The sequence below is a fragment of the Amphiprion ocellaris genome, chromosome 6 (assembly GCF_022539595.1).
Source record: "Amphiprion ocellaris isolate individual 3 ecotype Okinawa chromosome 6, ASM2253959v1, whole genome shotgun sequence".
Classification (NCBI taxonomy): Eukaryota; Metazoa; Chordata; class Actinopteri; family Pomacentridae; genus Amphiprion; species Amphiprion ocellaris.
The window spans coordinates 25,703,299-25,835,038 of record NC_072771.1 but is presented as its reverse complement, the minus strand read 5'-3'; the positions used below and the strand labels follow the sequence as shown (position 1 = coordinate 25,835,038).

At 40.4% G+C, this 131,740-nt stretch overlaps 10 protein-coding genes and 1 long non-coding RNA gene across 22 annotated transcripts; 4 read left to right on the top strand and 7 right to left on the bottom strand.

Moving 5' to 3' along the window:
- Window positions 1-3,433: 3,433 nt before the first annotated feature.
- On the bottom strand, window positions 3,434-5,196 carry LOC111576652 (hydroxycarboxylic acid receptor 2-like). Its single transcript, XM_023282427.3, has one exon. The coding sequence runs from the start codon at window positions 5,189-5,191 to the stop codon at window positions 4,217-4,219; it is 975 nt and encodes a 324-aa protein (XP_023138195.1). The 5' UTR covers window positions 5,192-5,196; the 3' UTR covers window positions 3,434-4,216.
- A 7,228-nt stretch (window positions 5,197-12,424) lies between these two features.
- Window positions 12,425-13,614, bottom strand: LOC111576653 (hydroxycarboxylic acid receptor 2-like). The gene has a single exon (XM_023282428.3). The coding sequence runs from the start codon at window positions 13,590-13,592 to the stop codon at window positions 12,618-12,620; it is 975 nt and encodes a 324-aa protein (XP_023138196.1). The 5' UTR covers window positions 13,593-13,614; the 3' UTR covers window positions 12,425-12,617.
- Window positions 13,615-19,573: 5,959 nt separating this feature from the next.
- Window positions 19,574-46,214, top strand: hip1rb (huntingtin interacting protein 1 related b). 4 transcript variants are annotated; one of them, XM_023282405.3, is made up of 32 exons: window positions 19,574-20,015; window positions 28,794-28,857; window positions 31,929-32,071; window positions 32,308-32,364; window positions 32,455-32,535; window positions 32,647-32,723; window positions 32,936-32,997; window positions 33,589-33,729; window positions 33,857-33,914; window positions 34,393-34,468; window positions 34,745-34,912; window positions 35,033-35,085; window positions 35,190-35,262; window positions 35,669-35,852; window positions 35,936-36,024; window positions 36,123-36,239; window positions 36,318-36,419; window positions 36,613-36,807; window positions 38,448-38,595; window positions 38,772-38,858; window positions 38,978-39,085; window positions 39,276-39,412; window positions 40,829-40,939; window positions 41,768-41,826; window positions 42,125-42,155; window positions 42,283-42,345; window positions 42,472-42,572; window positions 43,381-43,486; window positions 43,649-43,772; window positions 43,858-43,919; window positions 44,724-44,954; window positions 45,055-46,214. In XM_023282405.3, the coding sequence occupies exons 1-32, from the start codon at window positions 19,923-19,925 to the stop codon at window positions 45,061-45,063; spliced, it is 3,210 nt and encodes a 1,069-aa protein (XP_023138173.1). In that variant the 5' UTR covers window positions 19,574-19,922; the 3' UTR covers window positions 45,064-46,214. The 4 variants fall into 4 exon arrangements, with proteins under 4 accessions (XP_023138173.1, XP_023138172.1, XP_035809730.1 ...); XM_023282404.3 differs by having other exon boundaries at window positions 35,030-35,085; XM_035953837.2 differs by lacking the exon at window positions 19,574-20,015 and adding an exon at window positions 24,800-24,953 and having other exon boundaries at window positions 35,030-35,085.
- A 1,889-nt stretch (window positions 46,215-48,103) lies between these two features.
- Window positions 48,104-56,546, top strand: LOC111576641 (RILP-like protein 1). Its single transcript, XM_023282406.3, has 8 exons — window positions 48,104-48,760; window positions 50,207-50,357; window positions 52,431-52,549; window positions 52,667-52,942; window positions 53,052-53,231; window positions 54,568-54,710; window positions 54,800-54,898; window positions 55,117-56,546. Exons 1-8 carry the CDS (start codon window positions 48,437-48,439, stop codon window positions 55,208-55,210), a joined length of 1,386 nt encoding a protein of 461 aa, XP_023138174.2. The 5' UTR covers window positions 48,104-48,436; the 3' UTR covers window positions 55,211-56,546.
- Window positions 56,346-57,097, bottom strand: LOC129349139 (uncharacterized). The gene is made up of 2 exons (XR_008602005.1): window positions 56,958-57,097; window positions 56,346-56,816 (listed from the first exon to the last, which is right to left on the bottom strand). It is a non-coding gene; the product is annotated as an uncharacterized LOC129349139 (long non-coding RNA).
- rilpl2 (Rab interacting lysosomal protein-like 2) lies at window positions 57,046-59,817 on the top strand. Its single transcript, XM_023282411.3, has 4 exons — window positions 57,046-57,481; window positions 57,556-57,707; window positions 58,795-58,917; window positions 59,360-59,817. Exons 1-4 carry the CDS (start codon window positions 57,188-57,190, stop codon window positions 59,379-59,381), a joined length of 591 nt encoding a protein of 196 aa, XP_023138179.2. The 5' UTR covers window positions 57,046-57,187; the 3' UTR covers window positions 59,382-59,817.
- Window positions 59,818-61,116: 1,299 nt separating this feature from the next.
- kmt5ab (lysine methyltransferase 5Ab) lies at window positions 61,117-66,443 on the bottom strand. 2 transcript variants are annotated; one of them, XM_023282407.3, is made up of 8 exons: window positions 66,315-66,443; window positions 65,999-66,102; window positions 64,059-64,206; window positions 63,527-63,743; window positions 63,303-63,390; window positions 63,156-63,215; window positions 62,768-62,958; window positions 61,117-61,668 (listed from the first exon to the last, which is right to left on the bottom strand). In XM_023282407.3, the coding sequence occupies exons 1-8, from the start codon at window positions 66,322-66,324 to the stop codon at window positions 61,458-61,460; spliced, it is 1,029 nt and encodes a 342-aa protein (XP_023138175.1). In that variant the 5' UTR covers window positions 66,325-66,443; the 3' UTR covers window positions 61,117-61,457. The 2 variants fall into 2 exon arrangements, with proteins under 2 accessions (XP_023138175.1, XP_023138176.1); XM_023282408.3 differs by lacking the exon at window positions 65,999-66,102 and having other exon boundaries at window positions 66,315-66,442.
- A 1,648-nt stretch (window positions 66,444-68,091) lies between these two features.
- On the bottom strand, window positions 68,092-69,937 carry mtrfr (mitochondrial translation release factor in rescue). The gene is made up of 2 exons (XM_023282426.3): window positions 69,531-69,937; window positions 68,092-68,539 (listed from the first exon to the last, which is right to left on the bottom strand). Exons 1-2 carry the CDS (start codon window positions 69,792-69,794, stop codon window positions 68,309-68,311), a joined length of 495 nt encoding a protein of 164 aa, XP_023138194.1. The 5' UTR covers window positions 69,795-69,937; the 3' UTR covers window positions 68,092-68,308.
- Window positions 69,938-75,867: 5,930 nt separating this feature from the next.
- LOC111576649 (membrane-associated phosphatidylinositol transfer protein 2-like) lies at window positions 75,868-118,305 on the top strand. Of its 8 annotated transcripts, none has more exons than XM_023282421.3 (27): window positions 75,868-75,999; window positions 93,361-93,603; window positions 97,833-98,047; window positions 98,747-98,868; window positions 99,496-99,729; window positions 99,841-100,176; window positions 101,688-101,783; window positions 104,082-104,186; window positions 104,282-104,346; window positions 104,581-104,652; window positions 105,290-105,534; window positions 105,742-105,931; window positions 106,143-106,262; window positions 106,416-106,630; window positions 106,762-106,937; window positions 107,664-107,834; window positions 108,895-109,047; window positions 110,035-110,199; window positions 111,118-111,420; window positions 111,976-112,124; window positions 112,232-112,348; window positions 112,583-112,699; window positions 112,805-112,953; window positions 113,122-113,271; window positions 113,388-113,568; window positions 113,710-113,838; window positions 114,871-118,305. In XM_023282421.3, exons 2-27 carry the CDS (start codon window positions 93,526-93,528, stop codon window positions 115,252-115,254), a joined length of 4,437 nt encoding a protein of 1,478 aa, XP_023138189.1. In that variant the 5' UTR covers window positions 75,868-75,999; window positions 93,361-93,525; the 3' UTR covers window positions 115,255-118,305. The 8 variants fall into 8 exon arrangements, with proteins under 8 accessions (XP_023138189.1, XP_023138188.1, XP_023138190.1 ...); XM_023282420.3 differs by lacking the exon at window positions 75,868-75,999 and adding an exon at window positions 76,065-76,737; XM_035953845.2 differs by lacking the exon at window positions 75,868-75,999 and adding an exon at window positions 92,870-93,053.
- A 358-nt stretch (window positions 118,306-118,663) lies between these two features.
- On the bottom strand, window positions 118,664-123,510 carry arl6ip4 (ADP-ribosylation factor-like 6 interacting protein 4). The gene is made up of 5 exons (XM_023282409.3): window positions 123,245-123,510; window positions 121,633-121,944; window positions 119,526-119,643; window positions 119,351-119,420; window positions 118,664-119,269 (listed from the first exon to the last, which is right to left on the bottom strand). Exons 1-5 carry the CDS (start codon window positions 123,405-123,407, stop codon window positions 119,213-119,215), a joined length of 720 nt encoding a protein of 239 aa, XP_023138177.2. The 5' UTR covers window positions 123,408-123,510; the 3' UTR covers window positions 118,664-119,212.
- A 1,298-nt stretch (window positions 123,511-124,808) lies between these two features.
- On the bottom strand, window positions 124,809-128,874 carry mthfd2 (methylenetetrahydrofolate dehydrogenase (NADP+ dependent) 2, methenyltetrahydrofolate cyclohydrolase). The gene is made up of 8 exons (XM_023282384.3): window positions 128,716-128,874; window positions 126,882-127,066; window positions 126,663-126,785; window positions 126,185-126,337; window positions 125,988-126,095; window positions 125,812-125,904; window positions 125,598-125,723; window positions 124,809-125,502 (listed from the first exon to the last, which is right to left on the bottom strand). Exons 1-8 carry the CDS (start codon window positions 128,793-128,795, stop codon window positions 125,354-125,356), a joined length of 1,017 nt encoding a protein of 338 aa, XP_023138152.2. The 5' UTR covers window positions 128,796-128,874; the 3' UTR covers window positions 124,809-125,353.
- Between the last annotated feature and the right edge of the window lie 2,866 nt (window positions 128,875-131,740).

Here is a 131,740-nt window from a genome sequence, read left to right as displayed (position 1 = left end):
GGCCACCAGCCTCTACCTCTTTTCTTGTCCGAAGGTCCCTAAGCTCCCGAAAACATGGTGTTTATTACACTGTGAAGCTAAGTGTCTTAACACATTCACAATGCTAAAGTCCACTTTATGTCAGGTGTACTGCATCTGTTCTATTGTCTGTCAGGTTTCATATATGGGCTGGCAAACTAAAGCTTAAGGTGTTTCTTTAATAGGAATATCAAGAAGCATCTGTCACTATAATTCAAAGCAAAGAATCCGGTAAATTGGGCTGCACAGTGGTGTAGTCGTTAGCACTTTCACCTTGCAGCAAGAAGGTCCCTGGTTCGCGTCCCGGCTTTCCCGGGATCTTTCTGCATGGAGTTTGCATGTTCTCCCTGTGCATGCGTGGGTTCTCTCCGGGTACTCCGGCTTCCTCCCACAGTCCAAAAATATGCTGAGGTTAACTGATCATTCTAAATTGCCCGTAGGTGTGAATGTGAGAGTGAGTGTTTGTTTGTCTTTGTATGTAGCCCTGCGACAGACTGGTGACCTGTCTAGGGTGTCCCCTGCCTTCGCCCGAGTCAGCTGGGATAGACTCCAGCCCCCCCGCGACCCTAGTGAGGATTAAGCGGTGTATAGATAATGGATGGAATCCGGTAAATTACTTTGTTTTTGCCCTTTAAATTGTTCCACTTCTTTTTGGCCTGTTTGGCTGTTCCTGCCAGGCCAGAAGTGGTCACAAAGTCCTAAATAAATACTGTTATTAATGGAGACTGCCCAAATCTGGCTCAGGCCCTTTGTAGACATACAGGCAATGATTTAATCACTCAGAAACAATATCCACTCCCATCCACATTTAGAGGCGATCCTCTTGACCATGAAAAGGCTCTCGTTCATCAGCAATCAGACTGTGTAATTCTAAAGTAAACAGATGAGTCTCCCAGACGATTGAATTTCCCTTCGTAGATATATAAAGTTCTTGTATTGTATTGTTGCCCAATGGCCTCTCAGTGAGGGTTGTCGTTTCCTCAGTCGTCCCTTGATTAAACTAGTGCATGATGTTAGTTTGAATGAACAGCAGTCACCAGCATGAGTAGAAAACATTTGCACGATTAAGACTGCCGTTGACCTCTATTGTTCAAGGTCATGCTAGCACATGTGGAATCTCAAATCTGCAACAGAGGCGGGACAAATTTTCAAGTAGGCTGTTAGGGGGGAGTCAGAGAACCCAGGTTCAGACAGAAAACTGGCAGAGAGGTAGACACAGAAAAATACTTTAATGAGACAACTAAAACCAGTACAGAACATGGGAAACTGAAAAGAAGTGGAAACTAAACCAAACCCTACTCGAAACTAAACAACACTAAACCTACAGCTAAACAAACCAACTAAACCCAAAAGGGTAAACTGCCAAAAAAAAAGAAAAAGTATAACAAACCAACAGAGCTGACTAAATGGGGTACTTACAAAAATGGGGAACTGAACACAAAAGGAAAGGCAGGCTCAGGGAAAACTGAGTCCATGTGGGGACAATGAACAGGAACCAGTGGAAACACAGGGGAAGAACTGGGTCCATGTGGCTGTTATATATAAAAACTGTTAGTTTGTCAGTATTTATCAATGGAGCAGCAGAACATTTTCCACAGACAGTTTTTCTGCCCGATGGCTTGGTGTAACCAGTTTTCTACCTTCGGCTGATTCTACCAGCAGACACTGAAAGGACTCTGATAGTTCTGTCAGTAAGTGTTTATTTTCTTGTTGGTGCCACTGTTAATGTACTTTATATGCAACTTTAGTGTCACATATAATGTGTGCCATGCACTCCAGATGTTGGTGGAGTTTATTTCTGTGTGTATTGACCAGAGAAGAGAGTTAGCATCCAGTAAACATTAGTTTTAATGTTAGCAATGCTAACCGAGCTAGCTGGTCAGTCATAGCCTGATTAAAGCTAACGTAGCATTAAGCTAACGATGTTTGTGTTGAGTTTCATGTAAACAGCTGAAGTGTGTTGTGTTAGTGTAATGTGGTACATTTAGTTAATAAAACTGTCAGTGGAGACGCTGGTTCACATTAATGTAACATTTAGAAAACCTAAATGTGATTCAAACAGTAAGGTTAAGGTTCTGTGTTGTCAGTAGTCCTGAATGTCTGCTGAGTCTCTGAAGTTAAACTGGACAAAACAGTAAATCTACTCTCTAATCATTATCGTTGTTTAATGACTGATTTACATGTTGTAGTACGTATTCCTGCAGTGAAGATTGGATAAATAATCACTCAGAATATGACCAAAGTCATGATGAACACTACAGTTATTACATTTAAATTGCAGCACAGACAAGCTGAAGAATAAAATCATCTCCTCTAAAGCTAAAGTGACTACAGGCCTTTCTGTCTTTCAGTGCTTGGAAAACTATATGACAAAGGAAATCTTTCCAGGGATACTTTAAAATGAACCTCTTCTGTTGATGCTGATACTGTGACCGACTTCCAATTCATTACAATGGGTAGTTTTAACACATTTTTATTTGATGAATTTAGTAACAACTGTTCGATGAATCGCTGTGAAAAAGCAAACTAGTCCCGATCAAGCCTTGCATTTTGATATATAATTTATATAGGTTTTCTCAAAGCTGTGGAAAGAGTTACACAGAAAAATTGTGTCGGAATACACATCACATATTTAATGTGATTCAGTGCTTATATATGGGCACACTTAAAAAGCTCACAACCAGAAGAGCACAACAGTCTTTGGTCAACCATGTTTTTCAATCAGAATTTAAAATTTTCTCCACACAAGTAATGGATGAAAAAGCTGAAAAGGTGCGAACACCATTAATTTTGATTTGATTCTCTTGCCATATGTAGATATACAGTAGTCATCACATCAATGTCATCACAACTAGATCATGTAGAATAATAACACATAGACCCATGCACACAGTCGGTTTAACCTGTTACACTTTGCTTTAATCAAGGTGTTTGTTTTCCTGTTTTAGCCTAATCAGGGTTAGGGACTACAAATTAACCTCAGCTAGATGCCCTAGATACCTACTTATACACCTGCTGCACTGCTCATCTATTCATAGGCATGTTAAATGTACAGTCCCTTTATATAAATGCCACTCCTATCTTACTGGGGCTTCATTAAAGCAGACACTTAAATTCTATAATATACTGTGTATATTCTCACCAACTTATGGCTTTGAACTGAAAGTATAAAGCCATTTCAACCAGACTGAAAACCATTTTACTGCACATTTTAATCTGTTCTGTTTGTGTTTCAGTCTGGTGTGTCCCTTAATGCAATTGTATAAACAAGAGTCTTTGTGCTCAACGCTATGTAGTAAGGGGAAGCTGCTTGCAATTCATGTCAAATGGAAATAGAAATGAATAAAATAGGAAAACATGCAACGTCTCTGTGGTGACTGAGAATAAAAATCTTTAATTATTTTAACAGGGAAGATAGCAATGACCACTAAAAACACATTTGGTCAGTTTTTTATATATATACACACATGGAACCCACTACTAAGTTCCGCAAAATATTTTGGCAGAATTTTGAGAAATTCACAATTCTCTAAAGTTTAGTTTCTCCTAGAATTTACTTTCCATGACCCGAAAATTTGATATGTAAACAAATTGTTTCCAACAAATCCTAATGATTGAATGGCTTCAGCACAGACCACATTTTTAATTACTGGACCTTGAAAATATATATTTTTTAAAACTACAGTTTTCAAGCATAGGTAGTATTTGGGCAAAGAGTTCCTGTAATTGTCTTTACACATATATATTAATATTTCCTATTAAAAAGACAGTCTTTGATCAACACTTGACAAACTTTTAAAACAAATATGTGAATAATTCATAACACAACAGCAAAGCTAACCATTTCTTAGCTGCAACAAAATATTACGTTCATAAATTACAAGAGCAAAAGTTTTGCAAAAGAAATGTTTATTCAGGGGTTTTGCTGCCACAGTTTGGTGTGACCAGTAGCTTCTAGTTACTAAACATGAGATAAAGTTAACCAGCTTTAGCTAGATATTGCTCTATAACAGACATTACTAAGCTTGCTGATATTATGACCTCATTTTTGCTGCTGCTGTAGCATTTTAATCTTATCCTGTAATTTCCATGTTTTGCTAAGGCAGTTAAGCTTTCATGACAACTTACTGAGAAACTTCATGAAGTTCGGCATAATCAGTATTTTAACTGCAAAGCTGCATCTCATATTTCTCTGGCTTCACAGCTGGCTGAGTGACTGGGAGCCAGTTTCTCGAGTTTTCATCTCAGTGCTTTCGACAGTGTCTGCTTGGGGCAGGTGAAGAGCTTTCCTGACGATGCTCTTAAAGGCAGGACTGGAGAAATAATAGATCACAGGATCCATGGCACTGTTCAGATAAGTCAGGCTGACGGTGATGTAAAATACAGAGTTCAGATCCTCCACGGCAGGACAGATGTCAGGTTCAGGGAGGATGTTGGTTAACTCTCGTGTCTTGATCCAGATCAGCAGCTGTGTGATGTTGCTCGGGAGGAAGCAAATGATGAAGACCACCACCACTACCATGATGAAGAACAGAGCCTTCTTAATCTTGGCATGTTGGGCCAGTTGTCTCCCTCTCAGGTGGCTGATGATGTGCACTGTGCAGTAGAGAATCACAAGCAGAGGCATGAAGAAGGAAAAGAGGAAGACAAACTTATGCCAGGTCAGATTACTTTTGGGCTTGGTCTCAATCATGAAGCTCTCACAGTAGGTCGTGTTCACGTGTTGTAAAGTGAAGACGTGAGCAGTCATTGAAAAGGTCACCAGCCACAGTCCAAGTGCTCCAATGGCAGCTTTAGAGACACTCAGGGAGTTGATGCGATGATGGGGATGCACCACACGCATGTACCTGTCCACAGCGATAGCCATCAGGAAGAAGGTGCTTCCACTGCGATTCAGAGCCAACATGAAGAGGCAAATGTTGCATAAGGCGTTGCCAAACATCCATTTCATCCCAGAGATGTAGTAGCTGGTACGGAATGGCAACGCCAGATTGAGCAGAAAATCGGCCATTGCCAGGTTGAAGACTAACACCGTGCTGCTTTTCCAAGGCCTCAGGTGGAAGCAGAAGATCCACAGAGCCAAAGCGTTTCCAAGGATTCCCAAAACAAACTCCACCACCAGCAGTGGAGGGAGAACTCTGATCAGCACAGTCCCGTTGAAGTTGCACTGCATGTTGAGTTGTGTCCTTCCTTGATGTCTGCAGAGCAAAGAAATAACCATCTGAGGACAAAGTGCAATCTTAATATCAACATCAAAGTGTTGGTTGGCTGATTTTGGCTTTTACAGGAAGTCTGCAGGTTCCACTTTTCAGTAAATGATAACTTGCTGCACTGCTCATCTGTACATAGCCATGTTAAATGTACAGTCCTTTTATATATTTAAAAAATATAAATACCACTCCTATTGCTCCATGTTTTAACTAATGCATGCTGAAATTTGGGTATGTAAAAGGCAATACATACATAAATAACATGTTATATCTTATACTATTTATTTCAACTGTCTTGTGGGCATTTGTGGGACAAACTTTACTGACGTCAGTCTCATTTCTAATGGAACAGTTCCTTTATTCAGTCATACAAATACCTGTGTGATATTTTTGAGGAAAACATTAACCACATAAATGGATTAGTTCATACCCACAAATCAGTATTATCCCAGAGTGACAGGAAATTCATCTCTGCGGGTTTAATTAGGTAAAAGTTTCAGCTTAGATTTGGATAAATCATCAAACATGATCACACAGTGCACACAGATACAAAGGGTTTAATGGAATTGATGTGTTTGAGGTAACTACACTTTTTGTACCTTGAGAAGATGCTTCTGCTTTGGCTCACAGGAAGAGAAAGAACCAAACCCACAGATTCACACATATACAAGCAAGCAAGCAAGCAAAGTTTATTTATATTGCACTTTTCACAGAAATGGATTCACAAAGTGCTTCACAGTAAAATCAATCAGCAAATAGACAACAAGGAACGACACAAACATGTGCACAAACACAGAAAACATGCAAACAAGTTGTCACAACAACACCACAATGACATTCATTGTGTATGGACTACAGCTGACATTGTACTGCTGAGTAATTCAGTCAGAGGAAGACGACTTTCCTTTCAATCTTGTATTTTGAAAATGATGATCGATGCTTTTAGAGGATAAATTTTAGTTTTGTCCTCAGTGTTGTGCTGAAACTTACAAATCATAGCCCAAATTACTCGTTGTCCTTGAAATTAGTGTCAGTGTTGGATTCATATTATGTTGTGCATTGTTTGTCATCCACAGCTGTCTGGATTGTTGGTCTGCATGTAGTCTGACGGCTAGAAAACCTCACCAAGTGGAGTAATGCTCTTTCTGTACAATTTGAGCAACATAATTCTTGTACATAAGTAGGTCATGCCCAACTGGGAGGAATGTCTGGCCAATTCTGTTATATAAAGATTAAATGTCAACACTGGCTTTCTTTGAAACTATGTAAAGATGTAAGAATTTAAAGCCTGTCAACAGTTATTTAGATGATTGATGGCAGTTTGTGAATTTATTTCTATTGAATGAATGTATTATATTTCCTGTGATAGAGTGGTGACCTGTCCAGGGTGTCCCCTGCCTTCACCCTAAGTCAGCTGGGATAGACTCCAGCCCCCCAGTGACCCTACAGAGGATAAAGTGGTGTTTAGATAATGAATGGATGGATGGATGTATTGAAAGTGGTAATCTCAAACATCTCCGTTTCATTCTCTTTGGTGGCATCTATGGCAACAAGCAATAATTGCCAGTGTGTTTTTGAACCTCACTGCCCTCAAGTGCGAGGACGTAACTGTTTGTGGTTGGTGATTACACATGAAGGCAAAAAGATACTGTGATTACGTCTTCTGAGACAAGGAGAAAAAATGGATTTTGCATCTAAATGTCACAGCAGACACCTAGTTTGTAATACTGTAAAGGCAAGGACTTTCAGATAATTCCATCAATTGGTCATATCCTCGGTCACCCTTTGGATTGTGAATCAACAGATGTTTATTTTTTCTCCCAGAAGAATTAAATTTGTTACCTTTTCTTTTTTAAAAATATGCTGGAAGACACATTATTAGCAAAATAAGCAATCAGCAGCAAGGTAAACCATGAAAGTCCAGCTTTCTGGTGACAGACTGAAAAACAGATTAAAACCTTGAAGGTTTGTAAGGAAATAGTCTCGTCAGCCTGCAGTGTGGGACTTACTGTGCCATTATTCTGCTTCAGAATCAGTTTCTGGTTTAAACAAGTATGACTGAATTACTCCAATTTTGCAGCTTGCAACTGTGTAGCACAGAGCAGTTTTAGTAGTTTTAGAAAACACTTCTAAATATGAAACTTTGGCACACAGAGATGAGTATTTAGGGATTTGGCCAGCAGTTGCACATCGACTTCAAGTGGAATGAGTTTGCTTTAGCTGAATGTGAGGAAAAGAAGAAGTACCTACGTGCATTTAGGGAAACCATTTGAACCACAAGGAGGAGCGCTCTGTGGTTTTACATGACATGGTTAAATTCAAAAACTACATTTCATGGGAACTACAGAGTGTGAAACTTCTGTGCTAAACTAAGTCAAAGGAGCCATGAGAGGTCAGATTAATTACAGTCATAAACACTGTGCCAGTTATGTAGGTCACAACAGTTTTTTTTCCACATAACTTTAAAGATTTAAATTTTACCATGTGGATGTCCCTCATCTAGAAAAAATGCCTTCCCAAGGCCTCATTAAAGCTGATACTAACATTCTATAAAATACTGTCTTTTTTCTCATCAGCTGCTGCTTTTCCAAGGCCTCAGGTGCCTTCCTTGCTGCCTCCAGAGCAAAGAAATAACCTCTTGAGGACAAAGGGCAATCTTTACAAGGAAATAGCAACACTAAAGTGTTGGTTTTGTGGTATGAGTTTATACAAGAAGTCTGATGGTTCTGCTTTTTAAATTATAAGGTAACACAAAATTGATTAGCATTATTTATTCAAGGACCATCAACTGACTATGCTTTTAGATGTGGATATATATTAGCATTTTACCCTTGGTGGCTTTTTTTCATTGTATTCCATTATTCTACAATATTCTATATAATTCTGTATAAAAAATAGCTAAGTTGACTCAAACCTATAGTCTCTGATTTGGCCCCAAAGATGAAGGAGAGCATCCTCATTTTGAGTGGAAAGGTTTAGCTCAGCCTCTGCTAAGACCCATCGTACCACACAGCTAACGGATTGCACTTCTTGTTTCTAATGAAACTATTAATAACTCCTCTGAGAAACTATTCGATCAACTGTGAAGTACAGGCACGTACAGAGGGGCGGGGATTCTAGCCGCTAGTTAATCACACATAGCGTGCTAAGGAGAAAAAGCATGCCAGACTTCTTTTTGTTTCTATATGCTTCTTTTGACATGGACAAAGTGCATTAGAGAGATGTGTCATTTTACTGTCAAGTGAGTTGCAGTGTTTTTCCTATGTTTCCCAAAGCAATGAGGCATAGGTTGTTATTTCACTAAAACTATGCAATGTACATGCATATTCACATAATTTTGGACTATTACAGTATAAATACAAAAACAATAATAATTAGAAGAATTTGAATAGTGATTTTCTCAATCTCTCATTTAAACATATCAATACTTGTTAATAACAATTGTATGTATATATATATATATAGATATACACACACACACAAACACACACACACACACACACACACACACACACACACATATATATATATACAAATTCAATAGAATATGCATAAATATAAAATATATATCTTTTGCAACCTTGCTGTCTTGTGCAACGTGGATAGTCAAACTGAATAAAAGTACAATTACATTTAAATGCATGATTTCTATATCATTTAATTATTTGACATTTTTCAGAGCATAGACAACAGGAAGTTGCTGTTATAACTGCAACAAAGAAAGATGCCACTTTGTGATGTGTAAAAAAACACAGACAGACACAGAGGTACACACATACACACACCCCATCCTCTATTCTCTTTCTCCCATTATTAATGTTCCCTTTTCAGTTTAGACAATATGAAGACATGTCTATTAATAAATACAGGATGAAACATTTCATGTTGAAGTCATGTTTGCATCAAAATGATTGGTTGCATTTGGTCTTAGTGAGGTTAGAAAACAAACACAAAGGTGTAAAATTAAAATAAAGAAGTGTTACAATTGTTCCATTTTCGTCCTCCAATTTTATTTTAACTTAAAAGCAAGGACTCCGGGAAGAGTAGCCACAGTTAAACAGTCCAGTGTCTAATGGTGATCTAAATTCAACTTAATACATCATCTTCCTATGTCCTAAATTAATGCACAGCTAGAATTATGGCTTTGTGGATGTAGGCTGTACCTCCATCCCTCTTTTATTCTCGTCCCCCCATTAAGGTTCCCCTTTCAGTTTACAAATGAGCAACTAGTTCTGTTTAGTTCAAACAGGCAGCCTGGCTGCAGCCTCTCAGCAGGAATCTCCTACAATCAGCAGTATGGCAGGTCACAGTCAGCCATTTTCAGTACTTGTTATCTTTGCATCTTGTCATGATCACATAACACTTGTTTCATCAGTTGCTATCTCTCCCATGCTCTATTTAGTGTCTGGACTCTCAGATCAATACAGCCCACCAAAAGGGATATCAGCAGCAGCCTCCTCACCAACCCCCTCAACAGAAGCTGTTCAATGTACCCCATCAGGTCAAACACAGACCGCCCCCCCAACAAAGATATAAGGTATGGACAATGATATCGTATGTCGTGATTCCATGTTACATTCTTTATGAATATGTGTTGCTACAATTCAATCAGTTATATTGTAAGGTATGTTTCTATATGGTGTTTCAAATTCGTGCTCCATGTGCCCTCATTTAACTCTGAGCACCTGTCCCTCCAAAGGTCTCTGCACGGCCCTGGTCAAGTATGTAGATGATTATCTGTGCCACCTCTAAGTCTTCACTTTGTCACATTGGTGTCAGAAAATTCATTATAAACTAGTGCATTTATTTATTTTGGTATTACGCCCAGTAATAGCTAACAAAATCAAGATTACCACCAAATAACGCTGGTCAAGAAACCCACCAACCATTCTGGCAGTTTTGCTGCTGATGGTCTGAGAAGAATAGCAGCAAGTTTAATGAGACACAAGGTACCACACTGGTTTACTTCAGCATTTTTCAGGGCTTCAAGAACATGAGATTACAACTCTGTGAGTAAAGGTCAGCTCACTGTTGCCTTTAAAGTGATGCAATTTTCTCTTAACCTCCATCGACTGCAAAGCCTGGTGGTGGCAGCATCATACTGCAAAGGATGTAGCCCAGCAAAAAGATGATTCAGAGAATGACAAACAGAGTGAATGGACACGTGTATAAAAAACCAGACCATAGATAGATAGATAGATAGATAGATAGATAGATAGATATTTTATTAATCCCAAGGGAAATTCAAGGTTTGTTTGTTATGTTGTTGTTGTTTTTAGATAGACACAGAAGCAAAGTGGTGTTGGATTTTAGTGTGAAGCAAGTCTTCCTGTATCACTGATAAAATCAATGAACCTGAGAGAAAGACCAAACAATCTCCACTAATACACAAACAAGCACAAGCATATTACTTAATATTTTTGATACTGTTTTTAAATGGCTGTCTTTCTTTCATTCTTTTTGTTCATTACACATATGTACTTTAGCAAATTTTTTTATTGCTGCTGTTGAGGATATTATGTAAGAGTATTTAATGCAACCACATACAAAAAAAATATGCAGGAAGCTGAGAAATTTCACGTGATATGTACACATAGGTTTAGTATTTAATAGTTCCACAGCAGTAAAATGTGGATCAATGCCCATATTTTACATTTATTCATAGATTCAAATAGAACAAATGAAATGAAATTAAAATGGCAACTCAGGGTGGATACAGATGACACAAAATGTGTGAAAAGCGTGAACGGAAAGCAGAGGCGCAGATGCAGCAGAAATGTGTTAAACTGTTTGTGTGGCTCATGAATATTTCACTGAACTGTGTCTTTCACATCCCTTCAGAGAGGAAGATCAGTGTGTGGATCAGCTTTCACGATCAGGTGTCTATTCCATTATGAAACAGCATTGCTGAGGTAGATGAAAATATAAATGGCACCAAAGTGGAGTATTTTATTCTTGCTGCCCTTTACGTTTTGCTTGGCTGAACAGAGGGACAAACGCTTCATGTAGGGATGACTATGATGTTTGAACTAGTGTATGTATGAGGGTTACATTTCTGCCGACACTAAATTCATAAATGCTTTTGTATGTACACTACCAGTCAAATGTTTTACAATGCCCCAATTTTTCCAGTTTTTTATTGAAATTCAAGTAGTTTAAGTCCAATGAATAGCTTGAAATGATACAAAGGTAAGTGGTGAACTGCCAGAGATTTTTTTAAAAAAGGTAATATTACCCAAAACTGAAAAATAATGTACAGTTCAGAATTATACAATAAGTCTTTTTTCAGGGATCAAGAAATGGGTTAACAACTTAAAGTTGTTCTGCAGCAGTGGAGGTTGATCAAGCCTTGAAAGTTGGTGCTACTAAATCCTACAGGTGTCCCAACCTTTCATGATTACTTATAACCCCTCTGTCTGCATAAAAGTAGTGTTGGAACACACTGAGGCACCAAACCCTCCAGAGCATTATTTGTGCAGTACTGTACTGCACAAAGTGGTGTGTTGCTATAAAACTGGTGAGGAAAAGGCAATTAACAATAGAAGAGAGACAGACCATCATAACACTTAAAAATGTTGGTCTTTCCTACAGAGAAATTGCAAAGAAAGTCAAGGTGTCAGTGAATACAGTTTTCTTCACCATCAAAAGGTACTCAGAGACTGGGGGAAACTCTGACAGGAAGAGAATCTATTTATTTGTATTTTAAACCGAGTTTGAACCACAAATGCTTAAACATACCAAGTCAAAAATTGGATTTTGGATTTTATGGCCTAATGGCAAAAAATCTTGATTTTTTGCCATTAGTTAGCTATATATCAGGGTTTCCTTAGTCATTCTGCAGTGGCGGCCCGCCACTGCTAAAATCCCAGCGCCACTTCTTTAAATTTCTTTTTTTTAAAAAATCATTGCAAATACACCTCCGCCGCAGCATATCTCCACCTTCACAGCAGTCTTGCACAGTGTCGGGGTGTCGGGGTGTCGGTGTGTCGGCGGTGGGGGGTGGGTGGGTGGAGGTGCGTTTAAAAAAATAAATAATAAATAAAACTTTTTTTTTTTTATATATATATATATATATATATATATATATTTTTTTTTTTTTTTTTTTAAACGCAAAGTCTACCTTCTTCTACTGAGACCACATTTGACTATGTTTATTAAAAGGATGGGATGTAGGAATGAAACAAAGGTAGAAAAGATAATTGCCAAGTTTTGCAAAGGCAGTTTATTTAAAATAAACATGGAGTCAATATTAACTTGATTACTGTGAGCAATATAGGCATAACATCTTATTGGCTGTAGCGTTTTCATGACAACTTACTGAGAAACTTCATGAAGTCCAGTTTAATCAATATTTTAGCTGCAAAGCTGCATGTTATATGTCCCTTATTTTTAGAGCTGGCTGAGTGACTGGGAGCCAGTTTCTCGAGTTTTCATCTCAGTGCTTTCGACGGTGTCTTCTTGGGGCAGGTGAAGAGCTTTCCTGACGATGCTCTTAAAGGCAGGACTGGAGAAGTAGTAGATCACTGGATCCATAGCACTGTTCAGATAAGTTATGGTGATGGTGATGTAAAATACAGAGGTCAGATCCTCCACGGCAGGACAGATGTCAGGTTCAGGGAGGGTGTTGATTAACTCTCGCATCTTGAACCAGATCACCAGCTGTGTGACGTTGCTCGGGAGGAAGGAAATGATGAAGACCACCACCACTACCATCATGAAGAACAGAGCCTTCTTAATCTTGGCATGTTGGGCCAGTTGTCTCCCTCTCAGGTGGCTGATGATGTGCACTGTGCAGTAGAGAATCACAAGCAGAGGCATGAAGAAGGAAAAGATGAAGACAAACTGATTCCAGGCCAGATTACTTTTGGGCTTGGTCTCAAGCCTAAAGTTGTCGCAGTTGGTCGTGTTCGTGTGTTGTAAAGTGAAGATCTGAGCAGTCATTGAAAAGGCCACCAGCCACAGTCCAAGTGCTCCAATGGCAGCTTTAGAGACACTCAGGGAGTTGATGCGATGATGGGGATGCACCACACGCATGTACCTGTCCACAGCGATAGCCATCAGGAAGAAGGTGCTTCCAAGGCGATTCATAGCCAACATGAAGAGGCAGATGTTGCAGAAGGCGCTGCCAAACATCCATTTCATCTCAGAGATGTAGTAGCTGGTACGGAATGGCAACGCCAGATTGAGCAGAAAATCGGCTATTGCCAGGTTGAAGACTAACACCGTGCTGCTTTTCCAAGGCCTCAGATGGAAGCAGAAGACCCACAGAGCCAAAGCGTTTCCAGGGATTCCCAAAACAAACTCCACCACCAGCAGTGGAGGGAGAACTCTGATCAGCACAGCCTTGTTGAAGTTGCACTGCATGTTGAGTTGTGTCCTTCCTTGATGTCTGCAGAGCAAAGAAATAACCCCTTGAGGACAATGTGCAATATTTAAAGGAAATATCAACACCAAAGTGCTGGTTGTGTGGTTTAGGCTTTTACGGGAAGTCTGACGGTTCTGCTTTTAAATAACTCTTCTGAGAAACTGTTCTAATAACTGTGACGTATTTAGATCATTATCTATGCCACCTCTAAGTATTCACACTTTGTCACACTTTGGTGTCACGAAATTCATAGTAAACTAGTACATTTATGTATATTTTTGGTATTACGCCCAGTAATAGATAGATAGATAGATAGATAGATAGATAGATAGATAGATAGATAGATAGATAGATAGATAGATAGATAGATAGATAGATAGATAGATAGATAGATAGATAGATAGATAGATAGATAGATAGATAGATAGAATTTTTTTATTTAACCTTTATTTAACCAGATAAAAGAGCCATTGACCTCTTTCATAAGGGTGACCTGGCCAAAAGAGGCAGCAACAAATGTCAAAGTAAACAAAAACAGACAGATAATAACAAAAATTAAAATATTAAATACAAGCAATTTGATACATAAAATATAGGAGTTATTCTTACAGTAACAATTTAAGAACATGGGCACTGTTTGAAGGATTTCTGTTGTCGATATCCTCAGATAGAGCGGAAGGCTTCCAATGAAACAAATTTTGACAATTTCAGTTCAGATTAGAGGGCATTCTAAGCAGAGGGGGCAGAGTAACTGATAGCTTTTTTTCCCGTTTCAGTTCAAACATGAAGAGCAGAGAGATACAAAATGTTGTGTTTGTAGGCATAATGGGTGCATAAATAGGTAGGACCCAAGCCAAGAAGCGCCTTATAAACCAGAGTCATCCAGTGTGTGTATCGCCTTACATTCAAGGACGGCATGCCAGCTTTAGTATACAATTTGCAGTGGTAGGTGAGGCGGCTGCAACCAGTGATAAACCTCAGAAGACAGTGGTAGACTGGAGTCAAGGACAATAGGCAGCTGGTTGAAGCACACAAAAACACAAAATTGCCATAATCAAGTATCGGCTAAAAAGTAGCTGACATCAGAAGCTTCCAAGCTCTGAGGGAGAAACATGCCTTGTTTCTATAGTTGAAACCAAGCGTCACCTTTAATTTAGAGATGGGATTTTTGACATGAACTTTGAGAGAAAGGTCATCAATAGTTAATCCCAGGTACTTGTAACTGGTGACCTGTTCTATAGTTTTACCATGGACAGTTCTAATTGAGGGGATATCCTCCGAAGGAACAGATGAATTTGAAAAAAGCATCAGTTAGGATTTTTCTGTATTTAAAACGATTTTCAATTTTTCCAGACGAATCTGCACTGCATCAAAGGTGGATTGCAAGAATTCAAATGCCTGTGCAGTTGAATGTGAACAGCAGTAAATTACAGTCATCCGCATCAAGATGATATGAGGCATTTGACAAGTTTGCACACAGATCATTAATGTACATTTTACACAGAATGGGTCCTAAGACTGAGCCTTGAGGTACGCCTTTTGTAACCTCAAGAAAGGTAGAACTAACTCAAGCCATTTGAACACCTTGTGTCTTCCTTGCCTAATAATCAGAAAACCAAGAGGCGGCTTGTTTGGAGATGCCAATCCTACAGATAATTTCTAATAGACGACTGTGTTCCACAGTGTCTGGAAGACCCACATCCACAACAGAATCAGAAGACAAGTTTCTGATAGTCAACGACTTGTTGATAGGTGGCTCACAGGACAACAGCTTCAAGCACAGCTTAATAGTGGTTGTAGTAAGCAAGTCTCAGTTTCAACTGTGAAGAGAAGACTTGGAGTTGCAGGTTTAACAGGTCGAGTTGCAGCAAGAAAGTCATTGCTAAGACATCAGAATAAGAAAAAGATGCTTGCCTGGGCCATCAAACACCACCAATGGATTACTGAAGACTGGAAGAATCTATTATGGACTCATGAATCAAACTTTGAAATCTTGGGTTCATCACAGGATTTTTGTACACTGTGGAGTAGGAGAAAGGATGGTTCCTCAGTGTGTGACATCAACTGTCAAACATGGAGGAGGAAGCGTGATGGTCTGGAGCTGTTTTGCTGGATCCAGGGTCTGTGACTTGTACAGAGTGAGAGGTAGCCTGAATGAAAACAGCTACCACAGTATTCTGCAGCACCATGCAGTACCCTCTGGTATGTTCCTAGTTGATCAGGGCTTCATCCTGCAGCAAGATAATGACCCTAAACATAAGTCCAAGCTCTGCCAGAACTACCTTAGGAAAAAAGAACAAGATGGAAAGCTTGAAACCATGGAGTGGCAGCACAGTCTCCAGACTTAAACCCCATGGGGCTGGTTTGAGATTAACTGGACAAAAGAGTGAAAGCAAAGCAACCTACAAGTGCCACAAATTTATGGAAACTTCTGCAACAGAGTTGGGAAGAATTTTCTGAAGAATATTTGATTTCCATTGTAAAAAGAATGCCACGAATGTGTTCAAGTGTTGTGTCAGCCAAAGGTGGCTACTTTGATGAATCAAAGGTTTAGAATACATTTTGGCTTCTAAATTGATTTTTTTTTTTTAACATCATTTGTTTATTTGTTCTATGTTTTCATTTGAGAGTACAATGAGACATTACCATGCAGAATTTCCAACAGAAAACTGGAAAAACTGTGATGCTCTAAAACTTTTGACCGGTTGTATATTTGGATTGTTTATGCAGAGGTGTGTGTATGTACACGGTGAGAAAATACGTGCATATTGTGTTTAGTTTTCTGTGTTGTTTTTTAGATACAGATATATCAGTGTGAGATAATCAGGGTGGTATGACAAAATGTCTTCCTCTGCACCACAATGTTGGAGAACAGCTTCAAATCACTTGAATTGACAATAAATAAACATGTCAGCAGTTCCTAAAAAAGGTCTTACCAGAAAGGGAAACCAATAAAGTCGTTTTTTCAAAGTCAGAAACAGATCATTTTTATATTAAGACATGTCTGTGCATGCAAACAACACTATGGGATTATAAACAAAAAAAACAGTTTCAGATTTGATGGAGATATTCTAAATATAGATATTAGGTATAAAAATTATTGTGTATGAAAATTTGAAATTGTGACCATGTGTCGGTGGGGGGAAATTAAGACGAAACCCATTTTATTAGTTTGTGCTCATGCTAAGATTCAGCTAATATCCCAAGCTAAGATTTAACCTTTGCTTTGTGCCATTAGGCCATAATATCAGTTTTTTGACTTGGTATGTTTAAGCATTTGTGGTTCAAACTCTGTTTAAAATACAAATAAATGGATTTATATTTTCTTTAACACAAAGTCTACCTTCTTCTGACGAGACCACATTTGACTATGTTTATTAAAAGGATGGGATGTAGGAATGAAACAAACGTAGAAAAGATCAACTTGCAAGTGTTATTGTCTCAGTCAGCTGAATATTAGGAGGTTAAAATATGCACTTCGGCATCAAGTCAATTGTTGTATATGTTTATGTAAATTTCATGAATTTATTCATGAAAAAACAAATAGTTTTACCCTGAAATTTGAGTCCAATACTGTAATTTAGAGAATATTTGAGAAACATGAGGAATGAAACTTTGAAAGAAACTTGTTTTATTTGTGGTTTGCATCATTTAATCAGATTTTTTAACTCCTATTATTTTTAACCTTATTTTAACCTTGCTTCTGTCATGTTTAATCAGCCACTGGTCATGAAGAATGAGCTGGTTTATTCTTTTGCAGGATTTAACAATTCGAAGCTACAATCAGAAGTCATGAGGAGGCACCATACTGACAATATGTTAACCTCTGCTGCTGTCTAGTGGAAAACATTAGAAAATGTTGCTTTAAACACGTTTTGGAAATGACGCCATCTGTAGGATGCTTTCATGAAACTGTTTTTTGTAAAAACAGAAGCGTGAAAGTGTTGTACACAAAAGAAGCAATGAGCAGCCATGTAGCTGCAAATCTTTTTCTCTTTTTAATTTGCAAAAGGTTCTGTGACTAAATCAAACAGAAGACGTGTGTTTAGAAGTAGGAGGATGAATGAAGAGGAGGAGTTGTAGGAGGGACTGTTACTAAGAATTTGAACAATGATCAGTTTGTCCTTCTCAAAAAACAAATTGACAGAATTAACACAACAAAAAAATGTGCATTTAATGAAAAAGAGTTTAAAGCAGAAATAGGCACAGTTATCAACAGTGTGGGAACAAAACTTTTCACCACATACCAACAGAAATGATCACTGAGTTATCCTCACATGCTTATAATGTTGCAGTCTTTTGACATAAGACACATGTCCCTCAGTAATTTATCTTTGGATAAATGTGGCTTGTGTCCTGGCAGTCCATAACCTGCTCATGAGTGTGCTTTCAGACAGGACAGAAAAGAATGTGAAAGAGCCAGTTTAGCCTGCAGGGCAGAAATGTGCTTCTGTCCTCTTCCACTGTTGTCCCATCAGCCCTTGTGTTTCCTTCACCTGCATACCTGGGAACAAAACATGATGGTTGCTGCTCCACCCTGCATAATGAACATGACATTCCAGTTTCACAACCTTGAAGAGAGCAGACAGAGACTGAAATGTACATATGAAGTGGCTGAAGGGGTAGTTTGCAGTCTGCTGGTGGTTTGTCGAGGAGAAAAGCTGGAAACGCTGATAACTTGAAGCCTGGTGTCACACCCTCCGTTTAACATGAAATAATGAAATATGAATACACAGTGCTGTTTTGTGTGTTGGACAGATTTTTTATTTTTTTTTCTAAATCTGCTTTGTTTCTGAATGTTTGGGCTGAAGCTGTTAAATGATAAAAGATGTAGAAGACAGGCAGTCAGGTTTTTCCACATGCCACAGGTCATATGGTTTGTCATTCAAGATGTGTAAAGCTCGGCAAAGCACAGGACACGATATACGCCACAGTTCATTAATTTATTAAACAGGCAAATTATTAGCAGACCTTACCTAAAAATAAGGAGAATTAAACAATCAAAGGAAGCATTTGATTGACCTTTTAAAGCTTTGAGCCTCCAAATAAAGGACCTTCATCTTAAAATGTAATGTAATGCAAATGTAATGTTTCCATAGAGGTGAAGGATTTTATATTGCAGTGAAAATGAGCCCACAGTAAGCAAAAACGTGACAGGAGCAAAAAAAACGCCCCATTGGACTCAACTTTTTCAGATTTTTCAGTTGAACGGCAGGCTGTGTAGTATGAAAATAAAATAAAGATGCAAGTAGTAAAATGTTTTTAGCATGTAGAGTCTTTTCTTTTTCAAATATGGGTTACACATATGGGCAAACATGTTTCCACAGAGGTGCAGGACTTTATATTGCAGTGAAAAATGAGCCCATAGTGAGCAAAAACTTCATAGGAGCAGAAAACGCTCCATTGAAATAAACTTTTTTGGACTTTTGATTGAACTGCAGGCTGTGTAGTGTGAAAACAAAAGAAAAATGCAAGTAGTAAAATGTTTTTAGCATGTAGAATTGTTTTGTTTTTCAAATATGGGTCACACATATGGGCAAACATGTTTCCACAGAGGTACAGGACTTTACATTGCAGTGAAAAATGAGCCCACACTGAGCAAAAACGTGACAGGAGCCTCATAGGAAACAAATAAAAATGTTGTTTTAATATTATAACATTGCTTTTTAATGCATATAGTGATCTGTGTTATATTTCTAAGAACCTGAAGTTTAAAAAAAATGTTTTTTTGTTGCCAGTTTACCTTACAGGCCCATTCTCTGATTTACACCTGAGCGCTATTTCCTGGTTTAAACTGCTGGATTGTGGTAAAACCAGATGCAATCTCGGGATTACGAGACTGAAAAATAGCTCTAAAATAATCCTCATGGGGGTTTGGTTTCACTGAAATGTCGTCATTTCCATGGATGAGGAGGACAGGCAGTGGAAAAGACGCACACACACACACAATAAAAACCCGAGACGGTGAAAAAGGATGATGTGAACACAGCGTTGTGAGTGGAAAGAAACGAGCTGCATGTGGGAGGATGTCGGCGGCAGAAGACGTGATGGTGATGATGATGGTGATGATGATGATGATTTCCTCCACCTTGGGGGAGGATCCGTCCACGTAATGCAAACACTCGCATTCGCTTTTCCTCCTTCAGCCGCGTCGCATCAGCAGTAATGAAGCCGTAGCTTGGAGATGTCCGCAGCCCGGAGTCCACATAGAGGAAAGGAGGACAACAAACCGCTGCGAGTCGCCTTTCATCGGACGTCTTTTTGTGCGTTTTCAGAAAGCGCGGATTGCAACTAATTCCTGCTGAAAGAGACATTGTGAAAACTAGAGGATGAACAGCATTAAACAGGTGCCCACTCGGGTGAAAAGCAGGCGGACTGAGGCCAACCTCGGAGCGGAGAGGGAGCATTTTGACAAGCAGCAGGTAAATATTGTTTAAAAACAACAACAACGAAACAGGAAGGTGGGTTAAATCAATGCTGGCTGTGGGGTGTGAAACCTTTATTCAGGCCTGCTGTGGCTTTACCGCATAGGCCACCATCTCCAAACTGAGCTGAATGAGTGAATTAAGTGTTCAAGGCGTCGCAGCTTCAAGTACATTCATTGTTCCTCCTGCAAAACGTCCATAAAAGCCCCAAGAGGACAGCCCTGTTTTTAAATGTCAACTTTTACTGCTGCAGTGTGAGGGAATTTCACTGTAAGAGCTGGAAATGAGTGCACATGTGCTCCACAGAGGCAAACATGTGCTTTAAAAACAACTTAAAATTCAACCATTTAAACCTGATTTTGAGGATTATTTTTGTCAAGAAGACTCAAAGTCGACTCGGAGCTCTGCTTGGTCACACCATTCATTCCTCTGTCCATTGGTATCATGCTGATCCTGTCTTTCCTGTTTGACCACCTCTCCTCCATTGCTGGCATTTCTTTCTGCCTTTACCTGCCTCCTTTCCACAAGTAGGAAACATGGAGCTTTGACACATTATCCTCACTTTCTCTTAAGTGTGTGCCCTGCTGAAGGAACCTGGTACAACAGGTGCTTTGTGGTTCCTGGCAGTTACTTCACAGCACTTGCACGCCAAGAAAACCTTCTCATACAGGAGGAAGAAGCAGTGCAGACAATCCAGAGCATTGTTTACTTTCTTCTTTAAGACGGAAGCCAGCGACTCCTGATGGAGCCACGGTTTAAAGTGAAGCGCAACACACCCTGGTCTGACTGGGAAATGTGAGATTCAAACGAGGTTGAGTAACTAAACAAACTGTTGAGCAGCTGCCTGAGTGTACAGGCTCCACAGCACCTCCAGTATTGTGCTATCTGGAATGGGGCTGAGCTTTTTCCTTCGCTGGGCGTATTTATGTCTCTTTGTCAGTGTTTTATTTGGTTTAGAAGCACGTGTGGAGAGGTGGAGCTGAGGTGGCCTGCAGCTGAAATAGCCAGAATAAAATACATTTAATATTCTAATCATGGTGATAAGAAAAGCAGTCCTTCAGTCTGTTCCTTCTCCACCGCCCTGCATTCTCTTCTTCAATATTGCAGCACATTTGTTGATTCGAACACCAAATGGCATCAAGTAGGCACAGTTTTGCCTTCAGACCTCGGCATTGTTGTGTAGCTAGTTTCCATGTTGCACAAAGTACGTTGAAGCAAACGTTGCTCAAACTCGCAGTATATTCACAGTGGTGTGAAATGAGCTGATATTCTTGTTAATACAAGGCTGCGGAGTTCAGCCTCAGGGAAGCAAGTCACTGCTGCTCAACTGAAGGGATTCACTGGGCAACATGCAAATGAAGTGAGCACATAAAGACTCCTGAAGGTGTGTAAACATTTAAATTTTTAAAAATCTTTTGTACACGCCCATAAAATCAACATTTTACTGCAGGCAGTGTAGTGGATTCAACTACTGCTCCAGTATATGCTGAATAAGCAAGATTTAAAATGGACTCTTTTAGTTATATTAAAGAGGTTTTTGTGTGTAGGAGGGAGCCTCTACATTTCTCTTGTCTCACAGAGTTTCTGCTGATTCACCCAGTGCATTGACAGAAGCTCCTCTGCTGCTCTTTTACTCTCACTCCACTCTCTCCTGCCTTCTCTGCTTTTCATGTCGACCTCGGTACCAAGGTGAAACGTCTCACACAGCGTCCTGTGTGTTTGTGAGCACACTGTAGTGTTTGCCTTCCCTCAGTCCTGTTGCCTGAGCGAGCACCCATGAGAGAGGAGGAGGAGGAGGAAGAGGAGGAGGAAGAGGAGGAGGGTGGGAGTACCGGAGGGTAAACACAGCTCCCGAGTAGGAGGGCAGAGAGAATTAAAAGCACTTTAGTGAGGATGTTTTCGCGCATTAAACAGAGTGCGAATTATAAACTGACAGTCGGGAAGGTCAAATTACAAAGGAAAGTCAGCGGACTGCAGGCGCCCGCTTCAGTGAACTTCAAGTCTTACAACCTAACAGTATGTTTACTGTTTAACTCAGCGTCGGCAGTCTGTAGATGATGATGATGATGATGATGATGATGAATCAAACGGACGACACAACAACTTTTGGATCCCAGGCTTGAAACATCTGTTCGTAAATGTAAAACTCACCATCACCCCAACTACCCTGCTCTATGAAGCCTGCATGACAGACACAGAAAGGAGAGGCTGCATTATTGACTCTAAGACCTAATTCTTACAAGTTTTTAGCACAAAAAAGTGTCCAGTCTCCACTAAACTTCATGTTGACTTTGTGACTGAAATCTAATCTGAGTTACATAAAGTAGGAATCGACCAATTACTACATTACCTATAAGATATTCATCATTTGTCCAATGATCGGTATTTCTATTTTCCAACCGATTCCTGATTAAAATTGATATAAAGATGTGCTGCTTTAACTCTAATCCAGCCACCTATGTTTCTCTGTATTTGCTATGCGGTCTTGATCAATGTTCAACCCACAACATTATCTCATTGGTTACACGCCACAAGTAATAGTTCATCAAGACTGGAGCGTAAATGTCCTTCTCTTGTTGCTCTCTTTTAATTAAACATATCAAAAACATACATTTTGTCTTTTCAAGAAGTGTTGTGTTGGAATTTGTCTCAGTTTGCATTTTAAGAATTTAATTTTAACTCCTAATGTGTATTAGTTCATTGGTTATTGGTCTCCTTGATAACTAATAATCGTTGTCGCTGAGGAAAACAACAACAACATAAAAAATAACATATCAGTTGACCCCCACATTATACAGAAAGTATTCATATAATCTGTGTACATTTGACACAAGCTAATTCAGAAAACTAATTTAGATGGTAAGAAAGCAAAGTGTATAAAGACAGTTTAGCTACTTACACTAACAATTAACAGACCCAATGCTGGGAGTGAGAGTTCAATTATGTCAAGGTTAAGAAATGGTACGGTCCACTTCAGGGGTGTCTTAAATCATATTACAAGATTCTTCCAGGCGTGTATGTAAAATCTTTCTATTGCCATATTCACTGTTACAGGTAAAATGACATCGAAATTTTTCGGCCTGTTGTTTTTATCTCTTAGGGTCCAAGTTTGAATTAATGGAGGTCAGAGCCACATCAGAATCTTGCATTCGCTGATGTGTGAAGTAACGTTTTTGTCTTTGTTGTGAGATTTCATGTTAGAGTTTAGCAAAAATCAAAGAGGGGGTTCAAGCTATTACCTTTAAATATTTCTAATCAAGCATGCCTGCAAATATATTTGCCATTTTTGTCCACATAAAGCTTCACTAAACGCTAACTCTCAGAAAATATTCTCATAACTATCAGAATCACAGTATAGGCAAATGCAATATTCCAGTAACAAGTTACACCCCTCATGGATGAAGGTTTTTGGCACTACAGAGGTGCCCCAGCCTGCAACTCTTATTCCCCAGATGTAAGGGAACATGCTTGTTTGGTATGGTCTATATGTTGCAAAAAATCACATAATTTTTATATTTGTTTCAGTGGAAATGCAAAAATTCTCACTTATTTTGTGAGTCATATCTGTAAAAATAATCCCAATCGTTTCCCCTCCATATAGTTCATGCTAATAAGTCTTCATAATTAATACCCTTGTATACAAAACAGAACATTTAACGCTCCTTCATTATTTACAAAGTTCTTGTATATGTTGCCTGTAACATCCTTGTGTTTAAACAGACATTAGGACACTGTTAATGTCCTAATCTTAGTGTCATCATCTTGCTGTAAGTGAGACATCGTACTGGCTTCCATTAAATTGACATCATGACCGTCATGTGAATCACGAGCTAACTGGCCAGCTCAGCAAACCGCTCAAGAAACTTCTTGTTGTGAAAGAACAGCTTATCTTTTGTTGAATATTTTAATGTAATATACTTAATTTAATTAAAGATAAAAGTGAGTCATAACCTAATAACTAAAAAATCACCGTTCCTATCTGTGCTGCCATTCAATGCTTCTTTTGACTCATTCACTCTTTCATAAGGCCGTCTGTCCGTTCTGCCTTTGTTAACATGTTTTTCACAGTAATGCTTGCTGAAGATGTTTTCTCTATGAAGGGAACGGGAGTTTTATTTGACCTGTAGCTTTTATTGGTGTCATCTGTTCCTTCTTGGACATGGTGTGATAAAAGTTCAGCTTTCTGTTCACTTCAATTTAATAAATTCTTCCTTTCATGGGTGTTTTGTAGCATTAGCAGTGAATAAAACACCAAATCTTTGGGATTACAAGTCTGCAGAGCATCAGATGAACAACACGTGTGGCTTGTGGGCTTGGAGAGTGCTTTTAGGTGTATCTCCTTTGCCTTCCTTACATTTTTGGGAGTTTATTTGTGTTTATGCAGTTTGCGTGAGCGTGGCATGTGCAGTATCCTTTCTGTTAGGACGGTTTAGCAGTTAGAAAGAGAATGAGACTTCCGGCATTGGCTCAAACTAGCTTTATTGCCGATGTTGATTTGGGAGAGGCTGCACTAGTTTAATCAGAAAAGGGACACAGAAGGAGTAGAGGGAAGCAACACAATAAGAAGTTGATAAAATACCAAAGCAGCAAGGATATTTAACCCTTCATTTGGCGTTTCCTCTGTTTATTTTGAGTCCCTGGTTATACTGGTTGGTTGTTGCCATTAATAATAGTGCTGCATGCAGCTAACTACAGCCAATAAGTGTGAGCTGTGTTAACGTCTGTTTGTGACCTTGTCAGCCAGATCCCCCAGCAGCAGTCTGTTGAATTAAGCTGATAAGGACCTGCAATAAGTGTTCCTGCCTCAGGGCATTATGTCCAGTGAGAAGCAGCTCAGATGGAGCGTCGCCGCGTTGACTTCACCGACTTCACTTGATCTCTTAAACCAGGATGTCCAAGCACATGGACACGCTGCTGAAAGGCCGAGATGACAAGGTAGGCAGAGAGGCTTCGAGGTCGGGGGGTATTTAAGCGGCGTTTGGACTGTGGAGCAAGACTGTAACTACAGTAATTCTAGCTGGCAACAGACCTTATGGCGGCCTCGGGGATTAGCCCAGGCTTTCCCTCCCTCTCACTTCTCCTCTCTGCTGGTCAGGGGGATTTGCTGATGCCTGGACCAGATGCTGCACTGAGTCGCTGTGCGGCCACACAGTCGACGGTATCGGCATGTCTGGAGCCCTCGGACCAAAGTGCTCTGTTAGTAGAAAGTTTGGATTTCATCTGACTTGACTTTCACCATGACGTGAGGAAATGGTATCAGTTAGTGTGTGACCTGTGCAGGCTGATAGTGAGGCTTTGTGGCGTGTGTGGTAGAAGCTTTCTGCAAACAGGAAGCTTTCTCACAGCACTAGTGAAGTAGCAGTAGTGAAACATGCAGGAAATTAGACAACTAGTAGAAAGAACTGCAATGATTAGTCAATTTATTGATTAGATGATTGACAGAAATGAAGTTGTTGCATTTTTCTGGGTTGCTGTGACATTTTAGTTGAATTTATTTGATTATTTTCCAGACCTGGAATCCACCTATACAGCATTTTTCCAAGTGACCACAGCTGTTACCAGTACTGAAAAAAAGGGGAACCTACTAACTATAGATTTTTTTTACTGCCTGCATTTTTACTTGCCTCCTGTCTGCTTTGTGCAAACACAGCCTGCAGTCCAACCCACTCTATGACTGTTGGTCACAGTTGAGTCACTAATGGCTTCACAGTTGGGTCTAGGACTGCAGAATTGTTTGTTTTTCACAAAATTAGGTTATTGCAGACTATCTGTTTTTTGCAAAACTTTAAACGTCACACAGAATAAACTGATGAAATCTCACAGTTTTAAGCTTTGATTTGATTTCTTAATGGAATGACATGGAGCAGATGAGTTGTACAGAGACCGGCAGAAAGTACAAAATCTGGCTATTCTTTCAGTTTTTATAGTTTGTGGTTCTGATGAAAGCTGTAATTTGGCCGTTTTGGAAAACAACATGCCTTTGAAACCTGTGTTCGGGTTTTGGATTTCAGAGGGTTGGTAATCAATTTTAAAAATTTTTTTTAGCAAAAATATCCAAACTGTCTCTTATTGATATCTTGTAGACAAAATGAATAATCAAGCAAGTATTTGACAGATTAGTTGGTTCCCTGCTAGTAATTGAAGAGGTTTCTAGGTTCATCACTGTGCCCATCACCTCCCTATTGGCCTTCTGTAAAGGCATGTCAGGATGTTTACACTGGACTCCTTCCTCCAAATGTGTAAAGTTTACACTGCTGCCATACAGACAGGAGCTAGTCATCATGCACTTATGTTGATAGTAAACTGTATATTTGTCACCCTCCACCTCTTCTGCTGCATTAGACGTCCTTCTCCTTTCTGTCCCTTTCATCGCTGTCTCGCTGCTTTCTGACTGACAGCCATTCTGAATGTACTATGAGAGTCTCCCTGCAGCCTCGCTGCTCAGCAGCCATCTGTTGAGGCCTCTGTGCCAGCCTCTGTGTGCCAGAGCACGGCCCCCATCCAACCCAATCTTCTACCCCAGCTGTCGGCCTTCCTCCCCCAACAAACCCCTCATTGTCGCACAGACCTCCATGCTAGCCCCCTGCACTTGCCCTGTGTAAACGAGGGACTCGCAGTTCATTTGCGTCAGAAGTAGGCGGGGGGAGTCTCCAATTAACCAGTACACTCCTCTCTCCCTCTGAACCTCAGCTTTCACCCACAGTAGCCCCTCTGTGCTTTCTTCTGTGGCCATGTATGTTTTGCTGGTTGTGTGTGTGGAGCGGTGACTCCCAGGTTTCTAATGTATTAAAGAGGCTTTTATAGTGTTTTGTTGGATTAAGGACCTCAGCCACCGATATGTGATTATGCTTTAAACAAAGATGTGACACAGATTTCTAAGCTAGTGTTTTAATATAAGACCAGACAAGCAGATTCTTACACTGTTGTGTTTTATATACAACCTCTACTAGATATAATGGTTATGTATTAATGTTTTAAAAGCCTTTTTATCAAGTAAAATAATTTAGACTGTCATAAAAGAGACTGAGCTTGAACATATTGCCCCAGTAATGCCTGAACTGATGTCGGATTATTCTCTTATGTAATGCTGACATGGTGAAGCTGGTTTGCTGTTATTGTACAGATATGATGGGCCTCGGCAGATGTGTTAAAGGGACACAGATGAAACAAGTACATCTGCATTTGTGTTGCAGTTCTGTGCCATTTTCAAAATAGATGACAGTTGCTCAGAGTTTGACACATGCCCCGAAAGTAATCATAGTTTTAATACTTTTGGATTATTTCTAAAAATGTTCTGTCCTTTTACCAGTTAGTCTTTCATTCAGCTGCACCCAGCGTTTTTTTCTGCTTGAATGTTCTAAGAAAGACTTGCAGGCCTGATTGATTGTGACACGTCAATGGACTGCAGAGTGAAGTTATTTTTCGGTTGCGTTGTTGTTTTTCAGCGTTGGTCTCTCATAGAAATCACTGCACTGAATTGTGACTCATGGCAGGATGGACACAGTTTTTCAAGTCTGATTTAGCTGTGGGTGGCATCACTGTAGCGCAGGGTAAATGTGCTGTCTAGCCGCCGCTTTGATTATTATGCAACTATTATGTGTTTGTGAGTGGCTGATTTGAATCTCTCTTGTACAACCCCCAAAGGCAACATCACAGTCAACTGTGTTTGATCGTATCAAGGATAGTTGGTGTATATTTTGTATGCTGTGCAAGTTGTTTCAAGTTGCAACAGGATTCTTTGGGAATTATCTAAACTGAACAGAAGCAAAAAAAAAAATGCCACCTTCAGTATTTTCATGTATTTGAGTAGCCCTTTTTTTTCAAACTAAGAATATTTTACTACCTTTTAAAAATGACTTCCAAATCACAGCTCTAACCACAGCAGGTGGTGCAATACACTGTGAAAAAATGGTTTGATAGGCATACAATGACACGGTGGTCTTTTGCTTTTCGACTTGTGTATCATAGCGAGAAATTAATTTTTAAAATGTGAACAGCTCAGTTTTTTTCATGGTAACTTGGAGATGAAAAATCGGTAGAATTTTTAAGGGATTTATGAGATTTAACTCAAAATATGGTGGTAGAACAGGGCTGGAAACAAGACTGTAAAGCTGGAATTGGATTCATTATCTTGCTCGAGAGAGTTTTAGCAAGGTAGACCCAGAGTTGAAGGACTAAGTGGTAATTTTATTGGCACAGATGGGACGTGACCGTGATGAGGACACTGTAATGTAAGATGACCGTACTAAGCAGATTTTGCCTCATGGCTGGGGCGTACTGCAACTGAGGCTGGTTTAAAGAGGTGAATGTCTAAGAGGATACGCAGATCCATTATGCGTTTCTGTCTCTCTTCCTGCTGTCGTTCGGCGACACTCGTTTTACCTGCTGGACAGGTTGCAGCTCGCCTTGTGTCCTGTGGTGACTCTCATCAGCAGTGGGATGACTGGAGATGTTATCACTCATTGTAGGGTTTGTCTCTTTTGACATGAGCCTCCCATAGAAAACCAAACATAAAGATTAATAGCCTCATACACTGATTTTGTTGGTTCACATAGGTGGCACAAAAGACAGATTATCAGAACTACTCTTCTCACTTCTCTTGTGGACTACTGACGTTGGAGCGCAACTGGTTATCATTTGTTGAACTACCGGTCTTGTTTAACATGTCATGACTTATGCGTTAGTTGTTATGTCTATTCTGAGCCCTGCAACTGATTAATGTGTGGGTGGAAAATCAAGACAAGCAAGATCTAACATCCTTTCTCCTCCTCTCAGCTCAGCAGCATCAGCAAAGCCATCAATTCCACCGAGACGCCTGTGAAGGAGAAGCATGCACGGCGTATCCTTAATAATGCCAAATAAACAAAGATCCAACATCAGCAGACTTCTTTCTCTACTTGCACAAAGACGTAGTTTAAAGCTAAACAAAGCAAAGAATGTCTTCACTTATTCTTAAAACAGCACGGTGTTCATGCAAAATGCAAATCAGCTGTCAGACTCTTCCAACTTGAGGGATCTGCCCGTTTGAGAAAATGGAAGTGGGTCAGATAAACATGAGTGTTGATCAAAAAGTTCCAGGACTGTGCATGAACTGGGTGCACGTGCAACATGTGTGAGCAGTAACTGTTACCAGTTGTGATGTCAGGTTAGGGTTAGCGTGCAACTCATGTTTTTGTGATGACTAGTATGTGTATATCAGTGATTTCTTTATAACGAAAATGTCATATTCTGTGTCATCAGCTGCCAAGATGAGTCGAACATCATGTTGTGGATTAGGGAAAAAAGAGAAAAAAACAGCAGCTTTAACAGTGGAAGAGTCCCAGTTTCCACAGCCAGAGAAGGCTTGTCTGAAATGCACCATGATCAAACTTGTTGTCCTCAACATTCATGTGGTTCTTTACTGGGAATTAATCACCCAGGGTTGGACTGTCAGCATCTAGTTCTACTGTAACTTGATGAGGTGTTTAAAGGAGTGGATTCAGTGCAAAAGACTTGAACTGTTTTGGGATGACATGTTGGTGCTGCAATTTGCTGTAAGCCCAGTAAATACAGCAACACAGTTTTCTCTCTTCACCCGCTTTTCTCGCTACATTTGGCCTCCTGCGATTTCCTCCTCATCCCCAAAATGAAATTCAAGTTGAAGACTTGCCACTTTGACACAGTTTAAGAGACTCAGTGCTCATCGAAGATGGTGCTTGACCTTTTATATATGTTATGTGTACTTCAGGTCCCACTGTTGATAGTGCAGTGTTACTTGAAATCCAGACTCATGACAGTTTCTCCTCGCATGTATTCCATAAACACTACATGCATGCTCTCCATCTCCGGGAGTCTCTGATCTTTTTGATCAATCCTCGCATTCATGGCTCAGAAAACTACATTTTGAAGTCACCTCTAAAACACAGAAACTACGCTGTTTAACAACTGGAATGAAATAGTCAAATTATGTGTTTTGATCCGAACCATTCTGGATGACCAAAAGAAAGGTCATTACAGTATTCTAGTCTACTGGAGACACAGACATAGATGGGATTTTCTGAATCTGACTGAATGAAGTCTTCATACTTCTGAGATATTTCTGCAATTATGGAAAGATATTTTGGTGATGATGCTAATGTGTGAATAAAAATTTAGATCAGCATCAGATTAGTCAGTAATGAGGGAGGGGAAAAAAATCTGCTAAAGTTTGTCCGAACAGTCTGCTGCAGGATCACCAGTTGTCAGATCAATGTTTCCAAAGGCCACTCATTGGCCACTTAGGCCAGCGTTATACTTTTCCAGAAGTTCACGAGGGTCTGCCCAGATCCATGTGAGGTCATTTTTGTCATCTCCCCAAGTCAGAATCCAAGGAAGACCCCTCTGTGGATATCTGCCCTCAGCCAAAAAGTTGGTTAAGGCCGTAGTGCACATGTGCTGAATATGTGGATACAACCGACTGTGCATTCAGGAAACTGGGTCCTTCCAACTGACTACAACAGTTGTATAAGTGCCAAATTATGCTTTTTGTGTCTGTGTGCACAGACCGAAATGGATTTGACAGCCGTCCCAATTTTGTTCATACTGCAATACTTAGGTGTCAAATTGCTGCTCATATCAAACACAGAAAAGCAAACAGAGCTCTTGTTGATGTTTCTGAAAGGCTGTGACTTTGCACTTTTGACAGAGTGTAGCAGCTACTTACACATTGTCCCATAGCACCGTGTCAGTGAATATTTCTGATGTGTTGAGCACAGTGGACAGATACAGCACAGGATCTCTGGAGAACTTAGAACCTTCTATGTTTGGGCTCTGCTGATGAAAAACATTTTAAAATCAAGGTGCCTCCAAAATCCGGCATCAACTGCATCAGTTAAAACTCTTTTAATGATAAAGTATGTGCTACAAGCATTGCCATGGAGAAATGTGGAGTGAGTGAATAAGTAGTAACACAAACCCTTTTGTAGGATGACAAATTACTGTTCAGTTGTGTCATGGCATCTGATTCTCCTGAATCAAACTTCTAATCAGTAAACACTTACTTTTCTTGAGTGTCTCGGTTTTCTTAACTTCAGCCGATTTTGTCTACGTGCTTCCACCTGCTCACTTGAATTTCTATCACAACAGTAAAGCTAACGTTAAATTGTGAACCACAGACAGTTAGAGCAAACCCAACTCTCCAGGTTTTTAATGTTTTTAACAGTATCAAAAGCTGCAGCAGGTTGAGCGTGACCAGCACAGAGACTTTTTGCATCATTGTCAGCCCATATATCATTAATAATCCTGACGAGAGCTTTGTTTACTATGTGAAGATGCTGGAATCTAGACTGGAACCTTTTCTAAATGTCATTAGTGGCAAGGTGACAAAAACAGACTTCAAAGGTTTCAGGAAGCGGAGAGAATGTAATTTAGCTTATAGCACCAGAGTAGTAAAAATATGTGTGGGTGGTGGTAATTATGATGACAGTCATAAATGACAACTAATTTCCTTCTTCTGAGACAGACACTTGTTTTGATGATGTTTCTATTTATCATCAAAATGTTGACAGCACAGTAAACTGCACTCTCACATTTTAAAGTCATTGTGAGACAGCATTTTATAAATATGAGGGTGGAATAACCAGTAAGATCTCAGTTAGAGCTGTGAAAGTCAGATCTGTCATAGTGCTGGTTGGAACTTTGAGTGTATAAACGAATAGATGAGTATTATTCAAGCAGGAAATGAAATGGATTTATACGTATAGAAATATAATGTAATTAAATACATACATTATCTTGCAATGACAATTTTGTTGGTTAATTTCAAAACATTTATTCATCCTTATCCAGGCGGATATGGATGAATTAGGTTCATTTTATTGTGCCTTTTAATGCTTTCCAGCCAGAAAGAATGGCAAAGTTCTGTTATAGCTTCCTTAATGAAGACAACAACAGGAATCATCCTGGGGACTCACAGGGAGAAGGGAGCCTACACCTTCTGGTCCTATGCTCTGGGCTTCCCTCTGGCCAGCAGCTCCATCCTCAGCTGGAAGTTCTGCCACGTACTGCACAAAGTCCTGCGAGACGGACACCGCAATGTAAGACACCAAGTACTTTTTCCACCTATAACACCACAAACCGCACATTAAGCTAACAGCTTGTCCTCAAGAAAAAAAGTAAATGATGAATAAATACAACAATAGCCCATTTGGTTTTATGAGATCAGATTTTTTTTAAACACACTTAAGAATACAATGAGGGCTCCTTCACAGAGTTAAGTGTGAGTTTACCAAAGATTGTTTCTAGAGTTGCTTATTGAAGCTCTCGCCTCCAGGTTCTACAAGACTGTATGAGACATCATGGTTCTCTAGTTGAAGTTGGGAAGCTATGGGTGAGTCCGACCATGTTTTATTCCATTTCTAAAGAGAATTTCAGTCATTACTAAACTTTATTCAAGCCCTTCTCCTCCTGCGGTTTCCAGACCCACCTCCATGACCGATATGGACAGCTAGTGGCTCTGTACACCAAGCTGCTCTGCACAAAAATGGAGTTTCATGCGAAGGTAGGCACATCTTCAGTCATGTGTCACACATATCTAATGGATAACGCTAAAAAACCTACACACTGTACATAACAACTTGCACTAAACCTCGTAAACTGCACCTCACTGCAGCATTCTGAAATCCCACCGAACCTGGAGGTCACAGACGAAGTCCTGGAGCGCACAGCTGGAACAGACATAAATAATGTGTGAGTTTCAAAATGCTGTAAAAGTAACCTTAAATTTAACCATCCACTCAACCTCAAATCACAATCATCATCAATCAGCTACTGACATCCAACCTGTTCATGAAATAAACAGACAAGCCCTATAGCTCTTTCATTTCACAGGGCCACATCATCTTTGTTTCTGAGCGGGACCTCTTCTCTGTCTAATGAAGGTATCAACTTCTCTCCTGCAGGTTCCAGCTCACAGTGGAGGTGTTTGATTACATGGACACAGAGCTGCGGCTGGCCGAGACAGGTGAAAACAAAAACTCCTCCCACCTTCTCCCCATCCTACCCCTCCAAGGAAGAGAAACCTGAGCTACAGTTGAGGACTGATGCCTACTGACATTATCTATTTATGCACAAAAGCTAAGAGCCCATCAAAAAAGGCTTATTGTGAGCAGCTGTTAGCCTGCCTGCTTTCACGTAGACTGCACTTGGGTGTAGTTTAAACTCATCCCCTCCTGTTTTTTTTTTTTTTTAAACTGATGAGGAAATGCCTGCAATTAGAGGACATTAAGTTGATTTCCTGCAGTTTAGAGTACTGGTATGTTCCTCCCAGGGCTGCAGGGTGGAGGCCCAGGATCGCATCAACACCAAAAACAAATTTTGCAGCTGTTCCATGAATGAATGTGGTTGTGCTCACATATGCAGCCTCAGTCTACTTTTTTTTTGGAGTCACAGGCACAAAAAATCCTGACCAGTGTTTACATGTTGCAAGAAGTTTGTGCTGTTACCACCTCACCAGTCAGCTACGTATTCAAATGTGCAACTGGTGTGAATTACAGATAAACCAAAAATGATTTTCGGTGATACTTAAATGCCCCGTCTCTGATTTTTCTCGCAGTGATCCGACAGCTCAACACATCCATTGCCATCTCCACTCTCACATCAGGCCAGTGTCGTCTGGCTCCGCTCATCCAAGTCATCCAGGACTGCAGTCACCTGTACCACTTCACCGTAAAGCTGCTGTTCAAGCTGCATGCCTGTAAGAACAGTTATTAGCCGAAATATAGCATTTAACATGTCTTTGCCTTAATTCCCCCCCTAATGTTTGATTATTTCTGTGCATCTGACCTTCGCCTATTGATGAAAATGATTTCAACCAATTTCAGGTCTCCCTGCTGATACCCTACAAGGACACCGTGATCGTTTCCATGATCAGTTCCACAGGTAGGTATAAAGGCCTCAAGCTGTGAGTGAACAACAGCTTCAAAGAGTTTTTTTTTTTTTTACCTCAGGAAGCCTGCAACATAATCTCACCTCACCAGTCGCCACAGCACTTTGAACCGATGCAAATGACTCGTCGCTGCCTCCCATCCCCCAACCTTCACTGTGTGTCAGTTGGCATCGCTGTCACAGACACATTCATGATGAGTTTAGAGCCTCCAAGGTTCGAAAAGGGCGTCTTCAGGATTGTTTTATTACAGAATTGTGTAGCTTAAATGTTCCTAGTACTTCGTGCATCTTTGTGACACAGTTTGCCACACCTGCGATCTAATGAAGGAAAGCCATCCATATTTACTAAAGACAATTAAATACAAAAACAAACAAAAATGAGACATGAGTTTATGTTCCATGTGCTGTATTTTTTGAGCTAAAATGAGGTGAGCATTGGAGTATTTTTAACTTGTTTTTCTTTGTCCTGCAGCCTTAAAACCTTCTTCAATAAAGCCAGAGACATGCTGTACTTCAAGAGACTGATCCAGATCCCCAAGCTGCCTGATGTAAGAGCACAGAGGCATGAGGGGGGACGTGGGATGACTTCAGTGCTGAGTCACAGTGTCCATCTTGGATGTCAAAGACTTTATCATAAGCCGGATGCTGCTCGTGTTACTTACAAACTGGGGGAATTGGCTGATTTTATACATAAACGGCTGTGATCTGCTGAAATTTGACGAAAAAGGCCTTAAATAAAGTTATGTAAAATATTCCACCTGAACATGATAGGCATGCTATTACAGGTTTAACCAATACTTTGTTTTTGTTTCTCTTCTCGTCAGGCTCCACCTAACTTCCTGCATGCAGCCTCACTGGCCAAACATGTGAAGCCCGTGGTGGTCATCCCCGATGAGGACGAACCGGAGCAACAGGACGACGACGACGATGAACCAGAGCCGCTCATCGAGGTCAGCGATGTCTCCACATCCAGCTTGCAGACGCAACCACAGGTATGGTACAACAGACACAGTATACTGTCCACACCAACTCATGAAAGTATACAGCTGTAGCATGGTATTGTGTAAACTTTTTGTTGTATTTATTCATTACTTTTTCTTTTTTCCCAGCAGCTTGACATTTTTGATCAGGCATTTGGACCCCCAAATGGAGGCTTTGATGACAGGTGAGCCATTTTCACTAAAACCTGTTATTGTTAAAATATATTTTTTTGGTTTCAGCAGTTTGTCTGTGCCAGCACACTATGACGGTGGGTTTTCTGTCTGTCAGGGATCTGCAGATTGAGAGTCTAAAGCGAGACCTTGAGCTGTTGAGAGCGGAGCTGGAGAGAGTCAAAGCAGAGGTATGGATCACTGAGACTGAGTAGCCTCTTGTTTGGGTTTTAGACAGTTTTCTGTGAGTGTGAGACAGTGGAGGGCATGATTATCTATATGCAAAGGAATCTGGGTCATGTGTTGGGCGGATGCAAATCCTACTCATGGCATGTAGAATGTGGCAAGTAGCCTCTGAATGAGAGGTGACAGGAGTCCACTTGGCGTCACAGAAATAGCTTCCACTTGCAACCTTTTTGTACTTCGTCTTCTTTCTTATTCTGTAAAAGCAGGCATGTAAATAATTTGAGGGCAAAACTGGCTGGTACCAAGAGATGCACACTAAATGTTCTTGTGGAATTAAAACTTACATAACACACATTGCCACTGGTAATAGTTTTTCCTGAACTCAGATCTTTTTTTTCCCTCCTCCTGAAGGCTCAGCGCTACATCACACAGCTCAAATCCCAGATCAACAGTTTGGAGGCAGAGCTGGAAGAACAGCGTGCGCAGAAACAACGTGCCCTTGTGGAAAATGAGCAGCTGCGCATGGAGTTGGAGGCGACCCGCCGTCGAAACGCGGAACACGAGAGCCTACAGACCACCTTCATTGAGGCAGAAAGTAAGATATGCTGTTAACGCTCTCATACAGAGAGGGCTTTAATCATGAGCCAGATAACATTCTCATGTCTCACGTCTGTGCAGAAAGATCCCAGGCCACTGAGCAGCGGTACAATAAGCTGAAAGAGAAGCACACAGAGCTGGTGGCCAGCCATGCTGAACTGCTGCGGAAGGTACAGATGGACTGCAGATCAGTCCAGAGATGTTTGCTTTCAATTAGATGTCGGCACCTGACTGAGTGGTAACGCTAAATGTGTTAATGTGTTAACAGAGTGCAGACACTGTGAAGATGCTGTCAGCAACCCAGCAGACCCAGGAAGAAGTAGAGAGGACCAAACAGCAGCTGTCCTTCGAGGTGGATCGGATAAAACAGGAAGCTGACATGAAGGTTGGTGCTGTTTTGCTGTAAGAATATAGACGTCTTGTGTAGACATATATGGTTAATACTGTTGTATTGCTACTGCAGTTGGAAGAGCAGAAGTTTGAAATGGACAAGCTGAAGAGAGACCTGGAGGAGAAGCTGGCAGAAGTGATGCGCATCAAGGCGACTTTGCAGAGCAGCGAGAAGGTGAGCGTGCACCTGTAATGTAGTAATGCAGCAGTAACCTTGATGATGTCCTGTTAATTCGTCCTCGGAGCCATCATTGGTTCTGTGTTTGAAAGCTTGAGGCGTGCTACACATTTCTGCTCGGACTTTTCCCTCCGACACTCACAGCCATCTGGCTCTCCTGGCGTCTCTTGCTGCTCTGTGTTTTTGCCAGACTTCGGAGCAAATGAACAGTTCAATGACGGCTCTGCAGGCAGAGAAGGAGCGCTTGATGCGATCTGTGACTGAGAAGGAGGCGGAGCTGTCGTCTCTGCGGCAGGCTGCGCAGGTGCAGCAGTCGTCGCTTCAGCAGGAGCGAGAGAGGAACAGCAGGGAGCTGGGAGAGCTGCAGAGCAAACTGCAGGAGAAGGTCAGTCAGGACAGTACAGCTCGGCTCAGCAGTGTGAGCCGGCCTCCACTCTGGAGCTCTGGCTCCAGAACAAGAAGCACAGGGGGCCATCAACAAAAGTGAACTGTTTAGGAAATATTGCCTTTTATGAAGCACATCCATGAATATTTGCATCAGTGTTACAGGAGCTGTTTCACTTTTAGCCTTAGTACGCTAATTGTGAAATTTCCACAGTCATTAGTTTGTGTATAGGATGTGTGTATGCAAGTTTTAAAGACATTTTGAGACACATGCTTTGGCTTCCATGCTGCTTAATAACACATGACAACCATTTACTGTAACCAAATGTTTCAAGCACAGTTTTTACTTTTTGTCTTACAAAGATGGTGATAATGGAATACTATAGTCCAGCAGAATCTGGGGCTAATTACTTGAGAAAAAATACTCTCGTGGAGTGTCTTTACTGAATAATCAGAGTTAGTAGCATAATAATTACAATAAGAACAGAATATCCTCATAAGTACCTCATTAAAACAGCTCAGCTTAAATAAAGTCTTTTAAGAATATGGTCAGCATCTAGTAAGGGTCATAGTCAAAATTTATCAATATAAAGCACAGTAGTTAAAATAAAACTGTCTGTGCTCGACAAACGTTTTGAATGTACAACAGTTTAACCCCCTCCAAAACCAACTAGCTGGTTTGAAATACATGTCGTCTAAAAAACTGCCATTTATCAGAGCCAGAAACTGTAAAAACAGAAAGAATTGTCTGCTTTTTAACTTTCCAACACTCCTGGTACTACTCATGTGGAATGTGCTGAAACTTGATCAAATCTAATATGAATATCAAGATATTTCATGAAAAAAACCAAAACATGAATGGTGACAAAATTCAATGATGTTATCTAAAAGTCTCTAAAATTACACCATTTGTCAGAGCTAGAAACTGTAAAAGCAGCTCCACTAAAATGTGCTATTCCATCACTTTATTCTACATGCCTCATTTACAAATTTGCCAAAAAAATAAACCCTTTGCCCTACCCAGATTCCGTCGAAACTAATAAAAAATGGGGGCTCCTCAGTGCAGCTGTGAAGCCATTAGTCACTCAGCTTTGACCAACAAAAATTCAGGGACTTTACGGCTGAATGAAGGCTAAATAAAGACCAGTATGGAATCAAATTAAATACATGAATAGTAATATCTATGGCATGTGAGACCATTTTTCCAGTATTGGCAACACGTGGGCATAAGTAATCAAATAAATTCAACTTATGGAAATATAACTTTGTCATACTGCACAAAACACGTTTTTTGAGTTCTCTCTGCTTATTGTCACGGTTGAGCTGTTTCCATAGAGGTTCAGGACTTTATATGGCAGTGGAAAATGAGCCAACAGTGAGTAAAAATGTAGCCGGAAGAAAAAAACAAAACAAAGCAAAAAAACCAGCACAGCCAGAAAGTGCTTGGGGTTCAGAAGGCTAAAGAAAGACAAGTTCAGTAAAGTGGGCACACAGTGAGGATATCAGAACGACTCCTTTGTGGACAGACAGGAGGCATGACACATAAATCAACAAAAATCTAGTCTATATATGTCCATATAAATACTCTGGAATTCACACGTACTTATACTCTGTTGTGTTTGTTTACGTCTGTACCTGTAGACAAGTCTGGAAGACAAGATGAAGCAGAAGCTTCTGGAGGAGCAGTTTGCTTTGCTGCAAGGAACCATAACAGAAGCTGAGAGCATCATCCAAGACGCTGCTGCCAAAGTGGACGATCCCCTTCATATACGCTGCACCAGCTCTCCAGGTCAGACTCCTGCTCTGCACAGCAACAACAAACACCTAGATAATTTAATGAGAACACAGCAACATGGAGTATTACACAGACCGTGACCCTAACTAGTTGACCACATACAGTGTATTATCTATTATGGAGACTCAAACAAAGCTTTGTTTAATCTGCTCTCTGTCCTTCAAACACAGATTACCTCATAAGTCGGGCGGAGGCCACACTGGGCTCCATTGACAAAGTGAAAAAGGGCCATGCCGATTATCTGAGTAACATGGGGGGTAAGCTTCCTCTGCTTCTGATTTGCCTTGATCCTCCTAACCTCATGACACTGTAATTGGTTTGTTATGTTGGTTAATGTGGGTTGCTCCTCTCTCTCGCTTTCTGCTCTTGTAACCAGATGCTGGAGGGCTGCTGAGGGCTCTGACCCAGTTCTCCCACTTGGCTGCCGACACCATCATTAATGGCAGCGCCACTGCACACATGGCGCCCACTGACCACGCAGACCGTAAGGATGATTCTCTTACACTTAATTTCCAGTTAATATTATTGCATATCACTCAGACCAAACATCGGTATTTTTAGCCAACAATATGTTTAAATCTGCAGACAAATCATTTCAAAAGTGAGTTTTTATAGTTATTGAATAAAGAATCCATAAGTGTGGTTGATTCTTGGTTCTTTTTAACACCCTGCAGGACTGACGGAGAACTGCAGAAGCTGTGCCTCTCAGATTCTGGACTACTTGAAGGACCTGAAGGCCAAGACCACCCTCCAGAGGGCAGATCCAGCCTCCGTTCGCATTATTGTTCAGAAGATCCTGCACTTGGGCCAGGTGAAAGGAAACACTGAATTTCTGTAACCATTTCTGACACAATTTGTTGCTTATGGACGCATCTACACACATTTAGCAGGCAAGCATGTTCATTTATATAGAAACCTTATAGTGCACAGAGAGTACTCAAAGTGCTTTACAGACAAAAGTAACAAAAAACATGTAAAATATCATGGATACAGCAGAATAAAATTTTATTAAATTTATCAAAAACAGACAAGTTAAATATAGTGCACACCAATTTATAGGTTAATTATAACTAGTGGATTAAAATGGCAGAAAATACAAAAGAGAAAAATAAAATCATGTAAAAAAAAATATATAATAAAAAAGAATTATATTCGAGTCAACAGAGGTAGACACGCTTATTTAAAGTACTGTCAGTGTAGACCAGACTGTCTAATGCAACTGATTACTTTAAAGCAGTGCAGAAAAGAAATGCCCTCAGTTTACTCTTAGAAAATATTTGGGGAAAACCTAAGTTCCATTGGCAGCAGCAGAATGACTACACACAGTTTCACTCTGACTGCTCTGAAGTCTGGGCTCCATGTGATATATTTTGGTCCCAGACCATTCAGAGACTTAAAGACAAAAAACTAAGGCCTTAAACTCAGTTCTGTATTTAACTGGAACCCAATGCAGGGATCTCAGAGTCAGAGTCATGCATTCTCTCCTCTTTGTGTTTGGATTTAACTGTATTTACAGCTGTTCTGTTAGTCATTTCTAAATGACATTTGCAACCTTTTTTCACCATTACCATTGTCTATACAATATGAGTGACGTCAGGTAGATGTGTTGAAAGACACTGATGCTGCATCACGCTGTTTAGTTTGCTTTTTTATTTTTTTTTAACATTCCTTCCACATCTTGTTTGGAGTGAAAACATTGAGTGTTAGGAACATAATGTACGTGAGCCATCCTGCATCCACAGGTCATAAGTTGGATCCCACATTAAATTAAAGCAAGATGAGCTCTCAGTTTAACCACTTTATTTTTGGCTTCCAAGGAGACCAGAAATAAGTTGCTGGAATTGAGTTTGCCTCTGACTTTGACCTCATGCCACTGGGTGCCGGATTACTGATGTGTTTACTATGTTAGCTGACCTCTATAAAAAGTGGACATCCATAGGAAGCACATCTAAATGCGTAATGAATTTGGAACTCTGTCAGTCTTTCAGCGTGCTGTGTTTGTGGTTTTGTTATATTTGGGATTTGGTTTGGATGCAGCAGGTTTCTGGTTATTCTGCCAATTCTCCCCAGGCTTATTGTGAACATAAGGCAGCTGCTTAACACTTGATCATTGTTGGAGTTAGTACAGGAATACAATTGTATTTCTTATCGGCAGTATAAACACCCAGACCTGTTGATGTTTAGGTTTTTTTTCCATAACTAATAATTTTCCTCTTGTAACACCCAGGAGCTGCGGCCGAAAGGCATGGACATTCGTCAGGATGAGCTGGGAGATCTGGTCGACAAGGAGATGGCTGCAACATCAGCAGCTATCGAGGAGGCGGTCCGCAGGATCGATGTGAGTGATGAACATCTTACTTTAAAAAGTTTTATATTAACCCTGTGAACCCAAAGTAGTTACTTTTATTTTTACTTACTGTGGGCTCATTTTGCAAGCCCTGCATCTCTATGGCAACAACGCAATGGTGACTTGCAGTAAAGAAAACTATAAAATGTCTTTTGTGCAGAATGACCGTTATAATGCCATAAATCATAAAAAAAAGAAAAATTGAAAGTTGATGTTTTTTTTTTTACATTTATTTGATCAAAACCAGGGGAATGCGGTGGCTCTGCATAGTATACATTCTACTACAATTCTTTATTCATTCATTGCTACATTTTACTCCACTTCCAGATGTGTATCCTCTCTGCTCTTTGTAAACGCAGCCTGCAGTGCTGCTCACAGGTCCTTGAATTTTTGTTATTTAATAGGAGGTCACAGCTGAGTCACCAGTGGCTTTATAGTTGCACTGAAGAGTGCAGAATTACTTTTTTTCAGAATCTGGTTAGTATAAAAGATACTTTTTTTTGTGATTTAAAAAAAAAAAAAAAAAATTGAGGCATGTAGAATGAAATGATTTTCATAAAAAAACACAATTTTAAGTTTATCTTTGGTTAATCCTCTCAAAGAAACCAATAGTCACACATGATTAAGGGCCATCAGAAAACTGAAAGTCTGACAATCATTCTGGCTCTGATAAATGGTGTAATTTTCGTGATTTTTACATAACATACCTTTCATTTTATAAAAGGGTTTCGGGGTTCACAGGGTTGACTGCATTGACCTGCAATATCGTGCAGCGTCATGATTGTAACTAATAAACATCTCACATGTTTTTGGATTTAGGAAATGATGAACCAGGCAAGAAAAGACACATCAGGAATTAAACTGGAGGTCAATGAAAGGTTTGTTCTTTTTTTGGATTCCGTGTATTTCAATGAAGTTAAACACCAACTTATAACTAAGGGCCTGTCTAATTTTTAAAATCCTGGTTTGTGCCTAAAGTGTCATCATTAGACCAGTAAATGCTAAAATGCAGAGATGCAATATCAAAATGCATCCTCTGTCTTTGCTGCAAGTAACTTTTTCTGTTAGTCTTTTCTTCATATTTTTCTACGTGTTGTTCACTAAAGAAAAAGGTCAAAATGTATAAATTACTGTAAGTTTTATTGTTGTAAATTCATGTTCTAATGTTGTTTGCAGAATCCTCTTTAGCTGCACAGACCTGATGAAGGTACAACGCTTTGCTGTTCTACATCACAAATTACCCATCATCCTGCATTTTTAATAGACTTTCCTGTGAACATATGTGTTATTTTTTTGTCTTGTTCTGTCCTTTTTCCATCCACTCTCTCCCTCAGGCCATCCGCATGCTGATCATAGCATCTACAGACTTGCAAAAGGAGATTGTCGAGAGTGGGAGGGTGAGTCACACTGTTCCAGCTTTAGATCCAAAAGTGGTAGCTTGTTTTTTGTTTCTGAAATCAGAGTGGGCTGTTGTGTTCCATTCAGAAATATCTGCTAACAGCACTGATGTTTGGCTTGTTCAGGGTGCAGCCACCATTAAGGAGTTCTATGCCAGAAACTCTCGCTGGACTGAGGGTCTCATCTCTGCTGCCAAAGCTGTCGGATGGGGAGCCACGGAGATGGTGTAAGTTCTCAGTTATAAAGGCCATTCTGCTTTATTGTCAGGTATATTATGATACTGTTATGACAAACAAAAGGTCTACTGAATTTGGTAATGAGTTCTTGGATAATACCAAATCATAAGAGATGGTATCTGGGAAGACCTCATAAATTGTCACTGCAAAGTAAAAACAGTACAAGCAGTACTTTGCAGTACAACAAAAATATTATTGCAGCAGCCAGAACTAGTTCTTCAAAGAAACACAGAAATTTTGAGTTGTTTCCAGACAACAGGGACACAGTAAATATCTATCCCCGTTTTCCTGAAATCCTTCACTGATATTGATGTGTTCCAGCCATTCAGCATTAAAACTGCAGTGATTAATAAATTAGCTTTCAAACATTAAATTAAATGCCACCTACATATTTTGATAATTAACTAACTGTTTTGAGTATTTTTTAAGCAAAAAATATGAAAATTCTGTAATTCCAGCTATTTAAATGTGAACATTTTGTGGTTTCTTCCCAACTATATGACAGTAAACTTAATATCTATGGGTTGTAAACAAAACTAGACATTTTAGGACGTCTCCTTGGGCTTTAGGAAACAGTGATTCAACATTTTTCACTGTTTTCTGACATTTAATAGACCAAACAACCAGTCAGTCAATTGAGCATGTTTTGAGCTAATTCTGACCCTGCAAATCTACAATGCAGGCAGTGATTTAGGTTAAAATGTTGTATGTAGCACCTCAGTCATATCATGCAGACCTGCTGTCTTTGGGTTTAGGTGGACTGAAGTGATGGTGTTTTTTCTGTCTTCTTTCTTGCAGGGAGTCTGCAGATAAGGTGGTGCTGCACACAGGAAAATATGAGGAGCTGATTGTCTGTTCTCATGAGATCGCTGCAAGCACAGCACAGCTGGTCGCTGCCTCAAAGGTAAGATAACGTTCATAACATTTTTTCTATTGCAACATTAACATCTTACAACAAACTTTAGTAGCACATTAACTGTGTAATTACTCTCTGTGACTGATTTTGAGGCTTTAGCATCTAAACTGTGTCACCTGGTCTCATTCAACCGCTCTCCTCTGTGCTCAGGTTAAGGCCGATCGCAGCAGTAAGAAGCTGTCGGTTCTCCAGCAGGCTTCTCGCCATGTGAATGAAATGGCAGCTAATGTGGTGGCCTCAACGAAGACGGGCCAAGAGCACCTGGAGGACAAAGGTGAGTAGGTTTGATTTGTGTATTAGACTATCACAGACTGATGAGCAACTATTTAATGTGTATTTTGTGCACTTGTATTGAGCAGACACTATGGACTTCTCTGGGATGTCCCTCATCAAGCTGAGAAAAGAAGAAATGGAGTCACAGGTCAGTCATGAGTTGTCAGATTTTTGGACGGTGTTTGAACAAATCGCCTGCTAGATGCCATTTCTTTGGGGGAAATTAACCACATCTAAGCTTTAAATTGTAATTTTTCATCAAAATCCCTTTATTTTTCATGTCTTGTTTAAAAAAAATTGCAAAATAATCCATTTGATCCAACCAGAATAGGTAAAAATAATAATAATAATCTGCACTCCTCAGTGCCACCATGAAGCCATTACTGCAAACTGTTGTTTGACAAAAATTCAATTTTATTTTGTCAAATAAATAATGAAAGAAATGTAATTTTCATTCTTTCGGTATAACTTTGTCATACTGTACAACAGACATCTTTGAGTTCTCTCTACTTCTAGTCATGGTTGAGCTGTTTCTGTAGAGTTTCAGGGCTTCATATTGCAGTGAAAAATAAGCTTATAGTAAGTAACAATGTGACAGGAAAAAACAATTTCCAGAAACTGCTTGGAGTTCAGAGGGTTAAAGCTGTCACTTGTAATTGTGTCTCATTTTTGATAAACATTCACTCTTTTTATTTCCTTATAATTAAATTGAATGCAAGTCTACCAGCACCATCTAAGACAGAGTTCATATGTCTTATTTGTTAGCGTTGGGTTCAGAAAGGTAAATTTTTACGCTGTGTGTTGCACAGCTTTGATGTGATTTATTTTCAGTTTTATATAAATGATGTTAAACTGCTCAAACATGATGATCTTTACTGAAGAAACCAACTTAAACACAGACAGCAGAAAGCATTTTGACTGTAGACAACCACCTGTTTGTTTCGCCTCTCAGGTCAAAGTGCTTGAATTAGAAAGCCAGTTGGAGAACGAGCGTCTGCGTTTGGGCGAGCTGAGGAAGAAACACTACGACTTGGCTGGAGTTCCTTCAGAGCAGGTTTCTGAAGGGAACGGAGAAACTTCTTTGCTGGCCCATCCGGCCTCCATGTCACCGAAACCCAGCAAGCCTGCTATCATGAAGAAACCTGCACTGGCCCAGAAGCCCAGCGTCCCACCCAAAACTATGGTAAGATCCATGAAGACAAAAGGTGTATGTTGAAGATAAGACATTAAAATGTGCCTTCTTGGTAAAACTTATCTAATCTCTAGTCTTCTTTATGTTGCAGTTTAAATAAATGCCTCAACAGAAGAGATGGGAGAGATGAGAATGCTTCACTACAGGAGGGCTGGATTGATAAAGAGAAAAATCACCTTTTTGTGAACACACAGTTCCTTTAAGTTGCATGCTGACAATCTTCTGTCATCCTGCTTCTTACGTTTCCATTCCTTTTTTTTTTTTTTTGCCAAAATGGACCAGAAGCCTGTTTTTACCTTTGATGCCTACAGGGGATATGCCGTCTTCACCACTGTTTTTATTTTATTCCCAAGATAAACAACGCATAACCCTTTTTTAAAATTTTAATAGTTTGCATCGACAAAAAAATGGTAAATTATTTACTTTTAGGCTGTTTGAGTGTATTTTTTCCGCATTATGACAATTTTAAATGATTACACTGCTGTTCCTTTTTAGAATGCAAACCTCAGTAATGACTAAAATCAACAACATATCTTGTAGTTAGTTCTGATCATGCTTTGGACAGCTTTTTGCACACTGTTTTGGGCATTTGTTACAGATCACATCACATTTTTTTCTTAATGTACACTAATCTATTTATGTTGGTGGGCAGTAAACTGGGGAATCACATCGTGTGAATCCATTGCTGCAAAAGTTTTACATACCTCTAGTTCTGCCTTCATGATGGACAGTGTTCCTCTTATGTGCAAAACTGCTTTTTCTCAACAGTACAAGATTGTCTCAGAGGCCTTTTTAAATGTACTGTACCAATGCATCCAGTAATACCTGTAAGTACAGTCTGTATAGGAGTCTGCAACTCACACAAAGTATAATTTATATCTACACTCTCTTGAATGTCCCTTTACTAGAGGAGAACCTGAATATTAGGTTAAAGTATATAGATAGATTTAATGCTCGCACACAAATACTGGATGTAGTTGTCCTTAATTATCAAATGCTTCTTTTAGGCTGAATTTGAAGATTTAGGGTTAGTTACTGTACAATATAAAGGTGTTCAAGTCCTCTTTGCCTCTGGGAGCTTTTCTTACAGGGTCTTAAAATGCATCTTTTTACGTTCTGTCCTTTCCTCTGTACGAAATGTCTTTATACACTCAGATCTATTAATATATTTTAGTAAAGATTCAGGTGGTTTCTCCTTGTAAGAACTGTAAATGTCAGACAAATGAACAATAAATGTTTGATTTAATGTGGGATTGTCTTACTTTATCCTGTTCCTTTTGGGTATTAATAATAATGATGGTACACTTGAACTGGCTATGTACATGTATACAGTTATGCTACTTGATCCCTACTGTGCTGCCATGCTTTGCAATGTTTTATCTGCAGATTAACATGTGTGGTCCCCTACACAAGAATGACTCCAGCTCCTGAAGTGTGGCCTTTCCCACCTCCAGCCACAACATATTCTAACTGGAGCGTCTCCCGGAAGATGAATATCTTCCATCGATTTGTAAGGAAATGCATTTCCTTGCATTGACCTTGACAGAGACTAGCCTGTAAATTCTTTGGAATTAGCAACAAATCAAGCTGTGTTTGGAAAACGACCGTGACACAGAGCATTAGTGTGGCCTTTTTAAACCTGCCATAACAAGTGAAGAGAGAAGCCGACTGAGAACCTGGTAACAATGATGTCAATTGGAAAGTCCACCCTAAAACATATCCTGCTTTATTGTCTATTATCCTCTAAATGAGGTCATAATCTACAAATAGAGCACCATGCTGTATTCATCAGGGCTTTACACCAGTAACTGAGACCATAAACCCATTTGAAAAATCTTTTGCGGTAACCCATCAAGTGAGAAGTAAGGTCATTTTCTCATAATCTTATATACATTCTGACTTCTTTTTGCAATCAGAAGAGTTGCCCCCTGCTGGCTGTTGGAAAGGATTCAGGTTTAAGATACTCTGGCATTGGTGTTACTTCCAGAACCAGGGACTACATTCATCTTTTAATTACAGTCTACAGTGGAAATGAGGCATTAAGCCTGATCACCCTTCCTTGCGGAAACCACGGATGTGTGTTGTTATAGGTACCACCAGTCAAATCAGATTAAGAAAACCTTTAAAAGTTTGATGATGTTGCTGAAAAATGAGATTTAAAAAGTATGTTATTCTGCTGGTTATATTCCTGCTGCACATGTGCACAGTTTCATGGTTCCGCGTTTGAGTCATTGCAACAACACAGATGTGGTTGCCAGATTGACTGTTACAAAACAGATGAGGGGGAGAAATGGTACATGTGTTATATAACCTCCATCTTTGGTGTTCTCCCATAGATTTCTATTCAGGAATCTTTAGTCTCTTGTAAAGCTGTGGACATCACAGATATGCAGTTGTTGTTACTCTCTGGGCCACTTGGAGTCAATTTGAAGAGTTTTGTTCCATACATTGTTTAAATGTGTTATATGTACGCAGACTGCTGCCCTTGTAGTGTAGACACTGTGCAGAAATCTGTGTAGGTTTCCATGCGCCGACTCTTGCAGATTTTTAGGAGCTGTAACTCCTACACTAAATGCTCTGTTGGTTGTGTCTGTTTCTTTAATTTAACAGTACCCACAGACCATTTTTCCTTTTTAGTTTGCCTCAGTCAGTTTTGTTTTGTCAATCACCAAAACCACTTGCTTCCCTTTCCCTAATGCACTGGGTTGTATCAGCCAAACAACTTTTTTTTGGCATACCTGCTGACAGTCATTAATTAAAACCGCTAAAATCACTATACAAATCATCGATAAAGGTTGTTTAAAAACGAGTTTAATGAAATCTTCTAATTATGTCGTCACATTCTTACCAAGAAATATGGTCACAATTTATATTTATATACTGGTGATACTTTAAGAAATGCTTTGACTAAAAGTTTACTTGTTTAATGCATTACTTATTATAGGCTGCCTGTAACTGAATTGCCACGTGAAGGTGGGATATTTTAAAAGTTTAAGTAATATCACGACATGCGCAGTAGGACTTTGAGCTGCTGCCTTCAATCCTGTTGTAAATATGGATATTTGTTCAAGCCAGACTTTAAAGCACTGCTGATATGACCGAGATCATCCAGTGATAGTCAGATTTATGTATTTGTATTAAGACTTTATTCTTGTTATTTCTTAGTGTATGGCGACATTAGGCATTGTTGTTTTAGCGATCAACCTAAAATACCTAACTATATTTTGTTTGTCAGCTCCGTCCACTGGTATTTATTCCGGCCGATTGTGACATGTACGAGTTTTCGCGGATGTGAACGCAGCCTCAGAGGCACCAGCGGACGTTAGCAAAGTTTTACCTGTCAACAAACTGAAGCAAGTCGACTCCGGAACGCTTCAACCGGCAGTTTTTATGAACCAAACACGGTTTGAACTCGTTTCTCTACTTTAATTGTGAGTCTACTCCGAATGTAGGAGGACACAGAGATATGTTAAATGTCTCAGGTGCGAATAAAGCAGAGGGCAGACATGGAAACCTGCGGTGTGTCAGCGCTGGACAGACCCGCGGCCGAGCTGACCGTCATGGACGTTTACGACATCGCGGCGGTGCTCGGCCAGGAGTTTGAGCGGATCATTGACCGGTTCGGCTGCGAGTCTCTGGTCGGAGTGGTGCCCCGGGTGGTGCGGGTGTTGGAGCTGCTGGAGGCCCTGGTGGGCCGAGGGGCCGCCGGACAGGAGACCGAGGAGCTGCGGAGAGAGCTGGAGAGGCTGCGGCAGGAGCGGAGCGACAGATACGAGCAGGAGAGGAAGCATCAGAAGGTCAGTTAATGTTTCTGTCAGTGTGTTCATATTAACCCACCCGCCTCCATTTAAGTGTCTCTACATGTCTGTCTACCTGTTTGTCTAACTGACTGCCACCATACCATGTGCACTGTAGCCTCTCAAGGTAAATCTACAGTGAAAGGTTCTGACTCTTCATTGGGCTGATCAAAGTCTCTGGAGAAACTATATTTAGTAAAATTTGGGGATTTCTGACAGTTAAGTTGCTTAACAGTCACTCAACTATCGAAACTGTTATTGATTTAGTTTCTGGTGATCACCAACTCACTGATTAATGCATCCATGTAGCACCATTTGTGCATTTCTTATGCCTTTAAGATAAGATAACATAACATAATTAACTTTATTAATCCCACAGCCAGAAGTAGGAAAAGGGGATGGTGCTGAAACGTAGGGACATTAGTTGAAAAATAAAAATAACCCAGAAATATACATAAACACTGTTGATATTGTACAGATTCTTTTATATGTAGAAATGTAAGATATTGCACAGATTCCTCTGAATGTGGAACATAATATTTCACAGGATTATTCTGTATGTAGGAAAACGCAGATATTGCACAGATTCTTCCGTGAGGAAAAAATACCGATATTAAAAATGTAGATATTGCACAAATTCTGTTCATATTGCACTGATTCCTTTGTGAGTAGAAAATACTGGCATTGCTCAGATTTTTATGTATGTAGATAAAAAAAGATAGTATGCAAAATACTTTAAATGTACAATATATTCATAATGCACAGGTTTGAAATGAAGTATAACAGTTTTTCTGTGTGGTCTACTGGGAACAGTGCTTGATTACATTAAATTACTCGTGTAGTGGTAAGGCGTAGTTAAGTATCCAACACAATACTACTTTAATCTGTGGTATATTTTGCACTTAACATTACAACGTTGCTACTTTATGTACTCTATGTAAGCAACTTCATAATAGCAATAATACCAGGTGACAAAGTCAAAGTCAGGTCAAGTTTATTTATGCAGCACACTTAAAAACAGGAGTTGAACTGAAGCGCTGTGCAATTATAAATAGCAACTCATAAAACACAAAGACTTAAAGACGAATCAGAATAAGACTGAAGGCTTGATCGCCTCTATTTTTGTATCTAAATCTCAAAACATCCTGGAATATTTGGTTGGTTGTCCTCAGTGCCCTAACTGTGGTATGAAGATGAAAGACAACTGCTCAATAAATTGGCAAGAAAACCTAAAACATTAAAGACATATTTAAGTCAAAACTTGACTATTTTGAATCTTCACTTCAGCAGTCATGTAATCTGAAGTGCTGCTGACATTGTCATGCCCTCATATATGCCTCTATATCGACCTTTTGCAAACAAACGCCAGGACTCTGTGCACACACTTGCCTGTGCTCGTGTTTTCCCCTCTTTTTTGACTTTGTTTTCTGTATCCTCTTTGCTCAGGAGTTGGAGCTGGTGGAAGACGTATGGAGAGGAGAAGTGCAGGACCTGCTTTCTCAAATCACTCAGCTTCAGGCAGAGAACAAGAGGCTGTTAGTGAGCCTCTCTCTCAAGGAGACTCCCATCACGGAGGAAGACCTGCAGAAACATGAGGGTGGGTAATGACAGGTGAAGTTTAGAAGGGGTTGAGAAGATGGTTTGTGAGATAGTAAGTTGTTTTTAAGGTCTCTTCAGCTTTTCTGGTAGAGTTAAATCTGGTTAAATTGTACTTTGATAGAGATGCACTGACGCACCAATCCACAGTAAAACTAGTGGATTGGTGTGTCTCTATATAGTCACTCCAGTAGATAGGGATGAGTGAATTGACATTAATGCACCAGTATCCATGAACCAAAGCCATGTATAATTGAAAATATTAAAGCAGCATGTAGTATAAAATAGACACCGATCAAGAATAAGCTAAATATGTTACGTATATTGATAGTCTGTAGTTCACTAATTATAATAATAGCACACTAGGTCAATGGCTCTGAAGTCTGTTGCATTTTAATCCCTTCTCATGCATGGAGGTTATACAGTATCTGCATGACTCTGGAGACTGATTTAGTTCGGTCTTGGCTGGGAGCTCCTCTGCAGATCTGATATGTCTTCCATATGTGCTAAGTACTGCAGTACTTTGTGTTGATTTACCATCTGCTGTACGTTAAACATACTCATCCCGTGCAGTCACGTGAGATTGCTCAGTACACGCTACATGCTTGCTGGATGACATAAAAAAGTAGGCCGTGAAGAGAGGCAGTCAGGAGCTTGTAAAGGCGACTATTTTTGAAGCAGACCAAAATATAGCTCTTGTGTGAAACTAATGGGTGCTGCAGCTGTACTTGCTGTCAGGACTGCAGCACACAAACACTGCCTATAAACATATACACACAAATGAAAGGGTACTGTATGATATGATTACTCTGCTCACTGACATCTTATTTTTCTCAAGAAATGCCTTCATGGTATAACAGATGTTTTAGTACCAGGTAGAGGCCCAAGCATGGCTGAAATAGACAACATTTTAAATACCACAACTTTTACACTGACACAGACACGTTGTCCGAAAAGTTCTGTTAATTTTGGTGCAGTGTGGAAGTGACTTGTGGGGATGTGTTTGTTCCGATTACAATAAACATTTTGCTTTAACTTGGCAAGATTTTTGAAATGTGATAATACAATTACAGAGGGGTCTGTTATATACACTAGGAGTCAAACGTTTGGATACACCTTGTTGTTTAATGGTTTATCTTTCTTTTCATGACTATTTACATTGTAGATTCTCACTGAAGGCATCAAAACTATGAATAAACACATAGGGAATTATGTTGTGAATAAAAAAGTGTGAAATAAGTCAAAACATGTTTTGTATTATAGATTCTTCAAATTAGTCACCCTTTGCTTTGATTACTGCTTCGCACACTCTTGGCATTCTCTGGATGAGCTTCATGAGGTAGTCACCTGAAATGGTTTTCACTTCACAGGTGTGCCTTGTCAAGGTTATTTTGTGGAATTTCTTGCATTCTTGATGGGATTGGGAGCATCCGTTGTGTTGTGCAGAAGTCAGGTTGATACGTAGTTGCATGGCTACCACAGCATCCTGCAGCGACATGCCATCCCATCCAGTTTGCGTTTAGTTGGACCATCGTTTATTTTTCCACAGGACAATGATCCCAAATACACTTCCAGGCTGTGTAAGGGCTATTTGACCAAGATGGAGAGTGATGGAGTGATGAGTCAGATGACCTGGCCTCCACAGTCACCTGACCTAAACCCAATCCAGATGGTTTGGGAAGAGATGGACCACAGAGTGAAGGCAAAAAGGCCAACAAGTGCTCAGCATCTCTGGGAACTCCTTCAAGACTGTTAGATAACCATTTCAGGTGACTACCTCATGAAGCTCATCCACAGAATGCCAAGAGTGTGCAAAGCAGCAATCAAAGCAAAGGGTGGCTATTTTGAAGAACCTAAAATATAAAACATGTTTTAATTTTAGATTCAAAGTCACACTTTTTTGTTTACTACATAATTCCATATGTGTTCATTCATAGTTTTGATGCCTTCAGTGAGAATCTGCAATGTAAACAGTCATGAAAATAAAGAAAAAATATTAAATGCTGGATGAATAATTAGAATGCATGGATATTACCTGTGTGAACATTTTGTCTGATTTTTTTCATGACCGCAGGAATGTCTGAGAAAGAAAGACAGGTGATGAAGAAGCTGAAAGACTTGGTGGACAAACAGAGAGATGAAATCCGGGCTAAAGATCACGAGCTGATACTTAGAAATGAGGATGTTGACGCGGTGAGGGTTTGCACCACGTACATCACGAATAATGGCATCCGACATGATATTTAGTCTACAAACCACGATCTTTCACCAGAATTAGTGAATTCATAAAACAAATTCTCTCAACTACAGCTCCAGCTGCAGCAGCAACGGCTGATAAGGATCAACCAGGACCTTCTCCACAGGATAGGAGTGATGGAGGCTCAGGGCAAGTCGCTGATCCAGCAGAGGGCTGAGCTGGAGGCTGCAGCTCAGGCACAGCAGCAGGAGTTCGGAGCTCTGCAGCTGGAGCTCACGAGGCTCAGAAAGGAGCTCCAGGAGTGGGAACTAGAGAGAGAACTCATTACGATAGAAGAGTTCCCTTCTTCGCGATCTGGAGTGTCATCACCTTCATCACCTCTCATGACGGTAAAAAAATACCCAAAAGACCTTATTTTGACCGAACTGTAAACTGTAAATATGATAATACTATGTCTGTATGTTTTTTGTAGATGTTAAGTGTCTTGTTTTGTGTCAGCCCTCAGCTGCCGAGCTTTATAAACCAAATTCAGTGTGGGTGGAGTGTGGAGGAGACTCAGGCTTTCTGGCAAACTGCTTTGAGCGCGACAAGAGTCTTTCCCCACTCCCAAAGTCAGCGAACAGAGAGAAGAATGAGGAAGAGAGTGGCGAAGATGACAACACTACATCAATGTTACTGGTACCATCTACTCACACTATCCTATATAGACAGTAATACTTGTGTTGAACACTATTTACATTACACTATAAGACTATTTACATTGAACAGACATCATTATCACTTTTCCCTGCTTTGTGTCCCTAAAGTGACAACAGAAAACATTTTAACTCCCCCTCCCGCATTTCCAAGTCATGTTACTGTTGTTACTACTGTCGCTGTCTGTTTTCCCAAGAATCTCACAGCTACCAACAACTCAGATTTCAAAACTATCAGTACCACTTTGGAAAGTATGAGAGAAGAAAGAAGCACGCTTGGTTAATGCAAAAATAATTTTAATCTTGTTTGGAATAAGAACAAAGTTTGAGTATTACTTTAGCTGCAGCAGGGTTACAGAGGAAAAAGAGCTAGAAACAACCAGAACAATCCAAGTTTGAAATAAAATGCCTGACCTCGGTGCTGTGATCAAGAGAAAGAGAGAGAAAACACCTGATTTTATTAATAAGTCGGCAGGATTTAAAAGAAGTAATGTGAACTGATTGGTGGTTTTGAAGCCTCTCAAGTCTGGGAGCTTTCTCCACTGATCGAATGCCCATCTGAGGTTCACTCTTGTTTTACCTTTTCACCTTTTTTGCCTTCTCCAACAGCTGGACCTTTTTTTTTAGTTTCCATAATTACTCTGGTTGTTGCATTGATACTAATAGCTGCAGGGGAAAACAAAAGCACTTTCATCTTCCTTTTACCGTCGCACAGTTGCAGATGCCCTTCCTGTGTGCCGTAAATAAATTGAGCCTTCATTTGTGGGGAGATTTTGTGATAGATTTGCGCAGTGAAAGTGAGGCTCATCAGGAACCAATCTAAACATTGACGATGTCATTATTGTGTAGCCATTACACTGTGCAATCAACATTTACATTATAATGACAAGCTAAAGCATAAAACATGTCTATTGCCACTTTAAGGCCATGAAAACCTGCTGAATTATATGTTTTGACTGTTTTTGTTTCAGATCCGCTTGCATTGTTATTCTTCTCCTTTTTTATTGTCACACTGCTGTCTGTCATGGTGCTTTTCTGTCATCACAGCTCTGCAGCTGCCAGAAATATGTTTCACTTCAGCTCCTATTCTCATTCAGAACACACAAACGAACAAACAAAACAGGACATGCTTTTCAAACACTGCTTTACAATTTCACTACTGGTTACAACCCCACAGGGTCCATTTATCATTTTAGGTAGTCAGAGCAAATCCGTTTAACTTCACCAACACAACCAAAGAGTGGTGCAATTCTGAGGTGCCTGCTTTATTTTTACCATCACTGAGCAGGACATATGCTGATTGTGTGTTGTCCTTGCAGAAAGGATCACCTGATACAGAGCCAGAGGAGGATACAGACAAACCTCGCTTCACCCTGCAGGAGCTACGGGACGTCCTGCAGGAAAAAAATGAACTCAAAGCCCAGGTGTTCATGCTCCAGGAAGAGCTGACGTATTACAAAGGGTATGATTTGGCTCACGCCCTTTCAATTTGAATCAGTTTTACAACACTTGGATGCTAAATTTAACATGTACCTCTTCTGTATCTTGCAGTGAGGACTTTGAGGATAGCATCAGTTCCATCGTGTCCACTCCGTCTCCTCCACCATGTGCCACTTCTTCTGATCCGCCTGAATCAGGAATTAGACGCTTGTGAGTAAACACTTTTTGCACCGAGGTTTTCCTTTACAGTTGTGAAGATGATCAGCTTTCTACCGCTCTGCTTTCATATTATAGTAATATTACTGTCAAAAGAAAATAATTATTTGTATGTGTTGACATATTGTTTTCTCTCTAACTCTGAATTTCTCTCCTGTATCCAACCCACTGTGCCTCCACTCCTCCCCTTGTCCATTTCCCTCTCTGATTAGGATCTTCACTGCTATAATGCCGATGGTGGCAGCTGGTTTGATCACAGATGACCCCACGTTGTTACCAATCAGAAGACTTGTTTCCTTTATGTGACCTTAAATTTCAACTCTTTACAAACAGATGCTCTTATTTTTTAACAGCACCATCTCAACACCAATTTGCTTACAAGAATTTGTTTAATGTCTGCCTTTCTCATTTATTTTAAACAAATCTGTGTTTATATACTTGAAATTCAGGTGAATTAATGATGTCTTTATTTATGTTGACTTTTATGGTACATTTTGGTTGTATTTTTTTAACTTGATAAGAGCTTTAAGTGAACCTCAGTAGTTCAAATGTGAGACAACTGTCCATACCAGGACAATTTTAAATATATTTATGACCTTTTAGGGTTTGTTCTTTCGTAAAGTCACCACCTTTCAGTGCTTCAGTTGATATATAATAAGGAAATAGCTTTGCTTCATTCATTGTAATGTTGCACATGCTGATGTCAAAGTTTCTTGCTCAGGTTTCTCATTGCATTTCTTTATCAAAACACAGAAATGGTGTCAGTGCACTTCATGTCATACAGTATTTTCTTACTAGTTTGACAAGTATTGCCTGTAATGTAGAGAGCTCCCCGAAGAATCAGCTGTGTTTTCACCATACAGTCTTTGGTTTTCACCGATGTTTTAAGCTCCTTAGCAGTCTTTGAATCATGATGTCATTATCAGGAATGGCTCCATCTGCCATGTGGCCTATAAATTGAACGTCTTGTGTAATTTATTTCAGAAGATCACGTATATCTGATGGGAAATTACTGCTCAGATGTCTGGTTTGTGTACTGAAAAGAGCTAGATGATCATACGTCCGTATGAGATCATCTTCTAGATTGTTGTAAAGAGGATATTACTACCAATCAGAAGACTTATAACAATATACACTGCCACCATAACCTGCGCTTCACACCAGGAAAACGTCCTGGTAAAGCTCCTGAAGAAATATGTAATGACATTAGGCTTGCACAATGTATAGTTTTAGCATCAGCATCTCTATGTGCACATATGCAAAAGTCACATCACTGAAAGTGCAATGTGAAGTCAGTCCAATCATGCTACAACTTTTTTTGCTGCTTGATTCAGAAAACCCATTCAATTCTTATTTTCTCTGGCCAATCTACAAGAGAGGTCTGTCTGCTAGAACCTATTTAACTCTAATTTATAGCTTCTCAGATGGACTCAGATCTTCGTTTGTTTTTTACTTTATTGACATTAACTTCTTTTCCAACCTAAAAAAAATATATATATATATTTTTGATGCAAATGCACTCCCTGACAAAATCCCAATCACCCTGTCGCTATTCATATAAATATATGTAAAATGAAAAGTGCCAGGACACACCTGTAAAATAATGTTTATTCAGAATGAAGCAATAAAGTTTTATTTTTCATCTTGTTGAGATTTTGGTATTGTGTCATTATCAAATACTAGCATAGCTAGTGGAAAAGTCTACTAGGTATATGCTAGAGGTCAGGTTTTTGCCCATAAAATATATTTTCTAGGTTTGATAGTTTATAACATTGTGAAGACATAATTTTGTCCTGGCAAGAAGCTTCCATGGATCATTTCATTCTAATAAACAAAAGAACGCCACGAAAATGAAAAAAACAAACATAAAATCACGTGCTTTCTCACCTGATTCTGACAGGCCTTGATTGAGCTGAGGAGTAGAAAAAAGAAGAGGTCTCACTCATACAGTCTGAATCATGCTCTTTCTGCTCCGCTAAAACCGAAGACCTGTGATCACAGACCGTCAGTGCGGAGTGAGTGCTCTTCACTAGTGCAGGATCTTTGAGCTCACCTGTCGCTAGGATACTTTGCCCTCCTCTGCTGTCCACACAGTCTCGTCATTGGTGGCTCAGTGATGGGGGAAGTGCGGCTGCACTGGAAGTTAGTTACCTTGGTTTACTGAAACTGTTCAGCCGAAGTCCAAAAATTGAAGGAAGTGTTGTTTTTAGAGCGTTGGAAGTAGTAGGTGGTGAAGAAAAGTTGACTTCTCACTGGTTTTTGAAGGAGTCGCGTCGGTCCGTCATGGAGTTTGGTGAAGAGTCGTCGCCCGCTCTGGCGTTCGAGAAAGACGCGTTTGAGCTCACGGTCGAAGATGTGTACGACATTTCCTATGTAATCGGACGAGATTTGTTGAAAATAAGCAGCAGCGGGGAAGAAGTGTCGGATTTACAGTTCAGGATAGTCCGAGTTCTGGAAATGTTTGAGACTTTGGTCAACAAGTACAACTTGTCTCTGGAGGAGCTGAAAATGGAGCGGGACAACTTGAAGAGCGAACTGGACCGGATCATTCAGGAGGGCTCCTCCGGGCAGGGCACGGTGAGTTTCACCCTCGGCTTGTGGTCAGATTAGAGGTGGACTCGTAGAGATACGTGTCGTGTCTGCCGTCACAGCCAACAGCGGGACCGAACCAGCTGGTGGTGGATCTGACGGACCCCAACAGACCGCGTTTCACCATGCAGGAGCTGAAGGAGGTTCTGCAGGAGAGGAACCAGCTCAAGGCCCAGCTCATGGTGGCTCAGGAGGAGCTGCAGCTCTACAAGAGGTAACAAGTCTAAAATCTCAGGCCCACTCTAAGATAGAGCTCAAACAAAGCTTTTAAAGTCAACTTCTGTCTCTTTTCTAACTGTGCATTGTATTAAATTATGTTGGAAATGTACTTTTTTTTTACCTTCATTTGTTTCAATCAGAAGAATGAAAAACACCTTGAAGTGATGTAATCCGTTGCAACCACTAACTACAACCGTACAGCTAATCCAACACCTCTCAGACTCCAGAGTCAACAAATCTGAGGATTATAAACTGTATTAAAACAGGATTTATTGCAGGGCTGTTGTAAAGCGTTACAGTAAACTGTTTGGTTGTAGCTAATAAGTGAGGAACTAAATGTGAAAACGTTGATATGAATTACACAGCTTGTTTTTATGTTAACACGACTCCAGTAGAATGAGAGAGACTACTGTTACCATTGTTTGACCTACTGTTGGACACACTGACATATTAATGTCAGCATCCATGCAGTGAAGATATTCAAGTCAAATTTATTTAGAAAGCACTTTAAAACAACCGGAGTTGACGAAGGTGCTGTACGGTAGAGTAAAAACATGATCAGAAGATAAAAATAATAGAACTAAAAGCAAAATACACAATAAAACATAATCAATAAATAGACTAAACAGACTGGACTGCCCGTCCCACATACAGTATACGTGCACACAGAAACAACAAACCTCTGTGGCGTGAAGAAGCAAAGAAAAGAGGTGGGTTCAGGGTCTGTCTACCGTTATCAGTTATTTGAAGAAATGCAGAGGTGACTAACTTGTGGCTGTTATTTGCAATATTTTTTGCTTTTTTTAGTTTGAAAAAAGAAAATTGGAAAAAACAACCATATGAGCACAACAATCAGGCTAATATTGCAAATGTCACCAGTGTTGAAGTTATATTATGTAAAATAGCCTCACATATAATTCCCACATAATAGCACTGATTTTAGTTCTGAAACTACAAGATCAATCAGGTCTCATTAAATAGCTTCCACTGTGATGTGTTCTTTTATTGCATTTTCTTTTTTTTTTTTGGCACTGTTGCATGAAATATTCTCAGTGACCATAAGTCTGGCCTTTCTTCTGCAGTGGGATTCTGCCACAAGCTGAACCAGCCATGGTCGAGGTGGATCTGGAGACACCAGCAACTACAGAGCACAGTCCAGCCACGATAAACGACACAAAAGAGGAGAAGACAACCATAAGCAAACTGTGAGTAGCAAGCTGGTTTGTTTTACGGATAAAACTATGCAAAGACAATAGAAAACAGCACAAAAGAAATGGTGTAAACTAAGTGAAAGCATGTCTTTCTAACTAGTTGAAACCATGTTTATATGTACACCTTAAATGGGGAGAATTTTCAGCAGCAGCCCCATGACATTATAGTCAGCCGGCCGTTCACACAGCCCTTCTCCTGTCTCCTAACGAAATACTTGTGACCGAATGAGTTCATGCTGATGCTGAGGATGTTTGTGCGAGCTGTGATTGAGAACTGAATGAATGAGAGCTGGTTGGAAATTGAGTATGGCTGCCAAACTGCCGCCGTCAGTAATTGCAGTCTGCCGTGATTCAGAGTTGCTCGTATATTACATGTTCACTCGCCCTGCTGGGGGAAAAACTCTTTCAACTAATTCCTCATATTTTCTGTTCATAGGTTTTCATTCAGGCGAAAATGAGAAAAACCTCTCACAAGAACTGACCATATAGAGGACAAACGGGATTTGTCGGCACAATTTAACCACTTTTCTACTTCTTTTTTTCTAATAATGTTTATTTTCAATCTAACAAGCACTATATTTTGTACTGCTAATTTTAACCTGATATGGTTTATAGTAATGTAGAGTTTCTGAAGCAGGAATCTAAATTATGTGAAAAGAAAATATTGCAAGGAAACTGGAAAGTATTATCTAACTAGTGTTGAGCTTGTTAAGTGTTTTCACTCAAAATGGAATTATTTATAGTCTTAAAAAATATTTTTATGAACCAAAATGAAGTTTCCATGTGGGTCCAGTCATGTAAAACACATTTTCTATCACTCTAATTCATCAAATACAGATAAAAGGGCCTCATGTCCAACAAAATCTAAGAATAAAAACGTGATTACATTTTGAACAGCACTTGTGCTTTTTTGTTCTGGGGTTGAATAATTCAAAAGCTTCTGATGTTTACCATTGTTCCATGCTCTGATCTCATGTCAGGTTCATGTACACACATCACAATCCACAGCAAAATTATACTTCACACATTATGGACAGAATAATGATAATTTAGTTAAAATTATATGGCAACACAGTTACAAGAGAACTTTAAATTTAATGTGATGAATTAGTGTCCAAATTAAGTAGTGATAATAATGAAAAAGGAATAATTCATGTTTTTCTTTCTGCATTATAAAGGGAGACTGATTAAGGTAACTTTTTATCAGCATTAGATTATGGTGACCTTCTGTACATGAAGGCCTCAGCTGCAGTTCTTAAGCCCTCTGACACTATTTATGACTCTGCACTCAGATGATAATTCTAATACTCATTATTACAAGCTGTATGCTGAGGTCGAGTGGCCCTCGTTCTGTTTAAGGTACATCAAACAGTCTATTACTGATCTGTACGCTTCTTTTCTCTGCTTTGCTAATTCATTGCCGTCATTCAGTGTGGGTTCTTATTAAACAAATGATCTGATTAGTAGTGTTATTGTTTTATGATAGCTAGTTCTTTCTCTTAACTCTTTTTTTGCACTACGTATTCTAAATAGTTACATTATTTTAACAGTTTTCCCATAATGTTTTATTGTGTTTATATAAGTTTATTTGTATGCCTACGTCTGTTCATTTGTATTTCTGCTCTGCGCTATTAATGCAATCTCCAGCTCAGTGTTGCTCTGACACTGATAGATATTAAAGTTCTGTACCGTCGTCTAAATGACATCTATATTGAAATATTTGACTGGATGAATTTGGCAGATTAACTTGACTGAGTTAAGGTGAGGCTTCTTGATGTGCGACAAAATTAAGATATTCTGAATCATATTTGAGTATTAAAATCATACCAGTAAAATAGCACCAAGTGAGACTGACTTTACTGAGTTAACAATAAAGTCACTTTAGAACTCTATTGGACATACTGAAGGTATTTAACACTTCTTCTAAATATTCAGTATGTTTTTGAAGCTGAGTTGAAGAACACTATCTAGTGTGTGAACATTCAGAACCTTTAGAGCTAATTTTTTATCCCTCTATGCTTTTCGGTTTTGTAACTTCTTTGCAGTACTGAAGTAGTGAAAAGTAGCTCCACCTTCCACTGGCACTGCCAGATGGATCTAAATATGAGTCAGTGGAAGACAGAGTTTTCTTAGAGCTCCAAATTTCAGGTTGTTTGTTTTGCAGATCATCATCAGCAGAAACCATGCCACAGCTGGAATGAAAACTCACCAGTTTTATTCCTCAATTTACAGCACAAGCAATAATTTACAATATCCAGAATTGCATTCATTACAATAGAGTCCCCATGGACAATGAAACACTACTTCAAGCAAAAAATACTCTTCAAATTTGTGTCCATTAGTTAAGAAAACTATAAAAGCATGATAAAAACAAATTTAGCAAAAATACACCCTTCATGAGTTGAAGCTTCGGCTTCCATTTAAAACAAAAACATTTTTATACTTAAAGCATTTTGAGGACAAGTACAGCATCTTTTACATAACGATGAAATAGAAAGCAGAGAGCACCAATTCTTCTGAAATGTGAACGGATTTCAATACTTGAGCCAAGGATGTGCTGAGATTGAAGCTTTACTTCTGTCACCATAGTCATACAGCAGCTCCTCCTCTGCTTCGATGTCTTTGGAAGCTACCAGGATCAGATGAGGGATTCCGTCGATGGGGTGAAGCCTCGTCTGACAGTTTCCTGTTTTACTGTGGTTGATCAGTCTTCCAAGACGGCTTGTTTCCTTTGTAGCATCGACACTGACAAATGGATAAAGATAGCGTCACTACAACACAATATGGGTATTCACACTGGAAATCATTCAGAAAATATTTATTTTCAAGCCTGAAATCTCATTGAATCATTAGCTTTTCACTAAACCAAGAGGCTGATTATTAGAGGAACTATTGTCCAACAACAGCCCAAGTCATTCTACACATCAAAAGTCGACAGAGAATTCTGTATCACATAATTGTTGATGTATAAAAGAGACATTAAAGATGCACCTTATTCAGTCTCAGACTTATAAAAAAGTTCTGCATGACAAAGTTAGCTCCAGAAATTGCAAAAGTTTACAGTCCCAAAAAATGATTTCCAGATAGTCAACAAATCTGGAAACAGAACCAGAGGCTTTAAACAACTAAAACCAGAAATCTGCATCCATCATTTGACTAAAACTGCACATACGAGTGGTACTGTGTTTTTTCCTCTTTTTTTAAAAAAAAAAGCATTTTATTGCCTTTTTAAATTGTTTTTGGATACGAATAGAAAAGAAAGACTGGAAATATGGGAGAGAGAGCAAAGGACAGACATGCAGTAGAGATCCATCAGGCCAGGAATGAAACGGAGGACTTGCTGTTTGATGGCAGTTGCACACATGTGGTTTAAACCCTAACCATTCATACCATGCCCTGGTTTTGTTATGTTAATCTCAAATCATTTGTCAGCACACCAGTACTGTGGTCACATCTCAGTTCTCATCATTAAATGACAGACCATCAACGACTAATTAATAGAGTTCATATGAAAACAGACCTAACAGATTAGGTTAGCTCACTTAATTAAAAGTTTACTGAAACTAAATGAGCCATTTACAGATTGCTGTTTAAATCTTTAAGAAAGAAAAACAGCAATCTAGCACAAATTTACTGTAATGATGACATACCATCTTACATTTCATGTACTGCTTATCACTACATCCACAGTTGGAAACTGTATGTCTGGTCTGAAAAATCAAAGGTCTGTATATTATTCTTTTATAAATACCAGTTTGTGTGTGGCTTGTTTGTGTATATACATCATTTCTACATCTGGCTTCATGTGTCAGTTGTGTTGCAGAGTGGTGATAAGTGGACTTACCAGTAAGTTTTAGATTGATACTGGAAGTAGTACATGTAACAGCCTGTTTGAGGATCCTGAGCATACTGGGCCTCTCTCATTTTAGCCTCAGCAAGCTCCAGTAGGTCTCCATGGTACTCCACAACAAAGTCTCCTTTTTTAAAACCCTTGACAGCAAAAACTCCTCTTCCTTTTCCTTCTATGTGTTTGACCTGTGAACATGCAAAAGTGTGAAGTTAAACGGATTAAGCAAAGATGTGGGAGCTGCTTGATAGCTATGTGAATACCTAATTAGTCACAAACAAGAACTCTTCTTTGCCTGTGACTACTTTAAAGAAAACGTCAAATGTCTGCATACAGTGTGCGACAGATTCAAAGGAACATGACACATCACACCATTAAATGTTACCTGCATTCCCTCTTCAGTGCCATTCTTTATCAGGTCATCAATGTATCTGTGTTCTTCACTCTGTTGACATATTAATTAATGATATCAAAAACACTGTTAAAGATATAATCCTCCTCATAACATATACGCATTTTTTCTCATACAAACCTTCAACTCTGCTTTAGTTTTTCTGTTACTCCGTCTGATGGGATAATAGTCTGTGACCTTTCTGTTTTGGGGAGCTTTATTGTCCATTCTGAAAAGAGGGACATGATGAAAGTAATGAGCAATTCTGTTTGTGCAACTGGCTGTGAAAGAGCTTTTGTCTTTTTTTCTTAGATTTTTTTTTTTTTTTAAACAAATGACACAGAAAATTGGTTTTGTGGACTCACTTTTTTGCTCCAAGTTTGCGACCGGTTCTACTGCGAGGCTTGGCTTCTGAAACTTTACTGTTTGTCGCAGACCTGACATCTGATTGTGGCGTGGACTCTTTTTGCTCAGGGTGGGCAGTAGCTTGCTCTCTTATCCCATGAGTGTGACAAGCCACTTCAGGCTGCTGCTGCTGCTCTTTAGACTCGCAACTGTCAGATTTAATTTCACTCGGTATGCCTAAAACGAGAAGGAAACAAAGACTGAAACTGTGAAGAAGACTTGACATCTGCCCTGAACATTTAGCTGCAATAAAGAAACTGAAGTTCCTCCAGAAACATGGTTAAGTTGTGTGAGAAAATAGATGAGTGAGTGAACACTGCTTCCATTCAAGCAAACTGGAAAGGTTTCTGTGAAACACATGCATCTGCTGACCATAAGGTAACACAGGGGTCAACTGCAAAAGAGCTGGGAGATTGCATGCAACAGAAATGACCAAACAGTAGCATTTTAGATCAGTAAATTCAAAATGTTTTATGTTTTTTAAGTGCTCACCTTTTTTCTGCCTTGAAGTGTCAGGATTACTCGCATCAAAATCGTTGCCTTCCTGGATCAGCATGCTCGAACTGTCACTCAAAGGGGATCTAGGTTTGCCTGGACTCCGTAGACCCTGAAGAACTGACTGCACTTTACCCACACAATCCTGAAAAAGTAAATATTATTTGCATTGGTTTGAAAAATGAAGAGCCCTTCAAAGAAATCAAGACGAGCAATAACTGAGATGCCATATTCTATGACTGTCTTCAGAATTATGCTGTCCAAATTTAGAGACAAGCCGCACATGTTCAGTTCTGCTCGTTAGAATATTTTTTTGTGAATAAAAAGACTGTTCATAGCTTCAATCCCTCTGGAGCCAACAGAAAAACAAAGTGAACAGATTGCAAAGACTTCACTGCTTTGCCTGCCAACTCCAACAGTGACAGTGTCTGAAATAAGCTCCTTGTTCACTCACTCACTGCTCTCTTTATAATGGACACCCAACAGTGAGCAGTAAATTAAGATATTGGACACTCAAATCATTAATTTGCCCACAGAGGGATGGCGTATAAATGTACACGTCCAAACAAAAGGGCAAACAGTTAATGTAGTGCACATTGTAGTGAATAGGAAGTGAGTTGGGCCACAACCTGGGAGTATTAAATATCTCCATGGTAACAGTACCATTTTTGATTGGTAGAAAATATATATTGAATTGTTGGACAGTGTATTGAAGTTCCCATATTGTGCCCCCGTTTAGCAAATTAATGACAGACACACAAGTGCCCAGAATGTCATTTTCATTTTTTCAGCTCAAAATACTGCAAAGATGGTTCATTCTAAGATGACTGTATAATTTTAGGGCAGTTCTAAACAGGCCATTTAAGTGTTTAGATAGATGTAAATGCAGCTGAGATGCTGCTGTCATGCCCCCTTCAGGAAGAAGACTCTCCCTGCACCTGGGACTGACAGCTCAGAGAGAAACATTGGACCACACAGCAGCAGACACAGAGCTTTTTAATCACTTCTTTCTCTCTCAGAAATCATTTTACATGTAAATGTGGCCAAAATTCACTGCACTGTCATTGTTTTTAAACTCATGTGTATGGTGAGTTTGTTAGATGACTTTTTAGTTATAGAAACCAGTAGTTCAGTGGTGCACAGCTGGTTAACATACAGTCTTAATGGACTGTGTTTCTGTCACGATTTCAGAATACAGAAACAAAAATGTCAATGAGAACTGGTTTAAAGGGAATTCGGCTATATTAAAATGATGCATATGTGAGCACAGAGAACAGGAGATAAAACAAACATAACGACTGGCAGATGACTGGGTATATTAACCCATCAGGTCTTCGTTTATTGGTTTAAAAATCGGTGTTACACTACAGCTTCCACAGAGCTCTGGCCTTTGGGCATACCAGCAAAGCTAATGATAACGTGAGCCACATTAGCTGTGCAAAGTGCTACCACTAAGGATTTCCCCCTGTTGTGTTGACATTGTCATTAAAAATGAAAGCAATCCCCTCAAGTCTGGAGTTCCTCAGATGCTGGGAGTGCATGAAGACTTTTGTGTTCAATCTTGCTGCCAACAGTAGAACATTTGGTGTGTTTTTCTCGTAGCTGAGACATTTTAGATTTAGCAGAAAGCAGCTCTAGAAAGTAAATAAACCTGGTGGACTCTAAGGCAGCTGGCCTTTCTGAATAGCTCACCTCTTTTTTTTTTTTTTTTTTTTTTTTAGCTCAGTCACTATTGGTTAACAAATTGCTATTTACAAACTGGATAAAATTCTTACTGGTTCATAAATTTGAGAGGCCCTCAAGTGTATACCAACCACAAAAACATTGAATTGTAACCATATGGAACCTTTAACTTAAAAGAAAATGCGAGTAAAGCTTGTTGATTAGTTGCTTTAGTTGGCTAACATGAATGTATAAACTCAAACAGCAGAACACACCTTGTTAGTTGTTGGTTTGTTCTCCTTTGTTTCCGTCTGTGAAGTGACTTTATGTTCAACAGTTTCCTCGGGCTTTTTGTCGGTTCTCACCACATTTTTCTTCCCTTTATAAACACGGAAATAAATAATTGTAAGCACTGCTGTCTAACTCAGAAAACATTGTACAAAACCCGCGAGTTTTATTAGTAAACAGCTGTGCGTATTTAAACAAAGTTGTTCCTGCGCTAGCGCTAACTAGCATTAGCTGTCAGCCTAGATACTGCTGCAGCTCGCATGATTTAAATGAATAACTCAAACAAAACATTAACAGCGTTACCTTTTGCCATCTCAATTCCCGGAAAACAACCAAAAAATGTCTTTTAAATGTTGCCCGCTGACTACTGGGGGTCCTCGTTTAGCTCACTCCACTGCTTCTGCAGCAACAAACTCCAGACTACTACTGTACAGCGTGGAGGATTTAAAAACGCTTTGGCTCATCTCATTGGCTGTTCAGTACAGAGGGGAGGGTCTCCAACAGGAAAGCGGTTCTCTCATTGGCCGAAGCTCTTGCTGTCACACCCCTCAGGCAGACCGGTGAGTCACTACAACTTTGCTGTATGTTGCAAAACTTATATTGATCTCAGTGACATAATTTCGGTTCTATTAAAGCTACCAAAAACAAGGGGTTTTATTATTATTTTTCAAATAGTTTAACAATTCAGAGCAGAAGATGACAATATAATTTTAAATAGGTAGATTGTTAAATGTCCTATACCGTTATTTATAATAACAATAATAATATAATAACTATGAAGAACGTTTAAAAACAAGTGTCTACAAAGTTTTGTGACAGAAAAAGCAAAGCAAAAGTAGGATTTCAAAATAACAGATAAAAAGATAATAAGGCAAAACAGACATAAAAGTAATAAAGTTAAAACAACAGATGTAAAAATACGAACTGCAGTATGTCCCTACTATGAAAACAAACAAAAAATATTGTTGAAGCAAAAAAGTAATATTTCTTTTACTTTACTAATTACTTAATAATTCCTTGGATTTGCTACACTTGTTGGTTTGACTAGAAGCACTTACTGTCTACTCACCTGCAACTTTCTTTTAAAACCATTTAATCTTTCTTTAAAAATGTTCTACATGTTAGCCTTCATTGCTATGCACCAAAAACCTACTTGACAATAAAAGTGACCGATTCTAAAAGAGATGATGACATCTCATAAAATCAAGTCTGTAAAGTGGGTTTTAAGAAATGATCAAGAAGTCATTGATTGAATTAGCCTTAGCTCCTCAGGCAGACCATTAAAGGTTTGGTGCAGCAAACAGAAGGATCAAAGATAAATGGATAATAATCAACCACAGCAATAAAAGCATCATTTAGTGAGTGAGTGAGCATAGTAACTCACTCATCACTCATCTAAGCTCTGTCCGTTATAATGGTATTATTGTCAGGTCTGTCTCTTTGTTTTGTAAATGAAATTGGATTTTTCTACACAGAGAGTGCCAATCAGGGACAACAGACAGGAGTATGCACAGCTTGAAGATCAGCAAGACAAGCAACATCTTTAACCTCCCAAGACCAGAGCTTTGGTTGGGTTTACATTTTAGATTTCTTCTAGTTATTTGGGATAAGGAGTAACCAATAAATATAATAATCGGATAATATCTAATATCTGATTATTAGATTCATATTGTTATTTTTATTGTTGTTATTCTCAGTAATATGCTCTTTTAAAAAATAAATTGATGTCCACATATTCACATTCAGAAGAATGAAATATGTGGACGACAGGTCACAGGAGGCTACCATCTTTTCACTGAGGCTTGGGTTGGAAGGCTTTTGCTGACATCCAGTGATAAATTAATGTAAAAATATGTTCACTGATGTTACAACAGTCATAATGCTGCTTTGATTTTTTGTAGGTTTTCACCATCAATTAAACCTGTAGGAAATGATCCAGTGTCGTGTGACAAATTGAGAAAAAAAAAAGCCGTATTTCTAACAAGGCTAAAGGTTGCATACTTTTTTCTAAAGCATTCACCAACATTAAATAATTTCAGGAGAACCTCCTTCAAGTACTGAAAGATGCACAACACCAACATGTTTTACTATGTTTTTATTTCTTTTTAAAATTCCCTCTTTGTCTTGCATTGTGAATTACGACATCTTGCAACTTTGCATGAATGATGCAATACAAATGGCTGGTTGGATTGAATACTAATAAAAGCACGTTTCCAGGTTTTGTTGAGTCTTTTCAAACATAACGTACAGGATCATTCAAGTATTTATATCTTCATTCCATTTTCTACACAAGCATTTTATACAGTGTCATTTCCAGGTTTGGAATCAGCAGCCAGTGCTTCTTTAAACTGTCTTTTTCTCTCCAGATTCTCATTTGCTTTCCTCCTCTTTTCTTGCTTCCTCTGCATGGACTCTTTCTTCTTCACAAGGACATCACTGAGTTCTCCTTTATATGCAACATCAAGCTTCTCTCTCATTATGTCCCGCGCACGTTTTCGATTTATATCCACAGATCTGGTCTGATGACACTGGAAAGGAAAGAGTGCAAAACACTGAATGAACATGATTAGTAAATCATAGAAGCTTGGTTGACAAAAAAAAAAGAAAACTCATCTCAAGGTAGTCTAGTTATTGTGTGAACTGTTATACAAATATTTGTGAAATTCAACTTTTACACCAACAAAAAGAGATTTTCTTGACTGCTGGGCAGAGGCTGATAAAGAAAAAGCTTCAGAAGACCTCTGAGGTGAAACTGTTGCTTCCAAAGACTTGACTTAACTTTACTAACACATATTCCACTAACAGACCACTGATGACAAACAGGGCAACTACAACTGCTCTGGGGGTTCAGGCATTTGGGTTCTGTAAAGTGTCTTGAGACAATTTGACCTGTAATTTGTGCTATATAAATAAAACTGAATTGAATTACAGTGTTTTTTTTATTGGGAAGCTTTTTCCATTTCAGTTTCACTGCAGAATATATGCAGCTGTGGTATGATTGCGCACAAAGATATAGAATGTGACCTGTCTAACCATTAAATAAACTACCAAAATATTGCAATAGGTGGCTTTGAAAGAAAGTAAACATATTTTATTGCACTTTAAGCTGCTGTAGTTACAGATATTCTCATCACATGTGGACAAAATTCTCAACTGAAATCATAAACTGTGGATTTCTTGCCTGTGGGTGAATGTTTCCCACTTAAATACACTACAGTATTGCTTCTCCTGGACTATTTTGAAGGGACGTCATCTAAATATGTGAAACTGTACCTGTGTTGTCGATACACATTAGACAATTAGTATCATTAACCATAAAATAAGAAACCAAAGTTTATCAGTATTGCATTCCATAAGTCTTCAATTGACAGAATATCCAACTCTCATTTAAAGTCTAATTTAGTCATGTCTTTTGTGCTTCGTATGCCACTCCAAGATGATCAGTGGTCCCATCTAGCCCCATACATACAAACTTTCAGGAAGCCTTCTAATGACAAATATATCCAGTTAAAGATGCACCTTCACTACAATCCCAGTGGGGATGTGCTTGAGCACCACACAGTTGCTGGTTTTGTTGGTGGCCTGTCCTCCGGGTCCTGATCCCCTCACGAACTGCTCTTCTAGCTCGTCCTCTACCAGGGCAGGAAGATCTATCAGGTCCTTTTTACCAGCTGTGACAACACATGTTGGTCCAGCCGGAGGTCTGAGCAGCGGAGGGACACCAGGAGAAGCTCTCCATAAGACCCGACTGGACCGTCTGAGGAACAGAACAAGCCCCGACATCACGCGACATGTTATTTAATGCCTCCAAAGACAGAAATTCTAATTAATACGTTAAATCCCTGACTAAAAACTTCGTATCACTGCATGTCCGTTGCACGGTCACAGCCACAGCCAGTGTTGTTTTCTTCGACGGTATCTGTTATCAGCCAATCAGGAATCCCCGTGTTCTTCTTCGTGGACAGAATAACAGGTATGTTGACTCCACACCGCCACCGTGTGTCTATCAACGGAATATGTTTTATAAGTATGCTGACTTGATTGATTTGAAGTGTCTTTAAAGCCTCTTTCAGGTGGGTAATGCGGGTGCATGACTGCTTGTAGATGCCAGCATAAGTTGGACAGTGTATTAAACTCAAAAGACACATGTCTACAGTGCAGACCTACAGGACAGTACAGTCTTTCTCTAAATTTTCTGGATAATTGGTTAAGGTCCAATCCTCCCATCTTCTAATTTTCAATTTGCTACATAATCGTGAGCTGTCTATTTCCTGAATTGATAAAGTAAAGTCTTCCACTCTGGAAATGTGACCACAGGCAGCAATAGAAGAATAAGGTCCTTGGTTCATGAACAAAGGAACACTACATGCTTCATCTTCCACAAATAAACATGACCCTGAGTTCTTAGAGAGGGTGTATGAGGGATGCTGTGGGGAAGGAGGGGGATTTTTTTTCTTCTTTTTTTCATTTTAATTGAAAAAATAAAATTCACATAAAAAGTACATGATCATATTCAATAATTATAGGTATGATTTTAGTAGGTAAGCATATCTTAATTCACATGTGCTCGAAGGATTTCAGTATTTACTTCATGGACATGTGTACTACTCAGCTTTTCTGTACATATAAAATCAGCACAATGTACAGAATTATGGTTATTTACAAGGCCACACAGCCATGTTTTGTGTATAAACGTGCCCTATGGGGGTGGTGTTTTTTTTTTTGTCCATTATAAGAATACATAATCGATACTGCTGTAAATAAATCTGATAGTAGTAATTACAGTATGTAAGATGGATCATTGTCGTATTTAAATGGATGGTGTCATTACTTTTTAAGTTTTTTCTCCCCTCTTTTAAGCATAGCTCTAAAGTAGCATTTATTGTAATGCATGGACTTTTGAAAAAAACAAAACAATGCACAGTTTACAGTTAAAATCAGTTAACTTAATCACTCAACTGGAGAAGTTTTTCACAATGAAACATTTTTGTTTTGACGATGAACGCTGCTTTTCACATTAAAGGAGCATCAACAAGTGCACGATGGAACAAAAGAATGACTTGATAATTGCCACGTTGCTTTATAGTGTGATGGATTTGTTGTCCTTATGAATTGGTCACCTCACAAAGTACATACTAGATTTGGCTGTTTAACACAAGACACTACCGCTGATTTGAAAATAATTGGAACTTTACTGTAAATTGCAGGTTTCTGTCACTATAATCATTGACAAACACTTGTGGAAGGAATTCTTTCCGCAAGACTCAAACAAAGGTCACTCAAACTGTCGATGTCCATTTACAACTATGCAATTTAATCACAAACAATAGATTTATTGCCAAATACTTTCATACTATATTAGGTTAAAGACGTATTTTTTTTATGGAGAGTAAAATGGACTGTGATGCAATACTTCCTGTGCCCTCCCTTGACAAAGACTATAATTAGTAAATCAGGAAACTATGTAGGTCACAGGGAAGAGACAATCTCTCTGATGACCTGTGATGACATCTCTGTGATATTGCGGATGGGGGAGGTGCATTTCTAATTAAACTTTATCTTTAGTGCTCACATTAAGAGAGACCCTGATTTCAGAACATTTTAACCTTGACCGTGTCGTTCTTATGTGGATCTTGCAAAAGAGTCACCTTTCCACTGATGTACAATGCGTTGTGTTTAGAAATTATACTAACAGACCTACTGGGAATCTCAAGCTGTCCACTTCTCTTGCAGGCTGCAACTTAACTCGTCACTCTGTCACCTCCAGCGAGGTCAGAACGCACCAACTCGGCTTCTTACTGGTTTCAGCAGAAAACATTACATCACCTCAGTCTCAGCTTCTCTCCATTGACTCCCTGAGGAAATAAGACTTGCAGAATAAGTGACTTTTTAAAAATCACCTCTTTAAATTCAGTTTTTACAGAGCTGCTCTGATGTCATGCCATCTCCTTATTGCTATTTAAGACTTTTATTGCTTATTTCTCTTGTAGCTTGTGCTTTGTCTCTCTCTGCACCTCTATGCAGGTTTTTCAGGTTCTGCATTTGCATGATCATGTCTGATCTACAGCTGCTGTTCACACCACTCTGTCCAGTGCTTATGTTCTCCCCTCTTTACCAAACTGGTTGAGACAGATGGCTATCCTCCCTGAGCCTGGTTCTGCTGGAAGTTTCATACAGGTAAATGAGAATTTTTTTCCCTTCCTCTGACACCAATGTAGATGTCATTAAGAATCTTTGAATTGGGTTTTCAATGTACAATTTTTTTCCGGGTGTTAATTAATAATCCAGTCTGATATTTTGCCACAGTTGATAAGACTGGAGCATCCTCACTGTGATGATTAGTTAGTATGGCTGACTTGCTTAATTAATAAAAACTTAGGGGCCTAAACGTGATATTTAATGCATGTAAATTTGTATTTTTATTAACATTGTATGGTCATACCCATAATACTTGGACTTATTAAGTAAATACTCCAATCCTGTTTCTCTCATTGCTGCGTGTTTTTCCTCTTTCTGTTGAAGAATTATGACGTTGTTTCTTGTTATTGTCTTGTTTTTTCATTTTAAGTCAACAACAATTTCTTTATCTCTGGGCTTATTTTCCAGTAAAGTGAACTCTCTTCACCTTTATGATTATCATGGATGATATTACTGTATTTACAAATTTATTTTACTGTACATAATCCTTTATGCTGAATAAACAAGACCTAATATAACATTCTTAATGTTCAAACCTTAAGTAATTTGCTTTTGGCTCGTTTGACGCTGTGCAATAAGCTGTAAAGTCAACATCAATATATTATCATCTCATAAAGTTGCATTGGTCAGTGTGTTAGCAAAGTAGTTTCTTTACACATCTAGCAGGTATAAGGTAACATTTTCATTCAGTTGGAGCTACATCTCTGACTGTCTAATGAATTTAAGTCCAATATTTACTTTCCGTCTGGCTCATTCTCAGCATCATCTGTTCTGGTAAATGTTTGGCTCTTTAGCTGCTAAATGCTCCTCTGAGTTCACCACTGCATTGCCACTGTAGCTTTTCTGCAGTTTTTTCTGCTGCTAAAGTATTATAGAGGATTATAGATGAAAGCAGCTACCTGCTGCTGGTGGAAATAATGCTGATGAGAATTAACACCTGTGGACGTTACAAACCAAAACAATAAGCTGAAAGATGCTACAAAGCTGTGTAGTGCTGAAGGGCAGCATAAGAAAAAATATATTCATGTTTTATGCATACATAAAGAATTTATAGTCATGGTTGATGCAGTGGTCATTAAAAAAGCTGGTAGGCTATTAAACCCTAAGTCCCCACCATCAATAGTAACCATAATAATAGTAATAATAACAAAATGAAACCATTTTTTCATCTTTTTTAATATTTCACGTTGCTAACTAAGCTGCATGATTGCAATAAATGCAGAATATCCAAACAGAATTACTGTAACACAAAAGAAATGTGGACAGAAGTAGACTTGTCTATCACTATATTACAATGACTGCTGTAATTCTACTTCACATCCTTATGATATAGTTTGCTTCACAGCTTAGTTTGATTAAAGTGATCCCTAAACAGTCACATGGTCAGGAGTTGAAGGGTATTTAAACGTACTGACACATAATCACTTGAGCAATATGCTATATCCAGTACAATCAAATAAATAGTTTTCAAAATCAGACATTAAAAAATAGACAGTTATAAAACCTTGATGGATTACACAATCCGCAGTTTTTGTGATTCTGAAATTCAAATGGCTGATCATCAATTCTTCCACTGAATGTGCTTTGTAACACTGTGAGATGATCTGCAGGACTGGCTCTCTACCAAAATCCTAATATTTGCTCCTCTAACTAGAGACAGCATTGTGTTTGGTAATAACATGAAGGACATTCAGGGTGACTTGCGTGGTCAAGAATTTCTACAAACATTCACTGAATCCATCTAAATTATTCTATTTGTTGTACAATACGCAGAGAGAACAAACAAACCAAGCTGGTGTTGAGAGAAGCTAAACTTTGGTATGAAATACATCAGCTTTAATATAAATTTTTAACCTGCCAAGCATGTATCACAGGCCTAACCAAAGTATGTTTGTCACCTGATTCTCACTTCCTGTCGTGGGCTGCTTCACCACTGTGTGTAATCAGCCTCTCAGGCTTTGTTGACATTTAAACCCCATATAATCTTTGTTTTAGTACATCTTGTGGCTTGAACATTGTGGCCTGCAGATTGTTTTGTAATACTGCACGGAGCGCTGAGAGAACAATCTTATCAAAGCTGGTTTGGACATTTCACATAATGACACATTTCAGTGTCCTGATAATTTACCATCACTTATTCTCACACATTTAGCTCATGTAATTATATATTTTGATGCATAATAAACATATGTGAATACATGGTTCACATAGATTACATTATTATACACTTGTTTATATTTTTCCAACACTTGATACTGGACAACTTTTTACATCCATGGATTCTCAATTTCCAACGGAGTCCTTGTGCACAATCATTTCAGTGCTTTAAAATGACTGAAGAAGAAACGGAAAGTCGCTCTTATGAGCTTATTAAAAACTAAATATTTGATGATCTGTAGTTCAAACATGGATGAATATAGATTTATTTATTCAATCATTCATTTTTTTAAATTTGCTTTTGTGTGTCCATAGAACTATGCTTCAGTGAACAAACTTAATTATAATGTAAAATTCTGTAAATGGTCCTACCTCGAGTCATATTGATCAATACAAACTTCATGCACAAGATTAACTTTGTCCCATTTTAATCATGGTTGTGCGTAAACTGCACCACAAATGCAACACAGCTCACACAAGAAATTAGCTTTGATATGCTTTAACTTAATTATGACCTTATTATCATCGATATTTCAATGTCTGACAGAAATAACTTCAGCAGCAAAGAAGTCAAGCTAGCTGGTACTAATAGCATTATGCTGTATTAGCTTGCTGTAGCATTAGCTTGCAAGTTAATACAGCATCATGTTATTAGCTTAAGTAACTTAAAGTCAGTGAGCTAGCTTATGAAACGATAATAGCACATTTGTTAGCTAATGTTTCTGTAGTAGACAATGGTGTACATAATTAATTGAAAATATAGGCTAAAGTATAAAGATGATTGATGTCAGTGAGGGGTATTTTCACTCAAAAGTCCTTCTGTTACACTTACACTTTTTACAGAAAAATATTTTTTTGCTCAGAGGAATAGATAATCCATTACGTCACTCTCTTGTAAATAGAAAAGAAGGCTTGTATGTTTATATCCTTCTAAAAATACATACATTATTATCAAAATATTCCATCAGTATACCTCTACATAACTTTTCAATTTCCTCTCACAATTCATTTTTTTAAGATTAGCAAAAAGATCATCCTAGAAAAGTGAAAAAAAATTAAATGAAAATGTATTAAATTTAATAATAGTTTTAATAATAATTGATTGATTGAGGCTTCCTCTCACGGTCCAAAAACATGCTGAGGTTAATTGGTGTTTCTCAGTGTGATTGTCTCTATATGTAGCCTTGTGATAGACCGGTGACCTGTCCAGAGCGTCCCCTACTTTCACCTCAAGTCAGCTGGGATAGACTCCAGCGCCCCAAGTCCTTAATGTGGATTAAGTGGTGTATAGATAACGGGTGGATGACTGACTGAGCACTGGTTCTACCGGTTTTTACCGTATACTATGCTGCCAGCAGGGGGCGTTCTGCCATTAAAACGGCTCAGCTGGACGCTAGTCGTCAAGCAACTGAAGCAAAGACACATACCGGAAGTAGTGAGTCATATCCTTCAGAAGTAAAGAGTCAGCGGTGTGTTGTACACATTGTTTCAGTTGAACATCACCCAAGTTAGAGCTTAACTAACAGTAACACGCAATTTGAGGTGGTTATACTACGTGAAATTGCCGTTTCAGGAAAGAAACAACGGAGGAGCGGCAGGTTTTCAACGGTTGCAACGTCAACATAAATACGCAGTAAGTTCAACTTTTATTTCTAAAATCGCACCAGAAACGTCGCCGTCCTCGCGTTAGCTCGACTGTATTCGTTGTCGTGCTTGAAAGGACTGAAGTCTTGCAGCGGTTCAGACTTGAGGAACGGCAACTTACGATGGCGAGAACTCTTCATATGTTTGCTCTTTGCTCTTCCCGGTTCTCTGGACGGAGGCAGCCACTGCGGGGTTGAGCTCACCGCCGACTCATTTCCCCCCTCCACAACCGGACGAGCCCGGCCGCCAACTCATGCGAGGGTAGCTCGGATATTCAAGGACGTTTTCTTTAAAAAAAAAAAAAACAAAAAAAAAAAAACCCACAGCTTTACTTTGGCCTTTTTTTCTCGGTCGATTGAGGAAATCCAACGTGTGGGTACCTCCGGCGCAATGATGTGGGCAGATTTTGTAAACACGAACAGAAACGGCGGTTGATATCTTGGTAAGGCTGCTGATGATGTTTCCCTCCGTGTCATCTTTACGTGTCGCACCCCTTCCTCTGCCGAGGGGCCGAGCAAACGCAAAGGAAACCAGTCGCTGACTTCGGTGCGTCCCTGTCAGTTATGGCATCGTTTCCCGACCTGAGCGAGTCGCAGGGTGCTTGAAGGGAACCCGGAGGAAAGGAGACACCCCCAAAACCCGGTGAAAAAGGCCCATGAACTGTGAATTAATGAGTGCTGGAGCGCGGTGAAGCCAGCGGTGCATCAGAGCTGTGCATCAGGTCCAGGTATGTGATGAGCATTGCAAGCCATCAATTTGTCATTACCGTGCTGCCATGTTGCTAGGTAACTAACTGACGGTGGGTTTACTCCAGTTCAAATGTGATCATCCCTCTCGGAGATGCAGCGTCACGTTAACTAAACCTGATTTTTTAGAGGGTTTTAAATAACACGTGCTGTCATAACCGGCCACCAGATGTGTTTACACCAACTTTACATTCCTCCTCGGGGCCGGAGAAGTGCGACATTTATTTCCCATCTCTCATGCCATGGCCCTGTTGCTGCTGTTGCACACAGGCATGCTCGTTAAAGCTGATGAAATGTTCCTCTCTGTGCTCTGACTGTCATGCACTGCATCTATTTTAACGCACTTTTTTTCTCACCCATGTGTGAGAGTTTATGTAAGACCTTGCTGAACATCACAGCACGTTTGACTAACCAAAAAATGGGATCCCACTCAGCAGGTAGCTAAAATTTTCCATAGATCAGCTTGACTTTACTTAGAAATCTGCATGCTACAAGCTGATTTTGCATATTTAAGGCCCATGACTTTATATGAGTTTCAGAATCCAGAGTTCATTTGACTCAGCGGGGCCTGGGTGAGTCATGGAGGCAGTGCTGACTTGGAGGCTGTGGCGTCTGTTGTCTAGATGATGGCTCTGCTATGAGGGCAGGAGCTGCTGCACTGCCACGCCATTGTGACCCCCTTGTTTTATTCTCAGCATCGCATTTTGATGCTAGTTTTGAGATTTGTCTGTGCTACCAAGCTGCGATCAGCCCTATAGAAACAAGATCTAGCTTGCAAATGGAGAATGTTTGACTGTTACAGGAATACAGGACATGCATACCAAGCTAGATTGTCTGTGGGACAATGCTACTATGAACACACGGTGTACACTCACTTGTGACATGTTACAACTTGTGTCCTGCTTCCTTGAGGCCATAATGTCAGTGAGGTTTGTGTAACACGCTCAGCATCAGCTGCTCTGTGATCTAGAACTTACTATTTTCTACAGCAGATGCTGGAGCGGTGAAGAACACTTTCTGCGTTCTTTCCTGAGCTGAATTATAGACAGCCTGTGCTTTTTTTTTTTAAAGACACACTGTTCTTCTCTGAGTCTCTTGTGGTTTGAACTTTTCAACAGACATTGCTTATGTTCCTGTTTTTCTTAAAATATGTGTAGTTCAGTTTTATTTGCACAGCACCAATTCGCAACACAAGTCATCTCAAGGCACTTCACATAGTAAGGTGAAGACCTGACAATATTACAGATTTAAAACAAAAAGTATTCTTTCTGTGCAAACTCACTGGTGGCAGTAGGAAGAAAAAAATCCCCTTTAACATGAAAAACAACTGCGACCATCTGCCTTGACTGGTTTGGGTGAAGGTAAAGGGGAGAGAAAAAGCATGGCAGATAAAAATCAGACAAACAGCACCTAAGAATAAACACATTAGAGACTAGTGAAGCCAGTAGCTGCAGTTGAGGAATGTGTAGCTCAAAGACTCACAGATGCCTGCACAAAGGACAAAATAAAGTAAGGTGAAAAAAAACCCACAAAGTTAGTGACATGCAGTCACAGACATTGCTGCTTTTGAAGCTGATTTTATCAGTTTTCTCAGAAAAGCTGTAGCTGAATATGATGCTCTATTTTTTATACCATTTTATTTGTGTCACGAGGAACTACACCATAAATGCTGAAGCTGCTGCCTAGTCTGCAGTTACTGAAGTGCTACTTGATGATTAAATTCAGTGCTGGAAGTGAAGGCCATCGATTACAGTACCTTGACCCAGAATTCACTCTTCTTCACCAGCTGTATACGACCTTTATGATGTCATTGTGACCTTTAAACACAGTGGAGGTTTTTTTTGCTGTATACACGGCGGCTCCTCAAGACATTTGCCTAACCAGTTTTTTTGATAGTGGGCTTCCTTCCCCCTCTTCAGTAGACACACTCACACAAACACCTGCAGTGTAAAGGCAGGGCTGCGTTGGCAATGCAAATTTGAAAAGCTCTGTGGCGTCATTTTAAGCTTCAGAGAGTCTTTTTTTTACTTCCTTTTTGTAAATGAAAACATATTCAAAATTGCAACTGAGTAAAAGTATTCACTTAAATGGTCCCTGTCAGAGTATTAGCTGAATTTAATATCGCAATTTGTTCAGGTAGCGATGGTTCTGATTTCCCAATGTCCAGCCTAATGGACCGAGCACTCTGGGTGCGTGAGAACAAGGACTGAAAATGCTCAGTGAGAAAAGGGACAGTGAGTTTGTTACTTCTGCAAGCCAGTAAAATGAAATAAAATGTAGTGTTTTCAGTATGAATTCATAAAGGAGAACAGCTGCACAGACATCTTGCCGCAGTGCACACTTTCCATGTTTTTATTGATTCATCTTTTCATTGTCGTTCTTGACATCCCAAAACGCTATGAATTATGGGTCTTCTCCTCAAGCAAGTTCTGCACCATTGCAGACATGCAGAAATGTATTGACAGGTCTCAAAAAAAGTCTTCATAACAGCTCACTGACTTCACATTAGACCTAACCCTCACACTTAAATATACATTGCGAATGTTTTGTGTGTCTGTGAGTGCAGACACTGGCTCGGGGCCGTGCTGTTAGATATTTTCTAGAACGTCTAATCGCTCTAACATGATGTCATTATGATTTTTAGGTCTTCTTAAAGGTGTAACCCACTTTCTGGCACTCGACCTTGATTGTGTTTTTGATTAGGAAGATTCTTTAATGTGATTTTGTGTTTGAGCAGCTGTACCAACGGCAACATGTTGTCTACACTATTGTTGGTTGGACCTAGTTCCAGTCCGCCCAACTAGAATGCCATTTCACCAAGATTTTTTTTTAAAGTAACCCAGTAGTTTAAACAGATTTCAAATATTTATTTAGTATAAATATTGTAAGAGTTATTTCCTAGAAAATTAGTGTTGTAGCTTTGGGATTGCAAAATTCTGTGCAGCTGTAGTGCTGCTGGAGTATGACAGTCACGGTGTGAGATTGGTTGAGTTTAGTGGTCCTTTTGTTGTTGTTATCTGAATCAGTAATTTTATTATTCCATTTTAAAGTATTTCTTATCGAAACAGATACAAAGCAGTGACATGTTTCATATGGTTTAAAGCACCTACGAGGAAGGAATATTAGTGAGTGGTAGTTGAGAGTCAGAAACCTGATAGCTCTGAAACTCTCAGGTGCCTCTCTTGAATATAACACATCAGACAAACAAACACAATTTTCTCACCACTGCAGGAGAAACAGTGGAGGTGATTATGAATCAGCCTATTGTCTGTACAACTGTGAATTTTGGATGCGGCTTTCTTTTGGTCCTTGTTCACAAGTTGTAGCTGTTGAATTAAAGCAGTTAATTAACTGCATTCAGACTCCGTGCCAGTGTTTGCTCATTTGTGTCACACAGACTAAAATTACCCACCACTCCACTTGTGTTATACAGTTCTGGGAGTGCCCCACAACCATGATGGTCAGGAGGAAAACGCTGTAAATAAATGCAGTATGTCTGAGTGACGGTGGAGTGGAAAATTCCTGACAGAGGAGCCTGTAGCCTTTGAGCTCGTGTCCCAGCCGTGTTTGAGTATTCCGAGCGCCGTGTGTTGTCTCTCTGTTTGTGGTATTCTTGCATGTGACAGATCTGCTGTGTTGGTACAATAACCGCCTGTTTTGCTTATGATTGTCTCACAGCAGAACTCAATAGTGCTGTGACTTATGAGAGCGCAGACAACAAATGAGCACGCAGCCATTGACTAAGAGCGTTTCAGTTGAAGGAGTGAGACAACAGGCACTTCCTGCCAGTTCAACTTTGAATGACGTATGCAGCTGCTCACCACATTTTTTGGTTCCATGTTTGTTGTATTTGAGCTGATGATCAGATGTGATCACTGGCGCAGGAAGAGTAAAGAAACCCCAGGTACAAACAGTAAAATGAGCTACACGAGCAAATGAGCTGTGGTAAATAAGGTCAGAGATTCAGCATGGTGTTGCTATAGCTGCTCTTACATACTGTAGATGCTGCTCTCCAGATATATATGTATTTATGTTAGATGCTTCTTTGTGTGGTAATCTGCCATTTTCTTAATCATGTTGCTTCATCTCTGCCTATTTTGTAAAAACCTGTTGTGTAAGATTGACGTTGCTATGTGCAATTTCTTACAATCTGAAATCTTGGCTCTTCATGTAGACCAGAGTGTGGGCTATTTTGTAAGTCTCTTGCATGCTGAGGTCTTACATCTGGTATCCCACAGTCACTGTCAGTCCCATCCAGAACAAGATAGCAGTGTAATCCAGCTGATAAGATGCAGAGATGGTTAAGGAGAAATCTTCCTTTTTTAATCTCATTTTATTTCATCTATAAAACGTGTAGCCCATAATCTCTACAGGGCTCATTTGTCAGAGTGGGGAATTGTTCATATGGTTGCATTAGCGGGCTTCCTGTGATTACTTTGTTAGGATATTAGAAAAGTCAATTTATTCTACAGCTTGCCATGTAATGTTGGAAATTTAGTTTGTTAAACAAGCTTAAACGGAGATACTAAAGGTATTAAGCAAGATTCACAACGAACCCTGTGTGTAATCCTGGACAGTATTGTGTAAATTATTTTCCCCACAGCTGATAACTTCTGCGTAGAAAGAGTCATGTCATGTTAGTGTCATTTCTCTGACAGTCAATAGACAGATTTTTATGGGCTCTGATGGCACCGGAGGAAATTTTCACCAGTTGTGAGTGAATTTTCTATGAAGAACTTTTAAAGTGCCCAACTGTAGAAAATTTAATTCAATAAAATACCCTATGATCTTTATTTACTGTCTGTCAAAGGACACGACTGTTGGCTTGTTAAGCAATGGAGCAAGAAGTGATACTAACTAACCAAGTCTCAGTGGTTCTTCTTTTGTAAGCGCTTCTCAGGATAGAAACTGATTTTTTTCATTAATTTCGTGAAGAAGCATAAAATAAGAAAATTGTTTTTGCTCTAGAATTTTCTTTTCACGTGTTGCTTGGGTCCTCAGTACTCAGCTGAAACACTGTCATGATCAGCTTAATGTTCCCTCTAGAATTAGATAATGGTGATTGATAGGTAAAGAACATTACATCCTGTTTCTTTACTCACTGCACTGCTCGCACGCTATGGCTTCTAATGCACAAAACCAGAATTTTGAGTAACAGCAACATGCTTTTTTTCTGAAAATAAAACAAAATTTTGCAAAATAATGATTAAAAAAAGTCATCTTTGAAGTCTGGCATATAACTTTGATTTTTTTTTTTAGCTGTAAGTGATTTTTGTTATTCCATCCAGTGCTTTGCGACACAAATACCAGATACTGCATCTGTGACACGCTTTGGAAATCAGACAGAGCTACCAGTTAACTGATCTGCCTGTGCATCGATGTCACATGTTAACTCGATCAGTGCCCTCCTGGCTCAAGAAACACAAAAGCAATGCAACACGGGGCGTGTGCTGATCATGGAGCCCGGGTTTAAGGATGGAAGATATCACATCCTGTCAGGATTATGAAGCCCTTTTAGGCAAATGTTTGATTTTTGTGTGTATAAATAACATTGACTTGGCTTGACAAGCCTGGATGATCAGTTAGTGATCTGTTTTACTGTGAAAAACTGGTTGGAATTTTGGACATCATCGATTTTCCGCCTTAAGAAATGAACAGTATCTATTTCCAGTCATTTAGAGTGAATATTGATGCACCTCAAAGACGTTCGAACTATTTCATGAACCAGTAAACATTTTTATTGTAGTTTAGTTATAGTTTGAAGTCATCTGAAGGAAACCTCTCAGAGTTTATGATGTCCTCTTAAGATGTGTAGAGACACAGTTCCAGCTGTCTGTTTATCTGAAGGTCTAATTTTTCTTTTAACTCCTCTTGAACAGGCAATCAGGCATCATGGTAGCACTTCACATGAGCCTCCATCATGCACCTGGGTGCCGACCAAGCGCCGAATAGAACATTGTGTTTTCTCTGCACCTCGAGCTCCACCGACTCCGTCCTTCTCCTCCAACCCGCCCTCCCACCTCAGCTCCCTCGAACAAAGCAGGTGATGCTAATGCTGGTGTTGAGCTGTTGACAGGGACAACAGGGGTACAACCTGTCCCCACGCATCCCTGATGAGCCAGCTGATGAATGGCACATCATTGCTAATGCTCCTACAGTGGCGTTGTCTGGGAAATGAGACAAAAGCAGACGCTCTGTGCGGATCTGCTCTTTCTCCCCTTCGCTTTGGACACCGGTTTTTCTGGCAATGTGGGTGGACTCCAAAAAGGAGCTGAGGTCTTTTTATAGCAGTCGACCACCTTTACTGTGTCTCTACTCGAGTTTCATTTTATGGAAGAGGAATCAAGTGCGTTATGTGCATCCTAACAGGGAAGGGGTGCTCTTCTTTCTCGTAATGATAATTACTAGGCTCATGGATAAAGTGAAATCGAGGCAGTCTGGCAAACGCCCTCTCTAACAGAAAACTTCCTTGACTGTTAAGCAGAGGGATGTGCTTCTGTGAAGCAAAGTCGATGTGTTTGCTAATCTAATCTGCAAGGAGCATAGTCTGCTGTGAACTAGAAATGCTGTGTGCATTACCCAGTCACTGAAGAAAGTGCTGGTTACTGGATGTCTCCTTACCCGCTTTTTTTGACCGTCAGTCCTGTTTTTATTTAATTATCTTTACAGCTTTACATCAGTTTAGGACATGTATGGCATTTTATATGTTTGTGTTTTACTCTTCCCCCAGTCCTCGCAGTGCTCTGAGTCACACGGATCATGTAAAATGAAGGCGACAGCGCTGCTTCATGTCACTTTACCCACGTTCTCTTTTCTTTTCCACTGGCCACAGACACCTGATTTCTCTGAACCTAAAAATAGACTCCTTCAGACCCTAACTCCCCCTCCTCACTTCCCCTCACCTACTCCCACTGTACAGGCTTTTATTGGGATGTGTCTCTGTGATGCCCCTTCTTTGCTTCTATATGCCACACAAAGCCCCATGTCTCCATTCCCAGTGGGGTGTATGTGCATGTGAGAGAGACGTCAGAGTCCTTCTTTGTATAAGACTGACAGTTTCTGGTTTTTATGGGCTCTGACTCCGATAAGAGAATCCCACAAGGTTTTCCACAAGGCTGAAACCTGACCTCAGAACCCATTGAAATGTTAGCCAAAGTCATAGGACCAAGAGCATCTTTGAAAATGGCCTTTTATGGTCAGCATGAGAGACGGCTCCACTCTTTGGTCAGTGAGTAGAACGCTTTTGGAAAGGCTGCATTATTTGCGCTGCACAAGAGGGTTTGAGGTATTTCACCAAAGGGCAGCAGGCGGCTTCAGCTTTTAATGGGCAGCTTTCCCACCATTGATCAGTCAATGTGCCTCGATGCACGGTGTCTTCTAAACGAACAGGCCTCCTCACTGAAGTGATGATTCAGGGATTTAAATCTCTTTAGACCAGAAACTAAAGACTGGTGGAACACAATACAAACGCTGATGCAGAATAAATATGTTAAGATCAGAGTTGTTCTTCCTTTTATGAATTTCTTGTTCTCTTTTGAAGTCATTTGAACAAAAGGTTAGTTATATATTACGCATCTTGTGAAGGATGAATTTGTCAGAATTCAACAATTTAACATTCAGTCTGTCTAACGAACTCACATTAAACACCACTTCAACTTCATGTTCCCTTTACTTTTCCAGTGTTCCTGTAGTATACTTTTTGCCTGTGCTTGCATATTTTCTGTTCCTCTGTCCCCAGTCCACATCAGAGTTTTCAGATCCACTTTCCTTTCAGTTACCAGAGTACGTGAAAATGGAACACAAAGGCTAATTTCTTTCCAAGGATGCAATAAAATAATATTGTGTGCACACTCACTGCTAGATATTTGAAAGCAGGGGCTGAATGATTATCGGCATGGTCAATTATTGGATCCAGTATTCAGCATTTTTTTGATTATCTGTATTGTTTTTTGTAGACAAATGATTCCAAGATAAAATAAATGAATTTAAACGCTTGCCAGTTGATCTACTTTTAATCTACTCACTGTGGGCTCAAGTCTCCTCTATAGAAACAGCACAAAGGTGGCTAGAAATAAACAGAATTCAAAACTGTGTTTGTGTAGTATAACACAGTTTTAATGGCATAAATCAATTAAATTTAAATCGATTTTCTGTAATTACGCTTTTTTTTTTTTTTTTTTTTAAAGAAAAAAAAAGTTAATCAACAGGTGCCCCATTTTTACAAGTAGCTAAAGTGGTTACCAATACGGGAAAAAAAAGGTGACAGTACCAACTGTAGATATTTTAATATATGCATATTTAATGTGTTTCCAATCTCATCTCCTATCCGCTCAGTGTGAACACAGTTCAACTGAAAAGTCCTCAAATTTTTGTCACATGACTTTTGGCTGCAGCTGAGTTGGTTATGGCTTCTAAGATTTCGCCAAGGAGCATGGAATTTTTTATTTTTTGATGCTTTGCACCAACAGAATTCTGTTAATTTGGTTGAATTTCTAATGAGACATGTAAAATAGAGTGACTTTGATGAGATATCACAATGTCTAGCTTAATTTGGTTAAATATACTGACAGAATAGTGTGTCACATGATTATTTCAAAGACTGTTAGAAAGTTGAGCATCCAATAATTCTTTCTGTTTATACAGTTTCTGAATCTGACAAATGGTGTTTTGGTGATTTCTGTTTTTGTTTTATTTTATATTTTTTTAAATGCCTGTCAAACCTACCGGTGGGTTTTAGTGTTTAGGGGGTTACTTAAAAAACCTCCAAAAACTATATCAGTCAACTTCTGTTTTAACGCTGAGCTGCTGTGAGAGGTCCACCAGGTTAATCTTAAACTACATAATGACAATTTGCATCACAGTTTCACAGGGGATTATAGGTTCTAACCCTGCATGGGGTGCAGGTAGAAACGGGCTCGTCTTGACATTCATTTTATGCAGTGTATGTTATTAGCAGAGGACACAAAACAGTTTTAAAACAGCATGTTAGGTCTGTGAATATTTGCTGTGATACCAGCTGTATCACAGCAGTGAATATTTCAGTGCATGATGTGGGAGAACCAGCGAGAGTTTTTGGCAGCTCCTATAATGAAAAGCAGAGAGCAGCGAAAATGAGCCGCGATTGGGGAAGAATAGAGGCTGACAAAAGTGAAAGTGGAGACAGGAGAAACAGGAGAAAGAAGTATCAGCCCCAGCAGCGTCTGGCCTCTACTTTCTTCGTCACTCTGACTTCATCTTGGCAACCAATAAGAAAAGGGCCCACTGTGTCTCCATGGTAACCCCCCCGTTCAAGCAGTGATGGAGAGGATAAAGGGGCAGGAAAGGAAATACATTTTAGCCTAAGGCGAAACATTTTTCTTCACAAGTTTTGTTGAGTATAATCCATTTCATTTCTATTCTTCGTTATAGTTTTTAATTTAAAAAAAGTTGCATTGCCAGTTGTGAGAGTGCTGTTGAAGTTTTTTTTTAAATGTGGAAAACTAAAAATAGGCTGTAGACTGAGCACAATAATTTCTGTTTACATTTAGTTTTCAACTTTATATGCTTCTACCATATTTTTAGAGGGACTACTACCCTATTTTGTTAAATTTGATGGAACACATGCCTAGATGGAGACATTTGACATGAAAGACATTTATTCTATTTTTCTGTCTGTTTAAAGCATTTTCTGTCTGATAGCAGGCACAGATCTATCCCTGCTTCTTCAGTTTCTAGATGTTAGGCATCATCTTGTAACACAAGTTATTTTTAATATTACTTTGTCAGCTTTTTAAAACTTTAATCTCCCTTTGAGTTATTGCAAACTGTCAGATTGTGCAGCGTGAATCTCTGCCTGGATTCTGACGTGGACATGTAATGTCGGTGTCTCGCTGCAGTAATGAATCTTGGACACATCACTGAAGCATTTCATATAATCAAAGCTACTTTGCACAACTGTGTGACATCGCCAGTGGCAGTGATACTGGAAATGCATTTGTTGCTACCCTTCCAAGCCTTTGTGTCGAGCCTTTGTGCTGTCGGTGGTGAGCGAGCACTCAGCAATAGGCTCCACATTAGCAAGGAGGCCTTAATTTGAATCAGGGTCTTGTTGCTGCCAAACACTCAGACTGAGCGACTGATGGGGATGTTTGGGAGAGATTGTATAAATGTACCGAAGCATTTCCTGTCCTGTAGTCCATGGGTTACATGAATTACTTAATGGAACGGACAAAATGCAAGTGTAGCGATGCTTTCCTTTTTCTGTGTCTGCTGGAGTTACATAAGACTGCTCTCTACGCAGTTGATTTAGGCTGTCTGAGCGTTTGGAGAGAATGACGGCAAGGGGAGATCCTCGTTTAACCTTGGCACGTAACTGATTAATCCAAGTGTAATTTGCATATAAGGTCATCTAATTTTGGTTTGCAGAATGAAGCGTGGCGTTGATTAGAGATAGAGTTGGTATGTAACGGGCCCATTTTGGAAAACGGTGGGCTGATGAGCACCACTGAGGCATAAGAAAACAATGGCTCCAATTATTAAAGCAGCTTAAAGTTCTCAGCAGTCACAAGGCACCAGATTTATTTATGCTGAATTTTAATTACATGCTGCAGGGGTATTAAATCCAAAACTTGACTTATTTTCCACTGATTTGGAGCCTCAGTTTGACGTGGTGAGATTAAGTGATCTGCCTCGGACAGAATTCATTTTTACCATGTAATCGTGCACAACTATGCCGCCATATATTTGTTTGTTTCAAAGAATAAAAACAGCTGATATCACTGAAACAGCTAGAAATCTAAGTTGTGGGTTTATTTTGTAATCGTAAGTTGCTCTATGTGAAGCAGTAAATGAGTAGTTGTGACATTCTTTAAGAACATCTTGCCGAGTCTTATAGGTAGAGAGCGATTAACAGTTTGCTCAGTTAATTTAATCTCTTTTGCTAGTAATTAAAGTTCAAGTTTTCTCACAACAATATGCTTAACTGTGTGTGTGCATGGTGGTTGTTCTTGTTCATTCCCTCCATGTGGAGGATCATTTTTAGCAGCAGTTCTTACTGGCAGGGCTACTGTAGGAGGAAGAGGACGAGGAGAAGGAGGAGGAACACAATGGAGGAGATGCTCACAGAGTGTCAATTATTTTTAGCTTTCCCCTTGTACTGCGATGAGTAAAGAACAAGGCCAGGTTGTGCATCCCACCTCCATAGCCTGTGGAAGAGCACGGGCCTGAGGGACGGAGAAAGTGATGACCGCATTATAGGACGCACCGTGGAAGCTTTACAGTATAGGACCAGGATGACGCATCAGTTTACATGATCATGCTGCTTTGTCGGCTTAGAGTGATGGTGATTACTCATGTTGTTGTAGCTTTTTTATGTTGTGCTCCCATGTTGGAGGATCTCATTGTGCTGCATCTGCATTTGTCTGTTTTATTAGCTCAGCCCCAGTTTAAAACGATGCCAACTAAATCATGGATCACTCAAATTGTTTTTCCCCTCTCCTGGTCCTCCTTTGTTTGAGCTGTACATTGTATGGTACAGCCTACAAAGAAACCTGACCACTTTTTAAATACAGGGAAAAGGTAAATGTTTGCTCACCGCTTCACTGCTTTATTGAAGTCAGGTAAAGTAAAACATGGTCTTTGTCCACCCCAACTGCACCTGTGTACTACATAGAAATATTCCAGCCTCTCTCATGTGGAGCATATAAAAGGGCTAAATAATAAAAATTGGATTAATACAGGTACATTTATAGATGAAGATAAAAGTAGGGAATCTGGAGAGAAGACTGCACATCTTGATTAAGTTCTAACAGGAGCAGATTTTATAGGGTGTAAATCAGTTTTTATATTGAGTCAGATAAACTTTATCTCATTTATGTTCTTTTAAAAGACTGTTATCATTTGCCCTTATTAGACATACTGCTGGATAGAGAAGTCTAATCTCAGTATAATATACTGTGATGAGATTAGAATTTTGTGTTGCGCAATTTAAATTATATTCCTCTTGAGCCATTACAGATGGAAGGTAAACTCCCTCACACCAGCCATGTATCATGCTGAGCCCAGCACACACGGCATTGTCTCAAGCCTTTTGACATTTTAACTGGATTGGTGGATAAGCCCATCAAGTCAATCAAGGGTTCTCGTCACAGGCTGAGTTTGTGTTTGCGGTGGTTGTCATGGCTGAGGTTGTCTCTGCAATATCAAGGCAACACTGTGAAACTGATCTATGGTATTTCAGGCAGTCAAGGGGCTAAAACTTTCCACTTGTGTTTTAAAGGGGTCTTGCCTCCGGTCACTCATGAGGGAAATCCTGCTCCCATCCACCTCCCCCACCGACCCCAACACCTCTGGGACTGACCACCTTCTTTGCAGCTCCACCTCAGTGTGGTGTTTTGTAAAACATAGCTAAATTTAAAGGAGCGCCAACATTGTGGCCTTTAAGTAAAAGCCTTCTGTGAGTCACCTTGACCCTCCTAGTGTTCTGCTCTGTGTCCGACAGCAGGACCCAGCTGTTGCCCTCTGTGCTGTCCATATAGCTGTCAGTCCTGAGCTATATGTTGCATCTTCAGACCTGTTTAGTAATGCCACGTTCCATTATTGTAGTAAAGGACAGCCTGAAGTGGCAAGGAAAATCACACTCAGAGAGTGAAAGGCACGTTACATGTTATGGTGGAAACAAGAGCCTTCGGCCTCCAATGACTAATCTAGTCTTTGTTTTGTGGAGTAAGTAGGCTTTGTCTGTTTAGGCCACTTAACTGTGTTTAGAGGTGAGCAGATGTGCTCATCTCCCAGCACATTTTTTGTTTATGATGACTTTTGAACTCACACAGATGTAGCTGTGTTTACAACCATCTTCCTTGCAGCTCCTGAGGTATTATGCATCATGTGATCTGGAAAGTTCCACCAGACTGACTCTGATGATATCCAGCCAGTGCCTCTGATTAGGTTTTTAGTGTGTAATTCAGCTTTAAAACGGATATTAAAGTAAACAACGTGATTTTAAACAATCACACTCCTTTCCTCTAACGGTTCATCACACCTTTTGAGAGGCAGCATCACACACCTCAGGCTGCATGGTCCTGCCGCAGCTGGGCAAACAGGCTACAGAAATGATGGTGAGAAAAGCTACAGAACACAATCCTACTCAGAAGTATTTTGTAGTTATCGCTGCCTTCCGTTTTGTCGGAACAGGAACATTGGGGGTTGCTTTGTGATGAGCGCTGTGCATTGGCGTGTGCTGCTATTGCGTCACTGCCTAGAGGGGGGCAGAGACTGTATTTTTAGAAGGGAATGAGCATATTCTCTGAACAAACAACGTCAAGCGCTCTGCTTGCGTATGCTTGGATTATTGTGACCGGGCTATTTTTAAGCTCTGTGTGTGAGAGTGCTTTTTTTCTGGGTCAAGCATGGTGCCAGTACTCTCTCGAGGCTGCTGGTGGATCATGCATTACAGGTCTTATGCTGTGCACAGCATCTGCATGAGTCGCAGAGGAAAGAGTCAGAGAGACACAGGTTTACACCACCAGGAGTGCTTTTTTTCAGGATAGCTTTGTATCTGGAAAGCAGATAGATGCTCTTAAAATCAGGTAATTCAGAAGACCTTATTAATCAGTAGTAAGGAGGAAACACTACAAAAATAAAATCTGTGTGTGTATGCCTGTTGTTTTTTGGGTTTTTTAAAAAAAAAAAATAAAGTTAGAGGTTTCCATCTTTGGTTGTTGCTCCCATTAGTTGAGAAAACTGATTGGAAAACAGTGTGCCACAAGATTTCCATGTTTTGCTGAAAGCAATGCTGAAGCTAAACGTGATAAATGGTTTATTTCAACTGCAACAACAGATTGTCGAGAGGGGAAAGTTGAAACTAAAATTGAAGTCACAATCTGTGCCTGACAAATCTGTTGACAAGTCTGTGGCCATGAATATATCTCACATTTGCCAAGTCAGTATATAAAAACAAACTTGGACCAAAACATGTTCCTGGTATTTTGGTGGTTGTAGCCAAATATCAGTATGCACTTTAAATATGCACTTTAAATATTTTTGCTTGCCATAAATGCAACCAAATTGAAATTGTTAATGAAAACTGACTTTGTGATTTGCTTTTGCAAAAAATGTTTTCTGAAAAATATATTAAACTAAATTTCAGTTACATTTCACAATAATCTTCATTAAACCAGTGCAAATAGTGTTTCTAAAACAGTTATTCAATCTTGTTTAGGTCATTTCTGAGCAAAAAGAATTAGTCACAGCACTAACCAATAGCAAAACTGTCATAATCCTGCTTGGTATTTGGTGGCATAACTCACATGCATGAATATCACTACAAATCCCTGTGCAGCAGCATGATTTCAGGCCGGACAGAGCAAGTATGAACTGTACCGTGTCCCTCTGCTAAGCAGCTTGTTGCTTTTCCTGCTTTTCTCTATGTTTGTTATACTCTCCCTTTCCATCACTTCCTTGTGTGCCCCTTGGCCGCTGGTGGCTGGACTTTGATTCACACAATGCCCATTCTCAGGCGGATAGTCAGACAGTAAAAGAATTTGTCTTATCATGTCACACTGAGTCATTTCCAAATCGGTGCAACTGTCACATCCACAGTCTCTGGCCAAGATGAAATTCTCAGAAACACTCAGACGTTTGTTGCGGCATCAGTTGCAACCCGCTTTCATACTGTTGCCACATTGTTGAACCATGCTTCAAGTAAACAGTGAAGCTGTTCATCAACACTGTCAACACTTATAAATACTGTGACATTCCCCCCTCTAAAGCCTGTCTCTCACATCTAGAGGCATATCGTGCTCTTGAGCCACAGGCTTTTCTCTGGGCCTCTCTAGCTAGCCTAGTTTTATCCTAGCCTCTCCCAAGTGTGCAGTTATTTTCAGCAAAACATGGTGTTCTGCTCTGATTTTGTCAATGCATTGTTCTCCAGTGTAAAGCAAAGATACCATATTTAAAAATGTAGAGAACACAATGTTCGTTGTTTTTTCAACCAGTACACCTCCCAGAGAAACTTATTAGACAAAAGTGTCTTCAGGAAGGAGCAGCAAGGGAGAAGCACCCAATAGCTGGAGGACCAGGGCCATTGGTTACACCAGGAGACTCAGCAAAGCTGGCCTTTGTTTGCTGGATAAGTGACGCAGCAGGAATAATAGTGTGATTAGACAGACTGGGCTTGGTTCCAGAGCCAGGTCTAGTTTGCTGCCGTAGGTCAGAAATGAGTGAATATCGGGGTTATGCAATGCTGTGTAGTCACATTTGGATGGCCAAATGGAGGCAGTGCCAGGATGGTGTTGTTGTCTTCCCTCACACGTACTGTACAGTAATGTGCAGTAGAGTCTCCTCAGCACCATGACTAAGATCCTGTCCACGTTGTTTCCAGCAGACCCATCTGAACACAGAATGTACTATCCCTTCATTTACTAGACTCTCAAATCTTTGTTTTTTTGGAATTATTAACAGGTCTAGAGCTATTTATCAAAGCATCTGCTAATCCAATTTAGAGAATAGAAGAACATCACCTGGGATTCAGCCTGTAATAGACTTAATTGATTCCCATTCATGAACAGGAGGAACCAGCATTTCTTTAAAAATGTGCATCTTTGCATGTGCCATCATTTATTTTGACAGAAGCAATCATTGCACTAGTTGATATCTCTTCTACCTTATTGACTCCTTTTCAGTTAATGTGCCACCTCAGCTGACACCTGCGATATTTAATTTAGATAAACTCCCACTACAAGACAATACTGTGCTGTGCAGTCATGATCTTGTTATGTACTTGCTTAGCTTTGGAGAGCTGTTCTTCCCATAGCGGTCAAAGCAGACTTCTGCAACTCACGCCACCCACACGTTGTGTATGTATAGCCCACACCTACCCCTATCTGCCCAGTGGTTAGAAAACAATGCTTGGCGTATTTCTAAGGCTGCTATTTGTGAAACCTCGATCACGCACGGGGGGCTCTTACAACGTTATGTAATGCTCCCCACTCAACTGTAATCCCTCTTATGCTGAGTGAGCCCCCCATGTGACGGCGTTGGAGGGTTGGGAAAGACAGGGTGGCTGTTGGGACCGTCTGCAAGGCACGGGTGCTCTCCATAGACTCCGGCCAACCCCCTGCACGTACACAATGAGCAGTGGCCTGTGTATAAGAAGGCAAATTAATCCTGGGAAGTGCCTTACTTGGATGTGCGATGCTGGATGTGGAGACACGACGCTGATGCCCGTCCTCGGTGTCGAGGCTTGGACCAGATATACACTAACTACGCCGAGCACGTGTCCTGAATGACACTCCGGCTCTTCTCTCCTCTTCATCTACGTGTGAGCCACGAGAATGAATCTTTGTCCTCAGCTGAGCATAAAGGAACTTTGCAGCTTTAGAAATTACTCTGTGTTGACATTTTGCTTCTGATGAATGATTTTTTTGCTGCCGCTTTCTGTTGCTTGTGAGTGATGGATGTTGATGGAGATGTGTTTGAAGCAATACTGGGTGTTTTCAGACGTCCGTCATCAACTTTAACAGCATGTTTTGACTGAATCAAACGCAACTGATCGGTTGTTTGTATTTTTTTTAAATACATTCACAGCTCACATACCTCATTTTTGTATTTGCTTCTCCCCTCTACAGGAACCATCAATGTGGACTTCAGCTGGTGATTTGACGAATCACATATAGGAGCACCCGGAGTCTCTCCTTTCCCCTCTCCCCCTCCCTTCCCTCTGTCCCTCCCTCCCTTGTTCCCTTGTCAATCTTCTCCCTGATCCCCTTTTTCCCCCTTCTCCAAAATTCACCATGCTTATCAAGGAGTACCGCATCCCCATGCCCATGAGTGTGGAAGAGTACCGCATCGCCCAGCTCTATATGATTCAGGTGAGGAAACAACGCCTCAGTCCTTGCCAGATTCTCTACAACACACACCTGGCCATTTTGATGCAGAATCCAAGGGACATGAACAAGCAGTTAGAGAGGAGATGAATTAACACAGAGAATTTCTTGACAGTGCGATCGCAACATACCTGATTATGAAATGACTGGTCACATGGTGTGTGACGCTGGTAATGGAACAAAGAGCGCTTGTGTGCTGATAGATTATCCAACCTAAACTCTCTGAGGCCGGCTGCATGTTTTCCTCAGGAGGTCTGCAGGGTCACCCTGCTCTTACTGAACACTCAGAGCACACATACTTCTGCGATGGAGATGGACGCATTGCTTTGTATCTATCAGATAGTTTCATATGTCAAACCTGACCCCTTGGCTTCAGATGAAGGGTTGTGTGTTGCAGCTTTAGGGTTTACAGCTGCAAGCAAGAGAGGCCCATTTATACAGCTTTAGTTATCCTGTGTGGCAACATATTTTCTCTTCATATAGCATGTGTACATAGAGGAGGATTTATTTAATCCCGTGGTACTGCCAGGTGCAGCGTGAGCAGCAGTGCACAGAAAAGGTATGACTCAGGCTGTAGCAAAAAAATCTGTTATGTAGTTAATACTGTTAAGATATGGTGTACACATTTAGTTGTATTTTTCTGTTTAATGAGGATCCTGACTCTAACCATTCTGCAGTTTGTTGGGATTTGAGCTGCATGGTTATGTAATGTGGACTGTAAGTGGCAGTGTGTTGAAGAGCAGGTTGAAGTCACAGGCCTGTTTGTTCAGGTTTCTTTTTTTTTGCTGGACTCAGTGCATCTTGTTTCCTTAGTGATCTTACATTACGGTGGTGGAGAAGATTAATGTTTATTATTCATAGTTGCTGGATCAGGTGAAATGAGCAGCTAAATATGGTAAAAATATTGTGAGTTGGGCTTAGACACATATACATGGGAGCTGCACTGTTTACCTGCATCCCTACCTCAAAAGGAAAAGAGCTCCACTGTGCAAGTTAAACATTTAGGGATTAAATAAGGAAACACCAGCATGTCCTTACGCTGCTGACCTCACCATCGAGAGGCCTCTCCTACAGTTGTTACTCTTATACCCAAATTAATAGGTGTTTATGTTGACAAAGTTGTCTAAAGTTAATATCCACCCACTTGTCTAACAAAACTGCAACAACAGCTACAGATTTATGCAGCTGTAATGCCTCAGAGGGCCTCTCCTTTTTCTCTATGTACTATTAAAACGATTTGTCTCAAAGCGTTTCTGTCAGTGTGTGAATGCTACATTGAAATATTAGTTGTAGTAACAATGCAAATGAAACCTCTGTCGGCAGGAAATTGAGACAATCTTTGATGATTAAAAGAAGCCCAGAAAGCGTATATTAGTCTCTAAAAGTAATATCACATTTTTCAGTTGACAAACTTGTTTGTTGTTTTTCTTCATGTACTCTCCATAGTGTTCCAAACGGACAGGTAATCCAGTTGAGCTGTGGATGGTTGGTAGCATGACTCAGCAGACATGCCCTAAAGCAGACGTTTTAAGACAGCACAAACCAGTCGCTGCACCACACTTGATCATTCCCTTGGCAGTTTTGTTTTGTTGCGCCAGGTATTCTAGGGAGTTATTTATCCTGTGAAACACATAGCTACATTTTTGTTCTGACTTGCTTCGCTGCCAGATAGGTTTCTTCAGACACGACATCGTGCAAAGACATGATGCACATGCAGGCAGGTTTACACAAAGCTTTATTCTATGTTAAAAGCAACTGATGGGTACATTTTCCAGCATGTAAGCCAATTACCTGACAAGGAATTCTTTCATCATTGACCCACAGTTACCTTTCCCCTGACCTGACCATCTCCACATAGCCTCGTTGCTGTAAGGCTTCCATCACTATGGCAACCATGACATCAGCAGCGTGCCAGTGGTCAGGTTTTCTTCACGAGAGGGAGTGAATAAAAAGAGGAAATGGAGGATAAAATGAGAGGCTGTGTATGAGGGATGGGAAGAAATGAGAGAGGGGGTGGAAAGAAAGAGTGTGTAGCTACCCTCGCTTCATTGCTGTATGTTACCAGGGCAACTGCTGCATGTAGGCCTGCCTGCCTGCCTGCCTGCCTGCCTGCCTGTGATCCATCCATCTCCGGTGTAAGCCTCATAGACGAAGCCAGGGTCTTAGGACAGCCTGGCTATACCTTCACCTCAAAAGGCAGTACCCCACCCTGTCTCTCCTCTCACTTCCTTTTCTTTGCCCTCACGCTGCCCTCTTATTTGATAGCTAATTGTAAATTCCTTATCAGAGTAGAGGGATTTACGAGGAAACCGAAGAACGTCGGAGAAATTAAATACGTTAGGTTCTCATTCATTCGCGTCATGTCTCGAATAAGCTGCTGTATCTGCAATGTTAAGTGAAAAACAGCATCTCAGACAGGAAACATGCCTCACTAACTTGAGGGCAAGAGGAAAAAACCAGGATGTGACTCTCATCCTGTCAGAGCAGCCAGATCTAAATGCATACACTAGGCTTTCATAATTATAGCTTTAATTTTGATGGCTGTTTGAAGAAAGGTTGGCAAGAGAGAGTGCAGTGTAGCTAAGGTTTTATGCCAGGGATTAAGCTCATAACACAACAGGTACTTTGTTTTCTGTACTGAGCCAGAAAGTATGTAATACTAAAACAGAAGAGAGCCTCTGTCCCTCTGTGTCCAGGCAGCTGATGCTCTTGTAAACTATTTTGTCATTTCTGTTCCCCACAGGTACAGGTCTGTGTACATAACGGACAAAGTGTGCCGAATTCATTAAGATCCAACATGACATTTAGTGTTCGTTTAACTTTAAGCATGTTGTCTGTTCTCTCACTTCCCCCCCTGAGGGAACAGCTAAGCCCTGGCCAGTGTTTTGTAATCTTTTTCCTGGTGAACTGGAGAGAATCACCCTTCGCTCTGAGGGGGGAGAGGAAGAACAAGGGTCGACACTCCACACTTGACAGGCTGCAGTCACATGTCAGGAACTGAATTAAAGGGATAATCTGCTGCAAAACAACATTTTCTTCTTTTTTCCCTAAGTGCTGACATAACATCAAGATATTTCTGTCCAACATTTGGAGCTGTCAGCTGTAGACAAAAGGAAAAATAAATACATCCTGAAAACTCTGCAAGTCCTCGTACATAATGGTAGTGAAAATGCACTTATGCTGACCTGATTGTGATCAGTCAAATCGAACTCAAAGTAGGAAGATTATTTCCTTTTTGGACTTCATGAAATTGTGTGCACACATTTTGGCTTGTATGTGTGTATTTTTGTAGCTGCATACCTTTTTATAGCATTTGTACACATATGGTACGCTGTAAACTTGACATTTACTTCAACTGCAGCATGATTCATTGTTGAGTTCCTGTCTCGTGTACCAGCTACGTGTATGTTCGATTTGACAGCGCTGTGGCATCTGTGCTGTGTCTTTGGAGCTGTGTCTGGGCTGTTGAGAGCAGGACGAGTGGCTAATGAATGACCTGTCAGAGGTAATGAGTTCCGGAGGGCTGGATGCTTCATGGCTTCCTCCCCCTGTTCAGCCGATGCACTGGCTGGCCTGCATCACCTCTTCCCACCGGACCGACTTGAGAAATCTGTCCCCCTATTATCTTGTTGCTGGGCTAAACAATGCATTGAACAAACGGGAGAAAGACTCGACAACTGCTGATAAGACAAATAGAACTGATGACACATAAGAAATCTCTGACATTTACAGCCCTCGTACCTTGCCCCCTGTTTGTAATATTGTCAGCACTTGGACTATGCTCTCCTGTTTAGATTTTCTTGTTTAACTGATGTCATAAAAATTGCAAATATGCCTTTTTCCGTGCTCTACATGCCTGTCTTTGAAAGTTTGAATCATCCAGCTGTAACTCTACGCAACTGCATCAGCAGGCTCCACCCAGCCTCTTCCTCTGTGCACCTGGAATGTAAATATGAGAAAGGTGTGGCTCCACAAGCTGGTTTTTGGGCTTCCTGATTTGCAATTCAGATCTGGCAGAGCTTTCAGGAAGCTATTAATTTTGGTGTGTCCAGTCTTATTTCACCTGTCTGCTCACTATAACAACTGACTGTGTCTGCGGAAGGCACCACATCCATTCATTTGTTTGTTTCAGTTCCTCCAGTTTCCGCACTGCTAATATGCAAACACTGTGCCGACTCACTGTAATTTCCTTTGCTTTTTTGTTTTTCCTACAGAAAAAGAGCAGAGAAGAAAGCTGTGGTGAAGGTAGTGGGGTGGAGATCCTAGAGAATAAACCCTACACAGATGGACCGGGTGGGACAGGCCAGTACACCCACAAGGTCTACCACATTGGCATGCACATTCCCAGCTGGTTCCGCTCCATCTTGCCCAAAGCAGCGCTGAGGGTTGAGGAGGAGTCCTGGAATGCCTATCCTTACACTCGGACTAGGTGAGGTTTGCTTATAAGAAGGCCACCTTAACACCCCTTTAGAGCAAAAGTGAAAGTCCACCTGCCAAGGTTTCACAATTCTAAATGCTGGGTGCACCTAACTGCTGCAGCTGGTGGGTGTACACACATTCAACCCCAACTTGTGAGGAAGCTCATAATTCAAACTCTGTCAGTGTAATACATAAATGCCATGAATAGTTAGTTTGACAGTGCCAAGTCTGACGTCCAGCTGTCTGTCAATAAAAGCCAGGAGAGAATAAAAACCTCAGAGCAAGTTGTCAGAATATTACCTCGCAGACTATCGGATTGCCATGTGGCCAGCAGCGCTCCCGGGCTGCTAGACGTTGATGGCCCCTCATTCTCAGGGTGTCAGTCTGTTTGTCCGTGTGGGGCCTGACAAACGCAGCGACATGAAGGTGCTGAAAAGAGATGTGCCCTTGACTGTACTGTCAGGATATTGATAGACTCCAAGTGCCTGTTGACACATCTATTCAACCGGTGACAGTTTTGCTGTAGATGCCTCAGATGCAACAGATGGGCATGGCTCTCGTGTGTTCTACCCTCAGTAGTGAGAGGTTGTCGCTTTTAATACAGTAATTCTGATCTTGAGCCATTCAGGTGGAAAATAATTCTTTAAATCAAGGCATCAACCTGTAATTCACTCTTTCTTTGTTGATTTTGTTATGTCTTCTCCTTCAGATACACCTGTCCCTTTGTGGAGAAGTTCTCCATTGACATTGAGACCTACTACAAACCTGACACTGGAAATCAAGCTGAAGTCTTCAACATGTCGGTAGCAGAGAAGAGACAGAGGACCATTGGTGAGATCATTTATATAAGTTCTGAACTTTTTCGACAGTAGAAACTCATATTAAAATACTAAATATTGTGTATTTGGCTACTAACTTTTCAAGTACACTCAGTGCTTCCATCTAGATTTATTAGAGAATCAGCACAGCAAGTAGTGATCTTTTCATGCATTAATTATTTAAGGTGTCAGGTTCTTCTTAGTAGATTTCATCTGTGGGTGTTTTGATATCTGTCCTCGTTACTCAATCATAAGCAGTGGATGTGGCCCACTTGTGGCAGTTACATGGTACAGCATCTGTTTTTTTCTGTGGCTGGGCGCATGTTTGGCCATTGAAAACAACGCTGCTCAGAAACGAATGCTCATAGGGCGTGCATGACCCAGTTCCAACATGGTTTGTAATGATTTTAATCAATCACTCTTTCTTGTGTATCTGATGGGTTAGTCAGGCTGAAATTCAGTTACAAAAGGAATTTCAAGCTGTTAAACACAAGCCCATACATGTCGCACCACCCCACCCATTTAACTACACATCATGACATGATTGGTAATCAAACAACAGTGACATCGCTCATGCTACACATTCCAAATACCTGGCACCACAAGTCATTGCTCTGTCAATGCGATTTGTCTTTGGCAGATCCAATCGACATTGTGACAGATCCCATCCCCCCTCATGAGTACAAAGCAGAAGAAGATCCAAGGCTTTACAAGTCAGTGAAGACCCAGAGGGGTCCTCTGCAGGACGACTGGATAGAAGAGTACAACAATAACCCAGGGAAGACCCCCATTATGTGTGCCTACAAACTCTGCAAGGTGGAGTTCCGTTACTGGGGCATGCAGTCTAAGATTGAACGCTTCATTCATGATGTTGGTGAGTAAACACACACAGATGTTTCAGTCTTTGGTGTAGTGTTGTAGTTTGTGACTTTTACTAACAGCATGTTTTGAGAGGAGCATTATTAGTACTATTGTCTCTCTCTAGGCCTGAGGAAGGTGATGGTGCGTGCCCACCGGCAGGCCTGGTGCTGGCAGGATGAATGGTATGGTCTGACCATAGAGGACATCAGGCAGCTGGAGCTGGAGACCCAGCTGGCCCTGGCCAGGAAGATGGCCCAGTTTAGCCAGGCAGAGGAGGCTACCGAGGCCAACGGTGGCGCTCCGTCTCCAGACAAAGATCAGGAGGTTAAAGAGGCCATCAGCTCTATTGAAGCTGAGGAAGTGGTCGCCAGCTCAGGAGGAGACACTCTCCAGCCACGAGGTGTACTCACCAAGCAGTGGTCCACATCCTCCCGATCCTCCCGCTCATCCAAGAGAGGAGGTGAGGAGAACAGCGTCTTCACCCTTTCACCGATGTAGCCTATGTGTGTGACAGTGCGTGAAACTGGTGTCAGAGGAACCTACATCCATTGCGTGTTGCTCTCCACTATACGTTCTTTTCCTGGAGCTTTGCACCTGCATACTCTTTCCTTCACACTTTATCTCGTCTGTATTTACACTTCAAACTGCCTTGGAGCCTTATTTTTCAGACTGACGAATACTAACATCACAATCAAACTGTCTCATAAGTAAACACAGCCAGTTGTGATATTTGAAACCCATCCACACTTAGAGCTTGAATGTGAAGAATTCAGCGAGGTCAAGCTTCAAGCTGGTGCCACAATAGTGTAATGATTTGCCTTTTCATTTGTGTAAAAAAATTTTTTGGTGTCATTTGTATGTTGTACATCCTGTACAATAAAAGGCTCAAAATGAGTCTTTTGACTATCAAATTCCCTCGCCTCCCTGTAAAGCTGAAAGGTATCTGTTAAAGTTGGCTTTCACGTAAAGAAGTGAAGCTGTAGTTAAATGTGTAGCTGCACAGGATGTAGACTAATGACATTTTTTTTGGTTCAACTGTTCACAAGTGTACACATTGAGAGTCGCCCCCAAGCTGAATTAATCAGTCTACTAAAGACCTCTGGGTTCAAATTGTTGAATTGGTGTTAATAAAGTCAAACACACCAGGAGCAGCTTTTTAGTATGCAGCCTCTGCTTTGTGCCACGTTTTGCTGTTCTGTCCAACGCCTGGTGTTAATTGGAGTGTTTTGAGTCTGTATAACGATATTTTATTGCTCGCACGTTAAATGTCGTGTCCGGCTCACGTCCTCTTACCCCTGCACACCTGGGTTATTTTTAGCTGCAGCTTTGACATCACAAACCTCACGTCGGCACACACCCATCTCGGGTGTCGCCCGTTCGTGAAGGTAGCGCTCATTGTGGTTGCCACATGGACCCTGACTCTCATCCAGCATGCCTTGTCTCACCCCTGTACCTCCCCCCTGTGGTTTTCTCCTGGGATATTTATAGCAGCACTGCTGACATCACAGACCAGAGGAGGCTGACGCTGCTCAGAGTGACCCTCCCCTCCACTGCTGCTGTTTCCTTCTGTGTGCTGACAGCTACAGCTGTGTCCCCCTCTCACTGCCCCCCTCTTCTCTGCACTAATGATATACGAGGAATAAATACAAGACGTGATAGACGAGGCCTGCTTTTAATATTTTAATTTTCCTCAGCTGGCATTTGGTTATTTTGGTGCACTTGTTGCTTGTCAGTGTTACATTGGGCCTAACTTTTCACGCGCCACCCCTGACCACCAAGCAGCCCATCTGTGATGAAGTAATTGCACCACAGAGACTGTTGCATGTTTATATAACACTGTGTGTGTGAGGTGGGGGAGTTGTGCAGCATTTCTTTGTTACAGTGTATGTGTGTGTGTGTTGAAAAGGAAGAGAAAGGCCAAAACACATGTCCCAAAATAACAGTGAATTTTTTGCTCGTGTGGTTTTTTAGTGAGCCCGTCACGTCACAGCATCTCAGAGTGGAGGATGCAGAGCATAGCGCGAGACTCAGACGACAGCTCCGATGAGGAGTTCTTCGATGCTCATGGTAACCATTGCTTTGATTTAAAATTCAAGGTGTATCAAACATTTCTTGTGCTCAGTTTTCCAAGAACCTGCTTGCTCCCCTTTCTTCAATTCCTCTGCATGCATTTCTTTAACCACAGATCAGTTCTTAAGCTTCCCAGATACCCAGCATGCTTTGGGGCTGCAGTTGAAATAGGTGGGTGTGGTGCAACACCCGTGCTCCCTGCTGGATGAGTTTGGCTGAGGATACGGGCCAGGTGTCTCATCCTGACGTCAAGTTCAGAATCACAATCATCTCTGCCCACCAGTCCCTCACTCACCATCACACTCCAGTTCCTGAATCATCATTTAACCCCACCACACACACACACACACACACACACACCAACACACACACACAATACAATCCTTCACAATCCATGATACATCCAAGCAATAAACAACCCCCGTCGAATAGCTCCACGGTGTTTGTTTGTGTGGTGAAATTGTAACTTACTGTTTAGTCATGATGATGATACCTGAATAAAATTGTGCATATTACTGTCATGTCTTATATTAATGCAAATTTTTGCTATAGTCATTAGTTTCTACGTTTTCTAATTTGAATACGTTGCTGCTCGTGACATTGTGAGTAAGTGGAACGCAGTAGAAACAATGAATTGTGCTGACGTCTGATAATTCATTATGTGCTGCAGTATTAATGTTTGTAATGATTAAGTGTTGTATGCTGGCCGTCTGAAGTGAAAGCACATTAGGTTTTATCAAATGAGCTGAATAAAGTTGTGGCTACACTGTCATCAGTTAGAGCTCACCACTTTCTGTCACACTGACAGTCAATACGAATCTTCCTGCTCCAACACCCGTCTCACCTACTTATGATTCTTGCACTGCAGAGACAACATCGTGAAATAAGCAGTTATTTAATCATGATAAATAAATGAAGTTGGCGTATCAAAATGAATTTATGCGTACAAACACTAGTGTGTGCTTTGGTGTCTGGATGACTCACATGATGGAGATACACAAATTAAATATGGAAGCAGACTGACTTGGCTCAGATTGCACCTGATATTAGATTTCTGTCTGTAAAGTTTGTTGGTGATTACGCTCCTCCTGCAGTAATCATTTATTATAAATACTTGAGAGACATGTGCAAGTTTATTTTTAATCCCCCTTTGGCTTTTTTTGTGCAAATTAATATAGAAGGTTTAGGAGGAAAACTCATAATAAACACCACATTTAGCACGTCTGATTCGATGCAAGTCTTATATGGCGTCACAAATATATAGAACTACTCACAATTTGCAAATGAAGCTGCAATATAACGCTGTTTATTGCAGCTGAGACAGGAAAAAAAGTACTGCTTTACCCTCTCACCTTGATTTTTAGCCACTTTAAGACCAAATTGTTAGACATTTATTAACAGGCCAGAGAAATATTGAAGCAACTGAGGAAACGCCTTAAACGGCAGTCAAAGAGTACTTAACGTAGAACTGTTAAAGAACAGATAATCTCGTAGGAACTCGAACAATTTCATGATAAAAGACTTTACTTTGAAAACTTGCTGCAACTTCCTACTAGTATTCACAGCACGTTATCATGAAATATCGTGATTTCCATTTGATTTCTTACATTTGTGTTATTTGTAACTACTATGAAAGTAAGCTGAATTATACAATATTTATACATAAAATTTTAAATATTCAGTTTGCTCACATACGCTAAAGTGAGCATGAGGCAGCCGTCTATTTCTTAGAAATGATAACACTGGGGCAATTTTTAAAAAATGTTCCAGGAGAGAAATGAGATGAAAAGAATCAGTTTAAAGGCCTGCAGCTTCCTTTTTTAAAATTGCAGATTAATGTAAGTGGCTGGATGACCCAGTCCATGCATGTGTTCAGACACATTCAAAAGACACATGAATATTTAATGGTTTAACAAATCAGTTTGTATAGTTGAAAATAGAACTACACCACAGCAACTGCATGCCATTTTAACTTGCAAAATAATGGATGCTTATCAGAAAGAGATGAACATAAATACATACTTAATACATGAAAATACATGTCGTACTGCGGGGCAGTGAGTGATGCTTTATGTCAACTAGTTCTAAATAATCCATCCAGTGACTGAGTGGAAAACCTTGACAGGTTTCCCTTACGTTTGCATTACTGTTTCCATATATTACTTAATAAACAAATATAAATCACACAACCCAGTGGAACACTATACATTACATATAGGTGTAATGACAACTTGTAGACCCTGACTGGCAGACACACTTTACCTGATCACGACGTCTCTTGTGTTTCCTCTGCAGAAGATTTCTCTGACGGTGAAGAGGTCTTCCCGAAGGAAATTGCTAAATGGAACTCCAACGACCTCATGGACAAGATTGAAGCCGCAGACACGGAGGAGACTCCCGGTACGATGAAGATCACAGCCAGGCAATTCATCATCGACAGTCACACTGCTGTGATACTTGATGTTAAGAGTGTGTGTGTGTATGTGTGTATTCAGGTGAGCTGTTCAAGGAAATGACCGTGGATTATGAAAGAGCGGCCAGTGAGGAAAGACTAGATGAGGTATGTGTGTCAAACACTGAGTGTATGTACAAACCACAGTCCTAACCAGGTGCTTCTGATGCAGCTCCATGTCTGAAATAAATACTCCCTTTCAGAAAATTTCCCTTCAAGACCCAAAGCTTTTGTTGATTTGAGCTTGTCTTTTACTGTGAGACATTTTATGTCAGGCTTTAACCTTTGGAGGATAAGAAACGGGCTGTTTGTCCCTGAGCCTCTCTGTGCTCTTGTGTTCAGATACGAGAATCTCTTAGTGGCCAAGCTGATAGCTCTCCTATTCCCACCATCATGGTAACAAGGCACCAGTCAGTAAGTAAAACACTTTGCCCCAGATACACTGTGGGGCACAGTAGCTCCACAGAGACCTCCGATCCGTCCGGACAGACCCAGTACTTACTGCCCCCCTGCCCTTGTCCTTGACGTTGCCCAAACCCAGTCCATGTGTACTCCTCAACCTCACCCCCCTCTGTTCAACCACTGTGTACTTACAGCTGTGGCATTGAGTGTACATCTAGTGCGTCGATGAAAATGTGAAGTTTTGGATCAGGCGCGCAAGACAAAACTACACATTGTGCTGTTCTATTTACTGTGACTTGTCCTCAGGAAGCATGGTTGTTTTCTGTTAGTTGAACAGTCGTCCAGGTGGAGGCTGACTCTGTTCTATATCCCTTCATGGTTCTCTGCCCCTCAATGGTTGTGAAAACAAGGTCCATGTCTGAAGAGATGGACACAAATCCATACATGACAAACTGGATAAAAGTGATTTGGTGCCAAATTGCAAAGGCATTATTGTTTATCTGTGTTTTTTTGTCACTCAGTAAGCATGCTGTCTTTTCTGATGCTAATAAAGTACATAAACATTTAGCATTCTCCAAGGGTTGTTTCTCAGTGTTCCTGTCCGTCACCCTTTTTTTTTTTTTTTTTTTTCTTAATTTGCTGTTTGCAGGAGAGCTCGTCCCAACAGTGTCTGCAGCCTTCCAAGATCCATGTGCTGATCTTGGTCCTGCATGGAGGGAACATCCTGGACACAGGCGGTGGAGACCAGAACAGCAAGCAGGCCGACGTCAACACGATTAGCACGGCTTTTGACACAGTCATGCGTGTTCACTACCCTGCTGCTCTGGGACGCATCGCCATCCGCTTGGTGCCCTGCCCTGCCATCTGTGCTGAGGCCTTCTCCCTAGTGTCCAAGTAAGAGGACACACATGCACAGATTTTTCTGCAGGCTCCAAGCATCATGTATAGTGATGAAAGGTTAATGTTTACTGGCTGGAATAGGTCCGGGTGCAGCTCATAAGTGTTGTCTTCTCTTTCTCTGTTCATTTCTTCAACATCCTCTATGGTTGCCTTGGACTTGGTCAGAATTTAATTTTGCCCATTTTTCTCTTTTTTTGACAGCCTGAACCCTTACAGCTACGATGAGGGTTGTCTGTCCAGCAGTCAGGATCACATCCCGCTGGCAGCTCTGCCCCTGCTGGCCACCTCAGCTCCACAGTACCAGGAAGCTGTGGCCACCGTCATCGTCCGAGCTAATCAGGTGTACGCTGAGTTCATAAAGTCTCTGGATGGGGCTGCCTTCTCTGGCCAGGTCAGTCAGAGTATTTGATTGATTTGTCATGTTTTGCAGTATGCCATTTTACAATGACTAGCAATATCACAATTGAAGCAGTTTTGCAATATTGTATGAATTGTATCCTTCTTGAACAGCCATTTAACAGTAAATGTAATTATATTTTTCTTATGTTAAACCTGAACCCTAAGAATTTATATCACAAATGTTATTTCTGATCCTTCTTTAGGTTTGCCTCATCGGGGATTGTGTGGGAGGAATCTTGGGATTTGATGTTCTGTGCAGCAGCAATCAGACAGTAAACGAAAGCCAGAACAGCAGTCGCAGGGGCAGCGTCATCAGTGTGCAGGTAAGAGACGAAACATGCAGCGTAGTGAATGCACAAGAACATTTTAACTTTAACCTAAAACAGTCGTGCATGCATTTGGACCCTTTTTTCATGACAATGATGTCAATTACGCAGAAAATTTTCTCAATACATTCTCATGAATTGCGCCCGTAGGACCAGGACCTGCTCTCTCCTGGCATCATCGTCAACAGCGGACATGGATCAGCGTCTCCAACCTTGGAGGGCAGCCGTCACCTCAGCCGCAGTAACATCGACATCCCTCGTGCCGGCGCTGGTGACGACACCAAGAGACAATTGCCACGCAAGAGAAGCGACTCCTCCACCTACGAGATGGACACAATAAAACAACACCAGGCTTTCCTGTCCAGGTGTGTTGAGTGTGGATGACAAAAATCCTCACCTGGGAAATAAGAAAACTTGCTTCTTTTTTCTTGCACTGTCAGACTGTGATTTATTTTCAGTTCTACAACGAGTAAATGACTTTGTGCTGTCCTTCCAGCTTACACTCCAGTGTCCTGCGGAACGACGCAGCCTCACGCAGGTCAAGCAGCAGCACTATGCTGGATGGAGGCTCCCTAGGGAAGTTTGACTTTGAGGTGTCAGACTTTTTCCTCTTTGGCTCTCCTTTGGGATTGGTACTGGCCCTCAGAAAGACTGTCATTCCTATGTTGGACGGTAAGTTGCTTAGCACAGAGAAAAGCTGTGTGTTTGTGGTGTAATCAGTGATAGCAAACATTGAGGATATTGTAAAAAGGAACTAATTAACTCTCCTATCTGTAAAAGTGAAAAACATTTGCCTTAGGTGGAAATTTACTTATTAATATAGTGTTCTATAGGACATATTCAAAAAATATATTTCCAGAAATTATATCTGGTTGATCTTACCAATGTTTAAATGCCTGTAGACCTCATGTGTTTTTAAGAGAAGATTAAGAGAAGCGGGCTGCACAGTGGCGTAGTGGTTAGCACTTTCGCCTTGCAGCAAGAAGGTCCCTGGTTCGCGTCCCGGCTTTCCCGGGATCTTTCTGCATGGAGTTTGCATGTTCTCCCTGTGCATGCGTGGGTTCTCTCCGGGTACTCCGGCTTCCTCCCACAGTCCAAAAATATGCTGAGGTTAATTGATTACTCTAAAATTGCCCGTAGGTGTGAATGTGAGAGTGATTGTTTGTCTATATATGTAGCCCTGCGACAGACTGGCGACCTGTCCAGGGTGTCCCCTGCCTTCGCCCGAGTCAGCTGGGATAGGCTCCAGCACCCCCCCGCGACCCTAGTGAGGATTAAGCGGTGTATAGATAATGGATGGATGGATGGATGGATTAAGAGAAGCTCTTGCATAACTTTTCCATCCTTCAGGTTCTTCAATTCTCCATTCTCATTTCATTGGTTGATTTCTCCCCCTAGTGGCCCAGCTGAGGCCTGCCTGTCAGCAGGTGTATAACCTGTTCCACCCGGCCGATCCCTCTGCCTCCCGCCTGGAGCCTCTACTGGAGAGGAAATTTCATCTCCTCCCTCCCTTCAACGTGCCCCGCTACCAGCGGTTCCCCCTGGGAGATGGAAACTCTGCCCTACTGGGTGAGTCCCTTTGATAATTTATAAAAGCCTCATTATTATATTCTAAATACATATTTATACAGTCATACAGTTTAGAATTCATGTTGTTCAGACTTGCATTTACAAAAGCAGACATAATGCATAATTCCCTGTAAAGTAATGGCTGTTCAATTTCTCCTTTTAATTTCCAATCACATCAGCTGACGCTTCAGATACTGACTGTAACCCACTGTCCTCTTTCCCATGGATGCATGCCATAGATAACAGATGCCTTAAAGCAGCCTTAGTAGCATACTATGAGTTCACTTTCTGCGTCAACGCTGTCTCAAAGAAAAATGAAACATTTTTCTACCGTTTGTACTTCAACGTCTTTTGTGAAGCAGTTTATTCATCTAAATGTGATCATAGTCCTGCTGGTGGTTTCCGTTGAGATTGTTCATTATAATGGAGTAACCCTTAGAGCCTCACCCTGTTCGCACAGATCTGTATTTGTGGTTATTGTAGATAAAAGATGCAGAAAATAGTAAGCTCACTAGTGAACTGATGAAGATTTTATTTTTACTGAGGTTAAATTATATACCTTCCACTATTGTGTCAGAAACCAGAGCTTATTAAAGAGGAACACGAAGGTTAATAACCTGAACATGCACACAGATATTTTTAAATTCCTTTAGGCCATAGTTTGATGTTCCCTAAAAGAGAGAATCAGATGAGCTGTCTCTGAATACTCTCAGGTCTTCCTTGTGTAACTACTTATTGTTTTCAGTTGTAATAAAATGTTTAAGCAAAATTCAAGACAGTTTTTAAGACAAAAGAGTGATTCTATACCTAGCAGATAGCCTGTTTCCAGCCTTCGGTCAAGATGATAAGATGGTTTATGACCAAGGAGAAGTTCTGGTCCAAAAGCAGTGGGCTCCACTAAGGGCTTGACTCTTTCTTGTCTCGTGTTCAGTTGTTCTTGCTTCATATATGTTTGTGTTTTCCTTGTCTTTTTTTCTTCTTCCTCTCTTGGCCTTCTGTCCCCATATCTGCATACCTCTAAAACCACCCCTGCCCTCTGCCCCTCCACCCCCCTCTTTAGTGGAGACAGTCCAGAGCAACGCTCAGCTGCTACTTGACAGCGGGCCTCCTCTGTTCCTTCGCTGTCAGGAGACCATCAGTGAGACCTGCATCCCTGTACCTGTGCTAAACTGGCAGGAGGGCTCCTTCAAAGCCACACCCACCACTATGGAGTGTGTGTAGCCTCTCCCAGTCATCTGCATCTGTCCTGACCCTCAGTCACGGCCTTTTGTTTGTCTCTTCTTTCTCCATCTGTCTTGTTGCTACGTCCAAGATGCTTGGATTTTTTAACCTACTACATGCGCTCTGAGTATTCCCATCGCTGTTGTTTCAAGAGGCTGTAGTCCTGTTTCTTCATCCAGAGACACTGATAGATCAGTGTCTAGTGTAATTTCTAAATTGCTGTATATTAAACAATGTGAATTTAGGATTTCTTTTCTGTTTTGAAGTAGAAATTATACCAACTTGTCACATCATGCCATGGGAATACTTGCAAAAAGCTTCTCTGCATCTGTTGTGTTGCCATCACATATTTATGTCATGTTCAGTGTTGTGAACATGTGTTTGTGCTGTGGTTTTTGAGCCCAGTTTTAGTGTGTCTGCATCATTTCCATAGTATCATAATATTGATGTCGGCAGAGGGTATTTCTATTGTCATCTGAATTTCAGAGAAAGATTTTGTTGTGAACTTTGTGCTGCTTGTAATGTTGTGTTTGCGTTTTGAACATCAACCTCAATCTATACATCCTAAATATACTGATTTGTGTGTTTTACTTGTGATAATGGTCAGATTTTGTCGGCTTTATAGAATTTACAGCACTATTCTGTTATGTTTTATTAATACTTTAGTATTAGTTGAAAGTCACCTCCATAAAAGATTCTAATCCGTGGGTATGACTGTAACAGATGTGAACATTTGTGATTTGACATCCACTAAGTGTTTTATGTGTTCATATGCTGGTCATATGTCAGCTGGTTAAAGAAATCTGACTTCAGCCACCATGTGGCTGCGTTGTGGTTTCACGTGTCCTCTGAAACCACGGTGCCTGCTGTCACATTTCTCTCCTGCCGCCCTAATCCACATCTCCCATCCCTCCCATCACTGTGAGTTCCCCTTTCCTGTGTCTCTGTCTAATGGGATCTCCTTGTTTGCGCTCAATAGCGGATGTTGTTCAGTCTCATGGTGGTGTCTTCATGGACAGTTCGTACCCCTCATCCCCCGTAACGGGCCCCCTCTCCCGGGGCCAGCGGAGGGCCAGTGAGGTCAGCATTGCCAGCCAGGTCTCAGGAATGGCAGACAGTTACACTGCCACCAACATAGCCAACAGTAAGTGTTCTCAAAACCAACCGGTCGCTCCTTCTCTCTTCCCTCCACTCACACAAACACTCTTCTAGTTATTCTCCCACTTTCTCTTGCTTTCAGACCAACTCTTCTCTTTAATTTCTGCCTAGTTTCTCTTTCCAACTCTCCTACATCACCTTCTCTCTCCCTCTCAACCCCCGTTCCTCTGACTCTACACACATCCTGCACTGCAGCTGAAGCAGCCGAGTCAGCCAAGTACACATCAGCATACGCAGGTCCTTTTTTGCTACTTCTGCTATGCCAGACTTAACACCTGTATTATAGGGAGACTCATGGAAGGGGTTTTGTCCTTCTCCTGTTAAAACTCAAGTGCTGATAAGATCAGAGTCCTGAAGAAGAGCAGGCTTAGCGCCACTTTCCACTGTCTGTCTGACTCTTACCCACTGTCTAAATGTAAATGCAATGAACGAATGCTGCATTTATCTAATGTTGCAATGCATGTAGACACCTTCCTCCCAATGCCATTCCTGCATTGTCCACTCCCTACTGCAGTGTTTGCTGAGATAACTGGTACTGTTTGCTCTTTGTTTGATTGTCCTCCAAAGTCCCTCCTTCTCCTCACTTTTTCACTTTTGTTACCGTAACATGTATTTGTACCTCCCATTACTGTTCTGAATGCTGGCTGTTTCACCACCTACAGTACAGCACTGGACATGAACTAATCAAAATATATTTCTGCTCCTTCAACACCAGAACATCAGAAGATCTGTCATCTCTGCTGCTACTAACAGTTATTTTTCAGCTTCACAGTTCTGTTTAAGCAGCTTAATGATACTGGACTCATCCCAAAATCTCTCTACAAACTGTTTATACTGTCATAAACTGTCACATATGCATTCATTTTATCATACGGTTTCTTTCTCCTTGTTTTTCCCCCCATAGCCAAATCATGCCAGGTTAACCAATCCAAAACGTTCAGTTTTTTGTCCCAACTGGCCCTATCATCACAAAACAAATACTTCCTGAGAAGTCCTCCTAAGTCCCGTAAGAAAGCAGAGGCTTACCAGGCTGCAGGATCTCCTGATGCATCTCCTGATGCAGATCTAGCATCAGAGCTGGATGGTGACGCAGACTCTAGTGAAGGTCTGAGTCCCACTGACCAGTACGACAACTGCCTGTCGGCGGGGCTGGACTGTGCTATATCTGATCTGGTCTCACTGGACTCCCAGGCTGAAGTGGAGCAAGGTATTTTCTCCGGGAGGGGACTGCTGAAATCAACATGAGGCTACAGGTCTTTTCTGTCTGTTGTCCTACACTGTGTCGCAATCAAAAACTCCATGCTACTCTTCCAGAAAGTCTCTTTTTCTTCACCTTTACTTGAATTCTGTATAAATTGAATTCACAAGGATTCAAGGGCAGTGACTCGCACTGATGAAGACTAGTGCATAAATTTAGATCTTGACCCTCTTTCCAAATCAATAACCTCTTTTCATGCCCACACTAACACAAATAACCATCTTCAGTTTCCTCATAAAATCACGTACCAGTAACTATATTTTCTTTTTGTCTTTCAAATCAATGCTTGATTTTCTTAATAATAACAATTACAAATGCCTTCCTTTCCCTCCTGTAGCTGAAGAACTGCTGGGATTGATGATGATTGTGGTTGAAGACTGAAATCAACTTTTTTTGCTTTAGCCTCAGGGGTGTTGCACCTTTGCGTGGCATCACATGCCTCACACCGACTCTTTAAGTCTTATCTTACGTTTCTGCTCCCTATTCATCCCATTCCCATCGCAGTTGCAGCACGTTGGTGGGGCACAAAGCGGCTGGATTTTGCCCTGTACTGCCCCGATGCTCTGACCGCTTTCCCCACAGTGGCTCTACCACACCTCTTCCACGCATCATACTGGGAGTCTACTGATGTTGTGTCTTTTCTCCTGAGGCAGGTGAGTAAACATTAGAATTTCTGCTATTCTTTATGGCCTGTTAATATGTATCCTGCAGGCTTTTCTTTAGAGATACAGAAGATGAATCAGTGATATGCTCCTTTTAGGTCATGAGGCACGAAAACTCAAGTATTCTGGAGCTCGACGGGAAAGAAGTGTCTGAATTCACCCCTTCTAAACCTCGAGAAAAGTGGCTGCGCAAGAGGACTCATGTTAAGATCAGGGTGAGTATCAGAAGAATCTAATTTGGATCTAAGTTTGCTACACTGTACTTTCCATCTAATGACAACATCCTGGGTTCACATCTGGCCTTTTAACATTGTTTTCTCTCGCAACATTTCATCTGATATTTTAAAAAGTGATTCAACAAAACAAAAGCATAAAGGAGAAACACCAAATTAATGGCACTAACACAAAAACAACACTTCAGCAAGTGTGTTTGTTTCATTCGTGTGCAGAATGTGACCGCCAACCACCGGGTGAACGATGCCGTGTTCACTGAGGACAGCCAGCAGCTTGTGACAGGTCGCTTCATGTACGGCCCTCTGGACATGGTCACTTTGGCTGGAGAGAAGGTGATTACACACTTGTCATCACTTGTAGCCTGGCGTTATGTTAGCCTGTGTGTTTTGTGTTTTTGCTCATTTTTGTGTTTAATTTCTTTCTTTGATCCCGTGCAGGTTGACCTCCACGTCATGACCCAGCCTCCATCAGGAGAATGGGTTTACTTCAACACAGAGGTGACCAACAGTAGCGGACGAGTGTCTTTTGTCATCCCAGAGGACAGGCGTCTGGGCATCGGAGTTTACCCGGTTAAAATGGTCGTCAGGTGAGATTAGCTCGGTTCCCTTTTGAAACCAGATGCCTTTTTTCCGTAATCCCGGTTGCTATTTTCTTTCTAACTGACTTTGTTTTGCATTTCAATTTCAAATTTTGAGAAAAAACATCATTCCCTTCATCTTGCCTCTATTTTCTCACTGTTCTTTTTGTTCCTCAGGGGTGACCACACATTTGCAGACAGCTACCTGACAGTTATTCCACGTGGCACAGAGTTTGTGGTGTTCAGCATCGATGGCTCGTTCGCTGCCAGTGTGTCGATCATGGGCAGTGATCCTAAAGTGCGGGCTGGAGCCGTGGACGTTGTCAGGTGCCCTGCTGCTCTTCCTCTCTTGTCTCCTTGGGTTCGAAGAGTTTCCTTCAGATTGAAGTTTGTAGTTGTGTTATTTATGTCTGAGTTTGTTCTGCTGCTTCTCCTCATTGCAGACACTGGCAGGATTTAGGCTATCTGATCATTTACGTGACCGGACGTCCAGACATGCAGAAGCAGCGGGTGGTGGCCTGGCTGTCTCAGCACAACTTCCCTCATGGCATTGTTTCCTTCTGTGACGGCCTGGTGCACGACCCGCTCAGACACAAGGCCAACTTCCTCAAGTCCCTTACAGAGGTCAGACTGGGGGGAGGGGAGGACTGTGTGCAGTTTTAGATGTGCTGCTGTCTGTGTGCAATGAGTATAAAAAAGTGTGAAAAGTATTTGTATGAAAAATCCAGTGCTCAACAGTTCTCTTCCATATATGACTGATTCCAGGCTCACATGAAGATTTTCGCTGGCTATGGATCAACCAAAGACATCTCAGTCTACACCTCCATTGGCCTCCCTCCTTCCCAAATATATATCGTTGGGAGACCCTCTAAGAAGATGCAGCACCAGTGTCAGGTATTTTATCATACGATGCACAACTTGGGAAAATACATAGTTTTTTTATGTTGATAGTCCATAAATACACTTCAGGAATGTTAAAGTGAATGCCTAAAACCCCATGATGTTTATTTAACCGTCTGAACCCTAAGCTGATTCTGGGCATTTGTCTTCCTCCTGTCACATTTTTACTCACTGTGGCCTCATTTTTCACTGCAATATAAAGTCCTGCACCTCTATGCAAACAGCACAACCATGGCTTGAATTACAGAGAACTCAAAACAGTCTTTTGTGCAGTATAACAAAGTTAGAATGCCATAAATAATCAGTCTTTTTCCAAGTGCCTACAGGTATTACTAATGCTGGTAGAAAAATATTGTTTAAATATTTTACTGCTTGCATTTCTGGTTTGTTTACATACTTCTCTCCTGTGTGCTCTGTGTAAACAGTGTCCAGTTGAGGCCAGTTCAGCCAAAATGTTGCTGAATTTTTGTCACTTGATTGTTAGTTTGCAGCTGAGTCATTAATGGCTTTTTTGTTGTGTTGAGAAGCACAGAATTATTTTCTTTTTACAGGATCTGGTTTGTGTAAATGCTTTGTTTTTACCAATTTCTTTTTAAATTAGACATGTAAAATAAAGTAATTTTGATGAAATATCCCAACATTTAGCTCACATCTGGTTGTTTTTCTCAACAAAATCAAAGTCACACATGATTAGTTCAAGGACCGTTGAAAATTGGAAAATCAGACAGTACCTCCTGTTCTTACAGTTTCTCTGATAAATGGTGTAATTTAATTATTTAAAAAAAAAAAAAAAAAATATATATATATATATATATATATATATATATATATATATGCCTTTCAAATCCCCAGGTGGGTTTTTGGGTTTTGAATGTGATGCAGATCTGCTTTCCAATGCTTCTGCTCCAACAGCCCGTAATTAATTCACTGAAAAGAATGATCCAATGTGAATTAAATCCATCAGTATGTAAAAATACCATGTTTCTTTTTAGCTGACCGTTTTCTGTCCTCCAATCCTCTCAACAGTTCATCACAGACGGTTACGCAGCTCATTTGTCCCAGCTGGAGTACAACCACCGTTCTCGGCCCGCCAAGTCCAGCAGTGCACGCATGGTGCTTCGCAAAGGCAGCTTCGGCCTGGGCGCAAACAGCGACTTCCTGAGGAAGAGGAACCATCTGTTGCGCACCATCTCCTCCCAGCCGGCCCCGAGCTCCCCGACAGGCAGCATCCACAACAGACCTGAGCGCACACAGAGCCAGTCGGACAGCGAGCGTCTGGAACGGGAGCGTCTGGAGCGAGCTCACAGCCACAGCCAGGGAGCGACGCAGCGCAGCATGAGCATCACAGCGAGCTGCTGGGGCCGCAGCAGCAGCACCAAGCTGGAACCAGGACTTTTCAGCCCAAAATGAGATTACAGAGACAATGTGAGACAGCCTTCGGGAGAGTGACTTACAGAGACAAATGACATAAAGATAAAGAGTGAAAAACAGCTGGCTCGCACCAGATGGGTAAATACTACAAGGAAAATCAGGTGCTACAAACCACTCTTTATAAAACTAGCCAGTCACACTCCACACATATAATCATGGACAGATTCTGTGGCTATATTCATTTTAAAAACAGGCATTTCAAAAAGCGTTCCCTGAAAATGGGAAAATGCACACAACCAGATTTAGCTCATATTGTAGGGATCCAGACTGTTTCTACTGTTTAGTAAATCTCTATCAATCTTGAATACAAGGTCAGTTTTCCTCCAACAGGCTTTTAGATTGGAGACAGTTACACATAAAAGCACCCACCTGCTGAATTCTGCAGCAAACAAACACAAAGTAGTTACAGACAGCTTGAGCTGCTCTGTAACTGACTAATGTGGCCAATGCAAGCACAACATTTGCTACGGAGACAACTTTGTGTACAGTAGTTTTAAAGCTATGTCCTTTTTAATGTGATGATCAGGGATGTTCTGGTCTGAGAGTGAAGCTGAGAATCAGGTGAAACTGGACTAAATGTGTCTCTACATAGAAGTAGTCACAAAACCACACTTAATCAGCGTCCGAATCATTTATGAGAACGTTGTTCTACGAGACATTATCTGATCAAGAGCTACAACAGTATAGATTAAAAGTCAGCCACACGGTCCAGGTTTGCTTGTTTTCCACTCGGCCCTCAGGCACAAAGAATCATCCAAACATCACATGAAGCAAACTGCGAATTTTCCCTTTAAACTACGGTTGCAGCTGAAACTGTTCCTGTGCTTTTATAGCATTTCACCACATCGCACCATACTGTGCTGCTGAAAAAAGTAACTCAGCTACGGGGAAAACTGCTACTGCTGTACAGTTAATGTGCCAAAGTAAACAGTATAGAATGATATGCTGTAAATGAACAGAGAGGAAAAGAAAAAGAAAGATCTCCTGTGTAAAAAAAAAAAATGGAATAGATTGTGTAAGTATGTAGTTGAATGCCTTAACAAGGCTTGTACATAATTGTTACATTACAGTGCAGATCTGGTATCTGGTCCACCGAAGACCAGTTTCAAGTGTCTTCTTTACTCTGGGGGTAAACACCAACTCATTCAGGATATACTTTATTGATTGATGATGATAATAATTGTTATTTAAAACTATAGAACTTTTAGAAATGTACTGATTTTGTGAACAAAGCGTGTTTTAAGATTACTTTAGCTACGTTGTTTTTTTGTTTTTTTTTCTTCAAACTTCAGTTGCAGCAGCCAAAACTCAGAGGTCTTTGCCTGGCACAGTATTGTATTTTTATTATTTTATCTTGCAGATCACCAGAGTTGTATCAACAGAACTGCTATCTTGTGTCATATATTGTATGTTTGTTATTAACTATTTTGGAAAATTTGGGATATAGCTTCTCTTTGGTTATCCCTAAGCTGTAAATGAGGCGTTGAATGTGCTCATAGATAATCCTCCTTAGGTTAAGGTCTCTTTCTCTGTTCTGCTGCGCCTTTAGAGGAAGAAAATGTGCAAATTGTAAATTCTGTACAATATGCTGTCGAAAGTAGGAACACATAGTTAAGACTTACTTTACGCCACCGGCCATTTATTTCTAAAAATGGGTGAAATTTTGTGTTTATTTGTCCCTCTAATAGACGTGTACAGAGCTGACTGCAATGGACCAATATGGGCTCAAATGTAAGGGGAAACGTGCAATATTAGTTAGCCGTACCACCAGATCAAACGGACTGTTGAGGAAGCGTCACAGTGCAATGACAATCAGTTGATCGGACACACATTCTACAGACGTCAAACTGCAGAAGGTTTCTCCACGTGTTTCCCAGGTACACGTTTAACAAAGGTTTCTCACATTCAAGTGCCACTGACCTGATAATGGTTTGGAATATTACAGTTTCCTCCGGTGGAAAGATCCTCAGTCTTGGTTTCAACGTTGAAAAGTCAGTTGCCAGAATATCTGGTCCACCTTGCTGAAAATAATGCAGTTCAATAAACCATCCTGGCAATAAAACTTGGTGAAGGATATAATGTTCGGTTTCTGTCTGTAGAGAGATTCAGATGAATGGTCGTTCTGGAGGCTGCAGTTTGTGGTGCTGTTGAATTGTATTGTGTTACGCTGAGATGTGTTTCGAATATTTCATTGAGAGTAGAAGACATTATCGGACATCCTAGTTCAAAAAAGCTGTTACGTCTTAATCAGGGCAGTTTCTTGTCATCCTGCTGAAGGAGGGTGTAACTCAGAAACACTGTACTACTGTCTCTCTGCATTTTGACTGTCAAGATTCGGTTTGAACTCCTCTAGGAGTTGCTGGGTAAAGAATGGCTGTTTGTACATTTATAGAAATGAAGAAGAAAATGACAGGCGATGCTGGAAACTCATGTTACGCTGGCAACTACTGAACCATATTCCCTGGTCTGAATTGGCTGGATATTAAAATCCAGAGAATGTAAAAGATGAAGCGGTGATCTGTGAAGTTTGGATACCTCTGGGCAGACAATCGCTTCTGCTACTGACACACATTACCAGAGGCCTTACACTTGCTTTGTCTGCCTTACATTGACCATTGTGTTGCAAGGCCTAGAATGAACACTGCTCACACCCCAACTGACTTCATGGAGAGGGATAGACTGTTGACTTTGTGGAAATAGGAAGAGGCCATATTTCTTTAAAAGCTTTGGTGCATTTTACCTGTAAAGGAGAAATACAAAGGAGAACTCTGTTTGACATTTTTCACCAACATTAGGCAACCCATCGCTGTGTCAAGCTCTGCTCCCCGGGTACTGCAATGTCATGACTTTTTCATCAACAGTTAGCATTTATAGGTCGTGTATATAAACCAGAAATGGGTGAATCATGCTTGGAAAATATTTTAATTGTACAGGGTGTGTATCTTGTAGGTTTTGGATAATGTCATTTTATCCATTCCCTTGTGTTTTTATGTACAGTGTATAAAGAATATATAAAGAACAACTAAGAAATTGTGGCCTTTTTTCACGATCATAACAGCGATATCGTCTCAAAGAACACTACAGTTCAGCTTCATTATAAGTAGAAAAACTTATTTCTTGACTGACAACATTTAATCCCACTTGAATCTTCTGCAAGTCAAGTTTTGAACAGCGTATCATCGTTTTTGTATGTTTATCACCACCTGGCAGCATAGAACCCATCAGTCTATTAGGATATACAACGTATAAATATAGTTTCATTGTTTAAAACTCAAAAGTGTGATCAATTTTCATTTGTCGGTACAAAATTTTTGCAACATGGATTAAATGTGCAGGCGATTCCCCGTTTCTCAGCTTACAGAACACTTTCTTGAATGAATGAAACATGGGAAGTTAAGACAGTTTATTTTTCTGGCATCAGTTCACACAAATTCAGGCTTATTTAGGGAACAAAAATGAAACAAGGTGTGAGAACATCTACAGGTGGATGCACAATATGTAGACACTAAACACGTCAACCTCCCACATTAAGTAGACATGATGCAAGATCAATTAGCTGATATCAAATAAAGAGACCATTTGAATGTTCACGACTCATAAAAGAAGCGTTATTTAAATTTACACACTGATATGCTTTAAAACAGCTGAAATAAATGAATCAGTGTAAACTGGATGTGCAAACTATTTGGCACGTCATGAGCTGCTGCATCCGCTGACTCTAAATATTACAATCCAGTAACTCCTGTTTCTCTTTCAATCTCCTTTGAGAGATGCATGTTGTATTTGCTACTACACAGTTCAATCACAGATAAATCTGCATCCCTAAAAATGTACTTTGTTCAATATTTATAGAAGGTTCCAGCAGTCTGGGTGAACTCCTCTCGAAGTAGTTTGTTTCAGTTTAGTTGAGCAGCAGTCAGATATCAGAAAATATCTTCTACCTGTTGATTCCTAGTTTCCTCTGGAAGGCGTTCCCGTCTCCCTTCGTAGCTTGCTGTGGGATTAAAAGGTGTTCACTGTTAACTACGGGCCAACAAGTATGTTCGTTACGCAAAGTTACAGTTAGAACTTTTACCTTGTTGATGTCTTTGTGTTTCTCTCGGCTGACGATCTCCTCTATGATCTCCCCCTCTCCTCTCACCAGCCTGGAAGATTAAAAAAAAAAACAGAAATATCAATAGACTGGACAAACTGCTTCCTTAAACTCACCTGTAGCAGTAAACTACAGCGTGACAGGAGGTCGGTCGTACCTGGTCCGTCCTGTTTCAGGGTCAACCACCCTGCGGATCACACTCTGCCGGGCCTCGTACTCCTCCTTGGTGAGAGGCCTCTTAGTGGAGAGCCGAGCCTTCTGCTCATCAGTCATGACTGCAGAAGGAAGCAGAGCATCAAACAGAACGCATGTGATTTGGAAATGTAATTCCCAAAATGAGAAAAATAACCAGATAATGTTCTTGAAATTAATTTCGACGTTGAGTGAGAAGACAATGTACAACAACAAGCAAAATGAATCTGGCGAAGATTTACTCATGCTGTTTATACAGAAGTAGTTTTATGTCTCTGCTAAAAACAAATGTACGCTAATATCGAATTTTTCAATAATTTATATTTATTGGTGAGTACAGATGTGTCACGTGACCCGATGAGGCTGCACGCCGGGTACGCAGCTCCGCTTTGCTCTGCTACTGTTTTATTTTTGAAGGATGTACCAGTGTCAGATTAGTCTACAAATTACAGGCTTGTTTTCTAAAGTAACATCATGTCTAAACCCTCGAAAATGCAGAGAAATTTGCGCTCAAATGTCTCTGAAACCGCTGAACCTGCTTTGAGTGAAGACAATGCTGACACACCTGTTGCCACAGAGGAGCAATCAAGGCAAGACATTGGACGGGACATAAGCAAAATCTTTGCTGCTTTGTCCAAAATCTCTGAGGAGGTAAAAGGAATTGAAGAAATAAAACGCACCACGGCGTCATCAGAAACTAAATTAACAGCGATGATGGCCAGACTAAAAGAAGCGGAAGCACGGATTGAGTCTTTGGAAGCGGCCGAGGAAGAGCGGAAGGCTAATCCTCCAGCCGCTAAAGAAGAAATCGCGCAGTTACGGGAACAATTGGAAAGTTTGGAAAACTTTTCCAGACGAAATAATATCAGATTTATTGGAATCCCGGAGAACAAAGTACACGGGGCGATGACGGACTTCATTGAGAGGCTTATCCCACAGCTGCTCGGCATTGAGAAGAAATGCGAAGTTGGGCGAGTTCATCGAGTGCCGAGGCAGCAGCCGCTGCCTGGGGCAAAACCAAGACCCATCATCGCTCGGCTTCTTCGGTCATCGGACCGGGACCTGGTACTGCGCACAGCGAGACACGGGCGAGCTGATCTGGGAGGGCTACAAGATTATGCTGTTTGCTGACTACTCAAAGGCCACCCAGCAACGACGAGAGAAATTCAGAGAATGCAAGAAGAAACTGCACGAACGAGGAACAAGTTTTACACTGATCTTTCCAGCAAAACTGATTATCACAACGAAGGGAGGGCCGAAGACGTTTGACTGTCCACGAAAGCCCATGCTTTTCATAGAATCAATGCCGTGAGTAATTGACGTTTATGTATATAAACATGGAACGGTAGTGGACAAATGGTAACTTTTTGAAGATAAATGCGCTGTTTTAGTTGTTTTTCTTCCACTGGCAGCATGTTCTAGAACGTAGCAGAGCCTGCAGCTAGAGCCAGGAGGGAGGTTACGGACTATTTTTATGGGAGGGTTTTCAATGAGGGTGGTGGTGTATATTTTTTTTAGTATTTACTTTAATATAGAGGGGGGTAAGGGGTACTCGGGGAAGGAGGCCATCACTACCTACATGTGGCAATACCATGGGAAAAATATGCAACTATTACAGACATAAAGTCTGACTGGCTTACATCAAGCCCCTTGCGATTAGTCACTTGGAATGTAAATGGTCTGGGGAATCCGATAAAAAGGAAAATATTATTATTATATAATGTAATAAATGCAAAATGGGCCACAATTTCTCATCATTTAAACTTCTTCTTTTGTCAAACAAGCAGCATAAAACTCAAAGATTTTTAGGATACAGTGATGTAAGACAGAGAGGCAGCGAATCCTCACATTTAAGAAGCTGGACGCATGATTATTTTTACCTAATAAATTAATCAAATAGAAAAAACTGACTAATTATCTGATCAAATTTTTGACTGATTACTAGAGTAAACGATGATCATCACCTGGACTGTTTGAAAATAGGATTTAAAAATGTGCTTTAAAGTAATTTAGATAACTGTGAAATGCATTAAAATGTGTAAAATGTAAAAAGCAGGTATGTGAGGACCCACCAGGCCCGAGCTCCACGGCCCCCTCATCACTCTGCCACACCTCCAGGTAAGATGGAGGTTTCTCTGCAGGACCAGCAGGCAGCTGAACCTCTGCTTTCTTCTTCTCCTTCTTCTTGAGCTTCTTCTTTTTCTCTTTTTTCTTCTGTTTCTTCAGCGTCGCCTTTTTCTTCTTCAGCTTCTTCTTTCTGGCTTTGCTTTTCTTCTTCTTTGTCTTTTCATCACTCGACGAGGATGAAGAAGACGAGGAGGAGGAAGAGCTGGACGACGAGGAAGAGGAGCGTCTTCTGCGCTTCTTTCTTTGTGTTTTCTCATCTGAGGGAAAAAGCGAGACAATGTTCAACAGACCTCTGAATGACGATGAAGTTAGCTTCCAATTAAAGCCCCTAATTCAGCAGATAAGGGAAATTTAAAGTGCTGAACGACCTATTTTCCATTTCTGAACACTTTAGATGCCTTTAGCCTCTGTAGGACGATTTAGTCCTGATTTGACTTGAAGACTGTGTCCCAAGGAGTACTTAGCCTACCAAGCCTTTCTAGTCCAGATTTTAACTCGTCTATATGTGGTCGTTTAAGACTTGGAGTCGGTCTAATGTGCAAAGACTGTAAAATCCCCTTTGCAATTTAACAAATAGTTTCAAAAGTTTCACAAACAAGGTACTGCATTTAGCCTTTTCTTGTTTCTTCCTTCTGTCCTCTGGATTGTGTCCAGGAAGCACAGAGTCTTCTGCCTCTCTGGGACGATCTAAGTCAGGACTGACCAGTTCATATGAAGTGGTTTCTGATCTGGACCTGGTCTAATGTGGTCAAGTGTAAACAGAGTTTCTGCAGAAATCAGCCAGTCAAATTTATTGATTTTTAATGCCATTTAACTGCTATACTGAAAAAATTTCAATGCCACGGCTGTGAACTCAACAAATTCCACGGGTTTGTTTTTTTCGTAAAAGATGATTTTTATGAGAAAACTGTCCCCACATTTCACTATTTCTGAATCCCGAAACCACCCCTGACCACCAACAGGCTGTAGTCATTCTCTGAAATCCATGTTATCTAGCCATTTTTGCTGGAATTTGCATTTCCCAGCTCTCCTCCACCTGGTCCAGCCACTTTAAAAACATGCAGTTTTTGGCAACTGTACCCGACTGGCCAGAACAATTATTGCAATGTTTCGCCATGTTTACCCATATCCACACATCTGATGAATTGCAGTCTATAATTATATTATTATTGTCAAATATTTTTCTTGAAAACTGCAGAAAGAATTTTAATTGCCACTGAGAATCAAATTTAATGATTTTGAATGCCATTTAAGGCCTTAATTTTCGCAAAATCAACTTAATGACTATTAATGCTTTTTAATGCCCTGCAGAAACCCGGGTAAAAATAAGCAATAAAAGCATCCAGGGTTTACCTAAAATGTGTAACACGTTTCTACATTAAAATGCTGAAAAAAGGAGGATCTGTGGCTCAATGCTGGAGGTTGAGTTTCCCTTAACTTTTCCCTTAACTCTCCAATCAGATTACCACTTCAGTGTCGTCCTCTTAGAAGATGAGACCTTCTTTTCCGTCAAGACCAGCTTATTACAAGTTGATTTATTTATTTAAAAGGCCAAACCTCTGCTTTTGTGTGAAGCTTTTTTAGTAGATCTGCTCCGACTTCTACTGCTGGATGAGGAAGACGATGAAGAAGAGGAGGAGGAGGAAGATCGTCTCCGTTTCTTCTTCTTCTCCTGCTTTTTCTCTCTGCCGGGTCTATCCAGTGACCTGCTGCGATCCATAACTACGAATCCAGCTGTTTAAAGATGACATAAGGTAAACCTGAGTGTGCAGCAGCTCATACTGAAAGCTCGTTTTCGTTTACGGAAGTGTGCTCGTCTTTGATTTCATTCCGTCGCCGCCATCGTGACATGACTAAGGTTCCTAGTGCCTATGTGGAACAACTTAATATCAGAACATAATTACGTATTCTAAATAAAAATAATGCTAAACTTAAAAATAAAAAATGTGTGCATTTACGGTTGAATGCAACAATCTTCTAAATGTAAGGTATTATCATAAAAGTGTATTTCAGGTATGAAAAAGAAAATGCTTGTACAAAATGACCAAAGTGTTATGAAGGATTTGATCATTAAAGCAGAGGCATTAAGAAAAAAACAAACAACATTCTACAGTTGGTTGAGACGGATGTAACTGCAAAATTCTCTTAGGGTCACTGTATCCTTATTTTCAAATCGTTTCTTTGAATATACATTTATCAGCCCACTTGGATGGTTAGTAGGTCAGGTCCTACAGTCAGTGGTGAGAGTGTGAGGGTGTACATATATGTATATGTGGAGGGAGGGAGGGAGGGATGGGTTTTCTTGTTTTTAATGTTTTTAAATGTTGTAGAGCACTTTGTGTTGCATTTTTAACTGTTTGAAAAGTGCTCTATAAATAAAGTTTGATTTGATTAGTATGCAAAACAAAAACAAAAAAAATGCATCATGTATAATAAATGTCCACTGGATCTTCCTTCTCGCTTTAACAGCCATAATTTATTTTCAAACAGTTTTGTATTGATTTTTTTCAGTGCGTTTGACATAACCCTGTAAGGGCCATGACAAATGTAAAAATGGGGCGATCTGCTCAAGCACATACGAGAACTAAACAAACCTACAAACTTAATGAACCCCATGAGCCATAGATCAACAAAGGAAACCTCTAAGCACTAAAAAGAAAGAAAATAAATGCAGGGAAAAATAATGAAAACAGTCCATTCAGCTTTTTAATGAGGCTAATAAACATAAAGGCAACACTAAGAAAAAAGGCCACCATTTCAACTCAGCAATAAGACTGCTCATAAAAACATGACGCAGGAAACGCATAACTTTAGTCCTGATATTATGGTATTTTCTAATGTATTTTCTGTTTTGTCTTCTTTTGATGTCTTACTGCTTTTTGCAGTTTTATTGCTGCTCTTCTTGCTGTAAAGCACCTTGTAACGCCAGTTTTGAAATGTGCTACAGAAACCAAGTTTATTATTTTACCATCACTACATGGAAAAAAAAGTCTCTGTGAGAAAATGTAACCTTGGTGTGTGACAAGAGCTTCCAGTGTGTCATATTTAAGATTTCACGTTGTTATCCGTTACTCGTGTTTTACATGATTTGACACAATTTATGTGCACAGAAAGCCTCCACTTGAGAACATATCTGTAATCTTTATTTCAAAGTTTTTACAAAGGCAATTGTGAATCTTTAAAGCTTGTAAATTGATAAACGTAGTTGTTCCTGATGGTGTTAGCCCTTATCACTCTTGGTACATAAGGCTAAACTAAACTGAAAGAAACACAACAGACAGGCCTCAATCTCTCTGCTTCAGCTGCTCACTAGCTTCAAGTTAAATATGTCACCTGTCCTCATTCATGTTTAAATACCGTGTCACTGTAGCAATAAATAAAACAATATCTTAAGAATCCTTAAAAACCACCAAAGAAGTACATTGCAAATGATAAATACTGAAAACTCTGGTACATAAAAACGTGCAGCTGCATGAGTAACAGTCTAAACATGGCTGGACTTGAAGTTAGGAAAGGTTAAAGATGTCAGCAGAAAGAGAGCCTCAAAGCTCTCATCTTTCCAGTCTGTGTGCAAGCGGAGCCCAGCAGGTCGCTCCGAGTCCAAAATGAGGATGTGGTGGTGCTCGGGAGGAATGTGTCGCTGTTGGTGGGATTTGTTGTGACCCATTAAGACGCAGCTGCCATGCGGATCCTCTCTGGGGGGAACAGCAGGACGTTCTTTGCTGCTTTGATAGTGTTTTTCATGAGCATCGCCACAGTCATGGGTCCAACTCCTCCTGGCACCGGGGTGATGAATCCCGCCTTCTGTCTCACACCTGAATGTGGACAGACAGAGTTTGAAATTACAGACGCACAAGATACCAAGAGAGTCCCTGCAGAAAATACGGTCACATTCACTTTCCAGCCTCACCTTCAAAATCCACGTCTCCCACCAGCCTGTTCTTCCCAGTGACGGGGTCCTGCACTCTGTTTATTCCGACGTCGATCACTGCTGCTCCCTCTTTGATCATGTCCGCCGTAATCAGGTTTGGAATCCCTGATAGATCAGAAACTCCCAGTTAGACAACAGAGAAAACTCAACCCACTCAAGAAAACAACTCAGCGTCAGACGCAGCTGAACAAACCTGCAGCAGCCACGATGATATCAGCGATTTTAGTGTGCTGGCGAAGTTGATCCTTTGGAGTGTAACGGTGAGAAATGGTGACTGTGGCATCACCTGCAGCAGAACAGAAGGGTGAGTATGCGTACACGAAATCTCTCACACATCACATCATAATCCAAGCTCATATCAAAACCCACCTCCGGGCCTCTCGTGTCGGCCGTCTGTGTGCAGCAACATGGCAATGGGCATTCCCACGTTCTTGGAGCGTCCTGCAACCACGACATTCTTCCCAAGAGTAGGAATACCTGCACGATTAAAATCAGTAAAGTTAATCCGGACATTGAGTTCAGCAGCTTTCCAACTCTAAGAGGATGTAAGCTGTCCCTCCTGTTACCTGTGCGTTTAATAATTTCCCAGACTCCCCAGGGAGTGGCAGGCAGCATGGTGGACTGATCCAGGCACATGCGACCCACGTTGACTACGTGGAAACCATCTACGTCCTTCGTCGGGGAAACTGCATTGCAGATCGTACGCTCGTCGATGTGGTCTGTCAGAGAACAGAGAGGAGTTAGAGACAGAAAAGCTGGAACAGAACAGTGTGTGAAAGTTCACAAATGCGCAACTTTTTAAAGCACACCACACTTTTCCGCCCTCAAAAACAAGGCGAATCCTAATAGAGACAGCATGAAGGTGGGCAGGTTTGTCCTTTAACGTATTTAGTGCCAACACGTGCTGATATTGATACTTGGACTCAGTTATTTCCATCTTCGCTGACCTCAAAAGCACATACCATGACACAAAGCAGCCTCACTACAGATGCAGGATTCTCTACACTTATTCAACTCATTTCGCTTTGACAGTTTTATCTGTACCTGGCAGAGGCAGCTGGACCAGCAGGCCGTCCACACGGTGGTCTGCGTTGAGTTTGTAGATCAAGTCCAGTAACTCCTCCTCACTGATGTCTGAATGCTTGAGAATTGTCTCACTTGAGATTCCTGTGGGAGGTCGAAGTGACAAGATAACTCAACACACAAACTACTAGTTTGTTCTTTAGTTGCTACAAAGTAGGACGGTTGTGTTTTATCGCTTACCGACATCGGCCGCAGCACGTGTCTTGTTCAGGACGTAGGAGTGGCTGGCTGGGTTGTCTCCCACGAGGACCACACTCAGATGGGGTCTCCTGTGGCCGGCTAGAACCCATTTCTCCACATCGACCCGGGCCTCCTCGCGAATCTGCCGCGCAAGTTTCTTTCCTGAGATGACCACTGCCTCCTGCCTGAGAGTCACAAAAGAAGTGAGGTCAGAGGGCAAGTAATCAATGCTCGGCTCAGTTGACAAAATAAGTTCAACCAACAGAGTTTCCTGTTTAGAATGTGAGATAGTGGAAAACTGTCCTCCTTGATGTGACTGCCAACCACAAAAAAAGTCATTAAACTGTGAAAACTAAGCTAGCATCCTTTTAAGTTGGCTCATCTTTATACATCAACTCCGAACCCACTTATTAACTGTACATGATCCGTTTAACTGCAGCTGAGGAGGACACCAGAAACCTGTGAACTTCCACCATGAAACATGGATAGGCACCAGATCTGGCCTCTATAATTAGACGCAACACGTCTCCACCTGACTGAGCCAGATGCTTTATGAGTACATGTAGCGTTACAGCATTTTAAATCACAGTCAGAACAAATTGGCACACTGAAGCAAAGGTGAGTAGCTTCTTTTTTTTCCTACAAGGGCTAAAACTCACTGTACAGTATTTACGACGCTGCTGTCCTGCTTTGTCCAAAATTCAAAGGCGCCAAGATGGTTCTGCGTTATATAACAAACAGAAATCAATGGCTAATAACTGAAGAGTAATGAGCCATCAACAGTGATGTAACCGTCACTGTTATTCTGCCAAAACTAATTAAATGTAGCAGAATGAGGTGAGACCATGGGGCCAGTGTACCAGGTCCCCAAAGAAATGTGTCGAGATTGCAGGGCAGCCAAATGCTCGGCACATAAATTTAAATACGAAGCTCTGCTCCTGAGGAAGAACCTCTCCTTTTCAAAGTCATGGGTGCACCAATATCTCAAGTAAAGTGAGACCAAACACAGAGGAAAGTTGTGTCTTTTGTGCATAGTTACATTTGAGTATTCAATCTGTGTTCTTGTTCTGAATTGTTGTTCAGTTTGCAGAAATGAGCCACACCTTTATAATTAAAGTTGCCTTCTTGTTCTTTAAAAGAATGTGACTCAAGCAGATGTAGTTTAGTGAAACGATGAGAGGTGACTTGTGCGTGACACAGGTTTTAATCATCAATCTTGTGCCTTCAGTCAGATCATGTGCAGGAGCCACGAGATTAAAGTTTATCAAGGCGTGTGAGCAGCATTAGTTCATTGCATTGCCTCCCAGTCATTGGTATCATGCTGTACTCAGCACGTTCCCAATAAATACCTGCACGGGATGTACATTTTTCATCTGTGAGTTGCCGAGTTGCCTACAGCCGTTTCTGATTTTTTCCATTTTGGATGATCTCATACCATCCAGGACTGAATGTGCTGAATGCACATGTATGTCCTCTTTTCCCCGGACCTGCACCTCGGGCTCCAGCTGAAACTTGGCTCCTCAAGCCACAGGGTGCAAACGCTCAGGCCGATTTCATCAGCCAGCCAACCGCTGCAATGTTACCGGCAAAACGCTGGGGGCGCATCAACTCACACACTGCTGCGGACATTTAGTACAATAAAAATCAGCCAAACCCCGAGAATACAAAGAATAAAACCTACAACCTCATCCATCGAGAAGAGAAACCCACATCCGAGGAAGCGCACAGGAAAGAAACCGAGCCGTCTGGTCATTTAGGAAAACAAACCAGCCGCACATGTCGTAAAATTGTTCCCACATTGACTCAGATCGCGGCAGATGGATGATCGACTCACCTCGAGGCGGACGTGTGCAGTTTACAGACTTGGTGCTGGGAGTGTTGGCACAGTTTCCTGAGAGTCCTGACCGCTGCCATGGCTGAGAGGAGGAGAGGAGACACCACCGCCGGTTACGAAATACACCAGCGCCCGGCCGGACAGACGGAGAGTCAGTGGAGGAGGAAGAGGCAGCGAGATTTAAGGTCCGGCCTCCTTTTACGCACGACGCTGCGTCACCGTCATCTGCCCATATACAGTTATCTTTACATACAGTATGCATCTGCCGCCACGCCTCTGCTGCACACACGGCCTGTAATTTTCCAACGAAACGAGCTGCTCTCACGCACGCACTCACACGCACGCACACACATACACAGCTGCTGGGGGCTCCGTCTATCTTCTGGGAAACAACTCAAATGTGCACACAACAGCATAGAAATATTAAAAAACCACATAAAAGTAAAGATAGCCCGTTAATGCCATGTTTAGAACTGCGAATTCAATGTTCAATTGTAAATACCGGTAAAAAGAAACATAGTAAAGTAAGTACAATACTAATACTACTTGTATTATTTTCTACATTGTATATTAATACGGAAGATTAACATATTTCTAATTTACAACATAATTCCATTTGTTTTTTTTTTTATTTTCCATGTCTTCAGTATTAATCTACAGTGCAGAAAATAATTAAAGAAAAAAACATTAAATTAGAAGATTTGTTCAAACTTTTGACTGGTAGTGTCTTAGCAGTTAAGTAGTAGAAGAATAAACTGGAATGCAATAAGCTAATTGATGAAATGTATAAAATTTAACAAAAGCAAATTCATTAACAATAAATATATACCTGAATATGCCATCATTGGTATTAAAAATGTAAGTAAAAGTACATACACTATAGTATTGTCAGTAAAATATGCTTGAATGATCAAAAGTCCCCTTTCAAGGAAAAGAGCTGCCGTCAGTTACATTTGGATTATTAGTAAAGATACATTAACATAGATGCAGTATTTAGTTGGTACAGCTCATCGTAGCTATTTTATATATACTGTTTCATCTACTTTATAACTACTTTGTACTTTATATGCTCACCATAGCTTAAAAAAATACTATTTACAGGCGTACAAATATAGTTGAGTTTAGAAAAGTACAATAGTTTCCTCTGAGATGGAGTGGAGTATAAATGTTAAGTTGTAAATACTAAACTATGTGCACACTACCTCAGAACTGAATTCCAACTGACTACTTTATGAAATGCAGTAATTTTCCATGAAGGCCAGATTAAACTGTGGGGGTTTAAAGGAAAATATTTGCTCTACTGATGCCCACCCTTAGCTTTACCTTGTAGCCAACAAATTGTCAGTTGTACATGCCAGATTACACATAGCCCAAGACTCATTACTTTTGGTAATTTGTTAAAACACGAGTATATTTATCATTTATGTGAGCAGAATAGAAACTACAACAACTAAAGTCTTACCAACAACTATTAATGTACTAAAAGCCTGCATTAGATAATAACCACAATAAATGCTCAAAAAAGTAATTGGCCCACAATGAATCTATGAATTTGCTCTGCATTGTTTTCCACCACTGCTGCTAACTGCCAGTTTGTTGCTTCCAGACTATGAAGAGAAATTTAGGCTGTGATGCTCTTACATTAAAATATGTTGTTTCTTGTTAGAAAATAATTTTTAACAAGTAAAACAAATATTTTGGTTGAAAAATAGTATGATAATAATTAGTAAGGTGAAGTCACTGTTGTGTCAAAATATTTTCCAGTTGAAAAAAAGGATGAATTAATTAACCTAACAAGTTTAAATATTTACCTCGATGCACTTTACGATCGCTACTGTAATCACCATACTACTGCTATAGTCACTTTGTCCAAACCAAAGTTTTTAAAGGCACAGAACACTTCACAAACATGGTTGCTGTCAGTTTATGTCTGCTTAGTGATTTAGAATTGTTTTTGATTATTTTGTATACATTGTCCAGTGTAACTGTCTGGGTTTCTGCGTATATGACAGTAAACCGCTTGAATATTAAAATTGATGTTCGTTGAAGTGTTGTTTATGATGTGAATTTACTGGAGTAGTTTAAATGTTAGGATATTAAACCCTACAAAAATTAGGTTAAAAAAAAGGGCAAATATGAAGACTAAGACCTTACAGCAATATCAGTCATTGAGATTAACCTAAGTTAGTTAGAACTGAAGTTATGATCTTACAAAAGTTTATATGAAAACCCAACAAATCTAATGATTTTCTAGATTCCCCATGTTCAAGCTTTGTTTTAATTTTATGGAAGTTATTTTGTGTTTTGATTTAGTTTTTTAAAAAAAGATAATAAGGTGGGAATAAACCAGTGCATTCAAATATAGTGTTTCCTATTTTTGTGACTGCTTGTGTGTGTGTGCGCGCAGGTACTTTTAATAATAGGTCATTTTTGTTGCGGAGACACAAATCTGTTTACACGGTTGTGGTTTTGATCCGAAGCCTTGATTCTAGGTTTGCATATGGCTCTGTTTAAATTAGGTTAAATTAGGGTGAGTGCTAGGGCTGAGGTAAGTCCTCATGAAATTATTGTAAGTCAATGTGATGGCCTCTGAAGGGATGGAAATACAATTGTATATGTGTTTGTGTTTTCTTGTGTGTGAACAGAAGGGAGCTTGCTTTGCCTCTAGCAAATCAGTGTTCCCTCGAGGACATGTGGAACCTAAGACAAAGAGCAAAAGAGACTGAGAAAGATAGAAAGACAGTAATAAGAGATCACAAATAAATTCTTCTTCATTTTGAAAGGCCACAAGCCAAAAATATTTGGAACTACCTGCTCAATCGTCAAAGAGTCATCATTTTTGTAAGCTGATCATTTTTACATAAAAAAAATCGCAATCATGCAGAAATGGTTCATTCTGTCAGACTTGGGCTCACGGGTATCCTTGTTTTCAAATCTTACTTTGAATATACTTCTATCATCCTATTTGGATGGTTAGCATGCAAAACAAAAACAAAAAAATACATAACGTATAATAAATGTCCAC

Excerpts from the sequence above, each read along its gene's own strand:
- LOC111576653 (XM_023282428.3), bottom strand. The coding sequence starts at position 13,592 with ATGCAGTGCAACTTCAACAAGGCTGTGCTGATCAGAGTTCTCCCTCCA.
- mtrfr (XM_023282426.3), bottom strand. The coding sequence starts at position 69,794 with ATGTCGGGGCTTGTTCTGTTCCTCAGACGGTCCAGTCGGGTCTTATGG. Across the intron at positions 68,540-69,530 it reads CCACTGGGATTGTAGTGAAG|TGTCATCAGACCAGATCTGT; the intron begins GTGCATCTTTAA and ends TTTCCTTTCCAG.
- rilpl2 (XM_023282411.3), top strand. The coding sequence starts at position 57,188 with ATGGAGTTTGGTGAAGAGTCGTCGCCCGCTCTGGCGTTCGAGAAAGAC. Across the intron at positions 57,708-58,794 it reads GAGCTGCAGCTCTACAAGAG|TGGGATTCTGCCACAAGCTG; the intron begins GTAACAAGTCTA and ends TTTCTTCTGCAG. Across the intron at positions 58,918-59,359 it reads AAGACAACCATAAGCAAACT|GTTTTCATTCAGGCGAAAAT; the intron begins GTGAGTAGCAAG and ends TTCTGTTCATAG.
- arl6ip4 (XM_023282409.3), bottom strand. The coding sequence starts at position 123,407 with ATGGATCGCAGCAGGTCACTGGATAGACCCGGCAGAGAGAAAAAGCAG. Across the intron at positions 119,644-121,632 it reads GGCCGTGGAGCTCGGGCCTG|TCATGACTGATGAGCAGAAG; the intron begins GTGGGTCCTCAC and ends TTCCTTCTGCAG. Across the intron at positions 119,421-119,525 it reads CCTGAAACAGGACGGACCAG|GCTGGTGAGAGGAGAGGGGG; the intron begins GTACGACCGACC and ends TTAATCTTCCAG.
- hip1rb (XM_023282404.3), top strand. The coding sequence starts at position 19,923 with ATGAACAGCATTAAACAGGTGCCCACTCGGGTGAAAAGCAGGCGGACT. Across the intron at positions 32,998-33,588 it reads GCTGCGGCTGGCCGAGACAG|TGATCCGACAGCTCAACACA; the intron begins GTGAAAACAAAA and ends TTTTTCTCGCAG. Across the intron at positions 36,240-36,317 it reads AACAGGAAGCTGACATGAAG|TTGGAAGAGCAGAAGTTTGA; the intron begins GTTGGTGCTGTT and ends TTGCTACTGCAG.
- LOC111576649 (XM_023282421.3), top strand. The coding sequence starts at position 93,526 with ATGCTTATCAAGGAGTACCGCATCCCCATGCCCATGAGTGTGGAAGAG. Across the intron at positions 106,263-106,415 it reads GCAGCGTCATCAGTGTGCAG|GACCAGGACCTGCTCTCTCC; the intron begins GTAAGAGACGAA and ends TTGCGCCCGTAG. Across the intron at positions 107,835-108,894 it reads TGGAAACTCTGCCCTACTGG|TGGAGACAGTCCAGAGCAAC; the intron begins GTGAGTCCCTTT and ends CCCCCTCTTTAG.
- LOC111576641 (XM_023282406.3), top strand. The coding sequence starts at position 48,437 with ATGTCTCAGGTGCGAATAAAGCAGAGGGCAGACATGGAAACCTGCGGT. Across the intron at positions 50,358-52,430 it reads AGACCTGCAGAAACATGAGG|GAATGTCTGAGAAAGAAAGA; the intron begins GTGGGTAATGAC and ends TCATGACCGCAG. Across the intron at positions 52,943-53,051 it reads CTTCATCACCTCTCATGACG|CCCTCAGCTGCCGAGCTTTA; the intron begins GTAAAAAAATAC and ends GTTTTGTGTCAG.
- kmt5ab (XM_023282407.3), bottom strand. Across the intron at positions 63,744-64,058 it reads CACTTCAAGGCAGAAAAAAG|GCATACCGAGTGAAATTAAA; the intron begins GTGAGCACTTAA and ends TTCTCGTTTTAG. Across the intron at positions 61,669-62,767 it reads TATCAATCTAAAACTTACTG|TGTCGATGCTACAAAGGAAA; the intron begins GTAAGTCCACTT and ends TCCATTTGTCAG.
- mthfd2 (XM_023282384.3), bottom strand. The coding sequence starts at position 128,795 with ATGGCAGCGGTCAGGACTCTCAGGAAACTGTGCCAACACTCCCAGCAC. Across the intron at positions 126,338-126,662 it reads GGTCCAGCTGCCTCTGCCAG|ACCACATCGACGAGCGTACG; the intron begins GTACAGATAAAA and ends GTTCTCTGACAG. Across the intron at positions 125,503-125,597 it reads GGGAGACGTGGATTTTGAAG|GTGTGAGACAGAAGGCGGGA; the intron begins GTGAGGCTGGAA and ends GTCCACATTCAG.
- LOC111576652 (XM_023282427.3), bottom strand. The coding sequence starts at position 5,191 with ATGCAGTGCAACTTCAACGGGACTGTGCTGATCAGAGTTCTCCCTCCA.